The following is a 123495-nucleotide window of genomic DNA, read 5'->3' as shown; positions in this document are numbered from 1 at the left end:
CCAGGGGATCGAGCTGCCTTCTCCTGCCCTTTTGCGCCGACTTTTATCACGGCGTACCGCCAGCGTCGTTCCCGAAGTCCATTTCTCCCGCATCGCAAGTCTCGCCGCGATCACCAAGCCCTCTGCCTACAATGCCCAATTGCTCACTGTTTTTGAACCGAAGCCTGCCTCCCAGTTCGCCAACAGCGATAATGGCCGGAATGACCGCGTCTTTGCCTACAATTTCGCATGCAGCTGCGACTGTCTTGGCTCGGGGCTGCGGCATATGGCAGGGGTCGTGGTCCGGTTCTGCGCTGTTTCTCTGGATCAAGAGCTGAGCCTGCGTATCATCAACGCCTGTGGCCGAACACATGATGATTTGCCCATTGAAACTATCTGCCGGAAGGACTGATTCATGGACCGAAGACCTGTTGACAGCCCCTCGACTTGTAACGAGAAGAGGTCAGTCCAAAGTTTTGCAATGCATCAGCTGGAATGAGAACCGAACTTTGGCGTCGTGCTGACGACCCCATCTCCTTCCCTTGGGCCACTTTCCGCCGACACGCCACCAACAGTATGATCCCAGCTAGGCGCCCCAACGACTGGCGGTTGCGTCGGATACACCGTTGATAGGTTGGCCTCGGCTGTCTCCTGCGTGCACGGAGTGGCAACTCGGGATCGACTTTGCAGGCTTCGCATTAATGGGACGGACTCCGAATGCTGGGGATAAATCCTTTCGAGCTCCTCAGCCGATGAAGGAAGTAATGCCCGCGATACGAATACTTTGCCCCGACTTGTTCTAACCTCAACAAAATTGCTGTCCATGTTGGAAGAGCGATGTGACGGGGGAAGCACTGCGCATTCTGCGACGTTAACGTCGCCAAATTTTGGGCCTGAACTGAACTGAACTGTATTCCTACTCGGTTGTAGCCGCTAATTTAACCGCAGCGCAGCCATGCCCGGTGAGCGGGGTCTGGCAGGCAGCCGACGCGGCCGGAGGTTAACCCGGCCGCCCCAGTTCGCCAGCGCAATGTAAACAAAAGCAACGACCAGCTGCCCCCAAAATTCCCGCTCTGCTCCTCAACCTCAAGCTACCCGTGGCTGGTCCCCTCGTGTAGAACGCGGTTCTCTACTAATGTGCATCGTGTACAGGCTCTGTCGAGACAACTCGCCCCATGCTTTGGGTCCGCATACCTACAGTCTCCCCCAATGCTCAGCTTTGTGTGGTGTGGGACTCGATCCTGAATTGCCCGAGGATCTCCCTCAGTTCCATGAACTTGATGGCCTTTGCGGCTGCCTTGCGCTCGCTCAATATGTCCCGGAGGTCGTGTCGTCCTGGCAGGGGGCCTAGTTCCTGGCGCCGAAGTTGTCGATACGTGCGGCATCGCAGCAGGATGTGCGATACCGTTTGGCGTCCTTCTCGGCATGGGCAATTGGCGTCCGCGGCGTCCGGCACTCCTCGAATGAATAGGAAGTCTTTGAGTCCTACCTTCTCCGTTCGCAACTGGACAAGAAGCGCGCTCTGGCGCTTGCTCAGTCCGTCATGCAACCGTAGGACCTTTTTGGTCGGTTTGGGGGTGCAGCGGTATGAGGTCCTGCCTCTCTTCTCCGCCGCCCACCTCGCCGCCCAGGCCTGTGGGCTTCTTTGTGTGTCCATGTTTTCCGTGTGGAACGGAGGGAGTAGAGCTCCGCGGGCATCTCTACTCGGGACCCCGGTGCCCCTCTCTCGCGCCATCCTGTGGCTTCTTTGGCTGCTCCAGGGTGGCGATCAACTCAACGTCAATCACGAGGTTGTCAACCAGGTTGACGTCAATCAACCCAACCCAACTCAACGGAGCTTGTTCTTACTAATCAACCAACTCAATATCATCATAATATTGAGTTGAGTTGCGTTGATGAGTTGATTGGAACTGACTGAACCCGATTTCCCAGGGCCCGATGCCGGGTAGCTGCGGGCCTGGATCGCGGGGTCGGTGCATGTTAGTAGGTACTTTGGTAGCACCAAAATCTGCAGTTAGTTTATGTATTGCAGAACATGCCTTAACGTGTCACTGTCATCACGCGTCAACGCGTCGCGACATGCTCGTCGTTCACTCTGCTGCTAACATCCACCCGGCCTGGCCTTCCTCAACGGCCCGCTTCTACAGCGCTTACTTGCCTAGGCTCAACATGACCCAACGTTCAGATCTTGGGACAATCTCTTTCGCTATTGCTTCTCCGTTATCGCTGGTCCCACCGTCACCAGCTCCATCAACACCAGAGCTGTCAACGCCAGCTGGGGCCCGTGCCAGCTGCCAGACGAAGACCGACTGTTCCGCCACTTCCGCGGCTACACGTGGTCCCCACGAAGCAAAAATACAAAATCCTGGGTATGGGAGTACGGCTTCGATATCGAGAAGGATTCAGAGCGGCGTTGGGTTTGCAGATTGTGCATCCAAAGGAACGCGCCGAAGCCCGGTAATGTAATTGCATTTGGCACTCAGAGCGCTGAACGATATCTCTGGGACCAGCATAAGATTCAAGACCCGTCTGGAAGAAGTTCTGCACCGGCGTCTTGAAGAAGCCGTCGAAAGGATACCGGTCGATAGATAAGAAAGGCTTTCAACCTCGATTTGGCCGTACCCCGACACCGAGCAATAGCAAATCGCTTTATCAAGAGCTTCGATAGGCATATCCTCCAGCGTCTGGTTGTCCAATGGCTTGCCGAGAGCAATATGTCCTTCCGAGAAGCCGAGAATCAGAGGCCGCGAGCCACTTTTGAGTACCTCAGCCCATCTGTTGTGCGCCGACGCTCGCGTCGGTAGTGGGCCGAGGGGATAGTCAACCAGTCAACGCAACCTCAACCAAACTCAACACAGGGGCGAGGTTGATCAACTCAACGGAGAAAAAGCTTATTAAGCCGTCAACTCACTCTATCGAAGGCTGAGGTTGAATTGATTGCGTTGATCGCCACCCTGGGCTGCTCTGTCCGCGTCTTCGTTGCCTTGCACTCCGGTGTGGGCCGGAACCCATCGTATCTCAATCGGCAAGTTGTCTTCCTGCAGTGTTGCCGCTTGTGACACGATCTTCTTCAGTAGATAAGCTCCAGATTTACCCTTGGGCTTGGCAGAAGACCGGATGGCTGCCTGATTGTCAGTGTAGATGATGACCTTGTTGCGTCTAAATCCATCGGCTCGATCTCGTTGTGCGATATCGAGCGCTAGCGAAATGCCCCTGCAGCTCGCCAGCGTAGACCGTCGAGACATCCTCGGTTCCCATGTATGAGCTTCGCGTCTGCTGTATTGTCGGGCAACCGCTGCCGCGCCAATCTGGCTATTGATGCCGCTTCCGTCTGTGTATATGTGAAGGGCTGCCTTCTCTTGTTGTAAGAGGGCGAGGTGCTTCTCGCGAGCCTCAGCTGCTGTCTCTTCGATGTAAGTTTGCGGCCCTTGCCACCACGGCGGTGCAATGAATGGGTCTATCTGCTCTTGAGTCCAGCTGTTCACTTCTCTGTTATGAATCGTTTTCTGTATTGCCTCGCGGGGACTCGTCTTTGCTCGTCTCCGTTGCGCTTGCCTGGTCGGTCTCAGCGATGGTGCGCCGATTCGATCGAGCGCCTCAATGTTGTGCTTCCATATTTGCTGCTTGATAGGGAGGAGGTGCATCTCAACGTCCAATGCCGGTAGCGAGGTTGCCTTGTATGCACCGCTCATCACCCTAGCAGCTCTGCCTTATAGACTCTGTAGTTTGGAATATGCTGTTACTCCACCGGGAAAGGTGGCATCCCCGATCGGGTAAGGAGCCCTTGCCGCCATGCGCCGCACCCTGCCGTGCCCCTCCATCAGCGGCTGCACGTGAACTATTGTGTCGAATTGGTAGGTGATGGCACATACCATTTGGAATTCCGCATGAACCGACTTCTGCATGACTGTGCATCGGTTGAAGATGCACATAGGATGGCAATAAGGCCGTTAGGCCGCGAGTAAGCGGCGCACAATGTCGAAGGAAGTCGACGGAGGCAAGGGCTGGGGTTAGACCTTAAAGTGGGGACACGGGAAGAATATGGCATTCAGAAGCTCAACATGAGCAATCAGATTGGATGCGGGAGACTGGGCTGTGGCACCATTGGTGGGGCCAATCGATGGGGAAGCTGACCGCCACCCTACATCACTCAGCATGATGTCCATCATGGGTAGGACCATTCTGCCCACAAGGTGAAGGAGACACAGACACATCATTTCAGGTGGTTGCTCTGCTGTTACGTGCAACTCGAAGTCTCAGCGTGTGCCCCTATGGAAAGCCTCGGTCCCCGGCGGTGCAGCGCAAATAGGGGTCTGAGGGGTTGCCTGGAGACGGTTCCACCTGTACCGCCCATCCCGGGTTCCAGCCCCTGACGCTCCTCTCGTCTCTCGATAGGCGCTAACGTGCACTTTTGCCCCAATCGCCACCCGGAACTTTGCTCCGAGCTGTGTTCGCCCTCATGGTAACCGCCACAGGATTCCCGTGACGGCTTCTCCGTCATATCGTACGCCGACCCTTCACATTTCCCGGAATCACTTTGCCTATGCAGAAGGCCACTTATGCAGAAGGCCGTTGCGACTGTACGACTTGGGCCGTAGTGGAGATACCAGACAAAGGACGTGGCCCTGTCCATGTCGGGCGGACAACGACGGAACTGACAAAGCTGACATCTTGCTCAAAGCCCCGATTCTGAGACGAATGGAGGCAGAGGCTAACAATTGTGGGTCTCAGCGATATTGTTCTGGGCCTAGACCACCTTGGCCCCGCATCCTGGGTGCCTTTCCAGAGGCTACCTTGCCAGCGGCGGAGATATTCTTTCTCCTGTTCTCTCTGGCTGCCAACTCCGCCATGGGCGTTGCAATCGTCCATGAGTGCCAACACCCTCGGCGACTCTCCTCGGCCTTGCACCGTGCTTAACATTGGATAAGAGCGTCAGCCAACTGCAGCGAGCTTTGTCACTCGATTACTTGGCCTAGTGAGCTCCAGTAGATACGTCAGCGATGCCATCTAAACCAGGCAACCGCCCTGGACCTGTCAAGCTTGTTTCCGAGGCAGTTAGAGAACACGAGACATGCAAGTACGTCTGTTGGCAGCTTGACCATGCGGTCAGCAGCTTGTGCATTAGTTAACGTCTGCGCCAGATATGAACCATTTCTCTATACCGACTTCCGATTCAATGACAGCGGCGAATTGTTGCCGAGTTCGGAGATTTCCAGCTCGAAGGACAGTATCCTAACAGGACTTTGTCAGCTCGGGACATATCAGACGCAGACAGCCCGGTCGTTCATCTCCCTTTTCGATGCAACCCGTCAGTATGTCATCGCTGAGGCGGTGCCGGCCATGCCGATTACGCCTAGCCTTCCCAGCGACAATTGCCCAGAGCCGCTGTCACTCTGCGGTACAGCTATACCTCGCCACCATGGAACATGCGAGCATGTACTCTACCTCTCTGCAGGTTTCGAGTTAGACCAGTGTGAGCTCCCGCTCTCGCTCGTGCCCGACCTGGCGACGGATGACAGATTCTCTTGGAAGCCGTATTGCCAATTCGGCGGGTCTGGCCAGTTCTATGCCGCTGTCCCTATTCGCACGCGGAGAGGAATTAATATTGGTTCCTACTGCGTTCTGAGCCCACAGAAGCCGGACGTGTGGGATGACAAGTCCGTCCGTCGCCTCAGAGACATCTCCGATGCCATTATGGAGCATCTAGAGCGGAATCGCTCTAATAACGCGCACAGGCGTAATGAACGCATGCAGAGAGGCTTAGGGTCTTTCATTGAAGGAAAGACTACTATCACTGGGTGGCAGTCTGGACCGAATATGGAAGCCTTTGCGGACAACGGGAGGTCAGAAGGCGGCTTGGATGTAAAACAACAGAAGCTCGAGCGCGAATGTCAAGAAGAGAAGGACGAGCTGCCACCACACACAGACGACTTGTTCCCTCAAATAGGTAGCACCTGTCCTTGAACAAGTCCTGCAACTGGAATTCTAACTTAACGTTCCAGACCTAGAATCTTACGGCCATCAACGCAAAGCCAACCAGGCTGAGCCCTCTGTCACCACAAATGGCTTTCTAGAAACCCCGAGCCCCAACCCGGAGACGATCGAGCAGGAGCCGACCTACATTTTTTCGAAAGCTGCTAACATCATACGGGAAGCATTTGAGGTAGAAGGATGCTTGTTCTTCGATGTTACTCTTGGTTCTTACAGGACGCCTAAGGTCCACAGCCTCGCAAGTGGGATAACCGCTGGGGCTACCAATCAGCTCTCGTCGACGAGCAGCAGCGATGAGCAAGTCCAGACACCGCCGTCCGGAGAGCCGGATGGTCCATGCAAGGTGTTAGGCTTTTCAACGACCCTTGGATCCAGTATCAACGATACTGAATCCTTTCGCGGTCCTGATGGAGAAGTGTCGAAGCAGCTCCTCGCAAAACTGCTTCGACGTTATCCAAATGGCAGGATATTCAGCTTTGATGCTGTTGGCGAACTGCAATCTAGCGATTCTTCTGACGACGGTGGATCGCTCGTCACCGAGCGAACTACCGACGATATTTCGGATCCTTACGTCGAAGCGGGAGGAGAAGAGTTGAGTACATCGCGGAGCAGAAAACCCGACAGACGGTACCGTCGGCTTCAGGATGGCGCTCGCATTCATGAAGCCTTTCCATCCGCGCGGAGTGTCGCCTTCTTCCCGATCTGGGATTCGAAGAGGGAGCGGTGGCTATCAGGCGGCTTTGCTTATACGCTGACGCCCACTCGGATCTTCTCTATTGAGGGAGAATTAAGCCTTCTTAAGGCATTTGGTAGGCTTGTTGCGTCAGACGTCCTCAATCTGCAGACGTTACAGACCGAAAAGGCAAAATCGGACGCGTTAGGGTCCATATCCCACGAGTTACGGTCTCCCTTGCATGGGGTCATCCTGGGCACCGAGTTGCTTAACGATACAGACCTCACCGTGTTCCAAGGAAATGCCACGCATACGATCGAGATGTGTTGTCGAACGCTACTTGATACGATTGATCATCTGCTTGACTTCTCCAAGGTCAATAATTTTGCGGCAAAGCGCAAGAAAGAAGCCAATGCGGTGTTCCGGAGGACGCGGAACCGAACCAGGTCAGACCAGTTTGGCAAAATGAGCCTGTATTCTTATACTTCTCTTGATGGGCTCGTCGAAGACGTCGCGGAGTGCATTTTTGCCGGGTTTAACTTCCAGTACATGTCCGTGAGACAGCTCTCGAAACCAGGCGAATCGAATCAAACCGACCAGGAAGCACATAGCCGGCTGGACTCGGTTCAGGCTATGGAGCAGCTCGGACCGACCCCTGATGGCCTCGGCCGATCCGCGACAACCTTTAACATCTCAATCAGCCTCTCAATCGAACCAGGGTGCAACTGGGTATTTCATGTCCCAGCTGGGGCTATTCGCCGGATAGTCATGAATTTATTCGGAAATTCACTGAAGTATACGACCTATGGTACCATTCGAATCTCGCTTAGCCAAGAAGCCCCTAAGCGTCCGAGAGAAGAGCGAACCGTCAAGCTGACAGTGCACGACACTGGAAAGGGCATGAGTGAAGACTATCTTCAGCATGGGCTCTTCAAGCCGTTTTCTCAGGAAGACGAGCTTGCATCGGGCACTGGTCTCGGCTTGAGCCTCGTCAAAAAGATTGTGTCCCAGCTGCGCGGCAAAGTCTTTGTCGAAAGCCAAGTTGGGTTTGGGACGACGGTTACTGTCACAATTCCGCTGCAACAGTCATCTCAGCACTCTGATACAACACTACTACAGTCCGAAGACGATAAAATGTTCCAGAAGCGGGTACGGGAGCTTAAAGGACTGCGTGCACGAGTATCAGGCTTTGAGTCCCGCCAGAGCCTGGGTGATCGTGGGACCATCGAGGATATTTGCCAGCGCTGGTTGCTCCTGGCCATGGTGGCGGACAACGAGACACCTGATGTGGTTCTTTGGTCTGAAGACGCTCTGCCTGAGTCGTTCGAGCAGATTGAGCAATTGCGCAAGAATCCAAACATTGTCGTCTGCCAGGATGCATTGGCTGCGCATGAGCGATTTGCTTTGTTCGAAAGTGCCGGGCACGGTGGTATTTTCGAATTCATCTCGCAACCGTAAGTGGAGCAAATCCGATGAACTCACGGCGATGGCTAACATCTTCCCAGGACTGGACCTCGCAAGCTGGCCAAGTCTATATTGGACTCGTATAAAAGGTGGATGGGATTACCCAAGCTCCTCGCAGCGACGCGCCCGCCAGGCCCAAGTCGAGCTCACAGTTCGTATGCTGGACAATTGCCTATCGGACAGACGAAACTGGGAGCGCACACCCCACTTGTGCCTACGACAGATACCTATTCTTGCCATCTCCAGCAGGTGTCAGCCGAGATTTCTCGTATATCAGAGTATCATAGCGAAGAGTCACTAACAGCGCTGTCTGTCGAAGAAACTCCGTTAAAGTCTGAGCAGCATGAGGCAGACAACAAAATCCTCATCGTCGATGATAATCATATTAATCTGAAGATACTGGCCGCTTACATGGCCAAACTCGGGCGAGCATATGAAGCTGCGTCGAACGGCATGGAAGCCCTTGAAGCGTATACGCGAATTCCGGACCAATTTGCCGGCATTTTGATGGATATCTCCATGCCCGTTATGGATGGACTAGAAGCAACGAGGCAGATTCGAGCATACGAGCGCAGGAACCAGTGGAAGGCTGTTACGATTCTCGCTCTTACCGGCCTGGCGTCGGACAGTGCACACCAGGAAGCACTCGAGAGTGGGGTAGATGTGTATCTCACGAAGCCGGTGAGACTGAAAGTGCTCCAAGAGGTGCTGGTGTCCGTAAATATCCTTTCGCTACCGTTGGCAGGCATGGATGAGTGACTTCGACAGCACGTATAGCTCAGCAATTTGTGCATCCCCTGGATCACAGCGTCTTCGCTCTTCTTTCGGTGGCTGGAAAACTCCTTAATTGTAACGGTACACTCGATGTAGACTTGCACAATCACATGGCTTACGGTTTTCTCGTTTCAGTCGGGCAATCGCTGAACTTTTCTCCACAAAAAGTTACCTGATGGAATTGAATTGAATGTGCCATTCAGAGGGTGTCGCTGCAGGGCGCGTGCCTCAAGGTCGCATTGGGCAGGCTTTGTAGGTGCTCACGTACCATTTCCGCAGCAGCTTCCATCCCGTCTAGGCTTGGATGCAAAACGCCTCCCCTGAGCTTGAATAGCAGGCGCTGTGAGAACCCGTGTAGCCAAGGCTGGTCGCCGCCAAGGCCATGGGCCTTGCTTTCTTGTGCAACACGGACCCTTGTGCACCAGTCTCTTCGTCTAGGGTCATCGGCCGCCTCGCTCGTGGCAAGCCGCAGTGCTTTTCGACTTTTGACAGACGACGACGGCAATGTTCCTGCCATTCATCTGCTCGGAAGAATTCCATTCAGAAGTAGCAGAATTTCACCTCAGATTGCAGGACACCGAGGAGCTTGGCCGTCGCTGCACTTCGACAGCGATGAGCATGATCACATCTGTCCCGCTTCTTGATGCTACCAGCTTCGATGTCAGGGCAAGGTTTTCAATAAGTAGTGTGGGCACTCACCTGGCCAATGCTTCACCGCAAAGTCGGCAAGCCCCCTCGTCGGGTTCTTCTTGCCACTCGCAGCCATGGCCTGGGCTATTGAGCCGGCCACTTCATCACTGCTAGACGGGCTCACAGATGGAGAACAAGGTGGTATAGTGGAAGATTTAGCCCCACGCAAATTAAGCAGCTGCAAGACGACCTTATGCCGTTCCTCGGCGGCATACGATAGTGGCGTCCGGCCGTCCTTGTCGGCCACATCAATGGCGGCGCCGTGGTTGAGGAGCAGCCGCACGACGGCCTCGAGCCCATTTTCGGCTGCATGCCACAGCGCCGATCGGCAATCCCTGCCGGCCGATGGCGGTGCGATGGCAACCCGAAGCCAGGACAAAGGTACACATGGTCTCGTCGCCATCTTCCGCCAGATATGAGAGGACACTTCGTCGTTGTGAAAACTCGAAGTCGACGCCAATATCTGCTGGTTATTATTCCGGTAATATTGTTCACACAGGCTGTGAAGTGCAGATGTTTGAGGCTGAGTTTCCGCATGGGCTCTCAAAAATACCCTGACCGCTTCGTGACTGCCAGTTGCCAGCGCGGCAAAAATTGGCGGGCCATGACGCTCACTCTCTACCTGGAAGCAGGATAGGTCGCTTTTGTAGCTTCCAATAAGGCTTGCCAAGTTATGCTCCGCCAATATATGTAGAAGACTTACCCCCGGAGTGTGTCGGCGCACTTCGTACCTGTCAGATATGTTGTCGTACTTGATCCAATCGGCAAGTGGAAAGGTTTGGAGAAAACTCATCTGGCTGATCCCTCCTCCTTCCGCAGCGTCTGCATGATACAGGACATTCCGTACAGCATATCCCAGGAACGGAAACGTCCTGTCTGCTGATTGGCGGGCTTGTCCAGTGAGGGCTGAATTGCCGATGCTCAGTCCGACCGTGCCCAACCTCAGGTAGATTAGGCAACACTGCTTGAGCCTCTCGTGGCTGTCTCCTGCGAAGGACATTCCTCGTTCAAACCAAATGTCCTGGCGCGAGTGGCGTTTCTCCCGCCTAGAGGTAAAGGACCGCCCACCCGCCGATACACTGTTTCCCGCGCCCGATCGCACCTCCTCGTGCCACACAGGTCGGGGTACTGGTATTCGAGGACGGCAAGGTGGGATTGCTCGAAGAGGCCACCCGCGATGACGCCGTGGCCTGTCTCACTAAGTTCAACAGCAGCGGCGGGGCCTTATTGGCATGAAGAGCAATGGCTGCTGCATCAGAGGACAGTCCGACAGCGGCGGAGAGGAGATGCCGCTTATCCGTTTTTTGAAGGGACCGAGGTGTCAAGGTCTGTAATCGCTCTTGTCCGTGAGTATCTGACGGCTAAGCGATTTCCGGGATTGTTCAGGCGCCCAGTCCGGTCCGGATGGTCTAGCGGAGTAGCATCGATGGCTTGTCGCCCTAGTTGGATGGCGTCCTCGAGATCTCGAGATCCGCCGTCGCTCCCGTTTGTGGCCCCTGCGGGCTGTGACCCCGTGCAGCGAAGTTCGCTACTCCACGAGTGGACCAACTAACACGATCTCCACTTGCTGCGCCGGAAGTTCCCTGCCGAAGCCCGACACCATGACACCCTGCACGGAAGGCTAGAAACACGGCGACCATTCTGGTCTAGCCAGTCGACCCTGGGAATTTACCATGCAAACATACCTTGCACTCTGTGCGGGGTCGTGGCCCGCAGCGGGATTTCTCCTCGCAGCGAGTCTCACGACCTCACTCTAACATATTTCTCGCAGCTCATACCTCGGCTCATATCTGAGCAATTGCAGCTATGCCTAGCAAGAGGCCGCTGACTCTCCAGCCAAGGATCGCGTCGAAGTCGATGAGGATGAAGAGGACTCGACCTATGGCGATGAGGTGTCATCCTCCAGCACATCGTTGCTGCGCAGCATCATGAAGTACGAATGGAAGAACGGACGACAATACCACAGCTATCGGTCTGGGACGTACAACGTCCCCAACGATGATCGAGAGCAAGACCGACTCGATATGGTTCACCATGTTTACTACCACGCGCTGAACGATCGCCTATTTCTCGCGCCAGTTGAACCGAATGGGCTTCGCATTCTCGACATAGGCACAGGAACAGGCCTGTGGCCGATTGACCTTGCGGACTTATACCCTGGCGCCACTATTATCGGCAACGACCTCAGTCCGATTCAGCCGCCGTTGGTGCCTCCAAATGTCAAGTTCGTTGTCGAGGATGTTGAGCTGGATTGGGTCGAACCCATGAAATACGACTATATCCACTGTCAGTACATGGCGGGATCGATCAAAGACTGGCCACGCTTGATTCGCCAGATTTACGAGAACCTCAAGCCGGGAGGGTGGATAGAGCTTCACGAAACCGCTAACACACTCTATTCGGAGGATGATTCCCTCAAACCGGACAACCCTCTGGTGCATCTGATGGATCTGCTTATGGAGGCTTGTAACCGAATTGGACGGACACTAGACCCAGCGCCATCGTTTAAGCACTGGGTTAATGAAGCGGGATTCACTAATGTCGAAGAACAGCTCTTTAAATTACCCGTCGGTAGCTGGCCAAAAGACCCTCGACTAAAGGAAATTGGCGCCTTTCTCGCCGTCAACTTTCATGAGGGGGTCGACGCATTCGCTGCAGTATTGTTTAGGGATATCCTAGGCTGGTCGCAAGAGGAAGTGGATGTGTTCAATGCCCTTGTGCGGGCAGCAGCAAAGCGCAAACACGTTCACCCTATTTTCGACTTTGTTGTGGTTACAGGTGTAAAACCGGGGGCTTAACCGTATGTTGGAGTTCGTTTCCGCAATGTGGCCCGCGTCACAACTGAGCCACAATTTCAGGCATCGGCGCACGGCGGCCGAGAACAAATTTCACAGATATTTGTGTTTATTGCATCGCCGTGGCAGAATGTTGGACCTCCGTCGGTGAATAGCAAGTAGCGAATGAGTGCCTACCAGGCCGTGCCGGTTCCTCCACCACGGAACAGAACCGAAATTCGGGGCGTCAGTCGGAGGAGAGAGGGAACCAGTCTCGCTCCCATAGAACGGCGGACAGGAAGCTTCGGCAGCCGCTGATTGCCGCGACGGTGCCCGGGGCCGACGAAGAGAGCGAGAGCAGTCACACCATGGCTGTGAGCACGTAGCGTGTTCTCATTGCAGCCGAGGTGGGGCTGCATCGTGCAATTGAGGATACTTCGCCGTAAAGGACACCTCCAGCAGCATCGAGGGCATTCCTGTTCAGGGAAAATGCACGGAATTTTACGACCAAAAGCAAGAGCAGGGTAGTGCCACTTTTGCCAGCATACAAGAGGGACATGGCTGTATAAATAGTCTGGACAGACGACATGCTTGATGAAGCCGCACGGAATCGCTTTCCCTGTGTAGAATCTCCCATAGCCCTGGAGAGCGCTGGGCGAGACCGTTGATAGTAACACATTGCCGAGACTATCCAACAACGCCCCAAGAATCCAGGCCAGATATCAGCACTTACTGACCGTCTCTGCCACAAGAAAAGAAGGCGCCGTCTGTCCACAGGCTCGGGCTGGACCACAGATGGGAGTTCAGTTCTGGTCTGGCCGCCAGGGGTTATGCGATGAAGGGGTCCAGCCTGTGTCTTCGACATCGCTGCTAACCTGCCTGTTGCCGCCACTTTCATGTTCAAAGTTGTCCCTCCCACTGGTGCTGCCCGCGAAAGCACGGAGCAATCGGGTTCTCTCGGTTTCGGCCAGAGTGGCATGTTCTAGGGCTCGATTGTTGCGTGAGGTGAATGCGACGAAGTTCCCCGCCATGAACAAGATACTTGCAATCTGCGTACATTCATTGTCAGTACTACTCACTCCCCCGAACGCTTTGGATTAAGTACCTGGAAGAGTCCGATGGCAAGCACGACACCAAAGCCAAGACCTGCATCCCGCTGCAAAGCCATTTGCCATGGATGAGCGCATGGTGTAACTCGCCCGTATGTGTCAGCGCAACTATGCGATGCATGCTGGTTCGGGAACGGCCACGGTCTGTCTTGCACAGTATTGAAGCCACAACAATTAAAAGAATCTTGGATACGCCGTATTGAGTCCGCGTCGTGGGCGCTGAATAGGCGCTGCCAAGTGGTGCTCAAAAGGCACCCACGAGCGGCAGAGGACAATATGCGAGAGAATAGCAGTGTGCCCAGAACTGAAATAGCGACAGCTTGGAAAATCTGCAGCACAATGGGCAGCATGCGAGAACGTATGCTTGATCCGGCCGATCTAAATAGGCGAGCCGATGCCAGAGCATTGATGACGACTGCGAAAGGAAGTATAACGACGACGATTGTTAGAGTTCGCGGAATGGGCAGTGACAGTTTCGCTGCGTCCATATGCACAAAGCAATGCTACAAGTCAGTCTATCACTTCGCCTTGGGGCGGGTTAGGTTGGGGAATGTACAATGTACCGCAGACAAGAGCGAATCCTGCTGCTGCCGCACGAACGTCCTCGTCTGTAGGTCTATATCCAGCAACATCTGAAGGACACCGTCCGTTCCGGAGTTCACCACATGAAGACCCGTCAAAGCACTGTGGACATCCATTGAAAGAGCTCCGACTGTAGTCCGCATTTGCGCGGTGAAGTTGTGGCAGGATATGTAGAAGACGCTGGCTGAGTTAGAATAGAATAATGGATCGTGGCGCGCCCAAATGTACCCGCTAGGTGTCGGTCATTGTTGTCAAAAGGGCGAGAGTGTGTATTTGAGCAAATCCTGGACGCATTTGGCGGCAGGTGGATGCAGTTCCATGCTTGACAAGTAGAGAGGATGTTCAGATCCACAGCTTGAAGACCAGCAGGAGGCTCGCATGGGATTTATCACGGTAGCAGCATCGTTTCATGCCTGGACTAGCGGAGTTCTAGGCACTGGTGTCGCAGAGTGTTCTGGACCGGACCAAATCCAAGCCCGTGTTTTGATTGGGTGTTCGGAGCTTATCCGTGGCACCAATCAAAGGCAATTGATAGACACGCCGAACCACTTTACAGCACGTAGCGGCTCTCCACATGAGTTTGGTACGCTTGGCTGATATATATACGGGGTCAATCGCAACAGCAGAGGAGGACTGGGGGTCAGCAAAGGGGCAAGAGCGCATCTGATTCAATGGAATGAGCATTTTAGCCAGTGTTGCTGTGAAGCGCGTGTCTCAATGTCGCATTTGGTAGGCTTTGCATATACTCACGTATCATTTCCGCAAGGGTTTTCATCCCGTCTTAGCTTGGATGCCAAACACCCTACCTGAATTTGAATAGCAGACGCTGTGAGAATCTGGGTAGCCAAGACTGGTCGCCGCCAAGCCCATGGCCTCGCTTACTTTCGCAACACGAACCCGTGTGCACCAGCTGGTGGGCATGGTATGCTCTTGCGTGGCACAGGACGCATGCCAGGCAGGCTGAACGCACCCATGAACACGCCCACACGTTAAAAATGCGCGCGACGTGTCTACTGGCTTGTGAATCAATTATATCAATGTCCTTGTCAAAGACGTTCCATCTCGATGGTGGCCCGCCGTGTGATCTCCTTCGTATCGATGCGACGCCCGATTTCTGCAGCTCTGGTTATTCCTGAGTGGGAAGCGTGCAGCGCGCAGTAAGCCACCTCCGAGCCGGTGGCCAGCCACGACTGCCAGATTCGGAAGCAGCCTCTGGCGGATACTGGGGCTCATGGAGCGTCGCCGCGGGACGATTTCGGCTAGGGGATATCCTTTTTCCTTTCCATACCACCGCCCATGATGTCACATGCTGCCACAACTCGAAATCCTGTCGTAATTCTCGCCATGGACGTTCACCCTCACATCTATTTGACGCCAACGGATCACCGTTGACCAGGTTGGCAGCACCATGATCCGAGGACGGAAACGTCCCGCTGAGGACGACCCTCTTACCGACCGATCGACGCTTAGCTCGACTGTTGCCAGCTTTCCTACCCCACAGCAGCCGCTACGCATCAGTAAGGCCTCGACGGGAGACCCCGCAGCGGTTTCCGGGATGAGCGGCCTTCTGGACTATTCCCCAGTCCCAACCTTGCTCGTCTCACCATCGAACCGCATCCAGAGAGCTTCAATCGCTTTGCTGGAGGCATGGGATTGCAGAAGGGATCAACTCGTTGATCGAGACCTGTTCACTTCCCTCTATGAGGGTTCACCAACGGAGCGATTCGATCGGATTCCCCTTGTCTACGCCATTGAGTCTGCCATCGCGGCTCGGGCCGTTCGTCTGTGCCATGCTGCCTATGTAGCAGGCAGCGTCTCCTGGAATGCACGCATCCTTCCCATCCACCGGGATGAGGAGCTTTTGGGGCTTATGTTGGAATGGGAGGTGGACAAGGTCAACGTAACCGTTGCCGATGGTGAGGTGCCTCGAAATCGGCTACCCAACGAGGACGCCTTCCGCATCCTTGTTCAGGCTGTCAAGGAGCTCGCTATCTTCCTTTTAGACACTCGCGGAAACCTCGTGACCTGGAAAACGGGAGCGGAGCTGGATGAGGGTTACGAAAAAGAAGAGATCGTGGGCAAGCATTTCTCCATCTTCTACAGCGCTGATGACGTCCAATCCCACAAGCCGGAGAGGGCGCTCGAGATATCCTTACGAGAGGGCAGGGCAGAGGATGAGGGTTGGAGGTATCGAAAGGACGGTACGCGATTTTGGGCCAATGTCGTTATTATCCCGATCTACAACCACGGCGTCCACGTCGGCTTCGGCAAAGTCACACGGGACCTGACTGAGCGAAAGGAGGCCGAGTTGCGACTTATTGCCGCCTACGAAGAGAGCGGCAAGTTGAAAAGCGACTTTCTAGCCAATATCAGCCACGAGATTCGGACCCCCATGCACGGCATGCTCTCCGCCTGCGCACTGCTTCTAGACAGCGGGCTGACCGAGAAACAACTGGAAATGGCTAATATGATTGAGGAGTCGGGCCGTGTCATGTTGCAGATTATCAACGACACTCTCGATTACTCCAAACTTGCAGCATATAGCCTTTCCATCAATAGCGACATTATGGACGTGGCCAGTATAATCGCTTCCGTTGTGGGCAGCTGTCGGGCCTCCTTGAATCCAGGAGTGTCACTCAAGCTACACCTCGCACCAGATCTCCCAAAGTGGGCAGATGGTGATGCTCTCAGATTCCGCCAGGTCGCTGAAAACATCGTCAGCAACGCAACTAAGTTCACTGAAAGAGGACTCATTCAAATGAGCGTGTCGCTGCTCACACAGGACGCCGGGACGTATACAATCATGACTGAGGTTGCGGACGCCGGGCCTGGCTTGTCCGACAAGGAAGTCCCAAAGCTCTTCGAGCCATTCACGCAGCTCGACACTACGTACCAGAAGCGTCGTGAAGGCACCGGTCTCGGACTGTCCATCGCCAAATCGCTGGCTGGATTGATGGGCGGGGATATCGGATACCGTCCCAACCCAGAGTCACAGGGCAGTATCTTTTGGTTCACAGTCAAACTCAAGAGAATCAACAACATACTAGAGGTTCGATCAGTTGGCGACCAAGGTTTTGGCAAAACCACGAAGCAGCTGCACGTCACACAAGACGACGACAACTCTGCTGGAGAACTGGCACAGTTGATGGAGATTGCACCGGTAGCACGGATTCTCGCAGCCGAGGATAACATTATCAACCAAAAGGTCCTTGTCGGAACGCTGCGTGCCTTTGGATTCCAGCACATCACAGTCGTCTCCGACGGCGCGCAGGCTGTCTCGGTGCTCTCGAAAACGCCTAATGCATTTGATTTGGTACTGATGGACATCAGCATGCCCATCATGAACGGTTATGAGGCGACCATCCAGATACGAAACAGTGGCATCCGTCTACCAATACTTGCTATGACGGCATACGCGCTCAAGGGCGATATGGAGCGCTGCTTGGAAAATGGCGCAGATGACTACATCGTCAAACCGATACATCGGCAACTTTTGGTCAGGAAGCTGCTACAGTGGCTTATCAAACCATGCGATTCTCGTCATCAGGAGGTTGGGCACCATCAATCGGCAATCGGCGATTCAGACGTGGCCTCGCTATAGGTTCTATCTACGATAAGCAGGATAAAACAGTAGCTTTATGGAAGGACTTCTCGTTCGGTGTCCCTGGGCATGAAATGAAGCGGGGGTTAGCATGAGAATACTTGCGTGAGATGAGCTGCGTTGCCCAGTCTCGGCACTTTCTGCGGACAGTCCTCCCCTTAACAGCAGAAGTTACCGACATTTTGACACACATCTTCAACCCTAATCCTGAACTTAGAATCACGATCCCAGAGCTCCGGAACAAGATCATGGCATGTGCCAGGTTCACCGTGCCGAGGGCTGCGCCAGCTATATCAACAGGGCGGTCCAGCCCACCTCGCGTCACTGAAGATAATTATGATTGCGAATCGCATATGTGGCCTGTCCCTCTCTCGTCAGACAAAGGTTCCCTCACCCCAAGAGCAGCTTCGATCGGTGACCAAACCGAGGGTATCATTCCCAGCGGGAGAACCCAAACGGAGACGTGCCCATAGCCCTTTGATTCAACAAGAAGTTGGGGTAGCGTACGAATCAGGGCCAGGGGCTTGCACGGCAAGCCCAGACGGTGGCAGCTCTGGTACAGCCGGAGCAGGCATCACGACAGCCCCCGCGGTGCCAAGAGGCGCCAATGTCCGGCAAAGCGCGGGTCCTTGTCCAGGCGCCAAGGTTGCTCTCTGGATGTCACTTGTAACAGAGGAGGAGTCCGGATCATGACCTTGAGCTACCTATCATACAGGGCGCTCTGCCCCTTTCAGCTGTTGTGCAAGCTATCCGTCCGGGTCGGCTCAAATCATGCACTGGCTGTCACGGCTCACTGTGTCGAGACTACAGTGCAGTACATCAGGCGCGGTAGCTGTAGCTGGGCCCGCCAGGCTTGGCTCAGTGTGGCTGGAGCCCAGGCGCGCTGATCACTGCAATCGCCAACTGTCATGCTGGCCGCTTGTGTGGGCTACGATACGATACGATACGATGATACGATAATTATTTAACGTCCGGGAGCTATAGTGGTAGCTGAAGCCCCTATTGGGGCAAAGGACGTGCTAGGCTGCTGATTCTAATGTACAAAGATGCTGCTGGATCAAGATGTATGGCGGCTGGTTTCTTGCCGGTTGTCTAGGTTAGCAGCCAAAGCTGGCTTGCTGCCTGAGGCGCCAGCGACCGATTCCCCACCGCCCCGTAATCTCCAACGCGTCCTCATTTCAAAACAAACACCATCTAGCATCTCATCGGCTCAGGGCGCTCTTTCGTCGGAGCCTCGCACCCGTCAGCGGGATGTGGAGGTGCAAGCGACTTTCTGTCGCAATCTATGCTCATCAATTGCGATGAGTCTGGGAAGGCGTTTCCTCTCCAGCTGCGTCTTGCAGCTGGATTGGAGGGCCTCGGCCGAGTGAGGGGCGTTGCAGCGCCCTTCGCTCGACCGCGACCAGAATTGGAGAAACACAAAAACAAAACAGAGAAAGAAAGAGAGTGTTGCTCGCTCTGGCGCTTTGCGTCGTCCGCATGAGCAGCCGAGACGTGCGTCGTCATGATTGAAACGCTCGTGGTAGTCGGCAAAGTCTCCGTGGCGAGATCTCGCCGCGAGGACACTGTGGAGCGTTGCTCTGGGGAGCATGAGCTCTGGTGGGCAGCTTGTGGTCACCTCGAGGTGCAGAGGCTTGTACGACTCTGGGACTTCGGTCGACCACCATGCTTTGAAGGCATCTCTGGGCTGCTCTCTGGCCAGTCGCCGCAGGTGTGCCAGTGATGGTACGGCTCCCGGCGGCTCAGGCAGCGGACATCCAGCTTTGGCGAGGCCGTCGGCCTCCTCATTGCCTGGTATGCCGGCATGTCCTGGGATCCAGCGGACCTCGACGTCTCCGTGTGCTTTTGCCAGGTCCTGGAACTTGGTGAAGGCGTCCTGCGACGAGTCGGCTGGGTTCCCACGCAAGCAGGTGGCCACTGCGAGGTTGTCGATGCAAACTACGATGCTTGTCGTCGTGTTGAGGGCAGCAGCTATGGCGGCTTGTAGGCCCTCCAGGGCCCCGACTGCCTCTGCGTCGAACACCTCGGCGGGGCCTAGTCGGCCGGAGCCGTTGCTTATGGGTTGCTCGTTCCGATGGACCGTAAATCCGTAACCTACGGCCCCGCTCGGCATTTGCGATCCGTCAGAGTATACGATGAGTTTTCCGGCCGCGGCGCTTTTGAGCCATTCGAGGAATCCCTCGGCAGTTTCGGCTTTCGGTGCGGTCTGGAGCGGGCTGGCTTCAGAATCGGAGTAATGTCGCGGTAGCAGGACCGGGCGGGCGCAGTTCGGGAGGAGTGCGTCGGTACGCTCGAGTCTGGTCTTCTGACTCCGTCGCTCGACGAGAAATTTGCGTTTGATCGAGCTGTGGTATGCCCGGGCGGGCTTCGGGGAAGTCCTCGCCACGAGAGGGTGTCGTACGTCCAAGGACTTCAGGCGCGCCGAGAAACGAATCCTTTGGGACTCGAGCAGGATGGACGCGGGTGGAACACCAGCTTCTCGATGGAGGGCAGGGATGGGCGTGGTCTTCCAGATGGGAAGAGCTGCTCGGATGGCGTGTCGCAGAACCGCGTCGAAGCGATCGACGAGGTGCTTGATCTGCGTGGACACAAGGCGGGTCGCGTTCCCGGTGCTAGGGGCCATTTGTCCGGGATACCATGCTTCTACTCCGTAGAACAAGGTCGGTTCGATACAAGCCTTGATGGCTCTTCGGACGGCGCTGGGGAGGGGCCCTTGTCTGGTGTTTGCGAGGGCCTTAAGATGGTTTGCTATCCGCCGGGCTTTGGCTGTCCACTCGTCGACGTGGGTTTTGAACGACAGCTTTCGGTCAAGCCAGAGGCCCAGCCAGCGCATCGAGTCGACCGGGACGATCTCTGTGTCATTTTGGAATATTGACGGCCGGGCGGGGTCCTTCTTGCGGGAGAAGTGCATTATCTCGGTCTTGTCAGGGTCGAATGTGACGCCATTCGAGGCGCCCCACGCCAGGAGCTCCCGCATGTCTCGAGATGCGAGAGCAGTCGTTTCTTCTAGCGAGCACCCTACCCGTAGCATTGCTGTATCATCTGCGTATCCAAAGCGACCGCTAGAATTTCCCAAGCGGTAGATTGGGGCGATATACAGTGCAAAGAGGATGGGAGACGCGGGAGATCCTTGGGCCAGGCCACATTCGAGCGGGGACGGCGGCGTTGTGATATCCTGGAACCGTACGGCTGCTGAGCGGGCTTGCATGAAGGAAGCGGCCCATTTCACAAGGTTCAGTGGCCAGCCTTGTTGACGCAGACGCAGTATGAGCCTGTTGCGCATGACGGTGTCGAAGGCGCCCTGTACGTCCATAGTGACCAATGTGGCGACCATACCGCGGGACAGAGCTACTTCGATATCGTGTATGAGGGCGGCGACCAGGTCTACTGCTGATCGTTTTGGGAGCGCACCAATCTGTTGGGGCTGCAGGACGCCATAATGGATCGAGGCCCAGGCAAGCCGGCGAGCAATGAGCCTCTCAAGCCCTTTGCCGAGGCAGGAGAGCAAAGATATCGGTCTCCAGGCGCGGGGCTTGGAGAGGTCCCGTTTGCCGGGCTTCTCAATCATGACGACTTCTGCTTCCTTGAATCTCCGAGGGTGATAGCCTATCGTGAGGCAGCCTTGGTACAGGCGCTGGACGTGTTTGCCGATGGCAGGCCATGCCGTCTGAAGTAGGCGCACCGTGATGTTGTCGGCTCCGGGTGAGGTATTGCCTGTGCGGAGCAAGGAGTCTTGGACCTCTTCGATCGGTACATCTGCTTGGATTGGAATGTGCGTGGTAACATCCACGGGTATCCATGGGTCGGAAATATCGTCGGCGGCCGTCCTCCGCTCAAGGGTGGCCTGTCGCAGAGCTTCGGCCTTGCCAGTCTGAGTCTCGACGATCGTCTCGCCCACTTGCAGCGGTGGGGGGCGGAACACGCCTGGACTTTTCAGCCAGCGCGTGACTTTGAAGATATCCTTGCCCTCCTGGACTCCGTTGATGAGATTGCGCCAGTACGTCCTTTTGGCTCTTCGGACAACGGCTCTTAGTTCGCGGCGGGCGGTTTGTACCTCGTAATTGAAGCCCAAGGGGAAGGCGCGCCTCACACACCGGAGCTCGGCCACGGCGGCTATGCACTCCTCGTTCCACCAAGGAGCTCCTGACGACCGCCGCTGGGATTGTCTGCCCGCGGCACGGGCGGCTGTTTGCATCAGGTCGATGATCGCATTCGCGAGCAAGTCGAGGTCGCCCGGGGTCGATGCGGCAGCAGGGATGGTCGCGATCCCGGCTTCTATGTTTTCTATGTAGCGCTTCAACTCGTCGTCCGTGGCTAGCAGGATCTTGCCCTTGGGTAGCTTTGCTGGTGTCAGAGCGGGAAGAGAAATGCTTAGGGTGAAGTGGTCGGAGCTTGTCGCCAGGTGGTCTTCTACAGACGCCTGGGCGAGAGCAATGTTTGAGAAGGCGAGGTCGATCGTATTGCCATGGGCATTGGTTGGGGTGTCAATCGGGTTGAGGAGCGAGAGCTCGTTCTCGGAGGCCCAGGACGCAATGCTGTTGCCATGACCGTGAGAGTGGCCGAGCTGCCACATATGATGCCGCGCGTTGAAGTCGCCTGCGATGATACACTGGCTGGGTATCGACCATGCAAACAGAATTTCAAGGGCAGTGTCCACATGCGGCTCCCGATAGATGTTCACCACCGTTACGCCGTTGACCGCAAGCCAAAGGATGTCTCTCGAGAGAGCGGGACGTTGCTGGTCGGCTAAGAGTCTGGAGCCCCGGCGAATATATGTCATGACGCGCGGTCGGGTGTCGTTGCCTTCCCAGGTACTGACCGGTGAGTAGGTGTCGTAGGCAGGGTGTGTCTTGGTAAGGCAGCGGGAGTCGCGGACTTGCGTCCAGGGCTCCTGTAGTAGTATGACCTCATATCGTTCCGCGTCGGCGAGCGCGAGCGCGCAATCGTGCGAGGGGCCATTCTTGCCAACATTGGCTTGGAAGACCCGGAAGAGCCGCTTGTCACGATGTTGTCGTCTAGGTCGTCTATTCATAGAGGCGGGTCTGGGGAGGCAAGGCGGCGCTTCTTTGGTGAAATGGCTGGCTGGGGGCTGGAGGTGCGGACCTCAGGAGCCGGAGTTCCGAGGAGGCACGTAGAGGAGAGCGACGGCGTGGGCGTGGAGACCCAGGGAGCTGGGCTCAGCGAGGATCTCGCCGATGGCGAGGGGCTTGCGGGTGGTGCTAGGCCATTCCCAACGTACGTTCGGTTCTTCAGACATCTCGATGCTGTGTCTCACGGGCGGAGAATTACTTCTTTCGCTGCGTACCGACGAGGCTCGACGGAGTACCGGATCGGCGGAGTTCATGGGCGTAGCTGAAGTGGGTTTGATGGGGCTGGCCGATGCTGCAGTGTTTTGCCTACCGTTGGAGGAGCTTTCAGTGCTTGGAGTCGGCGATGCTTGACTGTTGGAGGCAGCGGGTGTCTCGCTAGGGCGTGGTGCATTTTGCATCGTAGGCTCCGGTGTGCTTGCGTCGCTTGACGTCGGTGTGCTCCGGCTGAACGGGGAGGTGGTGTCGCTCGCTGTCGCTGACTCGGATTCGAGGCTCGTGGACTGATCCCGCGGTGGAGATGCTGGTTTCGCTGTAAACTGCTTGAACAGTCGTTTGCCCATGATTTGGACAAGTTTCTTCTCGGGCCTATTGAGGCTGTGGAATGCTCCGTTCACCTTCTTGGGGCGAGCCGGGCACTGGGGAAAGTCAACCGCGTGCGGCCCGTGGCAGTTGGCGCATTGCTGTGTGGCTGTACAGGTTTCCTGGGCGTGGCCAGTCTTGCCGCAGTTCTTGCAGCGTGCCTGGCGTCCGCAGCTGTAGCGTGAATGGTAGTCCCAGCAATTATCACATTGCTTCGGCGGGTTGGTCTTGACGATGAGTCTCGCATAGCTCGTCGTGTCGAAAAGGCGCCAGTAGTGTTTGACCTCCTTGGCAAAGGATATGATGAGGGTCCGGGTCGGGCGCTGATCCGAGTCCTGCTTCGCAGTTATCACCCTCTCCGGGGTTTGGCCAGTTTGCGTGGCGACCTCGTCTCGGATCGCCTTCTCGTCGTCGATGGCTTCGCCAAAGATGTTATTGAAGCGGCGTGGGCAGCCTTGGACCGCATACGTGTACCACACCTGTCGCTTTTCAACGATCTGTGCGGAGATGTCAGGACCCCACTCGGCCTGTCGTTCAGTCAGAAGATCCCTGGTTGCCAAGTCAGCGGCGCGGATGGCCCATCCGGTCTTGCAAGGGTGGGCTTCCGGGATGCGGCTCCGGGCGATGCCGAGCTTGTCGGCGATGTGGGTCCGGACGGCGAAACTTCGAGACATGTCGGCGGTACGGCCGGGGCGGAGGCGGGCGAAGACCCGGAAGTCGTCTGTCGGTGAGGGCAGCGGTTTGCGTTGCCCCTGACGACGCGGGGGCAGCTGTTGTTGCCATTGATTCTGCGGAGCTGCGCTGACAGGGTCTGCGGTGGTCCCCGCAGCAGCTGGGGCTGGGCGTCTGGCGCCGACGACAGTTGCGTAGGAGGGCTTCGTCGGGAGGTTGGTGTGCGTGCCAGCAAGTACGTCGGTCCAGTACTGCAGGAAGCTGCTGGAAAACTTCTGGGCGAATTGAAGTGCGGGTCCAGAAGTGAACTGTTTCGCCGTGTCGTCGAATGAGGAGCAGAATGCTCTGAACACGGCTAATTTGGCGCTATAGACCTCGTTCTGGGCAACAACGAGCTTGTCGGCGGCATCGGCGATTGAGACCGGGCCGTCACTGGGTTGCGGGTCAGGTTCACTAGAGTCGAAATGGACAGCGCGCTGAGCTCCTTCCGTGGCTGCAGCATAGGAGACCGCGTGAAGCGGCGATGACGGCGTGTATGCCGTCCGTAGCGCAGAGCGCGAGACGCCGATCTCGCCCTCACGGGTGGCGGGGCTGTTGCGCAGAAGGGCGACACGCGCTCCTCTGGCTAGGCCGGAGGGGGTCCTGGGACCCAGATCGAAAGGATCATCATCATGAGGCGGGCTGGACGAGGCCGATGCCATCGCCGCCGCCGCCGCCGGCTGCGCAGAGCGCAGGATGGGCGGATTACGGTGTACTTGTTAAGGAATAAGGTGTGTATTAGGCTACTTTCTTAACATTTGCATGCCAAGAAAGTAAGAATGCAGGGAAGGATGGCTTGTGTGGGCTGGCTGGCCTCCACGAAAATCCCGGGTAACCGCCCCGCCCAACCCCTGTTAGTACCTCGACTTCTCTTTTCTTGTAACAGTTGCCGAAAATCGCTCGCACTTTCTCCCATCGATCCCCTCCTGGCCTACTTCGTCCTCTTTACTTCTCTCTCCCCCTAGCAGGTTGCGGATGACGAGTATTTCATGCGTCGCCGGCAGCAGGTGCGTGCGGCCTGTCGACTCTGCCGCAGGAAACGAGCCAAGGTCAGGGTGACCCCCGTTTCGACCAGAGCTATACTGACAACGGCCCGTTAGTGTAATGGCGAGAACCCCTGCCAACGATGCGAAGTGTCGGGCCTGGAGTGCAGCTATGACAACTCACAGCGGGAAACTAAAAGGGAACTTCGAGCCGAGTTCGAGCGACTTAAGTGGAGAGTCAAAGAATTTCGGTATAGCTCTCTCAGACGGGTGTTATATGGCACGGCAGCGGCGTCCGTACCTACCCGCAGGGCGTGCTCTTGAAGAGGCCTCACGAACAGTAGCATCAACGAGTTCTCGGCTTGTCCAATCATATGCGAGTGGGTATCCACATCGTCTCAACTCTTCGAGGGCATGGAAGACAGAAGTGCTCGACAGCTTGGCATTATGAAACCGTATGCAGGAGCCTGGAAATACCGCCACACCCTCCGCCGTCCTGGCCGGTGCCAACCTATGGTGCGGCAACTCGCCAAAGCTCGAGGAACATTGCACTTTTCGCCGTCTAGGCGATGCGGTCTACCTATGAATATGCTGGGAAAAGCAGGTCACTATCATTACTTCCGTCGCGAAACAACGACGCAGAAACCACTTGCCAGTGTGGCTAACAGACAGACCGTCTGATCAGACCGCAGACAGACCGACCGGCCATTTTCGTCAGACCGACAGAACGGACAGGCCGGTCGGTCTAGGGTGGTCTGAGTCGGTCTGATCAACCGAAATGGGCGCGTGTCTCAGTGCTGCCATAGGCCCGCGACGCCCTTGCTGGCAACTGAATTCTTGTTTACGAGTCCCGTCGCGTCTGTATTTGCGCGGCACCCATTGCATCTTTCGCGTTGTGTTAGCATACTCCAAGGTGTATCCCCTTACCACTATGCCATCCGCCAGGTCTTCGAGTCCCGTATCGTCTATACCGCAGTTTGTTGCGTCCTACCTCCCCTCGATCTCGGCCGGCACTACACGAGAAGTTACATCGGACGATGCTTCGCAGTGCGAATTCGACATCGACTGGGAAAACATTTGACATGGCGGCAAGAGGCTGGTAGATTCGCCACAGGCGTGTCGTCAGCACCAAGACAAAAGAGTCATGGATATATCGCCATGGCGCAAATTTAGAACACAAAGGCATACGCTATTGGCTGTGCAAGCTCTGCCACGAGAAGAGAAGCTACTCGACGGCTCTATCGCGTCATCGGGAGCCGCGCATGCTGCAAGGCACCTGCTCCGTCAACATCAAGTTGCGGAATTCTGTGACAGAAGTACAAGTTTGTCAACCCCGTTTACTCTAGCTGCCAGATCCGAGGCTGGGTCTATGCGCTTGTCGCGCCAAGCAGCTCAAAATTCTCCCTTTCGCCCCCACTTCGACGCGGCTTCGTGGAATGCTCATTTCGCGGACTGGATCATTCTCGAAGATGTTACCTTCCGGCAAGCGTCCAGCGAACGGCTTCGTTTGCTGATAGCGAACGGTGGGGAGCCTGCAAGCCAGTTGCTTCCATAGCATCACACAACGGTCTGTTCATGGATCCGTCATACCTTCGAATCACGTCGAGAGATCATTTTCGGCCTCGTCAAGGGTGCCAAGAGCTGCGTTCACCTAAGCTTTGATCTCTGGACTACTTCCAACGGGTTCCACTACATCGGCATTGTCGGGCACTTCGTTGACGGCGAAGGCAAGAAACAGGATGTCCTCTTGGGACTACCACGCCTCATTGGCCCGCACTCTGGCGAAAATATGGCCTCCTACGTCAAGGAGGTCATTGACAAGTATGAAGTGGGCTCTAAGCTTGGATATTTTATGCTCGATAATGCCGAAAGCAACGATACTTGTCTGGAGGCGCTTGCAAGGTGGTTTCCAATGGACGTAAGCAGCCGCCGTCTGCGCTGTATCGGTCACATTATTAACCTAGTTGTTCGCGCTGTCATTTTCGGGTCCAACGTCAGTAAATTCGAGGCTGCGCTTCGCGAAGCTACAGATGAGTTCAGTTTTAACATCTGGGCCAAGAAGGGATCGATCGGAAGGCTCCATAACCTCGCTACGTACATTCGCCGAACGGACCAGCGGCGACAGGCACTGCGACAACTGCAGGGTGAGATCGCAGGGGATGATGCCATTTTCACGTTGGAGATTGTTGTCGATGGCAAGACGCGCTGGAACTCTATCTATATTATGATTGAGCGCGGTATGACCTCTGGCCCTTGCCAGCTTTTCCGCCTACGTGCTGACCGTGATTGGCCTATTCTAGCACTCGAACTACGAGCTGCTATGGAGCTGTATCAATATCGATGGCAGATACCAAAACACGATCCCGTCCACGTGACCGCTCAAAAGACTTTCTCACCGCTATGGATTGGGTTGAGCTGCAGCGCTTTTACGACTTTCTGAAACCGTTCTACATTCTAATCAAGACCATGGAGGGCAATGCCAGCACGCCAGCAGCGGAGGGCCATGGTGCCGTGTGGGAAACGCTGAAGACCATGGACTGTCTGTTTGTCAAGTTTAGGCAGGCTGCAGATGACACCCGGTTTGAGGAAGACTCCCATTTCAAGTCGGGAGTTGACTGCGGATCATCCATCTCCCCTGTTCACATCCGCAACACAGCCGGGCGGCGGCTTGTCTTCCCAGCCATCCTTCAGCATGAGCAAGCATATGCCATTGGTAAAACGACAATCAACCTGATACCCCTATTGACACCCCGGTCCCTCCAAAACACAGATTAGCGGCATGTCCTCTGCGCCGCTGTCGGACTGTGCCTCCGATGGGGCCGCTATTGCACTTCATGCCAATAAAGGCCCCGCTGCTGCTGTCGAACGTCTTGAGACAGGTCGTGGTGTCATTGCGGGAGGCTTCTTCGATCAATGCGGCCTTCCGGCCTCGAAGACCAGTACCCCGGCCTGGTGCGTTCCTTCGTCGAGCTGCGAGATCGGCTAGACGCGTCCCCGCCGGCGGGCTCCCTTGCTACCGCCGATCGCCCTACCGGCGCTGGCGCCGATGTACAGCAGCGCCGCCGCCGGCCACCGCCCTCTCCAGGCCCCCGGGGCCAGACCACTCCCACTGTAGCGGCCCTCACAACAAACAGCCGACCTACGTCTCCGGGGACGACCAATGGCCACTCCACCGAAAGAGGACCCCGGGGTCTTCATGCGACTTGACACCGAAACGCCGGCGAGGCAGTTCGAACTGTATGCGATTCGGATCAAACAGGCTTTGGGACAGCTTGAATTTTATGGTCAAAAATACGCCACCCGCTTTGCAACTACGATCCTGCCAACGCCAGTAGGATCAATCCTTCGTCGGCTATGAATTCACTTTGCACGCCGCAGTTCACCTCTTTGAAGCGGAATGATTCTCGAGGCCTTTGGCTCTCTACATGACTTTGGTAGCTTTGGCTGAAGTTACAGCGGATCCGTCGTAACAGCAGAGGAGGTCCCAAGGCCACCAGAAGGGCAAGGAGTTACCTGACTGAACTGAATGTGTCACTTAGAGGGTGTCGCTGTAAAGCGCGTGCCTTAACGTCGCATTGGGCAGGTTTTGTAGGTGCTCACGTATCAGTTTCGCAATGGCTTTCATCCCGTCTACGCTTGAATGCAAAACACCTCCTTTGAGCTTGGATAGCAGGCGCTGTGAGGATTCCGTAGCCGAGGCTGGTCGCCGCCAAGACCATGGGCCTCGCTTGCCTGTGCAACATGAATTCGTGTGCACCAGTCTCTTCGTCCAGGGTCATCGGCCGTCTCGTTCGTTGAACGTTGTAGAGGCCGCGGCAATGCGGCGATAATGGTCCAGTCGGTCGCAGCGGCGCGGAAGGCCTACTATATCATTCGTGACGTTGCCCAAGAGCATTCCGACGACAACAATACGGGCCTCCGGTGCGCGCTCGTGAATGGCGTCGCCCGCGAGAAGCCAATGCTATTCCCGGCGGAACGCATCGAGGTTCAGCCGGGACAATCCATCCAGGCAAACTTTACCATGAACGAAACGAACGCCATGCTGAATATGGCCTGCCGCTCCTCGTATGCCAATACTTTGTACATTAGCACCAGCGGCCGTGAAACATTGGGGCTCGACGACGGCCGGTTAGAGCACTTGGGCGTCACGGTTGACAAGGCTTTGCTGACAGTTACTGGTCGGGTTCAGCGTGTCCGTTCATCAGCTACACCGCCTCTCAGTAGAGGCTATCCTACACAGAACCCCGCAGCGGCAGTTGGAATATGCAAGGCGTCCGTGTCGCTCGCTCCAGCACGATGGTAATCTACTGGACTTTCATGAACATAACAAATGGCGCACCCGATAGCTACTGCCTTAGTTGATCGAATGAAGAGGTTCGCAGAATTTCTCTGCGACAAGATGGGCATCAGGTTCAACAAGAGCCCGTCACGCACGCAAACAAGCCAACACACATGACGTGGGAACAGGCCAGGAGAGGTTCCCCTTGAGCTCTACTTCAGTTGCGCTAAGGACCAAAAAATACAACAAGTCGTGTTTATCTTTTCGGAGAAGGATTGGCGCGGGCTATACCAGAAGATCAAGACCCTCGGAGACTGCGTTTTTGGTATACATACCACCGTCACCACCATTCAGTACATGCAGAAATGGTACAGCCCCATGTACTGGGCCAACGTCGGCCTCAAGATCAACTTGAAAGCTGGTTGCTCCGTCAGGCTAGGGCGCTTCATCACCAACACCGAGTACCCCTTTCAGTGATAGAGAATGCCTCCTCGCACAGTTGCAAGAACTCCCTCATGCTGAGTTCAAGAGGCATGGCAGGGAGAGGCTCCAACATAGACCCGTCGGCTGTCGTAGAGTCACTGTCCAGTGACTCGAAATGCTGGGTGTCGCCGGAGAAGTCCCAGGAGATGTTGGCGTGGGTATCATCTCGGGAGTGCGCCTGACTCAGAAGTGGCAGTCCTCCATCGCCCACTTTGTCTAACAAGCGCGTGCTCGCCATGGTGCAGTCTTGGGACACGACTGTCGATGCAAGGTTGGCAGGGCCGGTCTTCATTGCTCGTGTGCCCAGGGGCTGGCAGGGTCTTGAATCAAAAGGTGTTGTTCAGCATTCAGCCAGTAGTCCAGCTGTGGACTAGACGACAGGAGAAGGATGGACATTCAAGGAAACGGGAGGAAGCCGCAGTTATATACATTCCACTCATTCTGCCTGGCCTCAAGATACGGTCGGTGCCACGTCAACGGGATGCGTCCGCCCAGGTTGCCTCCCCATGCAGCATCCGTTTCAACCCACCGAGGCCAAGCCGGATCCTTCCGCTCCCGCAACGGCCTTCCCATGCCCCCAGCGCATCGTCGAACCTCAGCTGGATCTTCCGTCGCGAGCCTTGCCGCACTGTCACCGCCACTCGCTTGTACGTGTCGTACATCACTGACGAAATGAGACGACGTCGCCCATTCTTCGTCAGACGTCCTTTGATGTACTCGACCAGATCGCGTACTTCCATCTTTCCTGGCCCGTGCCACCGTCGGGACGCTGGATTCCAAGTAAAGACAAGGACTTCGGCCAGGGTATCGTCCCCAAGCTCCACCGTCGCGGTCGACCCATATATCTTGTACTGGCGCCGGCGAGAGGAGCGTTTCGGGTGCCGCGCCCGGTAGATGCGAGTGTTCGACAAGGCCGCCTCAAATGCAGGACGGTGGTGGCGCCGTCACTTGGCGAGGTGGTGGCGGCATGGAACGCGGCTGACCAGTCAAAGTCCGAGGATGGGACATCTACACAGGCGATGTCGGCATCGGAGCAAGGTAGGAACTCCAGAGGCATCAGGAAGGCGTCAATAGACTCGTGAGCATTGGCGCCGCCGGTGATGCCATCGCTTGCGCGGTCGATCTATTTGGAGTCTCGACCGGGGATATCCAGCGGACACGTTGACAATAGTTCCAGGGAAATGGCCTGTGCCTCAACCGCCGTGGCGCCAGCGGACGTCTCCTGGTCCAAGTAAATGCTTGGTGATGGTGGGCTCTCCAGCTCATGGTTGGCTGTTGAGAGACTTGGGGAGTGTGCCTCAGCGTTCATGGTGCAGTGTGTGAGTCTGTAGAGGGATGTAAGGAGGAAGTTTGGATGCCACCTGGGTTGGGAGGTGTGCCGCTTTTATACATGTTTTGGAGTCCCTTGGTGTGTCACGAGCAGTCAGCCTCCTCGCAGTCGGGCCACGGGGTTGGTCACGGGTTGTAACCGGGCTCGGATAACTCCAAGTCCTCCCAGAGTGGCGCATCATTCATTAATAATGAATGAAATGAAACCCAATGATTGATAATGATCATTATCAATCATTTCATTGATGACTTGCCCTGGATAATGATCATTGCATTGTGGGCAAGGCAATGAGATGAAAATAATGAAATGATCACCAAAGTGGGTCCTGCCAGGGTCGTTGTCCAATGTTATTTTCTCGAGAGCAAGCAAGTCCCAGCAAGAACATCTCATAACACCGCAGAGAAGCCCCTGCATTTTAGGTTGCCTAGTTTCTGAACAAAACTCCCACGGCGAGGGCCTGAATCGATCCAGGCCTTGCTCTGCAGTGCAATTTGGCATCATTGTGGTCGAGCGGAAATCTCCGTTCATTGAGATCATTCAATCATTATCATTTCATTCCCCTTACCTCAATGATCATTATCATTATGATCGTGCTTATTCATCAATCATTTCATTTCATTGTCGTAGGCATAATGATTGATAATGATAGATGCGCCACTCTGAGTCCTCCTCGGCATAGTCGTGGCAACTGCCAGTGACCCGGAAGTCCCGTCGGCGTGAGCATCGGGTGACTGCTCGGGCTTTCGTTTGAACCCACTCCTCCTAGTCAAGCACGACGTTGACCAGTTCATGGGCACATACTATCCGTCCAAGAGCATACCAGCAGTGTCTTCGTGATGCTCGAGAACGCACTCGTTTGCGCGTGGAACTGGAAAGTGGACGGGCGCGGGCTAATTTATATGACGACCGCCTAGGAAAGTGGATACGGTATGATATTGCGCTATGGTACCTACTGGGTGCCACGGTGACATTCGAGTAAACCACCATAATGCGTATGCCACGTTGCACGCCGGGAATACATACTGTGCGGCCGATACCGCAACTCCCGTCCAGGGCTCTTCTTGAATCATCCGTACTGCGACTTCCATGTGACAGACGTGCTGATTCAGTTTCTGCCAGGTGCCCTGTGAAGCATGCCCTCAGCGAGGATAGCCGGAGGGTGCGCGAAGCTCAACTTGGATAGCAGCAACCGTGCGTGAGCCACTATTGGCATCTTGATGGGCAATGGCTGCGGTGATGGCCGGTTGTGTTGCTCGTCGCTCGGCTTGTGGCCGCAGTATCGTGTCAAGTCCACCGTGTCGTCATCAGGCTCCTTCTTGATCGTCTCCTGCGGTGATTCGGCCGTCTCGGCCAGGCAGCCATCATTGCTATCATGATGGGTCGTGGGAACAGTATCGATTATGCCATGTCCGGGTTCCTCGACGGCGAGGCTCAGGAGTCCCGACGCACATACAAAGTATGGCACCAGTATCGACACCGTCCGCAAACCGTACGTGTCTACATATGCCTCTGAGAGCCCAAGAATGGACTGCGCAGCCTGCAAACAGATCTCGCGCGGATGCACATGAAGCCCGGCGAGAGGCATGCTAACGTACGGCCTGAAAAGGGAGAGCAGGCAAAAATGATAATACATGCTGCAGAACAATTAGTTCCGTACTTTGTTTCTCTGATCCATGCGGACATTTATATGCCCATATGGAAGACGTTTGCATCGTGGATCTTACTGGATGAAAGCCACTAATGGCGAGTTGCTCCCGTCTGCTGCGAGCATCACAAAAAAACCCTCGTACCAGTTAAGACACCGCTGGTATATCAGCACTACCTCATCGCCCGTGGCCGCCGGTGACGCCACGAGATGCTTGTATACCCATTCGGTGAGCTGGAATATCTTAGCAGGGACGAGCTGGAGGCTACTGAGCTGAGACCTGTGCTCGTCTGCCAGTGTACCTTTATTCGGCCCCGGCCGTCAGCCCATGCATACTGCATGGTCACGCGCTTCAGCTCATACACTGAGACAACTCACTTGACACCATGGGCCAAGAATTACTAGTCCCGTAGGCACAAGGCGGCCGATCAAGAACAACTCCATCATCCTGCATTATAGTGGTGTGCATGCCATTGGGCTGTGCTGTCAGTAGTTTGAGTATCCTGCCCAAGACGACTTCTATTAGCACCCTAGTGACAGCGAAAGTAGAAGCAGAAAGGGGACCGGGACATCGTACCGGACGAGTGATATAGCTCCGCAGTACGTTGTCGCGCGTACCTGCATGTACTGCTTGTCCTGCTTGTCTGCCTCGAGTGGTTCTTGAAGGCAAAACTTTGTAATCTCGGCATTGAACGTCTGCGCAAGCTCCCTTGCCTCAGCCTCGCGACCACAACTGACGTGGTATAGGGCAAGCATGCCTAGGGTTTGGATGTCTGGAAGGATACTAATGTGTCCTCTTCCGCTAATGAGTCTTTCAGCCTCATCAAACAAAGCTTGACTGTCCCAAGGACCGGGGGATCCGCCATCGGCATCACTTCTAGCGAGGCAGTTTTGCTGCTCTTTTTTGTGTTGTTGCTGATAAGGATGTTGGCGCTCGTCCAGGTGCCGCGTTGACAAGGCGAGGAGTGAGTTAACAAGCGCTGCTGAGCAGTAGCGTCCTCTCACGCTGATGAAATCTTGCAGAAACGAATCTTTGCAGAGGAGACAGAACGGAAAGTACTCCCACGTCAGGAGTGAGTCAAGGCGGTCCTTTATCTTAGCCACAGGCCATCCAGTGCGAGTCCAGCAATCGGTCTGCTTCGTCTTCTCCGCCCCAGTCAACGACAGGTCCACTGGTGCCGTTGGAACACATTCGGCAGCACACGCTGGGGTCGTGAGAAGGTTGGTTTCGGACTGCGCGTCTCCTGATAGGCGGCGCTCACTGGTCGTCCCAGGAGATTCGTTGCTGCCGGTCACGGACGATGAACCCGGCAACGCACAGTGACAATGCGGGCACGCCACCCGCCGGATATTGCTGCTGGAGGCTGCTGCGGACGAGGTAGCCGGCGAGATACCACGTGAAGATGGTGCGATAACGGCGGCTGGGGTGGGCACAGGCTGTCCAACGGCCTTCAGGTGGTCGGGGAGGTCATTGTAGATGGAGTCGCGCGTGAGGGAGCTGTCCATGAGGCGCTGTGCTACCATGTTGTAAGTGTCGGCATCGTCCATGGAAGACAAGGCGCCGAGGAGCGCCTCGTTACGCTCGCCGATGCACCGTAGTCGATTAATTTGGGCGCGCAAGTCGTCCTTGGACTCCCGCCGTGAGTGGTCAAAGGCGCACTCGAGACCTGCGTCCTTGCACCTTTGGCAGGGATCCTCACCATCGCACTGCAAATGATCGAAATCAGCATCACAAAGTACCCAGAGCCACAAAGTGGATGCGTGGCGCGCAGCGATGCACAAACGACTGCCTTGTTGGAGAAGAGTCCCGAGGCGCATTCTAGGTCTTTGCTTACCTTCGCCCTTTTTCTCCTGCAGCCCTGGCAGGCCATGCGAACCTGGCGTCGACGGGGCATGCCGCTCTCGTTTCTGCTTTGACGCCAAGGAACACAGAAAAAGGAAAGTCAGATTACTGCGTCATTGAAAGCGCCGGAGTCTCACGTCGTTGAGCGAGGGTGACGCGTATTGCGATCTCGTAAAGTAAAAAATGCTGCTGGGGTGCATGGTGTGCAATGGGTGGCGACGTGCGGTCACAGGCTTCAGTCTCCGGATGCCACACATTGTACCGGCCAAGGCTCGGCTGACTACAAATGCTCTGGCGACGGAGCAGGGATCATCTACCAAACCAACCACTGCACGTTGCGCTTATCACCTCCCTCCCGGGCCCGTGCAGCCAGGAATGAGCCACGCGAAAACCATCAATCCATCACGCCGTTTTGATTGGGCAGGGATGGCTATGTCTGGGCGGGGGACTGCGAGAGAGCCATGGGCTTGTCCCTTCCCCGTCCCGCGGGGAAGGGCGGAGCCCGGTTCAAGATATATAAAAGGGGCCATGAGTGAAGCATTTCTCCCATTCGGGCAATGGAGAGCGAAGCACTGGCCGTGCCATAACATAATGAGTCAGTAGGAGTGAAACAGCCCCGAAGACACAAGCTCAGGTTACAATTGCTGCACCAGGGCTTCAATGGCTCCAATAGGCCCCTCCAGCGCGTATGTTGCTGGACACTATACTGAGTTTAGATGGCGGGATCCCCGCGAACAAAGTGTGGCGACATGTCGTCTTTATGACGTGTTGCGGCGCCTGCTTCTGTGGTATTGCGCCATAACGCTGGCGGACGCCGAAGCTGGCTCGCCATGCAACCTGTGCTTATGATGCGAGGCGGGGGCCGTTGCAGGCGACACAAGTCATAGCACATGGACGGAACGATAACCCTTTATGGCTGAGACAAGGAGCTCACAGCTTGTCGGTGCGGTCTATGCCAGGGCTGCGGGAGGGCCGGCACGCGAACAGAAACATCGCCGGCGCGGTACGTGGTGGAGGACGGACAGCGCTGGTGGCGGAAATTAGCGCAGATTCCCCACAGTGGCACCGGACCATTTGCTCCGCCTACAGACGAAGCGTTTGCCGAAGCCGACCTGCCCCGGACCCACTAGGATGAGACTGTTGCTATGCACCTCAAGTCAGGTGGTTACCGAAAGGTGTATTTATCACCTCGGTCAATCAGCTTAAGCGCCCTCCGAGACGGGCGCCACCCCTTCTATACCTTGACAAGCTGGTCTCATCCACATTGCGTGGGATGTTAGCTAGTGCTACAAGGTTTGCTGTTAATTCCCGAGAAAAGCATCATTTTCAAGCGCTTGGAAAGCGTCATACGACCGCTCTGCTCGGCTGGAGCTCTCAGGACAGCATTGTGCAGGGCGCCAATCAAGCAGGAAAATGCGATGAAGTATTGCTGCTTAAAGGATCCAACACAACCAATAGCCCCTGAAAGACCTTACCTCAGACGTAGCGCAGCCGATGGGCTGGTCATGTCCAATCTTTCGCTGAAAGATAGGTGACGTCAACAAGTATGGATATATCACTCGCCGAGAGCAAACAAAATAAGAAGCATTCAATATTTCAAGCTTATCAAGCCCACTTGCTTGAAGTGGCAAAATTCGTCGGTAATCACGCCATACAGCCAGGCTGAGCCAATTCTGCAGATGGCTCATGGTAATCGCAGCACCTGCCGGTGACCCAAAACTCCTCGCCGACGTGAGGATCGGGTGTCTGCTCCTGCTTCCATTCTAATTCACTCTTACTACTCTCATCCTCAACCTTTCTTCGCTTCCCCAACATGGCCACTACATCACTCGGGAGATTCCGCTTTCCTTCACGTCCAAGTCTAGGTCTTGACATAAATTAGGCGTGTGCTGCTTGCCGTGATAGCGCAGGACATGGTTGCTCCATGCTGCCGGCAATGCACTTATTTGTCGGGTCTCCCCGGTGCGCTGGCATTCGGGGCAGTCGAATGGCTCGCGGAAGGTATCTTCGTAGTGTTTTCGAACATGTCTGGTCAGGCTCGAGACGTTGGCGTATGAACAGTTGCAGAGCAAGCATCTCGAAGGAGTGACAGGCTGGCGTTCGTGGGCTGTAATCTGTTCTTGCGGGAATACTTCCCTCTCGGACTTTGCCTGCAGATATGCCAGAAGCACTGTCGCCGCAGACACCGGACTAACGTCTTCATCTAGCAGTGTACCGATACGCACCGCGACAGAGCTGCCGACGACATCTCTCTGCTTGCGGGGATTTGTTGAATGTGTCGTGCACAAGTGGTGCGTGGTAATGCCCTGTGCTCTCAGCCTGTCGACCTCGTCGAAGTACTCTTTCCGCACCTCCTGAATCCGCAGTCGTTCCAGCCAGTCCAGTAGGTACTTGATGCGTGCCTTGATCTTTTGCGCCTTTACCGGATCGCCTTTTGCTTTCCGGTACTGCATTCGTAAGCTGCTGAGGTCGTTGCGCTTCTCGAAACTGTCAAAGTCGTCCTTCGTGATATAGATTGGAGCGTAAGGGTCCCGCCGTAGGAAAGCTCGGCTCATCATGGACACCATTTCTTCGTTCTGACATGCTTTGTCCCGGTACGCGACTTTCATCAAGTCCTTGTTCAAATGTATGGGCAGGTAGCTGTGCTCATACACCTCGGTAGAGTTCGACAAAATGAAGTTCCGGAGCGGGGCAGTTAAACTGCCTAAGCGCCAGCCGTGTCAGAGGAGCATCTCGAGCTGAGGAAAATGAATGCTCTTACCATCTAGCCTCCCACCGCCGCCAACTCTCATGGCGTAGGGTCGCATGGCGTCCTCGTCACGAAGCCCTGATACAAACAAAGCGCGATTCCAAATACTCCAGTAGGTGTTGTAGGAGATAGAATGGATGCATCTGTCCTTCATATTTGCCTTCCAGAGCAGCGGAACGTAGTCAATGCTCGGCTCAAGTGGCTCCGCGCGGAAAACTTGACTGGATGCTGTGAATCTGGCCTCGAACGCGTTGTCTGCTAGCGCTCGCGAAACCCAGAATGTGAGGAGGCACAGTTGACGGCAAGGCACCGTTGTGATGGAAAACTTGACCCTGAGAACAACGTTAGTCTCGGAGCTCAGCGGCAGCCACAGTAAGAGATCAGCGCGTACTCCGATCTCTGGCCTCTTTGTATACGGTTTTGTCTTTGCTTGACGTGCAGCAAGCATGTGCGAATTGGAGGGCCGAAAGGTCACCGAATGAGAATCCTGCGCGCTGCAAGCGCGTTTCGATGGGCAACACCGGCAAACTCCAAATGCGGCGCGGGTGAGTCGGCAAAGAGATAGCCCGAACCTACGGATGACCAGTTTTCATGACTTGCGGCCTATGGGCATGCAATACAGTCGGGCGATGGCCGATCGAACCATGGTGGACTGCAAATCAAGCGTAGCGAGAGCGCCCGGCGCGACCGACAGGACACCATGCAACCGTAAGGGACCCCCGAGTCGTCGGAGAGTAAAGTGATCGCTTCCAGTTACGGTTGTGTACGGTTGTGAGGCGGACAAGGCATAACCCAGAGTGTCGCTCGACGCAGGCGGGGGGAAGTAGGTGCAGTATCCCGCTTGGCTGGGGGACGAAGTGGGGAGATTTACGGCTGAAAGTGACAGCCGAAGGCTGAGCTACAGCTCGGTGGACAATGATGAAATGCTGTTCACATTCTTGACTGGACAGAACTGCAGGCATGGACGGGCGACTGGTACACACACGGGCACCCGGGGTACCCACGCAGGGTGGGCATCTGGGTGCCAAAACATGTCAGCGCACCAACCTTTACTGGCTTGGCCGCTGTGACTTAGCGCATTTGCGTCCCGTGCAATGCGTAGAAAGCGTCCTCCACTCATGTCATGCTGCTTGCTGATTGGACACGCGTATGGCGTGCCTGGGCCATCTGTCGTGCAATCCTTGACACTGCCGCGGGCCATACGCCATCCATATGTCGACATGCATATTGCACTGTCAAGGGCGGCGATTGTCCTGTTCTTCACGCGTGGTCACCCACCGATTGTTGGCTTCCGCGCAGATCATTGCGAAGTGGCGCCGGCTGCATCGTCCGCCTAGCCCATCGACATTCAGATCCGGCCACAGGTCGCCATGCAGGGCGCGCGAAGACGAACAAGATGCCATGGGTGCTGCTTTATCCTGCCGTCATGTGCACGGAGTCGTCCAGTTCCAGACATGCCGCTCGCTGATGTTGAGCCTGTGTGTTCGCTCCTCAAAACTGCACCAACAATTGGACAAAACGGGCTAGTGGCTTCACCGGACACAGCGTAGTACATCAAGCCTTGTACCCTACCAATTGGAGCGCGATTTTGACCCGTGCAAGGACTGGCTCTTCAGGGGCGGCAACGCGCTGGCAACATTTCGCTAGTCCACGGCCATTGCTCACCTTATCAAGTGGCAATGGGAATTTCGCCATCCTCGCAAGCATTCCACGTCCAAATGCCTGATTTAGTGAGCTTCTACGCTAGGAGTTGGCAGAAAGATTTTCGGCAACTCTCATCGGCCGGGTTTCCGCACGGGGTGATGAGAGCGGGCGCGTGGCCCAGCGTCGACAGTGGCCGGCCCGCTGCGCGAAGCAGGGACGGCAACGGTCCCCATGTCACGGTTCAGCGCCTGACCTGAACTGGCATAGCTGCTCTACCACACGACATTAAGCATGGTGGTAGGGAAGTAATCCCTACACAAAGTCAATTGTCACGAATGAGCTAGATATGTTGCATATCAGTTTAGGTTGTCTATGATAGTTCGTCGGAAGTTTTGGCTTGTTCATTTTGTTGACTTGTGAAGCGGTCTGTTGCAAGAAACGAGCGTCTCAGCTGCCAAAGCCTACAACCGGGTATGGCTTCAGGCTGCAGAGGTGCCTGCAGGCACGGCACCGTTGCCAACGGTGAGTCATGTCTATGGCCTCAATGGCACAGGTATAAGAACAGCAGCTTCGTGCCAGTATCAGATAAGAAATCACGCATTCCTTGTCCCACGGGTTTCCCCCCTAAGTGTGTGACCCGGTCTGTTGGCAATCGTTACACGGTCGAAGCCTCTCAGTTTCTTGGTTTACTGGCGCCCCACGCAGTGCTAGGCCTGCGTACGGAATCCAGGCGTCGTAACAGAAGCCATTTCACCGTGAACACGAAGCCCACACACAGAGCCGGATCCCGCCCGCCGCAGAGAGCTGATATTCAGCAATTAGTTTACGTCTCGAAACCTCGTAGCTGAAGCCGTATTGGGGTAAAGGGTGTATGTGTCGATTTCCGCTCTTTTTGGCCCTGCGTGCAGGGTAGTGCTGTGGGCGGGCTGCGGCTGCTTGCGTCCATACCTCTGGAGAACTCTCCCCTGCAAAAATTCTTCGTTTCTCCGAGCTGTTAGCAGCTTGGTTGTGCGGGGTAATTTTACAGGCCACCCGACCACGCTTTCGCCTCTGGGGTCCTACCGGGACCCTAACTCTTCGGAGGGAGGCACGATTGAAGACATTAGGAGAGTTCATCTTCAATCGCATGAAGGTGTGGTCCTGCTTGACCGCACGTACCTTCAGAACCAAGGCGCGTGCGGTTCCCAGCAGCTAGCTGCGGTCGGTTTTTCTCCTTGAAGGCAAGCCGCTCGTCGGGCTCTGATCCCTTCGGAAGGTTTTCCCCTCCTGCTACGCCTGGGCCGTTTCTGCCACCCGGTTCCTGGGGTGCAGACCGCGGCAGCGGTGTCGGCCGAGGCGCAAGAGAATTCTGGCTAGCAAAACCGAGGGTTGACCTCGCCTTGCCCTCATGGTCCCGAGCTTGGTAAAGACGGACATTGCTCACAGAGGCCGTGAGGACGGGCAGCGCCTGGATCCCGCTGACGGGTAAGGGCCTCGCATTTTAGCGCCAAAGAGCCGAAGCCTCTGCTGGATGGGACGCTATTTACGGTGGTCTTCAGGCCTATGTGAGGAGCCGCGTCCTGGTAGCAAGGCCCATCGCAACGCGGATTGATGGAGAATCCCAAGGGACCGAATAAGTCTACAGCCGGTGGCCTAAGTTAGGAGAAGATGCAGTCTATAGTGCCCAGCTCAGCACGTCTTTGTCCCGATAGGGAATACCCGCAAGACGTTAAATAAACACACACACACACACACACACTCCATACCTCTGGAATTCCTGTCATGGCCAAAGAGGCGTAGCAGGTAACAGACGAAGTCCATACATGGCTCAATAAAAGCGCCTGGAATGTCCGGCCATCAATTGCCCAGCGCACGTTGGGCGATAACTCTGTAGACATTAAGGCGCTGGCCGCTTTGCAGCCTTGTTCGCGGGGCCCACATCCGTTTCGCACATCCTCACTCTGCTGTCCTGGGCAGGCTCGGTACCTGTTTAAAGTCGGCCTGAAGTACCTGCAGGACGACGATGCACCCATGCTAAGCCCGAAATGGGTTTTGCGCCAGTGCGCCCTCTCGGCCTCCGTATGCCACCTTGCTTTCGGCCAAACCCCGGCAAAAAGGCTTTGCCCGCTATGCAGTGTATGCATTCGTTGGATAACTTCATATGTGTATATACATATTACTCCTGTGTTTTGTTGAGACGCTTTCTCCCAGCTTCTCCCTCCGACTGGCCCAAGCCACATCTCGACTTGGTCCCTTCAACCCCGTTTCCTCACCGTGCGCTCAAACGATCTACCAGCGCCGAGTCGCCATAATACCGAATCCTGCCTGCGATGCGTGAAATTGTAGGCAGCCTATGGCCGACTTCACGTGCGATGGAGCTCATCCGGCTGACTTTGCGGCCCCTATTTGTGTCCAGGTACACCTCCAGGCCGGCCAATGCGTAAGGATTCGATTCGTGTCTAACGGTTCGCCGATCCTGAATAATGATTTCACAGGGCAACCAAATAGGTTCTGCCTTCTGGCAGACTATTGCCGGCGAGCACGGCCTAGATAGTAATGGCATGTAAGCACAATGTACGCGGCTGCACGGAGTGTCCCTTTGATCTCACGTTCATCTAGATACCATGGAGACTCCGACCTGCAACTCGATCGGATGAGCGTCTACTTTACTGAGGTGAGTAGTACTACAGGGCTTGCTCGCACCAACTCCGGTCCTAACAGAGCGTACATAGGCATCCGGCAACAAATATGTCCCACGCGCTGTGCTCGTGGACCTGGAGCCTGGTACGATGGATGCGGTTCGCGCCGGTCCATTCGGTCAACTATTTCGCCCAGACAATTTCGTCTTTGGACAGTCAAGCGCCGGCAACAACTGGGCCAAGGGCCACTACACTGAAGGCGCTGAATTGGTCGATCAGGTGCTCGACGTAGTTCGTCGCGAGGCTGAGGGCTGCGACTGCCTGCAGGGCTTCCAAATCGCTCACTCGCTCGGCGGCGGCACCGGCTCCGGCATGGGTACGCTGCTGATTTCTAAGATTCGCGAAGGTAAGAGTTGCCTCGATCTCTCGCGGTGCTCCATACTTACCACGGCAGGAACAGAGTTCCCGGATAGGATGATGGCTACTTTTAGCGTCGTGCCGTCGCCGAAAGTGTCAGACACCGTGGTGGAGCCATATAACGCCACTTTATCCGTGCATCAGTTGGTTGAGAACTCGGACGCAACTTTTTGCATTGACAATGAGGCACTGCTAGATATTTGCATGCGTACATTGAAAATATCGAACCCTTCGTACGGCGATCTCAACCATCTTGTATCCGCCGTCATGTCCGGTATCTCAACGTCATTGCGCTTTCCCGGCCAGCTGAACTCAGATTTGCGAAAGATGGCCGTTAACATGGTAAGCCCGGCCCTGCCGTCCCGGGCTGCGCAACTGTCCTTAGGTGATGCTAACAATGCTCTCTCATTTTGTCCAGGTTCCCTTTCCGCGTCTACACTTCTTCATGGTTGGCTTCGCACCGCTAACGAGTCGTGGCGCACACTCCTTCCGCGCTGTTACCGTACCAGAGTTGACCCAGCAGTTGTTCGACCCCAAGAACATGATGGCCGGCTCCGACTTCCGTAATGGCCGGTACCTCACCTGCTCCGCTATCTTCCGTGGCAAAGTGTCCATGAAGGAGGTGGAGGATCTGATGCACAACTTGCAGCGAAGGAACTCGGCTTATTTCGTCGAATGGATCCCGAACAATATACAAACGTCGTCATGCTCCGTCCCCCCACAAGGTCTGAAAATGTCGTCCACATTTATCGGCAATTCGACCGCCATCCAGGAGATTTTCAAGCGCGTTGGCGAGCAGTTCACCGCCATGTTTCGCCGCAAGGCATTTCTGCACTGGTACACGGGAGAGGGCATGGACGAAATGGAGTTTACGGAAGCAGAGTCCAATATGAATGACTTGGTATCAGAGTACCAGCAGTATCAGATTGCGACCGCGTACGACGAGGAGGAGGAGGACGGATATCGTGAGGAGGATTATGCCGAGGAGAAGGTCCCAGGTGAGGGGCTCATCTAAATTGTAACGGCTCTGCGACAAGGAGTACCTGGCTTAGTTTAGTGTCTAGATGTCCAACATTTCCGCTTTCGACTTCTGTTTCCTGTTTAACCAGACACTGCTTTCGGCTCAAAGGACCTGCGCACACTTGATAACACATGTCGGTGGCCATTGATGTACATGAAGTCTAAAAGCTGCCCGTCACGATACCTTCGTCACGGCCTTCCCGGCCTTCCATCCACACACCGCCTCCCTGGATGTTAGTAATCTTGCCGACCATCTCCATTAGCGCACTAAGCTTCGCTTCCATCACTCTTATCACTTCCTCCAGGTTCCGTACATCCGTTTCTGTTTCCTGGACCTTCACACCCATCGGTCGGTGCCAAGGGTACCTCTCCAAAGGTATGAGATTGTTCGAGTCTGACTGACCGAGCTCTATCCGCTCATCTAGCCATGCCAATAGCTCCCTACCTGTTGAACGGCCCATCTCATCACAGGCCGCGGGATGATGAGGACTGAAGGGACCCATACTTCGCTCGTAAAGCAGGACGGCCTTCGAAGGCGCGCACAAGAACCGAACGCCTATAGCCACCAGCAAGGCCAGGAGCAGCGCGCCCATGAAGGCAATGTTCGGCATTGGTGACACATTCCTTCGAGCCGGGCGCTGCACATGGGACCCCGTGCCACTGAACTTCGTCCCCGACTTTACTCGGCCCTCCTCATCCTCCTCCTCGTCAGGTAAGACTCCTTCGTTGCTGTACTCAGCACTGACGTCTCCAGACTCGAATGGGACAGGTGAAGACTCGTTCTCCACGCCTGGAGCCTCGACGCCGCCGACCCGTTCAGTCTTGTCACCTCCACTACCCTCCACCCGGACTCCATTCATCGTGCTCTTCAACCTTAGACGCCCAAGCTTCCAGATGTCGACGATGAGGTCATAGGTCGTGTCTCTGTTGGAGAAGCTTGCAAAGGTATAATTGCCATGAACTGTGGAGATCATGAGCGCATTTCTAAAGATCAAAGCAGTGCTTTTCTTCGTAATGGACTCAAGTTCGTCAAATTGAATCACCAGAGTCGTAACCCAACCGAAAATATTGCTGCTGAAGCTGATGTTGCCCTGTGATACGTACAGTCGGCCGTGCGTGAGAATATCCTTTTGCAGCGCACAACTGTAGTCGTCGACGAGATAGTCACAACTAGGGACACCCCAAAAGTGTCTGTGGAAATCGAGGTTTCGTTTCCTACTGGCAATGGCGAAGTCCGTGCGCGTTGGAGTCCCGAAGCCGGCCGTGGATGCGCTGGTCAGTAGTTTTTGGGTTCCGGCAGCGGCGCTGTCGGTTACGTAACTCCCTCTAGTGATGTCGGAGGCCCTCCCTTTCCCATGTGGCTCAATGACGTTCTGCGCGTTTGACGCTTGTTGGAGCTTGGGTTCCGTATCCATCAGCCCGACATTATTGGGAGGCTGGTCGCCGCTTGTAGCTGCCTTCAGTGTGCGTTCTTGGCTGGACTTTCGAGGTACATTCGCAATTCGCCGTTGATGCTCGCTGGGTGTCGACTCAGTCCTCTTTATCGTATTGGCGGCTAGATCAGCTCGGGCTTGAAAGCCGTGGTGGTCCGATCTGCGACCAAGGAGGCGTTCAACCTCGGCGCCAACCTCGCGATATCCGGCAGACAGATTTTGCGAAGCGCTGAACTGATGCATAATGTGGCAAACCGGGATGATGATGCGGAGAAACACGACGTTGACAAGAGTAGCAGATGTACGAAGGAGCGAGCGCCGATGTGGAGCTGTGGGTGGGCACTCCCAACCCCGGGAGGAAGACCCGCATCTGGTGTGTAGGTCAACAAGGCAGGCTACGTGACCTGCGCCTGCCTGTTTTGCGCTAATTACAGACCGCTTGCGTTGGTGGCTATCAGTTGCCGTTACCCGCCAAACCATTGGGGCATCCCAACAGCATGCAGTCACAACACGACTGCCACGGGCCGATCCAATTGGCCTCTTGGGGCAGCTTGCGCGCAAGCCGTTGCCTGTTGGCATAGCGCCTTGAAGCGGCCGGATTAATGTTTAGACGCCTCTCCAGAAGCAACCCCACTGCCTGAGCATGACAGCGCATAATTAGCTGTTACAACCGAAGCCACCTCCATCCACATCGCCTCCCTTCAGTTCCCTCGCTTCATTTCCTGACGCTGCTTACTTCTGTATCGCTCCCAGCATTCATTTGCCGCTATCTGCGATATGTCGCCCACTGGCAATCATACCAACCAACAGATTCAAGACGCCATCGGTCGTCGCATGTATCAAATCTTCACCACCACTGCCACAAATCAGGAGCTGATCCACTATGGCGAAGAGGTCCTCGAATGGTACAAGAACCCACAAGTGACCGACGACTCCGAGGCGATATATCAGCTGGACACTGTACACGCCATGTGGCAGGCAGAACTACCCACAGTGGGAGACGAGGAAGCATTGCGCACGATTAGCTCCCTTCGTATACAAATCTCTGCGGCAGCCGCTGCCCTTCAGCATGAAAATTGAGAGAGCTACGTCAGAAACTGACTGCGCACGGCGGTCAGCCAGCTACGAGCATCTTATGCACTAGACACTGAGCTCCATTCTGGGACAGCGACGAAGGGTCTTTAGTACGCTAGACTGGCTGTATAAGTTATCCGAAACAACATAGCAATCCTGAACTTGGCGACGTCGGTAAGATATATGCCCGGGCAAATCAGGAAGTTGTTCATGGAAACGAGGCACGGGCAGATGGGGCACAAGCCTCTACTTTACAAATGATAAGGGCAATTTCGCCGGAAGCCACCCATGCGCTCGAGGGGCACACGGCTGCACGACTTCATACGGCCCATCCATTTTCTGGCATGCAGCCACGGGGCTCCACCGCTAGACACTAGGAGGTCATGATAAATTGAACTCGCCGCTGGCCTTTCCGGCCGAGGGTTTCTAGTCTACCCTTGGATCGTTCGTCATAGTTGGGCAGATGATACAACTTTCGTCTCCTTCATCATGCCGCGCATTGTACCGGCGAGATCCTCCTGCAATGGCCTCCATATTCTTTACAGCGTGGCGCGCCGCGCTTTTGACAAAGTCGTCCGACTGGTCTCTCACAAATACACTCAGTCGTCCCGCCCAAAATGACCAACGCTCCGTGGGGTGGTCAAAGTGCCGAGCCTCCACTGGGACATCCTTCTCCTCCCAAAGCTTGAGCTCGTCTTTGACAATCTCGTCGTACAGCTTGCGTCCGTTGTGCTTAATCCAGCAGGCAACAGCTGGGATATGAAAGTCCGCTTGGAGCAGCACCTCTGCTGTGTTATCCCCGGATGCTACAGTATTGTCCTTGTGATTTGCCACCCTTTCTAGTGTCTTGATGACGTACCAGAACGCGCGCCTCCACTCGAACAGTCCCGCTGCGACCAGCTGTGCCTCAGCATCTTGCTGCTTAATGTATGCGTCCCTTGCACGATGCCTGGATTCCACGCTATTGCACCGTCTGACAATTTGTCCCGGTTCCATCCAGTAGGCTTCGGACCAAATCATGGTCAGGTATGGAAGACCAGTCCATGTCAGCGGCTGTTCGTCGTCATCGAGAGCCTCGCCTCGGTGGATTCGGCCACGGCTCGTCGCAATGGCAGCGAGAAGAAGAACGAGGTCTGGCGTGCGAACCGATGGCCATTCGACAAGCGCGTCTTTGAGTAGCCTCCATAGCTGCGTGAGCGGGACAATGTCGTCTGAAGAGGTTTCCCCAAAAGGAATGGACGTGCTTGTAATAGGGCGGGTGATAGCACGAGCTGCGTCTTGTGCGCGGACTTGGCGGCCGTAATACGCCTTAAGTACCTCGACTTCCTTCGAGATATAGTCTTGGAGGATGTCATTACTGCTGCGATAACGTTTGAGTTGCTCATCAAACCACGCTTCCGGGACGTCTTGAGTTCCGCTGAGATGCAGTGAGCATTGATCTGTGCCGCTCATTCTGAGCTGGGGTCAGCAGAGAAATGAGTGGTCGTGCAGTCATGAACGATGTACCGGCCACGTTTTGAGGGGCAATGGCGCTTCCAATTACAAGGGTTAGGTAAAGGGCACTGCGGTAGCGGCGTCGGACTCACATCTTGTATTGTATTTATCGCGGCTATTCAGCTGATGCCAGTATATGGGAAGAGGGTGGCAGGGAATGAGGACAGCAGCGCAGTTGAGTTGGGGCGGAAGCGAAGCAGGCGGTGATTCGGGGCGAAAATGGCAAGGAAGAGGGGCGGTGCGTCAATTTGGAAGCCCGTGGCTGGCATGCGCTAAACGGTGCCTCTCTTTGCAAACTCCACTGCACGCATCCTTCCCATCAAGTCACAGGTAGAAGTTTGCATCAATGTCTCCAGCTTGTGTGGACATCCTCACAGTGGCTTAAGAGAAGTGATACCTTAAATTTTACAGGAATATGAGGTCCTACAGGAAGCCCGCCCACTATGCATGCATACGTATGACAATGCTACTGAGTCGGCAGCCCTGTTGGCTACGTGTCGCTACCAAGGCCATCTTTGTTTGTCTAGCTTTCATTGTCTCTTTCCCGGTAGCAGCCGGTGTCCTTGCATGTTGTCGTTACTTTGAGTGTAGGAAATCCGTCGTACCACATGCGTTGGCCACTGAGGATGCTCACCTGAGCTGCATTTGAGTCCGCGCGCCTTTGGTGCCTTGGTGTCAGGGGAGCATGCATGAGGCGAAACAGTCCAGGGAGCAGCTGGCCTCCCAATGAGACAGCCCAATTCTGACCATCACCACCTCTCCAAAACAGGTTTCTTCCATTCTTGTACTCTTGTACCAAGGTGTGGAGCTGGCTTGCGCAGGGCGCAGGTCGTTACCACTAACTAGTATTGCAAAGTTGGTGTTTTTCCGTCGTCCCCCGTTGCTAGGTCATGGTCTGGCAGTCCGTCGTACGGGTGCCACTTGTCGATGAGCTACTTGTCGAGAGGATGCTGGTGTCAGAGTTTGCACGAGAAGCTGCAAGAGCACCCTGCATCTGTCGCGTGGTGAACGTGTACATAAGCTGAGAGTAGCCCTTTAAGCTTCGAAGAGCAGGTGTCGGCGATGCTGATGTCGACCCGGGGTAGGTGTACGTGCCATGTTGACCTTCCATTATACGGACCTGGGAGGAGTCGTCAGGCAATTTGCAGCGGGGAATGTATGGCCAGCACGATACTGAGCTGGACGGAATTGGAAGAGTTGCTCCGACTTTGGGATGTTGATACAGTACTGTACGTCGATTGAACGTAGAGATTAGTGTACTAAACGTGCCAGGCACCGGTTATGCCGTTTATCTCCTGGGCATTGTGGGACAAAGAGCTGGCCAGACTTCTGTAGGGCAGTGTCCTGGACTACCTGATTCTGTGGCTCCGGTGGATGCTCCCCATGCTGACGTCATGGGGCATTAGCCCAAGACAGGCATGTTCCCTTGCTAACGCCAGCCACCTACGCCGTCAAACGAGATGTCAGAATTCCCAGTCCAATGAAATCAGCTGAGACGACGACCTTGCTAGCGGCGAAAAGGACCAGGTTGTCAAGTGGCACAGACAGTCCAGCACAGGAGAAGGCAACGCAGTCACGGGTTGCGCAAAGGCATTGAGGAACGAGAACGGGCCATTTGAGAGACCGAAAGGCGAGCTTGAAGGTCTGGACGCAAATATATGCACGACGAACTGGTAGGCGGTCGAGACTCGATCCGGCGAGGTGGCATAAGGATTGCCCGCATGGATGGGGAGACTTTCTACGCAGGGGTACCCTTGATGAGGTCCTGCAGCCCGGGTACGTGTTCGGGAAAGCACTGACCCATAGTAGTAGATAGGTAGGGAGGGCCACGCCCAGGGATTTGATCTGTGAGCCGCTCGTTGGATTCAATGCTGGCGTAGCAGTAATACGGACGTTGACGATAGCCTCGATCCCTGCCACGGTTGCTCTGCGCCGTCGGGCCAGTCACCCAGGCTGTATGATCGTCCACAAACGCCACGGAGCCTCCGTGGCGATCAATTTGCTGCTGCACGAGATCAGCGTTGAAGAAGAGAAAGAGAATTGAGGACGGCAGAGACCCCTGTGGCAGGCCTGCTTGTGAAAGGGTCCGTGCATCTGTCCACTGCCCGTTAACCTGTGCAGAGTGCCTCCACCCATCGCAGCAAACCCTCCAGGGGGCTTCTCGCTCCTTTCACGTCAAAGCTAACCAAGCTCAAGATTTACTTCCTTGCTAGTATGTCACTATTGCCCTGCGGTGGTGGGGGACTCGAGAGGGAAGTGGCCACAGAATGGAGAGCAGTGAACAAGAATGCCGTCCCTGTACGCTAGTGGTATTCCCCAGTTGCCGTGCCCAGTACGACCGGGGTTGGTTGCTCGTGTGTCCCACTATTGCCCTGCGCCACCTCAATACGGCGTAGTGCGAGCCTAGAACGTGGGAGTCCCCGCTCTTCCTCGATGACAGGCCAAATACAAGATCGACGCCTTTCACTCAGCAAGCCTTCGGGGTTCGTCAGCAGCCCACGCTCACGCTGGGGCATTCCCCCCTCCGACCCGTCTGCCAAGTGAAACGCAAAGCTTGTACGCTCAAAGCCGCCGCGCAGATATGCAGATTCTCCGGAACCCGAATCGATAAATTTACTGTCACCTCGAGTCGGCTCCCCACGGGTTAACACACCACAGTGTCAGAAAATTGCCGCCATGCCCACTGTGCAACGCTTATCTGCCAACTCCGCGACACTGCGATACTGTACTATCGATATGCTCACACAGCAGCTCTACCTCGAAGCAGGATATCATGCACGGACAATCGTCTACGGAACGAACGGCGTCCGCGTCAACAAGGCAACTAGATCTTGGGATGATTTCAAATTGTGCTATGCAGCCGACCACAACATGTGAAAGTGGCCAGAATGGTAAGCAGAGTTGCCCACATGTGTGGTGCTGCAGGCTAATGTAGCCTTGTAGAATCCTCCGCGTTCGTCAGCGCGAAATCCGATACATCCAACGGTGCCAGAGCTCTTCAGCATCAAGAGCAGGTGGCAGCTCTTTCCGGACGTGCAGCTCACCACAGCGACAGCAGTGGAGACTATCGCGGTATCATCGATGACTTGTCAGTCGAAATAAAGACATTGAAAGACGAGTTGAGACGCTACAGGCAGACCTTACCTCGCAAGCTGCGGAAGGATATACTGTTCGAGGTTCGGGTCCACAACCTTCCAAGCGGACAGAAAAGGGAGCTTGAGGCGACTCTGGGAGATATCGCAGCTGATTTCGAAGACCGCTCTGACGCCGCCAGCCACAGGCGCGAGGTGCCGTGCAAGCATGACCCACAATGTCACTACGTCAGGTCGCCCGCAAGCCATGCGATGTCTTATCCGGAATCCTGGTCTCGACACCCGGACTCTGCCTATTCCTCCATGTCATCATTTGGCACCGACGCGTCCGGCAGGTCTGGCACGTCTCTTGGCCAGGCAACAATGAATCAAGGCCTGGAGTATCCGGACCAACTTGTTGAACGCTACCTGCATGGCATACCCGCGGGGCTATATCCTCGGAACCTGGCAATGTCAGATAAAGAGAAGGGGGAGCTAGTTGTCCGGCGTCTCGAAAACATCTTTACCGGTCACGGTGGCGGCAACATTAGCGGCTCATTTGTGCGACGCCGAGGTGCATTGCCACGGCCGAAAATTGCTACATATGGTGCGTTCGGGCGCGACCTTGACGAGGGTAAGTCCGGACGACTCGGCCTGGCTTCTCAATCAACATCCACAAAGGCGGCGGAACCATTGCGTGAGAAAACTAGACTGAACTCCAGCCAACAGTCGTGCCTCTTGCAGGAGAAAAGCAGGCCCACTGTGGGTGGACCAGTAGCGGGCCCATACGATGTTCCAGCCATGTTTGTCGGTAATTGCGGCCCTGGTAACAAGAGAACGCCCAGCAGTAACTCTTCCGCGAAGGACGCGCTGCAAGCCTTAGAGGAGCGACCTACTCGTCCGACTGATCTCGACCCCGACCGTCCTCAGAACCCGTCAGAAAACCTGTGTTACATCCGACATTTCGGCCTCGTTCCGTTGGAACCCTTCGGTGGCAAGGACTCATTGGGCACAGACATCGACACGGATGCTATGAGTTGGATCTATCTGAACCTTTTGTGCAACATGGCGCAGTTGCACTTAATCAGCGTTACCGTGACCTTCGTGCGAGCTGCAGTGGCAAGTATCAGTACCAACTTGCAGATATCGCCTGACGGAAGCAAAGTCCGCTGGCTGGGCGGCAGTGGCGGCACTAAGATCTCTGGTGACAGGTTGAGAACCTATGCACACGGTGGCCCGGATACGGCTGGTAGCGCCCAATTTGGAGCATCGGGCTCGCGCAGGCCCTTCGAAACACTAATTCTGTCTGGAGACAACGCAATCTCTGACACCCCCAGTAATAAGCCCACGCTCGGGCGCTGTTTACCAGGTGTGAGGGCTGTGGATAGGTTCCATTACACGCCACTGCTCTTCAGACGGGAGTCCTCCGGCAGCCTGATGTCGTGCGACAGAAGTACGCCCAGTGGTGTTGTCGAGAACGGCAATGCCCACGACTGCGGATCAGGCCTAGGAGGCTACCGGACGTCTTACCACAGGAAGCGCAGCCACGATGGTGCAATCATCTATTACCGTGGCGTACCATTCTGCGTCGACTTTTCGAGAGACCCTAATACCGTATTGACAGAAGGTCACACGGCCTCAATCGGTGAGAATATGCAGAAGCCGCCTTCCGAACTCGATCGTCCTACTGAATGCCAACCCGACTCTGAGGGGCCGCAGAGCCAGTGGCCCTTTACCGTCGAAGAGCCGCAGAACCCGTACTCCGAACGTCTGTGACAGCGGCGAACTTTCCTGCCTAGACTCGGATTCCGAACGCTCCGTCGGAATAGAATTCGCGTCGTTGTACCGAACAGCAGCAATACCCGCAGATGCCGCTCGAACCGTGCGGGCTCGGTGGTGTCTTAGCTGAAGACCGCTGCGTCGTGGCAGTCACAAGCAAGCAGTCCAGGACGACGTTAATGTCCGGCACGCTTCGGCACCAATAACCAATGCAGGAGGAGTCAAACTGAGTCAACCATCGACTTACGGGTGTGCCGACAATCTCGACATTAGCGTGCCGACAATATCACCAACACTGCTGATGTTGAGATTGTCGAACTGGAGTGGCTCGTCTGGGTTGGAAATTGAGTACGTGTCGGACAGCATTCAGGTTCTTGCTTCCGCCCCGCTTCCGCCTATATCTCTTCCGCCCTTTACACCACGGAACCTGAATAGCGACAGCGAGGATGGCAAGTGAAGGACCTGCAACTGCCAACAGCGAGAAGGCCATTGTCCCAGCAGCTGCCGCTTGCCACTCGCCTATACCCGGGGCTGTGCGTTTTAACAACAGTCGTCGGCTTGACGCTTGGTGTGTCATAGAACATGTGACGAGGGGAGGAGGAATGTATGTGTTGCTGCGTGCTACGTAAATCAGATGCCCGCGAGCGCAGAGATCATTATGCAGATCATGTGGGTGTAACCATGTGTTCACGACATTCCTCCAAGTCGCACTCGAGGCAGAAAGTGCAGGTTATGCGCCGCCCAATTGCTAGGAACTAGTCCCCAGAGCGTCAACTAAGACTGCTCCTTTGCGCCATGTTATCTGGGGGTTATCTTCACAGACCATTTCCTGCGACTCCCATCGTCCAATGCTGAGGCCCGCTACTTGCTAGACAACATCAGGATCATCGTCCGGCCGTCGTCTGAGGAATCGTATCGTCACATGTCGGTACCGCACCCTGGTGACCCTTCGGCAAGCCCAGCTGCACGGTGGCTGTTTGCAACATCGACCTGCACCCACGCCGCTGGGTTCCAACTCTGCACTGGGCCGTTTGCCAATCTTGGTTTCCACGAGGCATTGTTTAGCGATGGGTCAAAAGCATAATGAACTCAGTCAGCTACGAGGAAGCAACTCGGTGCCTCAGCGCAGTTGCGCCAATTGCTCCCCTTCGGCAGGCGGTGCGGGCGGCCGTGAGCAATATGTCGTACGGGGGAGTAGAGAACGAAAGTATGTCGCCGGCCATAATTGCTTCCCCCTTTCTTCCCACATCCATCGTATGATCAGCATTCAGTCCTTGGAGTGCCCCTTCCAGAACTTGCCGTCTACTTTCTCTTTAATTTCCGAGCGCTGCTTCTTGGCAAAGTAGCGGTTATGTTCCTTCACCTCCTCCTTCTGATCATCCGTGAGCTGACTACCAGGATCGGAGCCGGAACCCCAGATGTTCGAATTGTAAACCTTGGGCTTGACGCGGGCGCTGCCTGGGGAGCAGCTACCATCGTTTGCGTCGGCGTTTGTGTTAGCGGCTGACAGATTCCTGCTGCTGGGGGAGGACAGGAGAGATGAAGTTGTAATAGAGCGGCAGCGGAGGCCGGGGACGATGGCGCGGAGGACGGCGCTGACTGTTGAGCGCATGCTAGTTGCAGTACTTGGTATGCTTCTTGCTTGCCTGTCTGCGCTCCTGGAACAGTTCGCTTCTTTATGAAGGTCGACTGTGGAACATGGCGTTCGCATTTCCTTCGCGGACAATTCATGCGCGGTGTCCGCTGCTCTGTCAGGGAGTACCAGAGGTCGTCAAAGGTCTGCATGTGACGAGGTCTCTGCGACGCAGGCCGACAGCGCCTCCACACCCACTCGGGCAACCGTGACGTCACGAGCGCCTCCAAACGTGGACCGTTGGGCCCAGACCAAAGGCATTTGGACCGTGGATCGCACATTTGGTAGGCATCGGTTGCTGGACAGTGAGATACCCAAATCGCCACTTGCGGCTGTGCAGCCACGATTCGTGCTGTACAATATCATGCCCGCATTTTTTGCCATGCCTCCCGCCCTAGGTCGCCTTCACACCCGGGATCCCGCTGTGTTTTGCTGCCGCTGTAATCACGCCGCGAGCTCTGCCTGTGTCATCGCACTTAAAGGATCCCATGAACTACATCTCCTTCCAGCAATCATTCCGAACTCTTAACTTTGCATTAGTCAGGTGCCATGAGTGCTTCCAAGGACTCAAAGCTACATAACGAGCAGGGGCTGCGTCTAAAGCGCCTGTACGGAAGGATACCAAACAAAAGAGACCTCCTCGATCACCAGTTAGAGGTGCAAAACACAATAAAGAGCGCTATAATCTGACAAAACATGGCTAACAGTTCTGTTCTATGACAGGGGCGAAAGTACTTCGATTCTGGTGACTTTTCTCTCTCCCAGGCAAACAAGTCTTCGGATGCTGGCGCAGTCAAGACTGGGAGCGAGCACCCTCTGCGTGAGGGCATATCTCACCCGTTTTCTGCAGTCCCTAGCACAAGCAATGTCAATGACGTTAGTCAGCAGCAAGAGAAGGGCAACTTGGAAGCTACCTCGGTGAGACATGGCAGCCAACTCAGAGAGACTACTGCTGGTCAGGCTCAATCTGGAGAGGCGAAACAAGCCAAGGAAGCGCAATAGAGTATTCTACCAAATTTTTTGCTCTCGGGTTTCTGATCGCCTGTTCTTGAGCGTAGGATCAGCCGACAAGACAGCAACGGGTCAGGAGATGAAGGCAAACGACGAGGGTCCATGTACGGTCGACTTCGTCTGGGTAACAGGCTCTTTGCGCTTGTCCGACGGTTCGGCTTCGCCATCCTAGTCTATCCTGGCTTGGGTGCGGCGAGGAACTAACTCCCAGGCAACGACGCGTTTTAAGCCTGTCTCTTACCAGACAAGCATAACTACCTTAATGATCAGGTCATAGCCTTCATTATTCAGATGAAAGGTTGCAATCCGAAACTGAAAGAGCAGCTCAATAACCTGTTCTCGCACGGCACGGGTGCATAACTGACTGATGACCGGGCAGAAGGTCTGCAGTGAATTTGGGCACGGAGAGACTCTTCCGTTTTCTGTCTAAACTGACTTGAGGCTGGTAAATTATACCGATCCAATTGAGGCAGGCATCTGAGGCATGGCAAGGCAGAAGCCGGGTTGCTGAAGCTATTGTTACCGTTGGCAGGCAGCAATCGCCTGCCAGTCCCCCAGCCACACCCACCCCCCACCACACAGGAGCCATTATTGAAGGTCGCAAGCTGCGTCGGCCAGTTCCTGACGATCTTTGTCGTTTACATAAAGCTCATGCAAGGCCACTTGTGGCAATCCCCACGCTGTGGCGTGAACAAATCGCTACTGGTACCCACAGCCAACCCCACCTCAGACTTCCCTTCTGGAAGCCCTATAGTGGCCGCGCGCTCCTTACGCTGCTATAGACGGACAGGTCCAGAAGATGATGTGGCTACTATGAGTACAGTAATGCGAACGTACAGGACTGGCTAAGTGCTCACCATGATGACGTTGCTGTCCCTCGACTTGCGTTCGCATGTGTGTTCGGCTCCTCGGAATCGCGTGGCCGCCTTCGGACGCGGCAGCAGCATATCGCACAAGATCTGCACATCAGAATCAATGTCCCCCTCTTCAACCGTCCGGAATCGGGGGTGTCGTGCCCGACGATCATTTTACGATAAGCGTCAGAACTAAATGCAAGGCAAAGCCAACGGTCGCTCTCCATGTGTGATCCAAGCGAAAAGAGACTGTGGTAGAGATGGGAGTCAAGAGAGCGCCAGGACCGAACCTCAGTCATTAACGGCTTGGCTCATGTCAGGGCCCTCCGGAAACAAGTCGCCGATATTGGAAACAGAGTATGTGTCGGAGCGGTTAGAGCGACTTAATCCCCTTCCACTACCGCCACCTGCTCTTTACGTCTCGCCGAGTGCTACCGATGACTCCAGCGAGAGTGTAGGTGACAATACTGGAGACGGATAAAACCGTAGCTACGGGTGACTCAGGTCACTAAAGAAATTAAAAGTCACCGAATTGACTAGCAGAGCTGACCGCACAACGAGCTTGGAAGAATTGCCCCATTAAAAACGGCGTGCAAGGTTGTTAGCAACTGTTGCAAGAACGAGCCTCAGGTGTCAAGGCCAACAGCTGCGAATGGCTTCAGGCTGCACAAGTGCCGCCTGTAGGCACCACTCTGTTCCCTACAATGAGTCATGGCCATGGCCTCAATGGCACAGGCATAAGAGCAACAGATTCGTGCCAGTATCAGATAGAGAAAATAGCATTCCTTTGCCCACGGTTTTCCTACCTAAGTGTGTGACAGCAACGGCCAGGTTTGTTCATGGTAGGCCACTGCGACAGCGTGCTCCTCTGCCGCATGCAATCTAACAAGGACATGCAGGCCCGTGATACAATCGAACACGTACCTGCGAGTATCGCCGGCAGCCTTTGCGAATGACCCTTCCAGCGTCCCAGTGCCTGTCATCTCGTTCTGGTGTGGGTAGTCTGTCCAGGGAGACCCTTCTGGATTGGCCCCTTGTAGCTCTTGGCAGAACTCGACAAACGCCGCTGCCTGATGCGACGACGGGTGGCGGGGTACCTGACGGCAGGGACGACACCTGGGCGACCGAACGTTTAAATCCTCGCGGCCAATGGCGCCCGACACGCATGTGCGAACCAAGATGTGGCTAGCGCGGCGATTGCCTCCAGCGGAGTAAATGTCTCGCTTGCATCAGTTTTTCCGTGACCTCCTCCGTCTCGAAGAATGACAACCGAAGATTGAGTAAGGCTTAACACAAAAGTTAGTCGTCTTTCGCCTTTGTGTTCAACGTCGTGCCACCTATTGGCGCCAGACATCGCGTCCAGACCGCTTCTCCAGCCTCGTGTCCAACAAAGGACTGAGTCGAATTGCACAGGCTGTGAAGGGCTGGACTAAAGTGGCTGTAACACCTCCCCTCGCGCCTTTCATGAGACATGGATATCTTATGATGCAATAATCCTGATGCTTAACGCCGAGAACGAATCGGAGCGAGACGGCTTGACGCGCAACTGGCGTGGCCGTAAAATTCAAGAACTTCGCTTCGTTGGCACAGTAGTCAGTTGGCCGGGAAGCAAGCTTGCCAGCAGTCGAACGCTGACAACAGTACTCGTTACCCAGGGCGCACTGCTTGCAGGCTGTCTCGCCTCGACAGGATCATGGCCAGATGTTCTGCCGGCCAATCTCGACAAGCCGTGAAGCGTCCGAGCAATTTGGCATAGCGGGTTAATTTTCGCTCTCTTTGCGGTCATAGTGTCCTGACAGCAAAGTATGAAGCTTCATCGTCTCTCGGCACACCGTGACGGGCCGAAACAAATACGGATTCGCCTAGGGAAAAGACTTGGACGCGACGGCAAATGCCCTTCTGGCTTCAGATGTATGCGTGGGAGACAAGCCTGCTGTTTCCCACGGCCAGTATAGATAGTATGTGACATCGCAGGTCTGACCAGGTTTGTGTAGCTTGGTGCCATATATGGCGCAGACAGAGGCTCAGTCGACGACAAGGCAGTGCGAGGGATTATTAGGGTAGTAAAGCTCATGTTGACCTGTCTTTGATGGAGGCTAACGCATACCAAGATGGCCGCCACCATTCAAGTCACGCTCGTGTGTTCTGTTGCCGTGTCTCTGGTTTCGCAAGCTGCCATGACCGGCGTGAACGAACTTCACGCCGCAGCCTCAGGCCAAGGCCGTCGCCACACACTCTCAACGCCTTAGTTGGCAGGAGGACCAGAGCTTAGCTAAACCCGGAAGTGACACTGTGACAATGAGCTGTCACACAACGGGTTAGGGCATCGAGGTAACTGCTGGACTCGGCAAGGTGTTTCGTAGCCGCACATTTGACATTCCAAGTTTATTGTAGACGCGCTCCAGGGAGAGAATTCGGTACACACATGTCCATTGCCTAATCGTGCGAGAATGCGACAGACCAGACCGCGCCTCTGTGGCCTTCGAGTGTCTGCACGCACTCGTCTGTAGCGGCTCGCCTGAGCCGACCATTCGGTAGCAGTGGGAGACTGATGCCACGAGCATTGAATCGTAAGAGGAGACCACTGATCTGACCGATGTGCTATTGAGTTTTGGTCGTTTGCGTACACTCACGCGTGACTGTGCGCCAGAGCCGGATGTGCAGTCATTGGAGCCCAACGCCAGCAGCGCGGAGTCGTGCGAGAAGGGTACCGAAGCAAACTCATCGCACTATTATGAGGTGGCTTGCCGTGCACTGATTCAGCATGCAATAGCAAGGAACGCTGATCGACCTCCTGATGCCACTAGCTTCGCCTCCCCCTTTCTTTACATCCCTCTTACAAGCATCGACGGGGATTTGGAAGGCTGGCGTGAGAGATTCGGAGGGATACCCGGGGGCCGGCCGTCCGGTGAACTTATCGACCCCACTCACCTTCCTTTGTCATCATACTCTCTTGGCATGCAATTGTTAAGAAAGTAGGGTATTTCACACCAAATTGACTAACAACTGCACCACCAACACTGCGAGCCGCGCGCTGCGCTGGCTCTGGCAGCGGCCATGGCAACTGCCATGGGCTCGCATGCCGGCTCAGACCCCTTTGATCTGGATAATCATGTCCCCCTAACTTTCGCCGACCGGGCCCGTGCCGCCCAGCTCCGCAACAGTTCTCCGGTTGTGGACCGGCCGATCGGTGTCTCGCCGGCGCCCAGGCGACCGGCCCGGACGCCATCTTCGCCTCTACTCCGACTCTCCCACTCTGCTGCTACGGAAGGGGCACAGCCCGCATACGCGTCGTACAGGCCTTCGTTGGAACCCATTCTGGAGCCCGTCTCCATCGTCGAAGGCGCCAACAGGGTCGCTCAAGAGCAAACGGATGCCTATAACGCCAAATTAGCAGTCTTCCACGCATTCTGCGAATCATTTGACCAGGCCGCGAAGCAATTCACGTCTGGGATTGAGCACACCTTCGCGAACCAATTCGCCACCAGCTTCCTCGACTTTTGGCGCCAATCTCTCTCGATACTGCCCCCCGCGACGGCGCCGACGTACAGCAGCATCGTCGCCGGGCGCAGCCCTCGCCAGCCCCCTGGGGTCCACGCCACTCCCATTGCTGAGGCCCCGCCGCCCGCACCACAACAAACCGCCGACATACGTCTCCAGGGACGACCAATCCCCGCCCCACCGAAAGAGGACCTCCGGGTCTTCGTACGACTCGACGCCGAAGCGCCGGCGAGGAACTGCGAATCGTACGCGATCCGGACCCACATCGCCGCGAAAGCCGGCATCGACCTCCACCAAATCCCGGCAGCCTTTCCCGTAAACTCGGGCTGGGCTATTCGCACCGCGGACGCTACCACCAGAGATCTCATCGTTCAGCGCCAGTCCGAATGGGCGGAAGACCTGGGCGCGAACTCCGTCGAAGTCAGCAAGAAATGGTACACCTACGTCGTATCCCATTGCCCTCGCAGACTCACCGACCTGCAGGGCAATGAAGCCGACTACGACACAGCAGTCAAGGACGAAATTACCTGCCAAACCGGCCAGACGGCCGTCAACATCCGCCCTAGTCGTCACGACTCGAACGATTTTCCTGTCAAAACACTCCTCGTGTCTTTCCTCAAACCCACGCAGAAACCCTGGCGGCTTTTCGGCTCCAGCAAACTCGCCCGATACATCGACAAACCCGCCCCGCCCCGCCAATGCGACAAATGCTGGGACTTTCACGCCCGACATAGCTGCGACCGCCGACTGTCCTGCAAGCGATGCGGCAAGGCTGGACACGACAACTCCTCTTGCGCAGCGCCGGAGCAGTGCGGCAACTGCCTCGGACCGCATGCCGCAGATTTCCTGAAATGCCCGGCTCGTCCCATACGATCCCATGGCGCCTTCCGCCGATTGACCAAGGAAGAGAAAACCCGCGTCCGAGAAATGGGCGCCCAGCTATCCGCCCAGCTAAGGCAAGGCACGGCTCAGGCGGACGCGCTCTCCCAACCGGACGAAGGATCGCCTCAGATCGTGAACCCCTCACCCGGACCGGCGCCATTGAGCGCACCTGAGGCGAACGACCGCCCTAGCCCTTCTGCTCCGGGTAGCACGCCCGATAGCACGCCTGGCAGCACGCCCGGCAGAACGCCCAGCAGCATGCCCGGTAGCACGCCCCCCAGCGCTCCACAGCCCAACGACAGCCAAATCGAGCCTGAAGCCAACACTTCAAGAGCTGAGAGCGAGACCTCGACTCTCAGCCCAACCATGACTATAACCCCGCCATACATCATCGTGGATACGACTCCTCGGCCAGCGAGCAGACCTGCCTCTCCTTCTAAGAAGCGACGCATCGACCCCATCACGCATGATCCATGACGAGGAATACCCGTGCTCCACAAAACGGCAAGAAGACTCTGCGAATCTTCCAAGCGAACGTAGGGAAGATCCCACCAGCACACGACTGCGCCCTTGCCCTTGCAGACTCTGAGCAATACGACGTTGTCCTGCTGCAAGAGCCCTGGACAGAAGCTAAATATGGCCGCTGTCTCACCAAAACTCACCCAGCATATGATACCTTTTCTCCAGTCGATAGCTGGACCAACAATACTACCCGCCCAAGAGTCATGACATACGTCCGGCGACGCCCCGGCCTAACGGCCGACCAACGACGTCCCGCGACAACTCGTGACATTCTCTGGCTCACCATCAACAATACGACGATAGTCAACTGCTACCGACAGCCTGATTTCGACGGGGCTCTCGACATACTCCTCGCCTGGAGCCCGCCGAGCAGGTGCTTGGTCGCGGGAGACTTCAACGCTAAACACTACAGCTGGCAGACCGGTCGTCTCGATGGCCGGGGCGACGACATCGCTCACTGGGCATCAGAGTCTCGTCTCAGCCTGCTCAACCCGACCGACGTGCCTACAAACCCGCATGGAAATACCATAGACCTTGCCTTCTCGAATGTACCACTGTCCGAGGCAGTCGTGGAGGACCATCTGGCCACTAGTTCCGACCACTTCACGCTCAGCATAGCGCTCCCGGAGGTGGGCGTAGCGCCAATACCACCCGGAAAAGTCCGCGTCACGACGGAAGACGAGATCAAGCGGTTCGTAGATCTCGTCCAGTATGGGTCAGTGGATATCCCAGCCCCGACGACAACTACCGACGACCTTGATGCTCTTGCATCCGCCCTGGTGCGCCTCCTCCAAACGGCGGCGAAGGTGGCCGGTCGCCCCGTTCGAAAGCAAGGGCGCAGCGCCCCATGGTGGACCGAGGAATGCCGCCTGGCCGTAGCGGAATACCGCGCGATCAGAAGAGTCTATCCCCTTGGATTTTGCCGCGAAGTTCAGCTCGCCAAGAAAGACTTCCAGAGGGTTGTCCGCCAAGCTAAACGGCTATACTGGCGCAATCTCATCGACAGCTTTAACGACAGTTCATCTGTGTTTAAAGCCGTCCGATGGTTGAAGTCGCCAGGTGCCTTCCAACCACCACCCCTCGAGGTGGATGGCGTGGTACACGAAACGCAGCTCGACAAAGCCAATGCCCTCCGACGAGCCACGCTGGAAAGGCGAACCTCAGAAGACGACATAGCCGACCCGTGGGTCCCAGTCGCCGCGACTAGAGCGATACCATTCTCCCAGGATGTATCACTGGCCGAAGTGCAGGACGCGACCATCCGCACGGGAAACACATCCCCCGGCTCCGACAACATCACTGTCAATATGCTCAAAGCCGCCTGGCATATCATCGGCGAACATGTCCGTCGCCTCTACGAGGGCTGCCTCCGACTAGGCCACCATCCGCAACCATTCAGGGAGGCGGAAGTGGTCATGATAGCGAAGCCGGGTCGTCGAAATTTGTCGACACCGCGCGCCTGGCGACCAATCTCGCTGCTCTCCTGCCTAGGCAAGGGTCTTGAGAGGCTCATCGCACGCCGTCTAGCGTGGGCGTCCATCCACTATGGTGTGCTCCATCCGCAACAAGCTGGAGCCCTGCCGAAGAGATCCGCTGTCGACCTCGTGGCTGCTCTCGTGCACGACATCGAAGAAGCATTCGCGCGCGGACTGCAAAAGTGCGCGTAGTGGCCTTCAAAGTCGTTGTCGGGGCAGAAGACGGTGAGCATGTCATGCTCAGTTGCCAAAGCATCCTCAATGTCCTGCTTCTGTTGCGTACCCTCTATCATATCGGTTGGCAAGCCAAGAGTGCCAATCCAGGTGCAATGGTCAATCTTGCTGTCCCGGACGGCAGCCTCGACAGCATTGCGCAAGCCACCGTTGCCCTGGCCTGCGTCTATTATAGTCCATGTCGTGGTGGCAAAGTCCCAGGTTGTGCTTCCGCTCCGCGACGACGGACCGTGCGGGACAATACCACGGCCATCTTCAGATGCCTTTCGCTGCGTACCGCGTCCAACGCCTTGAGTTTGCTGCGGACAACCGTTCGATGGACGCGGCTGGCTTGGGCGGGTTCTCCATGTGCTAGGGAACTCTTCATATGGGGAGAGTAAGTCGGACGCGTGCTGGATTCGAAAGTCATCCTCGTTTGAGAACAGGCCCGGCGATGCGACATTCCGTGGCGTATGTGGCGGTGTGATATCCGGTTCGTGTCTAAAGAGGCTGGGCGAGATACAGCCACCTTGATCTCCAAGTTTTCGGTTATCTGAGGGGGGTCCTGCCTGTGGACGGCCGTTTCCAAATTCGATTTGGCGTGGCGATGACGCCTTGAAAGCGTCGAACTGAATTGTTTTGGGAAGGAAGCTACATGCCGCTATTCAGTATTCGCGTCGCGACAACAGCAGAACCGATGGTGAGGCTCGACTCACAGGGAGCAGACAAAGATCGTCATGATCACGGCGACTCGTAACCCAGCAGGCCGCCTAAGCTATTCTTTGCTCGAATCGGCGGTGATTCTCTAGAATGGCAGATAGGTTAGCAACTTTCGCATGATGTATTATCCATGCAGTAGCTGTTAACAGTGTCTTGGGGAATAAGTCAGAGGAATCGGCGAGGTCGTAGTGAGCAGTCGGGTTCTGTGTTTGCCGTATGCATTACGGCCGTGGACAAGAGGGTGGCGGGTGAAGGGCAAACCTTAATACTCGATATGGGAGGCGAAGTGCGGGTTGTTACACCGCGACATGGATAGGTCGCCAGCCGGGTGAAAGCGCCGCGCGCCTTGTCCGATTTTTGGTGTCACTCTGGAGGCAAATGCATTAGTTCTCGATTGAGATTCACATCCAGGATTGTTTGCCCCGAGGTGAGCGTGGACGGACGCGTTCGGCGATTCCCTCGGATACCGGCCGGAGCTTTTAATCCGCAATGTATGCTGCCTTGGGTGAGGTGACCCACACGGTGCTGGCCGTAGTGGGGCAACAAATGGTCGCATATATGGCCTGCAGTCAGCCAAATGGACGCAGACAGGAGCCCAGAGTCAGCGTGCAGTTCCAGCCACCACCCCTGGGCAGTTGCCAGGTATGGGGATGACCCTCGGATAACCACCAGGAGCTCCTGACAAAAGTCAAAGCATCCGTTACCGAGGGGCAGGCAGGTGCTTCCTGCCGGCCCTTCTGAGCTGATTGGCTCAATCACCTGCCTGTTGAGCAGAAGAGGCTCGAGCGCCATACTATTCCGCCGACCCTGGGACGGCAGGGTAACTGGGTCACACTGGCTTGTGCGTAAAGGTTCGTCACGCGACGAGGCTTCCTCGACACACCAGAAAGACGGAAGTGAATATCCGATAAGTTGACCAGTGCTTACCGCCGACTAGTTTCGCTACTAATGCAACTGGTTTCCAGAAGCTCCCGTGTCCCATTCACGTTGCAACTTGAGGGCGTTATCTCTCCATCCAGGCTGCTCGTCCACGACCACTAGGATCAGGTTCGCGCAAGGGGCCGCCTCTAACATATGTTCGAAGACGGAGGTTGTCTGCACGACAGCGGTAGTTGTTCTAGGAGGGAATTCACCTGGGTCGCGAAGAAAGGATTCCGACACAGCGAGACACGCAATAGCTGAAGCTCTCAGCGGGCCTTCGCCAGTGTCCCCAATTAGGTCCTCCCACTCAGAGGCAAAGGGTACTGCTTTGTCTGGTTCAATGTAGAGCGCATCGCGGCTTTGGTCGAACGGCCGCGCGAATCCAGAGCCCTGGCGGGTCGCGCAAGGACGCACTTCCGTTTGAGTTATCCAGGACAAGGCAGCGCAACGAGATTCCCGACAAATAGTGGCAAGATGCATTGGAACGCGAACCTTATCCAACAAGTGTGCATCAAAGTCCGCGCGAACAGCTTTTTGACCGGCGATATACGTTTCGTCAGGTTCCGAGACGTCGAAGAGTCGCAGGCAAGCCCGCCTGTAGGGCAGCAAGACTGGCTTGTCGGCTTCGCGCAGCGAGATGTGCCATATGTGAATTCGTATCTCCGGTGGGAGTTTGCCGAATAGTAAAAAAGAGCTGCAAGCCGCCGTGTCCTTGCTTTCTGCCGCCTGGCCATCATCTGGGCAGGTGGTGTACGGCTGGGTCGGAGGGAACCTCGGATCTAGACTGTCCACTCCATGGTGCGTTAGGCCATCCCCTGGAGCCGCTTCGGCCAACAATGAAGGGCTGGATGGCATGCTGGTTGAGGAGCCACCCCCGGAGTCGCGGGGCGATGATCATGAGAGTCATCAAGGATCAACGAGAGAAAAGAAGAGGGGAGACAAAAGACAGTTGGAAGAGGGGTATACAGCGCGACATGCCGCCGGGGGGAAGAGGCTTATTAATAGGCGGGCGCGGGCATCTGGGCCTCCTACTTGCCCGGATGATTGGCCAAGGAGCAAGCAGACGAGGCAGCCGCCTCTCCGTAGAAACGCTTGAGAGAGCCGACTCCGCCATGACACGCAGATGCCGGGCGGAGGAGTGTTGGTCGCAAACTCATCATGTGCGACGCCTCGTATCACCGATCAAGCCCTGGCCAAGCCCTGGTCACGGCAGCGACCTCTCAGTCCAAGCTGACCGGCATCACCCAATGACAAGCTCGTGACGCGCACTGCACCAATGTGCAATCGCCATCCGCTGCGGCGTTATGGGTAGAATCGTCCGATCGGTGCGTCATATCCGTCCATGACGCACAACGTTCCTTCATACTGCTGAAACGGGCGTTGGTCGGTCGGTTGCCCTTTGCCGCATGGCACATTCGCCCGAGAAGTGTCTGTCGATACCGAGAAGCGGGATGAAGTTCGACGGAATCGATCTTGGGGAGTCGGGCAAGTAGCGGGGCCATCGAGCGGCTTGCATAAGCGACGTCCGGATGTCTCTATGCGGCGACACTCGGTCAAAATGAGTACGCGTGCTTCGTTCAACGGGAAGCTTGACGCGCGCTGGATGAGGTTGGCGATGGCAGGATCGTGAGCGTGTCTTAACGCGGATGGTCGAGGGAGTCGCGGCACCGTTTGCGACGCGAGGACCAATGGCGTGCAGCCATGCAGGGTGACTGCCAGCCGCCCCTCCTCTTGCGCTGCAGAGATGCCTGGCTCACCCAAGTCGCGCAACCGCACCCCCATGGCTCACCCGGCTCACCCAAAGTCGCGCGATTGGCCGGAGCGCCGGAGCTACTGGCGCATCTGCCACGGAGTCCCTTCCGCCGCTGCTCTGAGGCGCCAGCCATCCATTCAAAGTACTGGACTTTCCTGCCAGCCTGCTGGCCGAAGGGGGGCGGGGAAGAGGTGACTAATCGGCCGCTGATCGATTGGTCGTGACAATCGTCACGTCTCGAGAGACCAGATCTAGTGGTACGGGTCTCAGCGCTTCCTCTATCGCCGCTAGCTCCGCCATGTATGGATTTCCTCGCTCCCAGCCCGACAGCCGCGGAAGTGGTGGCGAGCACATCGCTTGCGATACCATTCGTTATGTAGCACCGGACGAATCCCCTACCTACTCCACCGTTCTTCTTGAGCTAGCCATGCTACAATACCGGGCGCGTCACTTGGTGTCTGGACCGGTTCCGCTTGAGCTTGTCCTCACCCACCACAGGGATGCGTTTCGTCCACAGTTGTAGGGCATGCTCGTGCATGACCTCCATTCATTCTGTGGAAGCCCTCGCCACTATCGACACAATACTCCTAGGTATCCAAGGCTATATCATGAGGTGGACCCGCCCAGTTGCATACATCATCGACCTGCATTCAGCTGCTTGGACTGCGATCTTCGTCTCCTTCGTCCAGCGCGCTGTAGCAGACTATCCGCCAAACGTGGAGACAATCCAGCGGGCGGATGAGGCGCGACTTATGTTCTTATTACAGAGCGAACATCACAGCACACCACCCCTTGTCCCGTTCCCACCATTGGGAGCGATTGCACTGAGGGACTGCGTCCTGGAGGTGCAATTGCACGCTTCTTGTGGCAGCAGCCATGGGCTTCTATATGCGGGCTGGGCGTGGGATTGTGATGGGGATGTAAAAGTCGCCCAAAACCCAGTCAGCAGCCCACTGGAACTCGGCCATGCCAATGGACACTCCGTTGCCAGTATCGCCATTCGCTACGACAAACTTGACCGCGATCGCGACTGCTCGGAGGCTATGACGAGAAACATGTTCAAATGGCTTCGCGATGCGGACGGCTATCCAGTTGCCGAGCGTAGTATACATGATTGGATTGACGATGATTGGAGCTCAGGGGACGAGAGTGCTGCCCCTGAAGGCGATGGATTGTCGACTACGGATCGGCGAGTCGGTCCATGGATATCCCGGGGAGTAACGACGCGATCGCATACAATTTGAGCCTTTTCGCGATGCTGTTAATTGAGCAGTATAATTGGGAGAAAGAATACCCAGAGCAGATGCGCGACCGCAGGATACGGATGGCATTGAACGTACCTTTAGTACACTGCGGTCGAATCCTGCCGTGTGTGACTGAACACCATTGCTGCGACTTCCTGGGAAGCTGCGAGTGGAGCACAACCCGTGGTGGAGCTGTTGTTGCCCAGTCATGATGATCACGTGACAATAACAATGCACCTAGCGTTCCGTCATCCTGAGCATGCAGCTGCGCCATCAACAGCTTCACGCCATCAACCATGGACGAACACGAGGCTACGAGATTACTACGTTTGCTGGAAGAAGCTAAAACTCAACTAAGCCAAGAGCGACAGCGACGTAAGGACGCGGAGGCCGTTGCCGCTGCCGCGCGGCCACAAACACTTCCCGACTATCTCCAGGCCTGCCACCAACTCAGCCTGGAAATCGACATAGTTACAGACAAGAGCCTCACGACACAAGGAGAGCCCACTAAACCTGCAGGTCGCAGGTTTCCACAGCAAATCATTCCTTGGGACAACTTTGCCGCCGCGCAAGAAGAAACATGGAACCAGCTAGCAGCTGACAATGCGTTTTTTACGGACACCATTTACCCATCTGCGAACCAAGTGGACTATGTCGCATCCTTGAACAGGCCAATCAGCAGCGAACTTGATCTTCGAAACTTTGAGCGAGATACGGTCGAGATTGCCGTTCAGAGACTTCTTGACGGAGTGTACGGGAGCGAGCGTCTGCGGAACGATCTCAACATGCAAGGCACGGTCGTGTTCAAGAACCATACGAACCTAGGCTCGGACGAGGAATCCGTCTCTGAATCGCTAGAGGGCCTGACAATCCAGGCGACTGCGACAACTGGTGCCCCAAGGCGCCGAGCCAAGGGCAGAGGAAACCGACGAGCGGATCAGTTCTGCATCTATCGAGAGAAGAACGGACGATCCGACCCTTCTCTTGCGATCGAATACAAAGCACCACACAAGCTGAGCCTGGATCAAATCGTGGCTGGCCTGGGTTGTGAGATCCGACCACAGTATGATGTGATCAACGCAGAAGGGGAAGGCTTTGAGTTTGAGTCAAAGCGCCTCTGTGCAGCGGTCATTACGCAGCTGTTCTCGTATATGGTGGGCTTGGGCACGTCCTACGGCTATGTCTGCACAGGAGAAGTTTTTATTTTCCTGCATATTCCCGCAGAGAACCCGTCCATTGTCTACTATGCGATGCAGGTTCCAAACCTAGACGTCATAGACGACGATGAGACCAGATTGCATCGGACAGCTGTTGCACAAGTCTTTGCTTTTGTGCTCCGAGCTGCTCTGGAGGAGCCGCTACCGCAGTCGTGGTTTGATGCCGCCGAAAGGCTTGGGACTTGGGCCGTGGAGTACGAGAAGATACTCGAAGATGTCCCGGTTTCCGCGCGCAAGCCACAACATGAGACCCCCTATAAACCGCAGCGCTGGAAAGGGTTCGCACGGTCGCCGATCCGCACGCGTTACAGAGCCTCTTGCCTGGCAATGGGTCGCGATGCTTTGCATCAACACGAAGACGACGAATCGGACAGCCCAACGCCAGATCCGCCAGCCTCGAGCACGAGAGTAACAAGGTCATCGCAAAGAGCCAATGCAAGAGGTAGCAACGAAGTCCAACGGCGAGGCAATCGGCAACAAAACATACGACAACGTCAGTATTGCACTCACCGATGTCTTCGCGGATTGGCTTTTGGAGATGCAATGGACAAAAAGTGCCCGAACGTCTTGGACCATGGACGAAGTCACGTTGACCTCGAACATTTTCGACATTGCATCTTGGAACAACTTGCTACAGACCGTGGGCGCGACTCGAACTGTATTCCACTTGGTCTTTCTGGCTTACATGGAACGCTCTTTAAAGCGTGCCTCGTCACGCATGGCTATACTTTTGTCGCCAAAGGTGTGGAGGAAGGCGACGCCAGTATTCTGCGTCACGAAGCCCGCATATATGACCGACTGCGAGACATACAAGGGGTACATGTTCCCGTGTCTCTCGGGATAGTTGATCTGATCCTCCCATACTACTTTGACGGCAGGATTTGTACACGCTTCTTACTTCTTAGCTACGCTGGGCGCCCTCTTAATCACTTCGAAGATTCGCTCGACCAAGGTTTCCTCACACAGGTCCCCGAAGCATTTGCGGCGATACACAAGCGTCGTGTGCTCCACCAGGATGCAGAGCCGAGGAATGTACTGTACGATGGAAGGAAAGTCATGGTTGTGGATTTCGAACGAGCGAATATCCGCGAACGCCCAGCCCTGGGACCGATCAGCCCGAACGGGCACAGTCGAAAGAGGAAGCAAATCAGTAAGCAGCACGCACACGATCTGTTTGCGCAGGAAATGGAGAGGGTCCGATATAATTTGGCAAGCATCGTAAGGCACACTAAATGACAGGTGCATGGGAAGCCCCTCTGGCCTGATGAGAACCTTACCCCGTGCGAGTGCAGCATACTCCTAGTCAGATGAAATATTTGGGGCAGACAGCATCGAAATCTCCCTTAACGTCGTCACCAGACCCCATAGTATCGCGTAGCTTCCATTCCCAGCTGTTAAGTAAATTTGATCCCCAAACAAGCACGGTATTGGAGCCCACGGCAGCCCCTAGGGCGGTTACAGTACTGAGACTCGTCGCGAGCGACCAAGCCGCCATCTGCAAGTTATTGAAGCGGTGAAAATCGGGACTGACCAGCGCCCGGGTATGGCGCCGTGGAAAGCAGGCCTCTATCGTGTGTTCCACAACAGAGGTACATCCCTGAGATCGCCGCCCCTTGCAGCGCTCGCAATTCTCAGCCCCGACAAGAGAAAGACATTCTCTGCGGTAATGCTGGTCCAAGGCCGGACGATTATAATCGAAGGGAAAGCATGACCCGTCGACGACCTGGCGCTCAAATCCCGACCATGCAAAACTGACGCCGAAGTAAACCTCGAACAGCCGGAGCTCTGCCGTGAAGATCTGGTGGATACAGACGAGCAGGCGCGGATCACACCGTAGAAGCAGGTCCATCTTCTTTCCAGGGCCGAACTGGTCCACGAAGCGCGTGATAAGCCAGCTTGTGGCTTCGTTTTCGCGGTGTCGCAGAGAATACAGCACTGAGCACGAGATTACTGGACAGTAGCTGCTGAATATGGCGGGTGTAGTCGTGTCAGGGTTCTCATAGCGGTAGACCAGACGCTGCCGCATAACATCTTCGGTATCTTTGATGGGACGGGACTTTGAAGGGCGACAGTCCTTGAACAGCTTGCGGAAAGAAACCATGGCGAGACGCGGTGGAGTGATTGATGCGTGGGCGGTGCTCTGCACGAGAAGCGCCAGGTTTTATGGCAGCCAGCAAACCGGAAACGCATGCAGTCAATATTAATATATGCTTGGCGCTGTGGCACCCCAAGTTATTTTAACATGTAATGCATACTGCTCCGCGTCTGACGGGTGCCCGGCCCCACTACATCCGAAGATGGAGACAATCGGAGCCGATACAACGCGGTCATGCGGAGAGTCACCAGCCACTGCCTCGTTCGTCGTTGTGAGCTATTTTGGTCCGGCGCTTAGAAGCAGTAAGTTCCGGCCTAACCTTGACCTCACAACAGCTATACTTTTTTACGATGTGGGAGGGTGAGAAAGTCTTGCAGCGTGGTAGATCTCTTGTGTGCATTTTACATGTGCGGATCACCAGGGCCGACGCCAGGGCCGACGTAGGACGATAGGGAGGCATTGTCGGGTTCTGGGTCGGTCATGTTCCCCAGCCAAACCAAAGAAGCCGGAGCGGGGTCGGCTGTCGTGCTCCTCCTCCGAAGGGGCCCGGAGCGGGGGCCAAGGGCCCCCCGAGAACTAGTCCTCTTCGCAGTCACTTCGTCTACATCCAGCGCGTGCCGTAATTGAACCTTATTGGATGTGACTTGTGCTACATATGGATTGGCTATGGTCTGTCCCTGCTGCCAACTATGCCACTCAAAGGCGGGTTCGGGGCTGCTCTGTCGACGGGGCGGTCGATTGCCCAGTTCTCGTCACCATCCATGGTGTCTAATATTCGTGAGCAACACGAACTTCGAAACGGTCACGCTAGTACCCACCAGATGCCTCAAAGCAAGCTCCGTGGTTACTAGCTTTTGAATGGTCGCTTTGTCACGCTCGTTCTCTTGACGTAGACGGGCGTTGTCGTGCCTGAGCGCGTGGACCAAGTCCTGGAGGCCCACCACGTGGGCCACCACACGGCAAAAGCGATCGTCACTTCGCAATAGTTCTTGCTTCGTGACCTGGTGGCTTCGGACTTCCCGCAGCAGAAGAACTCGTTCCTGGCGCTTGCGACGGCAGCTGGTAGAGGTAGGCATATTCGATGAATGGAAGACGTTTGCGTCCTTCTGCGTCGGCGGCAGTGTCTGGTCTTCATATAGAACGGTCGCAGGCGCTGCAAGTGCGAGTGGGCCGCCGTTGGCGCCGACCGTACCGGCCTCCGGTCCAACCGCCGCACTGAGCCGACCCGGACTGCCCCACCTCAAAGCCGGCACGGAGACAAGGGGCCGTCCGTGGCTGACGGAGTTCACGCTTCGGCTTGCTTGAAGTAGGAAATGTTGCGAGACTCTTAGGCAGTAGTTACAGCCAAAATTGATTCATGTCCTAAAATTACACAGCCCAAGACCAAGGCGTAGCCGAGCGTAGGCCCGAAAAGACTGTCCCACAGCGAGAAATTTCAGGCAAATCCCAACTTGGGTTCCCCAATGATGATGCCACAGAGCTCCGAAAATTGTCGCATCTCAGCGCGTCACTGCCCGTAGCGCATAGGGACACAAGATTTGCCAGCCGCCGGAGCCTGTTCAATGGTAGATCCACCGCATGCGTCGTGAAGGTCGCTTCGCAGTCCCGGTAGCGGGTTTCAAACGGGTCCGAGATGGAGCATACTCGCCCGTTGAATTCAGTCCAAGTAATGCTGGCGATGTTTTGCCGTCTCTCCGCGAGCCAAGCGCTAAGTAGAGCCTGGTGAGAGTTCTGTATGAATCCACGATACATGTCGCCAAAGTCAAGCACGATGGACTCGTGGTCGTTGAAACTGCGCGTTATGGGTGAACCACGGCAGGCTCGTTCGACTCGGAATCCTCTAAGCTCGTACTTCCGGGTGTCTGGTTGCTGCACCAAGCTTTCTTGTCCTTGTTGCTGCCTCCAAATGGTCGACGTTTTGGCGCTTGCTTCGCCATAGTGCATATGGGCGGCGCACCATCCACTGATGAAGCATTGGACGTGGCTTGCGTACACCTCCTTGAGAAAGCTCATGCCACCTCTCAAATCATCGCGGTCATTGCCAATGATGAGTTGGACCTGCTGCGCTCCTTTGCTCGGGTGCAACCTGCCGTACAAAGTGGTGAATTCGTGGCCAGCTGTTGGATTGTCGAACTGCCAACCAACACCACTCTTGTCCAGAGCATTAATCATGTCTGACACTGACTCCTTGTATCCTGGGACGAAAAATTTCCAAGCCGACTCATCACGGCTTGACCCTGGCACAAAAAACTCCAGTGCACGGGAGCCAACGAGAATGCAGCCCGTGTCAAACATCGCCGACAGTAGCGTAACTGGATGGCTGAACGTTTTGGACAGGTAGGATACCGGGTCGACTCTCGTACTGTAACATTGCTCAAGAATGGAGCTATATGTAAATGCATCTCTCAGGGTCATGGCATCTGCCAGGCTGAGCTTGTTTACCACGCCCTGCAAGGCGGGCTTGTTGGATTTGGTTGGAGACATGTTGGAGTTGACTGAGAACTTGAGCTGACTGCGCGAGCAACGATGCGATGCGAATCTGAAGATGTTCTGCATCTTCTCTTAAATGGTCCTGCCATGTTCCTCTCGAGTAATATGGCTAATTCCAACGAAGCCTAAAGTTAACATCGTCAACTCTCAAAATTAATGGCGGCAGACGATTGAGCTTGGATCTGCGGGGCAGGCCGGGAGTGACTGGCACCCACGGCGGTTCCGCAGCAGGGGCGCCAGGGAGGGCCGCAGTGGTTGGTGGTATCATCACCCACCCCACCAGGGGGTTTCCAGTAAATTGTGGACAGGTCCAGGGGCGCTACCAGTAACTGTTCGACTTCCTACAGCGAGGTTACTGGTCGACAGCCCCCTGCATCACTGAGGCTACCAGCACACAGCGCTCTAGAAGGTACTAGCACCTCGATTCTACCGGGAACGAGCGCTACGAGGTTGCTGGCACCATGACGCTACCAATAACCAAGCTCCTAATGATTACCAGGAGCCCCAGGCTGCTACTAACCAGCAGTGCACCCTTACTGGCAACAAGCGCCATAAGTGTTTCGGCATTACCAGTAATCGTCGCCTGCTGGGGTGTGGTTGATGGTCACTGCAACACACCCGGCGGGTTCTGACAGTAACCGCTGACCCGCTGCACGGCCTGCTACAACTTCAGCAAATATGGTTACCAGTGACTTAGAACCTCATTGCTGTCGAAGGTACTTCTCATTCTAAGGAAGGCGCTTGTATCTTGCCTCCATGCGCTAAGAGCCCAGTGGCAGCAAACTGAGATCAACGGCGACGGTCTCTCGTGAGGCTAGATGCCATGCTTGACTGCGATGAATGGCAAAACGATTCTGTGAACGTGCGGGTGGGACACATCAAGCGAGACACTCTTCCCGCCGCGGATTGCAGTACATCAATAGCGAGACCCAAGGAGTAAGATACCTCCACACGTCCTGGGTCACCAGGCAAGTAAAACAACCATCCACCCGTTCGAGGAATACGGAATCGCAAGCGCATAGGACCTCCCGTTGGCCTTGCGCGACAGCGAACTCTTTCTGCGCCTTCGAGCACTGGTCAAGGCAGCTTGTCCGCACATGACTAGAGGTCGCCACGGAAGTCCAAACCGCCATTGTCAACGCGAATGCTGAGAGTCTCATCGCAATATCCGTAAGCTGGTTGATCGATTTCCCTGTAATGAAATGCTTAGTAGGTGAGGACCCTTCCGTCCGACCGTGCCTCACCTTTGGATGCGTTGGGTCCTTGACGAGATCGGTTTGTTCGTGAGGTAAAGGAGCGGTGGAGAGTGGTGTTTGGAGTCCAGTGTTGCTGGCGGTCTCTACCAGCAGTTAAGGCCCGGAGTTGTCGGGGGCCACGAGCCGAGGCCTTCATTAACCCGGCCGGAACACGGACGGCCTTGCGGGGTCAACGAGCACAGGCGATAGCGGGTAGTATGGCAAAGTGGGGCCGGGAGGTTGAGGCCCATGACCGGAGTTGACGGGCGCCTGCGGGCGCCTACGGGCCGGATCACGGACGGCCTTGCGGGGTCAAAATGCAAAAGGCGACCGCGGGCTCCGCGTCGTATTGCTCTCATTCCATTCATCCCTAAGAAGGCTAGAACATGGGGCCTTGGGACAGGGACAGGGCCTTCGGAGAGAGGCTGCTCACAGAGCTCCCTCGCAAACCCTGCCCGGTTCATGCAATGAGGTGCGCCATGCGGTGGGGCAGGCGGGCGGCTAGAAAGTCGTGGCGTCGAGCTTGGAAATGTGACAGGCGACTCGCGGAGTCCTTAGGTCAAGGAGAAGAGCTCGGAGGGAGCCCGACCTCACCACGCAATGCGAACGGTTGACGGGGGAGCGCTTCGGCCATTGCTCGTCACGTCTGACATCCCTGGTTTGGCACTTGGCATCTGCGGCGCTTCGCTTAGCTCTCTTCCCTCCCTTCACGATCCGAACCAACAGTTGTCTCTTCAGAAGGACGCAGGCTGTACCCCTGTCCGCAATGGACGCGGAACCAGGAAATGATTCCCGTCCTCAACGGACGACGAACGCCGAGCCTGTGGCATGTGTCTACTTGCGGGGTCGCTGAAATCGGTGATGAATGAACTGCTGAAGCCCCGCCCCACCGATGATGCTGAACCCTCCTCACCGTACCTGGTGCGATTCACATCGCTTTCGCTTCTTAACTCACTCTTCTGGATTCACCCTGCACTCGCATGGCTGCTGAGCCCCGGCCGTACATGTGCTTCGGGCAAACTCTGTGGCCGTTCGGATGGCCAGAGCCGGTTTGCAAGCTACAATTGAGTGAGTTCTAGAGGCAAGGTCGTTTGCCGCGCCTGGACAAAGATGGTACCTGCGTGGCGAGGTGGAGACATCGTGCTGTACGTGGACGCAGACAAATGCAGGTGCCGCCCAACGACTGTCCGCGCATGTCAGCGGGGGCGCGTCAGATCCAGGTAGCAGCCAGCACCTGAACCCTCGTAATGGAACCAGGGCGTCAAGCAAATTCGTGCCCTGCCCTCAAGCTCACGCTTCCATCGAGAGCACGAGGGATGGTGGCCCATGCACAAAGTACAGGTCATGGATCATATCACGCTGTGACACTACTGCATTAGCGGACCGTCCCGTCGGGACGTGCATGCCAAACTATCGCCGTGTGCTTCCTATTGGGCGGGCGGCAACGGCCCCTGACGCCAGCAGAAGTCCCCTCACACGGTCGCTCGTGCCAGACGGGCCGGGTTTGTCAATCATTGTCCATGCCAACTAAGCCCCCCTTGGCCTGGTTGCTTTGGTTCGCTCTTCCTCTTGCGACGCGGCCCATCTTCATCCGCCCGACGGGCTCTATTTCGCGACGCCATCTCCGCTCCCCAAGTTTGGGCCTCGTTCGGGGAAAAGTGTCGAGCGTTGCTACATGTCTGCAGATCAGGGTGGCATGGACTGTTTGGCATGGAGGGGCCGTGATCAAGTGCCAGAATCCGGCCCGTGGGGGCAGAGGTGGAGGCGGAGGAAGGGCTCGTCACGAACACGCACAAAGCGGCTTCGCGTTTGGTACATGAGGGTCGGATAGGGACAGCGACTTCGGAGGCTTAAACCGGGGACGAAGGCAGTCCAGAGGATTCTGGAGACACAATGGGCTTGGTTCATGCATGGCATTGATCGGGACTTGTTTTAGCGTTAAAGGAAGTGGCAAAAGGTTGCAGCGCGGCTTGATTGTGCGCGAGACACTCTCTCTGCGGCGCAGCCTGCCGCACCTCTTGCATCTCAGCTGCTTCGGGCTTTATCCTCATGACGGGTGTATCAATTCGGAAGAAGTCCGAGCCTGGACGGCCCACGGTTGGAAGGTGCTTCGCCGTGCAGCACTCGTCCACTTGCCCGTTTTCTCCAACACCCTCCGAGCCGATCGCCGATCTGCATTGGGTGTGCATGTGCGGTCTGTCGCTTGCTTGTCACCGGAGAGCGCCCAGCAAGTGTAAGAACGGGGCCCGCTCCCATGCTTTCTATTGTGCCCCAAGCGGACAAACGCTGGATAGTTTGGCGCGGCCTTTGCCTGAACATGCCCATGGTTCTCATTGCTTTCCGCCAACGGATTATGCGGGGGCGCAGCGCGCGGTGGAGGGTGACGGAGGAGCCATTGCACAGGCATTGCTCTTTGTTTGACAGCAGTTGGGGCGCCGCCATTCTCAGGGACAATGGTTGCCTAGATGATCGGCATCGACCCCACCTCCTTCGTTCTCGTTCAGCAGGCCGGCTTGCAAGGGTGCACGAAGATTTAGTCCCATGTCCAGTCCGGAAACATGGCGGCATGTCCACAACACGTCCATGTCGTCCCCGCATTGTGTCGACCTGCTCTGACCACAGCGCGGGTGGGGAGTTGGTGCGCGCTGTTTTGGGAACAGAACTTCCGATGGCCTAAGCCTTTACAGTTAAGTTATGCTTGTTGTCCGCGACAATTTGTCGACGAGTCAGTCCGGAATGAATCACGATAGCTCGTCAGGCGTCGCTGTTTGCAGGGTATCCCCCTGTAGAGCCTCAGCGCCGCGCTACCCCTCGTCCAAGCGTCGCCTGCTCTCCCTGTGTCCTCGACAGCTCCCCGGAGACATCTGAACATGCGACCCTGTCGCGCCCACTTCGTCTTGTCACACGCTGACGGAACCACAGGCTAACTTCCGGCTGCTACCCTCCTCGCCAGCCCAAGCCCTGGACCATGGGCGTCGTCTGATGCACCGACCAGGCGCAAGCCCGGGATGTTCGGAAGTATGGCAAGACATGCCGGTACTCTCGCGCGGTCGCTTCTGCAAGATGCTGCGAGGCCAGGCCAAGTCGCGTGAGTCAGGTCCACCTGCAGCGCTGCAGCCTAGATTTGAAGCTGTGGGCCGATGCTCGCCAGAGTGACATTGACGCATCGCCAGAGGCTTGCTTCCACATCGAAGCCAGCAGCAGCCCTGCGCCGTACTGGTTCCTGTGACCAGGACCCCTGGCTCGCATCCCGTTGCGGCACGTCTCGGAGCAACGGGTCCGCGGTAACGCGGTCGGGGGCAGGAAAGTACCCGGGGTGTACGCGTGGGGGGCAGTGACAGCGATGGTCTGGCCTCGAGGACCATGTTTTGCCCACCGAGTCTTCGCTGCAGTTTGACACGGATCAGTCCGACAAACCTTTCGCGCTCTGCAGCAACTCCATTATTAGATACCGACATGCTTCTGGCTTTTTGGCCCTCCTGAGCGCCACAGCGCACCGGCCCTTGCTAGATGTGTTGGTACCATACTGGCAACCGTGCTGCACCACCTGTCGCTGTGCACCAGCAGCCGAGTGAACGCGGTAAATAGTAGGCGACGGTGAAGAAGACCTGTAGTTGCACTAAACCTCGCCAGACCTTGTACACCACGTCCTGGCGTATGGCGGATCTGCCACAAGTAGATCGATCTGCAAGATCCGGCGGAAGGTCGGGGCATGACCGTGATGAGACAGACTGGCGTGCCATTACAGCTCGTTCGGCGGGGTGCAGCAGGTCGTCGGCTCATTCCAACCGAGCGCACAGCTGCTGCTCGCTGCAGCTCACATGGCACGCGCAGGACATGCATGCATTGATAGCGCGACGCCAAGCGCTTGTGCGATCACAGCGTTGGCGAACCGGCCACCACCTCTTCCCTCTGGAGGGAGCTACATCCCTGGATGGCCACCGCGGGAACCACGGCCAAGCCCCGGGCGCACACTGTGTACTTTTCGACGCTGGACCTGTCGGCGCGTGCTTGCGCGTGATGCACCGATCATGATGCCCACATGCAAGTTTACTGATGCACGAGAAATGGGCGGTAAATAAGAACCACACAAAGCCGAGTCGACACGCTTAGAGTTCGCATTTAGATATACCTCTTCTACACTTCGCCCGGCACTCTCAAATTGCTTTGCTCGACCAGGAAAAGTATGTGTTTCTTTGACCAAACCGTCTGGCCTTGCGGCTTTTGGCGATGGGGCGTGTTTCGGCAACAATGCAACAAGGAATACAGAATTGGGGAAACATGCGGCTTGAAACTCGTCTACCAAGTCAACCAACCGTCGAAGCCTTGCATTCTATGCAGGGACATCGCCCGAAAAAACCGCCGCATAATTAAAATGAGTGCAGATGTTGCCAGATGGCGGCGGGAGCAAATCTTTCCGGCAACGATTGAGATGACAGAACGGCAGCTGAACGATCTGCGACACGAGGTCGTCGGTCTGACGAAGCGCCACATGCGTTGGAGTTTGTCGTGTCAAGGCCTCCTCGTCGCTGGCGAAGCTCTTTAAGCCATGTGAAATTCTGCTCATGGCGGCAATGACGGCGAATTGAATCCGGGTTGTAGTAGTTAGCACACTAGGCCTGCAGGGGCCAAATAATTGAAGGGATCTCAAAGCTGCTGAACGTGCAGGTCATTCTGAGCGCGAAACGGGTCTCAGGCCTGTGAAGCCGAGTGCGCGTTGCCGCTTCCTATGCTCCTCAGCTGGTGAATCTACGCACAGATGTCGCCATGGGCGACGAACACTGCGGTCTATGCTGCGACAGCGACCGTATGGGCGACGCGAGGGGCGTCGCGAACAGAGCGGCCACCCAGGTGCTGGCCCCGCGAGCGCCCCCTAAATCCGTTTCCCGGACGGGGCACTGACACAGGGAGCACGGTGGGGAAATTACGCTGTAGCAGTTGCCTCAAAGGCTCTTGCATCGGGCAGGCAAGTCAGTTCAATTACACAAGCTAACTACTTTCGCTGTGAGTAGGTTCGTCTTCGCGCCTTTCCTTCTTGCGCCGTGGCCCCTCCTCATCCGCAACGCGAGGTCTTTTGCGGCCAGCCCTCTTGCGATGCTCACTCTTTTGACCACCAGGAGCGAGCGGATCGTGGCTGCTGTCCATGTCCCCTCGTCTGCATGGGTGTGCCGTGACTGGTGATGGCAAGAGCAGGGGCGGAGGCTCCAATGTGGGGGGTGCTGCAGAGAATGCAGGCGGCTTTTCGAAAGATGTAGCAGTCATGTCGGCCCCTGTGCTGCCAAAACGCGGCGAGTATTCGAGGCGGGGTGTTTGCTCCACGTGAAGGATAATTTTGTGTTCTCCTTCACCCGGCAGATAGAGATCGGTCTGGATGGAAATCCATGGCGACGCTGGTGGGATGGAGCCATTGTCGGGGTAAAATGTGAGAGACATTCGGGGCGTAATTGCAGTATCCATGGTTTGAGCCTTAAATGCCCTTTCGCCGAATGTCGTGGGGAACCATACGAGGATGTCTCCATTTTCATCACTATTGGACTCGAGGATGGCAAAATTGTTGTACATCTCGTCTCGGCAGTCCAGAACTGCCAGGACTCCGGGAAGCCCAAGCTCAAAAGCGTCGACAACTTTGCATGTAAAGGGTGCCATGGTGAGTAGACTTGAGGAAATGCATATGCTGCGTCACAGGTACTGAGATGTTGTTATTTAATCCCCTCCCTGAAGCCGCGCAAGTCTTCAGACAATTAATTCTAACCAGCTGATTTAAAACAGGCGATGGGCCCAATGCTCCTGTGTGCAGGAAGACGGACGAGCGCCGTAGCGCCGGAGGTGTGGGGCCGTTATCGCTGGCCGGCCAAGCCCCGGGAGCCGCGTCCTCCTGTCGCAACACCGGACACAGGTTTAAACTAGCGTGCCTGTCGCGGCTCGCCCGAGAAAGTAATGCGCAGCCGTCGGTGGCCGGACGCTTAGTGCGAGATGGTCTACAACGTGCAGGACTTCACGCCGAAGCGCCAGACGCAGTGATGGGCAGAGGGCGCAGAATGGAGACATGGCCGAGGGGCCCCATTGATGGCGAGCGATTCGCAGGCGCTTGAGTAACAAAGGATCGAACAAGGGTGAGTGGAATCGTCGTGCAATGACAGCGCTTCAGTAGCCGCCGGGCCGTCATGGATGTAACATCCCAGTTGTGGCGTTTCGTGGCGGGCAGACTGACCTGACGCGGCTCGTCGAGGGACGGGCACTCCCACCAACAACGATTGCCATCACATTTAGACAGCGGCGCCGGGAACGCCGGCTGCCGCTCCGCCTCCCGCCGCTAGTTCCTTGGGCAAGTGGCGAGGGCAGCGCGGCCAGGCACAAGCTTCACCATTCTGGGCGCTCATGATGGTGTATCAACAGCGTTTGTATTAGAGCAAAGCTACATAAAACTCATCAGCGGTACCGGTCCCTGCTCCTCTCATGGTATGATGGCGGAGATTCCACCCGCGTTGACGTTCTCCGAGAGCCGCGAGATTGTCTCCGAGAATCTCGGTAGCTTGGCCTGTTGGAATGTGGTCGAGATTCATGCGGAGCACTTCGGCGGCGAGGCGCCTCGATCTTGTCAAAGCTGGTGGCTGTCAGACTAGCACATGGGGTGGGGCAGAGGAAGGGTGACCTACAGCTTCGTCACGGCGTAAGCGCAAGCGAGCGCTACAGACAATTTGATGAAAGCCATGGCTTGGGATTGGCGTGCTTTGAGGGTCAATGTACCGCCTCCATCAAAGGAGAACAATTGTTCGGTTTATATCTTGAAGGTCCGTTCAGATGTTTATTTTAGCCAGTCGATGTAGAGAATAAGATGCATTAAAATAAACACCCTGTCTTGATCTGAATCTAATGGCCGTCCTCCTCCCCATGGACGCGCTCATCCTCCATGGCCTGCCGGGTTGCTTCTACTACCGACTCGCGGTAGTTCTCAAATGAGGAGCAGATGTTGCCGATCACTAATGCCAGGCCCTCGTCCTGTTTCTCTATGTATTGCTTGTACGCGGCGATTCGTTTCTGGAGCTTGGCGTTTTGCTCTTGGCTTTGCCGAAGCGTCCTTCGTAGCGCTGCTTTTTGCATTTGCAGCTCAGTTGCCTGTTGCCGCAGGGTGGCGATGATCTGCGCTGAGTGGGGCGAGGCCACCACTTCGTGGCCCGGGGTGTGCGCCAGCGGCTGCCGGGCGTCAAGAGGTTGGGGCTGGGCCGGACCGTCTTGCCTTCGCTTCAGGGGCAGAAGAGGGAGTTCTTTGTCGTAGTCAGCCATTTCGAATACTGATGCTGAGCTCTCAATGCATATGCGGACGGCAGTTTAGTTTATATGTTCGATGTCCGATTAAATTTAAGAGAGTACATTCGATTCAAGATGAAGATTAGCGCCTTGCCGTTGATTTCTCTCGCCTCCGCACAAAATCTGCATGCGCCCCTTCCATCCCATCCTGCCCCGGACATGCACAGCGGCTAGGCCTCATGTGATGGACCCACAACATCGTCGCCGCCCAACAGGTGAGACACGAATCCCTTGAAGAGCTCCTTCAGGCTGGCCCGGAGATCAGAGAGACCGTTGGCCACCTGACCCATTCGGTCATTCCCCTGAGAGACTGCTTGCTCCAAGGCATCCAAGCGTAATGTCATGCCCTGTAGTATCCTTTCCTGTGTGTCAGCAAAGGGTCTATAGGCAAGATCTTTGCAGTCTTACCATTTAAGATCCTCATTGCTTGTTTGCATAACTTGGAAGGACAACTGGTTCGGGAGTAGGAACTCGGGAGAGAACACGGGTGCGTCGACAGCGGGTGTACCGAAGTCAAAGCATGGAGCGGCGGGATTCAAGCCAGGCTGAGTTGGTTCGGTGGACTCATTTTGGGTCACGGGCGAGTCCGTGCTCGCTACGGCGGACGCGTCCTTGTCAAGGCCGGGCATTGTCAGGTCGCCGCCAGCCGCAGGCGCTCCACTGCTGTGCAAGAATGGCTCGAATGAGAATGAATCCATGGTGGTGCGATGTGCTCGGGGGATACTTGACGACTGGTCCTGCCAGAGCTATGTGAGCCTTCCGTCCCAACTTTAAGTAGGGGCTCAAGCTATTGCAGCCTACTTGGACATACCCACCAGCGCCTGCTCGGAGGTTAATACTAGCAGGTCAATTCTCAATTCTAATGGCGTCTCGGCGCTTCGCGGCGGGTACTTAACGTCCAGGCGCTTGCCCCCTCGACCACCAGAAAGGCGCCAGCAAAGACACAACAACTTGAGAAAATGAAGCACATCAACATTTGGGCCATGCTTGTAGCATGCCTGCTGAAGCAGGCGTACAGTTTTCGCACAATGTGTCTCACCTCTCCTCTCATCACACTTGAAGCGGGGAAGACCAATGTGTCAGCCTTGTTGGTTCTTCGATGACCCTCGCCCGACCTCTGTGGGCTAACCGCGATGTAGCATTGAAGCGCCACGCAGGACGAGGTGCGAGGCAACCATGCAGTTCTCCGACCCGGCTTTTCTCCCGATTCATTACAACTTCACTACCGTTCAGTGTGGAGGCCAACAGCTTGCCACCTTCACAGTGCCTGCGGAAGTCCCCAATGGGGATGCCGACATAATCTGGTGCGTCCACGCATGCTAACTTTCACCTGCCGCTAACCGAGGGAAGGCGTTGTGCCGGGCTTACTCCCTATTGCGCTCGCGCGTCGGTGTCTGGAGGACAAGCCGATCCAGCCTTGGAGCTGGAAAGGGAAGGCGACGTGGGTTGCGTACTGGAGCGCATCCAGACCACCTCTTCTTTGGTCACCCGGACGAGGTCAACAGGGATAATCGTTGAAACACTTCCCTCGATGTTCACAGTCACGACGACCAGCTTTCCACAGAAGCACAGTATTCCACCAGTGACCCCGCCGGATTCGTCCGCTTCAACAAGCTCCACGATCGGACCTGCCATATCGACTACTTCGACGTCGACGCCCGTCTCGGCAACGAACAGCGCCACCGCACCCACAGCCAAAGACTCCGCGCTCAGAGAGACTTCCCCATCTCCAACTGGTCTGACAAATCGGGACAGAACAGCCTCCACCCCTGTCACAGCTCCCACCTTAAAGCCGACGGGCGATGGTGTGTTCGTCAGTTCTGCCTCTCGGCTCGCCACCCCCCTCACCAGTACACTTACCTTGTTCACCACCATTACAGTCTTCCAGACCTTGAGCGCCGGATGCACAACAGCTTAGGAAGGGGTGGCAACTCGTAAGCCTTATGGTCGATGGCGCACTACTAGTCGAGAGCTATATAATAGGCACACAATGCCCACTCATCCTTGCGGATCAATTCTTCAAAGTTCTTATCTTGCGCGTGCTATCGAGCCCAGTATACCATGTCTGAACAGCTGCTGCCCCCCCTCCGTCCTTCCACTCTTGACCATTCCCGCAACAAGGTGGCGTCACTTTCTTCCGCCGTGCCTGGCATGTCGGGTTCATGTGATCCCCGCTTTCCAGAGCGGCCTCGCCAACTCGTCCTCGAGAGGGTTGACTCGAATTCAGCCAAAACTTGCAGAGCCATTCACCAGCTGTGGAATCAAGACGTTCTCGAGTTTACAAGACGCGTAATCCGTCTGGAGGCTGAGCTGCGCCTTGAGAGACAGAATGTTGCCTCCCTCGAGGATAGAGTTAATGATTACGAGGGCAAGGTACAGCTTTTTCAAGAAGAGATCCAAGCCATGAGAAAAGAGGCCCATGAAGAGAGGGAGAATATGCACCAGATTCTGGCCAAGATACAGTTCCCCTGCTGTGAAGAACAGGTAAGACACTCGCCTCATTGCTCGCTCTATCCACTCTCCTTTCGCTCACACCGGCCAGGATCTGGGCTTGAGTGATGCGACGAACGCTTCGATCTCATCCAGCGAGTCAGTCAGGTTCAGCCCCGCAACTCCACTTGCCATGGACGATTGGGATGTCACGAAGGTGAAGGAGTTCTCAGATGACTAGATTTGGACCCAGGCACCTCCCGTGGACCGACAGTTTAGTCTGTGTAGTGTCTAAGCAGTGTGTTTGAGTAATTTAAGACAAGTGCAGTGCACGAATCACCATTTGCAAGCCCGAGCGCACAGCATGAGATGTGAGAACCACCGCTCGATCGCAGCGTGGGGGTGAAAGGCCTTGTACGCTCCCCCGGACTGATGGCGGCCCCGGCCACAGAAGGCACCGGGCGGCATGATGCGCACCGGGACCCACTAACTCTGCGGCCGCGGAGGTGCGGACACGCCCCACCTACCCCACCTCCCCGGCGGACACGGCACGGAAGCGGACTCGGCCCCGGCGCTTGGATGCACCGGCCCCTTCGAACCCCCGACCAGGTTGCACCTGTGACTTGGCCGTGAGCGATCTAGAACAGACCTTTAAATAGGCCGTCCACATTCATGCCGCGCCGCCTTAGGCAATCAGCGGTCTTAAACCAACCGTTAAGCGCTCGGAGGTTCAACCCGCAGCTGGTTCGTGTGCGGGACGCCGACTGTCGAATACGCGGACCACAGTCCCGTTGCAATGGGCGCCTCGAAGTCCAATTACGTCCCTCCTGTCTCGAAGTGACGCGGCCGTGCCTTGCCTCAGCGCGACGTCAAAGGCGACAAGGAGCGTTACCGGCGCGGCGTCTACGCGGGCAACAACCTTACTGGACAACCGGGGCTAACTGATTGCCCTGCCACACGGCGTACGCAGCAAATGCATTTCGTGGCGCAACTTGGAAGATCCATCGAGATTTAATATGCCTGAGAGCTTACACGAGGTCGGACGTCGATCACCCCGGCGGCGGAAATGATAGGAGCAAACGGGGGCAACACTCTGACCCCAATATTGGCTCATTTGTACTGTCTGAACATTGCCTCCTCGAAACCCTAAGGGCACCTCCAGGACCTATTCCAGCATATCAGGCGGTGTCGACCTCCCACTAACAGGGCTACTGCCTTTTACCGAGCCTGTCCTTTCAGTACTTCAAGCCCGTGCCAAAACCGGGATGGACGTGAAAAAGAATGCAATTGCTAGCTCGCGTTGGGATTTCTGGTTATGGAATGGGAGAGTTCGTGCTTCGCATATAATTTAAAAGAATACGCCCAGTAGCCATTGATCAGTATAAAGTACGCATTCGCCTCTTCGCGGATTGCAAGCCACCGCCTTCTCGCGATGGCTGCAAACGTGAAACCAGCGAGCAGTACTAAGCTAGGGTCTGCCATTTGAAGTTCGAATTGATGCGGTGAGCAGCAACAGAGGGCCTTCGTTCGTGTTCAATTTAGTAGCAATGCAGAGCCCACGCTCGGAGGCCTTTGTCGGTCCCATAACACGCCGACACCCCGAGGGAATATCGTTGCGCTGTACAATTATCATCGGCAAACACGAAAACTGGAGGTCTTGCGTCAGTAATCAGTCATACCAGCGGCGCTACTGACTTACGGTCACAGCTCTCACATATGTCGACCAACATCATCGAATTGACCTCACCGATCTCGTTGGTCCGCAGGCTGTTGCATTCATTTGAGCGAAAGTCTCCCTCAATTACAGTCCACACGCCGAGGTTGATGGTAAAGCAATCTGTGCCGCCATATAGGCGGAAGTCCGTTATATGCTTGTTGCAGGCGTACGCGGTCAGCGCGAACGCGTGAAGAAAGGTGAGGTGTTTGGTATGCATTCTGATCTGCTCTGAGCGACAGCTTCTCCAGACTGACGGACGTTGGCGTGCCTTGTGAGATGGTGAGAGAGGGAGAGCGGTAGCATTTGTGTGTCTACGATGTGACGGGCCGGAGCGGCTCCCTAGGAAGCCGTGCGACGCCACGGCGGCTAATGTGGCCAGTGTCGAAACAGGAGACCAATCACTCAAGAAGGCTTCCTTGTCAGCTCTACGTACTGTGGAGCACATGATGGCTGCCACCTCGACATTCCGTGCACGTTCAACGACTGTGAAGGCAAGCGATAACCGGCGGCCGCGCTCCGGCCGCCGGTGGTTTCACTTCAACGCATTGCTCTTCTGATATGCCAAAGCACATTAGCGGCTGGCCGAGGAGCACAATACAACGAGGCAGAAGAAAGAGAGGACGCACGGGAGGATAGCGCACTGATAAACTCTGTACGGCGAAAACGGTAGCGTTTGTCCATGTCCATCCCCCTCCGCTTCATGTTTTCCTCTCTCGATTTCGGCATGCCTCCGAGTAGATGCTTCATTAGGTCTCTCAGCCTGTGGTGATAACTACAGGAAACGATTATCGTCCTCCCAGCAAGCAAGAACTTGCAGAAATTCGAACCACAGTGGCAACTTGCGATCTAGAATTTGCTATTGACATGATAGGAATAAGCTACCCGCCGCACCGCAGAAGGTCCGAGTCGGCAACGGCCAAGTCGGCAACTCCCGCGATATGGGACAAACGATGGTGGACCCCGAAACGGACAAGTAAGTAGATGGGAGGGGATACAACATGATGCCATGATCAGGTAATACAGCCTTCAATGCAACTCATAAACTTCTGTCAAGACGCGTACGGCGCGAGCAAAGTTTTGAAGCTCTCGATCATCTATGCCTCACACAACAAGCTCTCATATTACGATGACGATGCACTAGTCAACAGCGAGAGTTGCATAACCGCGGCTGGGGTTTGATTCTTCGTACAATATCGAGCAGACTCTAAAGGGGGACGCGGATCCAGCGAGACATCATAGCCAGGTAATGTGTCTTGCAATACAGGTGCAATCCCCATTATTTACTTAGGCGGCGTGAATACCACGAACCTTTGCAAAGTGCCATCCTTCTACCCTTCTGTCTCGATCGAATCGTTTTCCCAAGGTTCGAAGTAGCTATTCGGCAAGCGCGCTTCTTCCATGTCTTCCAACGTGTGTATTTCCCGGGTCTGAGTCGTAACGTGGTGACTGCCGATTTAATTTTTTCTGCCGTCCGGTTGGCGGAATGGTCTTAATGTCCAGATTGAACGCACCTGAGCATCTCCATATCTTGACAGTCGCTGGTGGTACGGCAAGTCGCAAAGTCCTTCCATACGGGTGACTCGGTCCTTCCAACTCCCAAGCATTCATAAAACTTGTTTCGAGCCTGTAACGGTCAGCGCCGTTTTGCTATTGGTAGGGTTGCGTACCTGCTGTCATACTCATGCTCTGGTGTGGCGCATTGAGTATCGCTCCAGTCCCCGGTGTATGTGTCAGGAACATCCATCTTGACAGGTAGGTGGGCGAGGGTTAAAGAATGAGGCCGTGGACTAGATGTGCCAAGCATTTTATAGCTTGGGCTGCGTGCGGAAGAAGAAATATTATGTCAGGTAGAAAGTGACATAAGCAGGTTTGTGGTTGGTAGCTCCGATATCATTCGTGACATATCAGGACAATCAGCGGCAGACCACTGCTTGCCCTTGTACACCAGTTTCACAGTAGCAGTCTAGACGGGCAAAGACCGTGTGTAATCGCTCGCTAGGGTGGTTGGGTCTGGATGGTACTGCTGTTCGCGGTTTGCGCTGGATGATGCTGACTCGACACCATCTATCTGAACGTTCTGTATGGCCGGCCATCTACTGCCGACGAGCGGACAGAGCTTGGTTACATCAATAGTGTGTTGTCGACCTACAACAGCTTCTGCCGTCTTTAACAGAGAGAGATCACCGAGGTTGTCGTATTGAAGATAGCGTGCCACTGTTCTAGGAGCAGTTGACTGTACCCTCGCCTCTTCATCTGTTAGTGTCACTTTCCAAAGCTGTCGTGTGGTGACTACAGAGAAATTCACGCAAACTAGTTTGTCCTCGGCGCTGCGCATGCTTACACAATTGAACGAACACCAGCGGCGAGATCCCTCAAGCAATACAGCGCACGAACAGTTGTGGTCACCAAAAAGAAGGTTGCCAGCCAATACACCTCGACAGTGGATCCCGGCGGTGGTTCGTTCATCCGCTCCGTAGAAGCCAATCAGAGGCACTATGTGGATCGCCTCCGTCACGAGCTTTTCGCGCGACTTGGCCCATAGGTCTCCCCGCGCTGCATTCTTGTGTCGGTGACCCCGCCCGCGCAATATCCATACCGAACTCCCAAGCAACCGAATTAATTGCGGCCCAACGCGCTTCGCGGTCCCAGAGCGGTACCAGCCGTCTTCATATTCAGGAGAATGAGTTGGCCATCCAGACTTCTCATAAAAACGATCGACAACTTTCTCACAATGCGCTAGAGCGTGGTGCTCTCCGATTGCACTCAGTATCCCTGGTTACGACATCAGCGCAAGGGTCGCCCTTTGGTCTGGCGCGACGCAGCGCAGGCCTTCTTCGCCGAAGGGTTTCTAGTCAGCTTATATCTGGACTGGACCTGAAACGTGCGACAATACTCGACGTATCATCACCTGAGGTCCTATACTGCTAATCGACTCGGTTCGCAAAGACCGGACAAGGAGAGCTTAATGGTATGCCATTTCCTCTATTGCCATGGCTCGTCTGACCTTTTTGTAGGCTTTTACACCTAGCACACTCGACGTGAAGAAGGACTTCCCGACTAGACCGAACACTCCACTCTGGGTGTATGGGAGAGGCCAGTATGTATACTGGGAACAATGCAATGTCTCAGTCTTGGAGAAAGATAGCAATGGGGTAAAAGTCACCACGAAGACATACGATAAGAGTGATGGCAAAGGGGTAGTGCCACATGGGACAGAGCTGTATTTAACGGGGGGAAAGGTGATAGAAGAATGATTGCATTGCTGGCGATGCGCGACTGTACTTCATTTTCCACTACATAGTTTATCCCTGATCCGGAGACCTCCTTCGAGCTCCAAACACACGTTGATGTATGCCGCTTCTCCACATTTGCTTGTGAAAATCATTGACACGCATTCCGTCGCACAATCAATATCTTCCTCCAGTTCCCTTTTGCGCATTCGGCTCGCCATGATCGCCTCATAGATCTCGCGGCCGAGGACATGGAGGATGGCCTCGTCTCGAACTCCCTTCAAGGTGAACTCGGGGTTGGAAGTGTTGGATGTCAACTTGACACCGTTCCCTAATATCAGGTGGCGAATACCCATGACGGATACCACTTCTATCCCGAACAAGTCTTTAACGAGGCGTTCCACTTCCATCTCATAGACTTCCAGCATCATAACACAATCGAACAGGGAAAACTTCGGAAATTGCATCATGACGGCAGCTTTCGGTATAATGGCGGCATCATTCTGCGAGTGTATCCTTCTGATCGCGTCACACATGTCGCTTGCAAAAACATTTGCGAGGCCTTGAAGAGGTACGTGCTCGACCACATCTTCTTGCGCCTCGTTCCGCTCACTAGACGGCCTCTCGGATATCAGTCTGTTTGCCAGGTCCGATGGCTGAATCGTGCAGTTTCCGGACATCTGCCGCCTTTTGGCGGGTCGCTGGGCGTCTTGACTGGGTCCATGTTGGCTTCTAATCTGTATGTCGTCGGGCTGAATGGCAGGACTGAGTAGCGATAACGGCGACAACTCTACGACCGTTAGTGGCGATAAGATGCTAGTAGAGGTCGGGAGCTTACCATCGACAGAAGCCGGTATTGCCAACTCAACAGACAGCGCGCAAACGACTGGATGATTAATACTACTACTCCGGCTTCCTTTGATCTTTTCGCGAAGCTTGTCTCGAGCGCTGTCTTTCAATTTGGTAATGCGAACTTGTCCAAGCGCCGCGGCGCAAAGCGCGACCGGCCCGGGGCCGGCGTCTCGAAGGACATTGTACAGGAAAAGTTTGTACGTCTTGTGCCTGGTGTTGTTTGGTATGTTCTCCAGAATTTCATTCGTTTCTTTCACGCGTTGTTTCTCACCGGGCTTGAACGCCCCCAAGATTTTGACCCTCTCTGCGAGCTGAAGTAGTCTGTCGAAGTACTGAAGTTCAGTGGACTCTGAAGACTGCATTTGGAGGACCGTTGGAGTGCAAATGGGCAACGGGTGCGCGCTACTTGTCGGTGATCTCCGTGCAATGACCGATGCCACAGAATGTGTGATGGACGGTCCACAGATGGTGTAATGGACGATGCCAAAAAATGTGTAATGAACGGTGCCACAGATGGTGCGATGGACGATGCCACAAAATGTGTGATGGACGGTCCACAGATGGTGTAATGGCCGATGCCACAGAATGTGTAATGAACGGTGCCGCGGATGGTATAATGGGCGATGCGACGGACTGGTGTAATGGACGGTGCCACAGATGGTGTGATGGACGGTGCCACAGATGGTGTTGTAGACGATGCCACAGAATTTGTGATGGACGGTCCACATGTGGTGTAATGAACGATGCCACAGAATGTGTGATGGGCGATGCCACAGATGGTGCAACTGGGAATACAGAGGGCAACAAGTGCCCGGGAGGTCTGGGACGAGGGTGTTTGAGTTTGGAGCGGGGAAACCGGCCCTGTGACTGCGCATGCAAAGGTCAATGTACTATTCTGTGTAATGGTTGATGCAATACTACGGGAAATTGTGGGCCGCTCGTGACGCACTAGACTGTATTGGTACAAGCGCTACTAGCGCAATTCCGTCGCGACAAGGGAATACGGCAGGGGGAACTCTCGGAATTTCAGATTCTGACGCTGTCTCAATGCTCATTCCCTGACCCCTTCCATTGGTCCGATGCCCCCGTTGACCCACGAATATGAAGAAGTCTCTTATTTCATTTGCTTCGTATCATCGGATCCGACTGCTGGTTGTCACTGCCTCATCACAGTTTGGCAGTCGTTGCTACTTCCTTGAAGATCGCCTGCCCCTCGCACGTCAGTTTGGCGGCGCTTAGCCTGGTCGAGACAGGCTGGGTTGCGCTGGGTGTAGCTAGACAGCGTCCGGGCAGTCCTATGCCTCTCCTTGATGTCCTTGACCACCACTGCTGTGTGTAATGTTCTCTCCCTTACTATTGCCCGACGTCGCAACACCTGGCCGAGATCCTCCTGTCTGTTTGGCGACCACCATACCATCTGTCTGGCGGTCTGTGTCCGTGGCTGTGTCCGTGTTGGTGGTTTTGTCGTCGAAGCTTGTCTTTGGACGCATAATTTCGCCCATGTCAACATGCGTAGTAACGGGCTTATCGTTCTCGTCAATTTGATATGTAGACATTGTTCTGATGTAGCGGAGTGATTTTCCGAGAAGGCAAAAGTGGTCTTGACGGATTGTGCGAACCTGAGCTGAATATATATCTCTCTCCTGTCACCTACTCCCCGGCTGCGTGCTTGTGCATACACACTTCATGCGTCAAGTCACACCGTCGCCGCCACCTGTTGGCTGTCCGGCAGCGACATGGCGTTCGACATGCCGCTTATGGCACACCTCACCCAAGCCTCACCCCTCTGGGAAACGCTCCAGCATGGTTGCATTGCATTTCGGCGGCGACGGCTTGTGCAGAGCTCGACGGTGCCATCGTCATCGAAACGGATGGTTCCCTGGACTTGGCCACCCCATATCAGGCTTTGCGGCTTGTCCGTGCACGTAAGATCAGGCAAACTTCGTGTCATTGTACCTGGTTGATTAGTTAGTCCACAGGAAAAGGTAATAACAATATTCAGAGCTTGTGTACCACGGCGATGGCGAGCGGAATGAACGGTACTGTGACCGAGTGTTGACCAGACGAAGGTCGGAACCGGATAGTCGTTGCCCTTATATAGCCACCAGATGGCGCAGTCCAGCTGCCCATAAAGACGTAGGGATGAGCGACGACGCTAACCCAGCTGAATTTGGGTGATCCCTCTGGTTCATGAAGGATGCCGCCAGAGCATTGCGACCAGGACAGAGCTACCGTGGGCATTGCCCGATCCTTGTTAGCTACCTGAGCCCTGCCCTCGACCATCCCGGCGGCTAACACTGCGAAAGCATTGGCCGGCGGCGCTTCAATGTGAGCTTCAGACAGACCCCAACCCCTCGCTCAACACTCAACACTCACCGTAAACGACACGTGAAGTTCTGGTTTACCTCAGCCATCTATAAAGCCGTGTTCAACCACACCACGGCCCCTTTCTTCTCTCCCAACCTCTGTCCCATGGTCCCTGAGTCTAACCATTGTACGAAGCAACATCCCATTCCCGTGCCAAGTTCCACCCTTCTCCATCGAGTCCCCATCGGTTGGGCTTTCATTGCAAGACACACTGAACCAACATTTGGCCCCATGGCGTTCACAATAGTACACCGGGACTGGGCATGCTGGTTGCAAACGCCGCCGTCACACGGATTTAAAAGACCCAGTATCTCGGGATCATTTCTTCGAGACTCATGCAATCACAGTCAATGCGGCCAACAATTCACTGATCATCAGGACATTATGTCGCCCATTCACACCAACTCAGCCAATGTCGCGTCCCAGTACCATGAGCAGCAAGCGTTTACGCGCCTGCCGGACGAAGGCTCCCCTTCATTCACACCCCTAGTACCCGCGTACATACCCTCAAAGAATTTTGAATCTGGCTTTGAGGCTACTGGGGGCACGCGCTATCACTGCGGGTCCCGACAATCCAACGAGGGGCGACTCCGGTCGCCGCCCGGTCATATGGAATCACAGGCCACGGTTGCGCTATCAATCAGCTCGGATCTTAATACCCCTTCCAAGACGGTCGTCTACAACGAGACCATCGATCCCGCGGACCAGGTCAGCTTTGAGACTGATGTTGACAAGCTCATGAAGGCCATCCAACAGAGCGATCAACAAGATGAGAAGACCATTGGCATGGCAGGTGCACCCGCGCAGACGAGAAGTGCCGAGCCTATCTCCGGCTCGCAAAACCTGACTAGACTCGGGCAGCGCTCGACTCCTGGACGAACAGCATGCAAACCGACGAAGAAATGGGCTTGCAATGGGCCAAACTGCAACAAGCGGTTTTCCAATAAGACTCACCTGGACATTCATCGTCGGACCCACACTGGACTCAAGCCCTACGTGAGTATATTTGCGATCTGCAGAAATGAGAGAACTGCTTGGGCTGACCGCTAATAGATATGTACTGAGGAAAGCTGCGGTCGTACATTCTCGCAGAAGGGCAATCTTAAGGTAGGCCAAGCCCGCCATTAGCTGCGGGACGACAGCGCTGACCTACCTGTCCCCAAGTCACACATGCGCCTCCATACTGGAGAGAAACCTTACGCCTGCAGCATTTGCGGCAAACCCTTCGCCCAACGGGGCAATGTCCGACCCCACGAGGAGACGCACAAGGGCCACAAACCCTTCATCTGCCGACTCGACGACTGCAACAAAATGTTCACTGTACGTGGCAATTTGAAGGTATGATACTAGAGAGAAGAGGAAACGGACAACACGAATGACACATGAGCCGACAGACTCACCAGAACAAGGCTCACAAAAATACGCTCCGGAGACTTACCATGCTGTTTTCCGAAGTTGCCCGCAAAGGCGGGGTGCCAGAGGAGCACCAGGAGCTGTTCGACTACTTCAGACTGCACTTCAAGAACAGCAACAAAGGCATTAGAGGTCGAGGCAAGGCGCGAACGGTTGCGCCCAACCTCGAGGTCAAATCCAAGGCGGAGACTTTAACGCCAGGCACAGTGACATCCCTGCAGTCCTCAATGCCCGAATGGCACGATCTATCTGCTCATATGCCTGCAGTGTCCATGCTATCCCATCCATGGATGAGCGGTTATGACACGACTCATCAAAATGCAGAATATTCGAACGTGCAGACCGGCAGAGGTAACATACTCGACGTTGGAAGGCGAGCCCATCCGGCGCCATGGGTCGCTGATGGAGCTCAGTCTACGTTTCTCCTCGCTCCTACACCCACCAAGTGGAGGCCGGCACCACCTTGGCTCAGCGCCTGATCAATCCTGTAGTTTAGGTTTAAGTTTTCAACGGAGGTGATCTATCAATAAGCCGACGTCGCAGGCTTAGACTTTAGATTGAATTTCGAATTCTTGCGGTGACGAACGAGACATTTGGAATTTACAGTCACGTTCAGCTCTTCCCTGACAAAGTCATTGACGAGTCTTGTCTTGCCGATTCCATTTTCACCGATGGTCATGTTTGAGACCGTCCTTGTAGGAAATCGGCCAAAAAAAAAGACGCCCAGGACAATACGATACGAGTGATTCAAAGCAGACAAGCATTCTAATTTCTGTCAGGACTATCTGACCTTTGCAACAGAGGATGAAGGATAAGTTACATTCGCTCCCGTTCAGACAGGCTCGCCGCACGGCTGTTCAAATTTTCGGCACAGGTTTAGAGCGGCCCAAACGCACACTCAGCGGACGCGGCAGGCAGAAACAGCAAATACCGGGCGGGGATCATGTCCGCCGAAGAGAGAAAAGCGTACATCCAGCTGAAGCTGATCCTTCGCCGCCTAAGCGACGGTCGCGATGGCAAGGTCTGACCCCCTCCAGCGCATGTGGGACGCCACACCAACCACGTCTCAGGTAGGATGAGTACAACAGTGTACTTGAGCAGGGTGAGCTGGTAGATGCGTCACGCTAAACCGTCTCTCAGGTCACACCGAGCCGGGTCTAAGAAAGGCTTGCGAGGGGGGAAGAGACGGTCCAGGCGCTACGGCTCCTGAACAATGCTTCCCAGCAATACCGATCCGCACTTGACCATTGGCGCCACGCTCATCTTCTTCATTTGTTTTCGTCACGAGAGTGGATTGGTGTGACCAGAATAATTAGCTGCTTGTACTATCGGCAGAAGCAAGTCGGCGGGTGCGATTTGCGCGACCATGCCCGATCATGGAGAGGACAAGGAAGTAAGCATACATGATGCGGTGCCAGAAGCGGCTAATCATTGAACTACCAAGGCATGAGTACTGCACGACCACGGCTGGCTCGCAGGGAGGAAGATTGGAGTCCCGTTCCCGCTTGAGCGCCAGCACAACTTACCGCTTTGAGTCGCTGGTCTGAGCGGAAGTATCCGGCATTAATACCGGAAGACTATAAATACGACAGCAGGTGTCGTGTGTGAGGTAAGGGACAACAGAGTCTTGTAATCCTACTCGCAACAATGGTTCGTCATCTCATCACCGACATCGCAATCAGATGCGGTCATATCAACGAAGTGACAATAAAAGAATGCAATCATCACCCGAAGTGCTCAAGACGGTTTGAGTCGCATGTCGAACTCAAGCCCGAATTATGCCGGAACTGCAAAGAAGAGAGCAGATTTCACATTCATTTTCGCCGACTATCGGATTCAAAGTCCCTGAAGCGTTACTGGAGTATGCGCTACCTGTTTGGCGACAAAAGTATCCGTGGCCCGTTCACAATCTCGGCGCAGGAGGTGGTGGACGCGGTGGACGTTCCTGATTGGAAGACAGTTTGGCACAATCAGATCCTGCATTGTATCAACAATGCCAAGAATGGGGCAATGACTGTGTTTATGACGGGCCTGCAGGAGATTCTAGTTGATGAAATGGACGTCCAGGGTGGAGACTTCGTGAAAGAAGCTGTACGACGGGTGGCGGATGATGCTGATCAAGCTGCACCGACTGGATGAAAGCGGATGATTGCAACTACAATCACACTTCTACGTTATCAAGTTACTCAATTTCACTCACTACCCACGGGGTAAACCGGGTCTGGTGTCCTTCACGAGCTGCTGCCAGTGTCAGACATGACGACAGCCTGGCTCTTGATTCAGAGGCGAAATGCAGTGGCAAGTAAATCATGGGATTCGCAACTCGCCCACTATGTAGCTAGAGATTTTACTAGGCGAGGTTTATGGGAACATAAATATAGTGAATGCTGCCATTCATAGCAGCAAGCCCCTCATGCTCCAGGCACATCATATGGTTGGGATGCCAGACCTCGCGACGCGCAGCTCCTGTGCTACAATTCAGGAGCTTGATGTCAACCGCTTCGTTCGTCAGTGGAAGCACGAGTGCTCCGCCTAATGTGGGCCAGGTTGCAGTTCCAACTTCGCTTCGAAACGCTGCGGCAGGGGAGTTGAGGATGTCTTCCAGAGTTCTTCCATATTTTGACGCCCAGTCCTGGATCTCGGAGGCCTGTTCCTGTTAGCAGCTATGACGCTGTCGGAAACCTGAGCCATATACCTTTTCCATAACTGCAACACTGAAATACTTCTTGGAGGCTGCGGGAAGTCCGAATGAGTAAAGACCCGTTGCTTTCTGGGCGGGTCGCGAAATGATGGCGTCGGTCAGAGTAACAGAAATCGCAGTTTGCTTGAGCCCAACAGCAACGTGTCCTAGCATAAGGAACATCTCGGGTGCTCCTCGGCTCGGTGAGAAAGCTATCTGACTGTATTCCTGTGACGACACCTTGGGAAAGCTGGATTCTGGCCAGGCTTGATCGACCAGAGTTTTGTCCGGGAGGAAGATGTCTCGAATCGTGCGACGACTGCGGGACTCGTCAAACCGACGACTGAGTAGCCTGACGCATGAGTAACGTACCTCCGCCCGCTAAACTCGCCACCTAGGAGTAAATATACCAGGTTTATCACCGACAGGCATCCTGATTGTAGTTGCTTTTTCGGGCGATACAAGGTATACTTGCGTTCGACGATATAATGTCTACAGTCGGCAGTAAAGTGGTGGAATATCGTTGTCCACGATTTCACTGATTCTCCTAGTCAGCATTGCTGCTGGTGTACGAAGAACAAAAGGGGGAGGCGGGTGTAGTGGTAGGCTTATACCATATAGGGGAAGCTCATTAGAGCGGGAGCCAAAAATGTCCGTGAAGCTCTCCACGAACCATATGCCTTCTCTTACCGCTTTGAGGGTTTTTCGAAGGCTCTCATCGCCCAGATGCTGACCTGATTGACAGTAAGGCTGTAGACATTGTCGCAGAAACTCGTAGGTCTTGTCTCTTCGCAGATCCTCCATCGCTATAACCGCGAGCCCTATGATGGCTAGCCTGAACAGCTCACAGAGGCCCACTTCCCCTTCGCCTCTTGAAAGCAACTCGAGATGCTTCCCGCATTCGGTAAAAAGAGTTTGCCAACTCAACGCAGCCCTTTCCGCCGGGCTGAGGTGCGAGAGGACAAGTCGGTGCAGCATGCGGTTTACGTCAGCTTGGGTGTGTAGCATCTGATCCCAATCCTGCTCCGTTTGCGGTAGCTTCTTGGTCAGTAGATTCCGCACTATCGGCACCCACTGCTTGCTTTTCGGCGGCGACGGTGAAGACGAAGTGTTGGGCCTAGTCGGGGCGGCGTCGAAAGCATCAGGGGTTGTGACGATGAATTCCATGGTCCCTACTGCATGGTCCTGGTTGGGAGAAGGGACGAAAAGGACCATGCGTCCTCTCGCAGCCCGAGGGAAATAAGTTCCTTCCGGAGCGGGGTCTGAAGGATTGCCGGGGCCTGGCGTTTCTGACACGACACCAGTCGCCGATCACACAATCGAACGGAGGCTGTGGCCCGAATACGGCACGGAAGGCAGGGGTGTCTCGTTCCGTGCTTGTCTTGATTTGCAACAGTATTCATTTGCTTCTTTCGTCTGTTAACCGAGTCTTGTGGCTTGGCATGACCTTGGGGTTGGGGAGGGTGCGGCTGGCATTGGCTGGCTTCAAGCCGCCAACATGGGGGTGTATTGTTTCTCGGCCACCACTCAAGTCCGCGACTACTGGCGGGCGTGAGACCCAGGGCCGCTGCCGCCGTAGTCCGACGTGGCGTTTATAGACCCCGTCGGACCAGGAAGGACAGTGCGTTGAAGCTGGCGGTGACGACTCCGCTAAGACTGTCTGACGGTGAGGGAAGTGCACTAAGCCTAGCCTGGCGGACATGATCGTGAACCACGACCGGCCAATCGGCCCTGTCCGCAATGTCGTCTCTGGATGTTAATCGCTATGTAAGCATGGCGCGAACAGGACCTCGGCTTGGAAAGTTGCAAACCTACACATAACCGTGCCAACCTTAGCAGCTTCTCTCACCAAAATCCTTCACATTCCTCTCGATACTCCCTGTACCATGTTCATCATTGTTGACTCACGATGGTAGGCCATGCTGACGACTGTACAGAGCAGTCGATTGCCTCCCTTGATTCGAGAGTGCAGGTAGCAGATGGCCTCGAGGAAATATGCCAGCCTCGCATCGCCACGGGCGATCGGTTCGTCCCTGGCGAGGGGACTGATCAATCCAAAGGGCAGAAGAATACGGAGGGGCCATTGAGCGAATCCCAGTCTCTTAAACTTCTCCCAGGCTCCTGGCAAGCCCCGTGTCGAGTTCGATCACCGAGACCCAGCGGCATTGCGACCGCTAATCCTCGAGATGACCCTTGGGATGATGCTGCTGTAAACCGCACTTGCCCTGAATACTGTCGTGAGGGCTGCTTGCAAGATAACGGAGTCGACGTATGCGGCGACGGATGCCCGCGCACTACATCAACGCTCAGTACGTTGGACTTCCTCGGGATCTCTCACGCTACTAATCCCGATACGTACAGCTGATTCGGTCCCGGGCTTGGCGATACGAACTACAAGCTCGAGGAGAGAAACTGGTGGCAGTGATGACGATTGTTCCGATCATTCTGCATGTTCAGAGGCGGATCTCCAGTTGGTCCAAGTCTCAGGTACACGGCCATAAAATCTGGTGCAGTTGTAGCGATGTGTCGCTGACAGCCATAGCACCCAATCCCGTTGACCCAGGTTTCTCCGTTGAAGACCACGGCGATGATGATGACTCGGCGATTAGCGCGGGCTCTTCGTCTTTCTCGAGCCTGCCTTCCGAAGTATTGAACTACGAGTGGACGTTTGGGCGGTCGTACCAGAGCTATCGAGCTGGAAGGTACTGGTTTCCGAATGATGAGACCGAACAAGAACGACTCGATTTGGTCCACAATGCCCTCCTCTACGCTTTGGATGACCGCCTTATTCTTGCACCAATCCATGATTCTTGCATTCGCATTCTCGACGTTGGAACCGGCACAGGCATATGGGCTATGCATGTTGCGGATAGACACGGAGGGGCGGAAGTCTGCGGAAACGACCTCAGCCCAATTCAACCAAAATTTGTCCCCCCAAATGTGGAATTTTTTATCGATGACGTGGAAGAGGAGTGGACAGACAGATCATTCGATTTGATACACTGTCGAAACTTGTCTGGAGCCATCGAAGACTGGCCACGGTTTGTTAATCGGATATACGACAACCTCACTCCCGGTGGCTGGGTTGAGCTGCAAGGATTTGTCAACATGATTTATTCGGAACGCGGAGAACTTCCAGTCGATGACCCACTGGTGAGGCTGATGGCAGCGCTCCAAGAGGTGGGCGACCTCAATCATAGAGAGATGAACCCTGTACCGAAGTTCGAAAATTGGATGAAAGCGGCTGGTTTCCAGAAAGTCAAGCAAGAGCGGGTCAAGATTCCTATCGGGGTATGGCCGGGGGACGAAAACCTCCGAAGCGCAGGCCATTTGATGGCGGAGAGTTACCGCCGAGGAATCGGGGGAATTACGGCTGTTCCCTGCAGAGAGAAATTGGGTTGGTCTGCGGCGGCTGTTGAGGTCTTCAATTATGAGGTGCGTACGGCGGTTTATCGGACGGACGCTCGCTACTTCTTCGAGTTTGTCTCTGTTATCGGGCAGAAGCCCTACTGAGGTAGATTGTTATTGCGACGTCGCTAACGCTCGGCCTACGGTGCACTGTTCTGTTTTCGAGTCTGAGAGACATGCTGAAGCCAGGATCTTCGCGTTGACGAGACAATGTGACATGAATGTAATCAAGGAACAGCCGCTGAATAGCTACTAGAAGCTCTGTTCCAGCCTTGAGGGAGCAACAAGACATGCAAAAGGGTCTGGCGCTCGAGGCAATGTGCATGGCGTTCGTAAGACACGAGACAGTTCTGAAGTTGTAGTCCCTACAGGAATTCATCTACACGGGAACACAGATATCGATCTTGCCGCGTCGCCTCGGAGCCGGCTACAGGGATGGCGCGGCTGGTTGCCGCAAGGCCTAGTTGAGGCGGCAGGCGGAATTCAGGGGGCGTAGACCAGAAAGCCTGCCGCCTCATACTAGCGCCCTGCTACAAGGGTGACGCTACTGGAAGCTTCCGAGTGCGATTAAGCCGCCAGGGGCTGGCCTGATGGTGCACATACGCGTCGTGGTTAAGGCTTGGCCCACCCCCCGTGCTAGGTACAAAATCCCATCTTGTGCCATCTCTCGAGTGCCAACTGTGAGCATGCTGAGCATCATGGCAGGTCCAGATTTGCCCGTTGATATACCGACATACACATACACCGAATTTGTCAGCGGAGATGATCCGGAATACGCGGCATTGTCCTTGCCAGACCACTCCACTCCCTGCTTGGGGGTGTTTGCGAATCCATCCCAAGGGGAGGCTGCTTGCGACACGTCTATAGGGAATGCAGAGTCTGGAGACCCAGTCCTCGAATCTTTTCACGATCAGTCATCACCAGCTGCCCCGTGGTCACCAACAATGTACGACGACTTTATCGATCGGGCCTTCTCGGAACTGGCTGGTTCGGGCGGGCCATCGACGACATCGAGCCGTGGGACCGAATCGCACGAAGGCGGCGACTCCTCGCCCTTCCCCAAGTCTGGCGAGCTCGGCAAGTTTGCTTTCCTCGGTTCTAACGCCATGCAATGGGTAATCGTACGTGCGCTGCTATCTGTTCATTTCGAAGCTAACAGTAATCAGTGTCCCTTCTGCCAAGAGCACACCCTGTACGGGGAGTATGAGTCTCATACGAATGCGGTCCATCGATCAGAAGACGGATTACCAGTACGTGATGGCGTCGTCCCGTGTGCCACATCGCAAACTAAACCAGATAGCAATGCCGTATGTGTCCAGCTACATTTCAAACCGAACGACAGTTGCTACATCACATAAATTGCCACGTCTTACATCACAATGCCGTCCGGAAATGCCTCAAATGCCAGCGGATCCTGGCGGGTGTTGAATTTTTCTCTTCTAAGCAGCTCCGCTTGACACGCTTGTGCAAGGACTGCCGTCCTACAAAGGCAGGGGCAGCCAATCCTAAGGCAAATGTAAGGCACCCATATCCTCTGTGAGCCGGCTTTGAACTAACGAGGTAAAGTGTCCTGAGTGCGGAAAAGAAATGAAGAAGAACAGCCTGGCGCAGCATGTTCGACGCCATAAACCCCAGACCAACGGCGCCGTGCAAACGTGCTCCCGGTGCCTTCAAACTCGTCCGACTGAGAAGTTTCTCCATCGCATGAGCCCTGGTATTCGAACTCGGCGGTGTGAAGACTGTCGCGAAAGAGATCGTGGTAAGATATACCCATGTCGAGTAAGCGACGTTGCGTCCCGCTTGCGATAGGACTTGTCCCCTCACGAAACGGCGGAACATTGGCGCTTGGGCGATGACGGAGGTGTGCAGCCCCAAGGTATTACGGCAAGCGTTCCGGGCACGCTTGAAATTGCGGTCCCTCATACAAGCGTTTTGGGATATTAGGGGACAAAAATTTTCGAATCCAGGAGCCTTTAGCCGTAATCACACTCTTATTACAATCGAATCTCAGTCGGCAGCCTTGAAATTCTGCGAGGGAGATGGGCTGGGGTGGTTGAGCCACGGTGACTGTCTGCGAGTTGGTGGCTCCCCTCGGGACACAAAGCGCTCTGGCACCTCGCATGCGGCCGTTGCCTATGGCATTCAAGCCAAACCAGCCTTACCCAGACATGGAGCCATAGCCCCAGGCAGGACGAGCTGGGCTGCCGGAGAAACAGCCATCTAGCACTCGTTGAGTAAGCCGCCTGCCCGGACGGCGTTGACAAGATGCACCTTATATTGTAGACTTGTGCTCCAGCCTTATTCTGTCCGTGAGGGTACGCTTCCGAGGAAGCCGCTTGGCGGCCTAGCTGTAACCGATAGCATCTGACCAGCTCGGGCTCGACCTATCACGCGCCGTCACTCGTCTGTGTTTCCAAGTATGCCTTGGATGAATCGTATGCAAGCGGCCATCGGTCCCTTTCGCCACTACTGCAGGCCTTCAAGCTGCGGCCGACAGGTCATGGGACCAGAGGTGGGCGGTGCGTGCCTGGGATAGTGACACGGCTTGCCTGTCTGGGGTACGGCTTCCCAGGAAGCCGACCGGGATCCCTCTCGAGCGGGCATGCGCATTTTTCCACTTCCAATTGAACCAGCCACCAACACTGTGCACGTGAACTACCGTTTCTATAAGTAGTCGGTCCCCTCCCAGAAGCCTGGGGACGATTCAGGTTCCTTCCACCCGGCTTCCGTCTCGTGAGTCTGCACCCTGGCGCCATGGCCCCCGACCCGCTCGCGACTCCGGTGTCTTTGAAGACCCAGTTTCATTCTGTGGGCGAAGACAACTCGGACTCGCCCCTGTCTCCCGCGCCTACTGAGCCCGAGCACGATCCTCAAGCCACGACTTCCATCACCGTTAACATCATCATCGACCAGATCGCGCTGCTCACAACGGAACTCGATGCCGACCAGCTTGGCAGGAGTCTAGAGCAAGCTCTCCTCCATCGCGGCAGCACCGAGAATGGCCACATCAGAGACTTTGCCCTGAGACTTGGCGCCGCCTGTGCGGCTGTTGGACCTCAGGAGGCTCGGCAATCACACGACTCCCCAGGTTCACGAGGCACGCCTCAGTCAGATCCCATGTATACCCGCCTCAAGATCGTGACGAAGAAGCCGGACAGATCGAATGACGTCGAAAAAACGCATACGGACCTAAACACACCGACCAAGGACCCTGCGGGCTCAAAGTCCGACGGACCAAAAACGAGGCAATCGCTGCGCCAGACGAGGCGCGGAACCGTCGACCACGCGCAGCATCAACATGGGGCCGCATTTGCCAGACGTACGACACCGGATATCGTTGAAGGCGCGGAGCATACGCCTCCAAAGCCACGTCTGGCCGGCCGAAAACTTGCGCCTCGGTCAGAGATGACGCCGACACTCGCGACAATCGACTCGAACCCTTTACCCATAGTCGGCCAATCTATGGACGATTTCGTCGATGACTGTTACGACCAGATAAGACGCCTCAGCCTCCCGGAGTATCGCAGGACACCCTAGTAGACCTCGTATCTTCCCTAAGGAGCAACCAAGACCGGCAATCGTGGACGGACGGCTCGGAGTGGCAAGCGCTTATTGCCAGCGGAGACGGCGACAAGACTCGTGGATCTTTCAAGCATGCCGTCACTCTCATATGCTTCGCCAATTGGCATGAGGCCCAGGTACGGCTGACCGTGGCAGCGTCGCAGGTTGCGAGATCTAAGGCCACGCGGAGTGTCTCCGGACGGATACTCGGTGCAAAACCCTTCGCCGCGGACCATGCCAGACTATGGGAAAGGAGGCGCAGCTCGTTAAACACGCAGCTTGCTCGTGGACGAAAGTGGGCTCGCCTGGTAACGGAGTTCACGTTGGGCATCTTGCTAGTGAATTTATGGTCAGTTACCCTCTTGACATAATTGAGCTCCGCTGACGTCCAAGAAGGCAGCTTGGCAAGACTTCGGAAACCGACCTCGATCGACTTATCGCCGCCTTGCACCGAGATGATAGCAAGAAAAAGGTCATTAGCCTCCTACAGAAGCAGGTTGACCTTCTCACGAGGACTGGTCGTACAAACGAGACCGTATTCACCTCCGATCTGCTTTGCGCGGAACTCCCTCGCCACAACCCAATCCCGGAAGAAAAGGAGAAAGTTGAGGACTTCTACGAAACTGTCCAAAAGTCAGTCGACGATGCGCCACTTACGGTCAGCTGCGAAAGTTTTACTTTCGATCCGAAGGCGCTCAACACTCTTGCCCCAAACACATGGCTTAATGCGGACGTCATCATGGCGAGCCTCATGGTGGCCGACAGGCTCCCTTGGGTCCGCGTCGGGATCTCGGTACCCATACATTGCGGAGGAGTGACTTTACGCAACGTTCGCCGGCCGTTTCAAGTCACTGCTTCGAAGATCGACGGCTGGCGCCAGGAGACGACAGAGAAACTAGTGTTCTTCTTTGTGCTTTTCCAAAGGTCGAACCACTTCAGCCTCCTGGAGATAAACGACAGGACAAACACAATTCACCACTACGACTCAATGTCTGGCGTCGGCGAAGAAAATACCGATATCAAGGTCAGTTTGCAAGCCTCGACAGTCGATTACGAGCTAACAAGCAAAAAGGCGGCATGCGCAGAGGAGTTTCCAAAGCTAGAGTATAGCGAGGAGGTACGCGTCCCCAGTGTGCGTCGTTTCTTCAAACCTAACTGGGACGCAGCGAGTACCACAGCAAGAGGACGTACATAGCTGCGGTCTCTTTGTTATGAAGACTGCCCAGCTACGTATGATGGGACAGGCCCCTCCTGCAGCGTACGATCCCGAAGGCCTGCGCCAGGAGGCCCTCAGAAACCTTCGCTTGGCATGGTCTAATGGCGCCATATATCGTCATCCGGGGAGTTTGAGGAGCAAAAGAAAGCGAGCTGCTGCGGAGCGCGTAAACAAGAGGACGAAAACTTCGGGCAGGTAGTCAGACGAGATCAAGCTGCCAGAACAATGGACGTTGGGGCTTTCGCTCAGCTCCTCCGTGTCTCTTTTTATACAAGGCCTTTCCAGGTCAATTTATTTGACTAATCATTAATTAGGATATCTTCCACCTCTCGACCTCGTTCTCGACTCTCAATCCAACATCACTTCAGTTTCGGTAGAAGGACGTACTCGTAGGTGACGTAAGCAGTAGTGGAGGAGATGAGGCACGTGCCAATGATCGCGACGCTGATGATGGCAGTTATCGACCATTGACCTTCTTGTGTTCCATAAACGTTCAGTAGCGTTGATATAAGACCCATGAGCGAGTGTAGCATGGTTGGGCTTGAGATGTAAGCTTCGCTTCCGAAAGGAGAAGCGGGGAAACGAGGGAGCACATACATGACCAGGTAGCGATGGACCCAGATGTGATTGTGGTGCCATCTCGTCCATAACCATGCGAGGCCCACCGCTGCGATTATGCAGGCAAAGGAAGCGATGAATATGAGGGGAATGTTGCGCACAGCGTACATGACCGCTTTCCCAATATCGCCAGTCTGCTTCGGCGCGTCGATATACCGCACGGACGAGTATGTAGTCGGCGACACCAGAAAGCCGGCCAAGAGGAGCCAAGAGAAGAAACCCGCAAGGCCAAAATAGTAAGGTTTGATCTCTTTGTCCATACGTAGAATCATTTTGTCGTATTCGGTGTGAGAATTACTGTCGTTGGGGGAGTCCATCTCGCCCGCAAGGCTCTCCCTGAGTCGAGAGCCGCGAGTGCCCGAGCCAGTCATTGGAATGGATGTGTGCATTGGGCATAAAGACTATAACAGAATTCGCGAGTATTTGCTAATTTCAAGCTCGAGTCGCGACAATGAAGCCAAGTTAAACACACAGCGCTTCGACGACAGCCGTGTGTCATCGTTAAAGTAAACCCGAGCAAGGGCGGGGCTGAGACTAAAGTTGGCGGGCGAAGTGCACTGTCCCGGACTAGTTGGTGCTGCCCTGTCAGCCGTCGAGCCACCGCTTACAGTGGGCGCCAGCCGCGACTGTTTATTTTAATGGGCTCCGCGAAAACAACCAACGGAACGCGGTCATTGCTGCCGCCGTGGCCTAGATCGCAAGTTAAGCACACTCGTCCAGCACTTATACCGCCTTGAGCCACTGAAGAGTTGTGTAACACCCCTTGTCCTGACATCTTCTGGCGAACTTTGGACAATGGACGCAACAGTCACCCAAGTGTACCGATTAATTGGCATGAAGCGCTCCAAGGAACGCCAATTGCTGATATCCAGGGCAAGACCCGCTGATCTGGCCAACATATGGAGTATGGCGATGGACGATTTCGCGTCAGCCAAATCGCAGTACCTGGCGGCGGAGGGACGATTATGTGACGCGCTTGAACTGCAGACGAAATTGCTCGGCGATAAGCATCCGGATATTCATACCACGTTGGGTTACCTTGCTGAGACGCAGATGAGGCAAGGCAAATACAAAGCCGCGGAGTCATTATACCGCTACATACTAGTGCAACATCGACAGGTGTTAGGAGACACCCATCCTGAAGTCCTCATTACTATTGGCAAGCTCGCAAACGTTTGCCATAGTCAAGGTATGTATATGGACGCCGAGGCCATGCACCAAACAGTACTGGCAGAACGCCGCCGGATCCTTGGCGGCAAGCACCCAGATACGCTTCAGACTTTGAGTCACCTTGCATGCATATATTCGAGCGAGGGAAGGTACGACGTGGCCGAGGCGATGCAGCGCAAGACCCTGAGCCTACAAAGACATATGCTTGGCAACGAACATCCGCATACTATTGCAGGCGAAAGCATCCTGGCCGGTATCTTGCAGAGACAAGGAGGCTTTCAAGAGGCCGAAAATCTATATCGCAACGTCTTAGCTGCACGGCGAAAGAAGCTGGGTCCCCGGCACCCAAGCACACTTGCGAGCCAGGGTCATCTCGCTGGGGTTTTATTGTTTCAGGGAAATTACGAAGGCGCCGAGGGTTTGCTCCGCAGTACACTGGATCTACAGGAACAAGTACTGGGTAATTATCATCCGGATCCACTTATCACCAGGAATAATATCGCAGACGTACTCGACCGCCAGGGAAAAGTCGAGGATACCGGGCAAATGTTCCGCGATGTGTGGGAGTTGCAGAAAAAAGTACTCGGCCCTGAACATCCTCACACTTTGATCAGTGCGGGCAACTACGCAGGAACACTTTACTGCCAAGGGAAGACTTGGCACGCCGAAGCAATATATCAGCATGTGCTGGCAGTGCGACGGCGAGTTCTTGGGGACGAGCATCCAGATACGCTCGTCACCAAGATCAATCTCGCGCTGGTTCGGTACAGCCTGGGAAAATCTGGACTCTTAATCGAAATGGAACCACGCAGATACTATTGAGGAATGGTATTCACTTGTCGGAATTTTAATAAAGTTGCATATTGTTTCATGCCCGACAGCAGGTGTTCGACTGTACAAGCTACAGATCCTTCTTTGAGTAAATCGGCGGATTTGACTGGTGGTCATAGTCAACCTCTACTGATGCATCCACTGTCCAGAAGGTTTAACAGTCTGCTTAGCTCTTATTGTTCCTATATCGCTCAGGAATCATGGCCAAAGCAGAGCAAAGAGGCTTGAGTTGCCCACAATCTCCGCAGCACGACGAAAAGTCGATGCTTATGTGAGAAGCCTGGTTGTGGCGATGAGTGAGAGCATTCAAGCGGGCAAGACACGCCAGTGAGCGTAATGGCTGAGCCTCAGCGGGGGGGCGTGTGTGGCATCCCTTGTGCGATCAATCTGGGGATGTCGTAACGGACACGCAATTGGAACCTGCCAGGGAATGCGGCGGGACGCGCATGGCTCTAAGTGGACGATAGTACTAAGGTCTCTTTCAGCCGAACACTCGGCCACGTTAGAGTCGACGCTCGTATCTATTTGTTCATTGTAACGCCTGTCGCTGTGCTTCTAGGCGGTGCGTCGCTAAACTTCGTCGGTCTCGCTGGAGCCGCTGGCTCGCCTAACTAACATGCCCCGCTGGCGCTGCTTCACAGCCCACCGTGGCCAGCTGAGCGGCGCTGCACAATTGGCTAGGTGTCAGACAATTGGCTCCACAGGGATCACAATTGGCATTGTGTTAATTGATGAGAATTATCTTGAGGAGTCCAAAACTCCTGTCTGTCCTTCTTCGTCGTGCATTTCTTATACACAAATGAAAGGTTTTGCTTCTTTAGGCAGTTGTAGCTGCCTGGGAGGCAGCTACAGCCACTGTAGGCAGGTGAGACATGCGACATCTGGCTCTCTGTGCGACACTAGGCTTCTGCGGCGGTCAACTTTAGCGGACTTCCTTAACTTTTAACATTGCTACCAGAACCACCGGCGCCGACAGAGAACGATAACCAAACATCCATGCATTGAGCCATATCCCCGATATTAGCTTGTGTTCAGCTTGCTCGGTTTACATCATGCTACCCAAACTGCCGAATAAAGTTCTTCACATATTCAGTGTCCTCATGATGATGCTCACCCTGCTGATGTTTCTGGCGAGGCATGCCCAACATTGACGACAGTACGTCTCGTCACGTAACTTGAAAGCGGTTCCGGGGAGACCGTTGCCCTCGGTTTGCGTGGGACCTTCGTCAATGCTTCAATCGAAATCTCCGACTTGCATTCCGAGTTTGAAGCTCAACTCCAAGGTTTCTGAAGTGGACCGAGTGCATTTGAAGACGCGTTTGCTTACTTTATTTTGGGGAGAAATTGACAACCATCGATCTAACTCCTCCAGAACGACAGTGTATTCCCTTGGCTTACTGCCTGTCGACGGGATGACATGCCATACTTAGTGCTATCAACATACTCTTATTAGATTGACAACACTGAGCTTCGTGGCATTCGAAGTCTCCACGTGCGCTCTGTAGAAATCTGACTTGATTGGATTTTCTTTTCAATTGTGTCCGCGCTACTTGAACAATTCAGCGTCACCCTGTCCCAAAGTCTCCACGCACCACCGCCAGGTGGGAATTGACTTCTGGAAGTCAAGGGCTGCTTGCCCGCCCGCCCTCTGCTCTGGCCCCAACTCCTGGTTGGTCCGCTCCCTCTCGCTGTCGCTCAACTGTCCCTCTGCTGGAGGGTTGTGGTATGGTCGCCACGTTCACTACGTTCACGTGCTCCACTGGTCTTCGCCGTTGCCGGGCTCCGACGTCTATGTGCTTGGGGATGCGGCTTACGAACGATCTCCTACGTTCGCCCTCACGCGCTCTCGCGTCGACGCAACCCTGCAGGTGACTTTCCGTAGCCATGACGTGTCCTGCGGGGCTGCAATTGCGAGGTGATAGCCAGGGCAAAGTCAGTCTAGGCACTGGGAAACGAACAAGTACTGCACACTAAAACGGGCGGGTAGGTGAACCGACGCATCCAACTCATGTTCTGCTCCTACTCTCTACAAGGAGTTTTACAGGTGAACCCTTTCCACCGCAACCCATGGGGCTCCGCACAGGACAACAGCAAATCCTGCCGAGCCGCAAACCAGCGTCCCCTCCCCTCCAGAGGCACCAACTCGGCAAAGCCACCCACCGCATGGCGCCAACGATTAGTCGCGCCCGTTGCGCGCTTGAAGCACCAGCCCAAGTAACGCTGTACGGCACGCAGCACATCGATCCGACTCATGGGCCCTCGTAGGGGTTCCAACCGGTCGAAAAGGATAAGCAAGCTGCATGAATGCAGATTCTCGTCGCCACTCCGAGGTGCACTCAGCCAAATTTCCGCTGTTACAGGCAAAGAGCCTTCCAGCTCCGACACAAAAGCATCCATTGCCATCTTCGACTCGAAGAGAAAGTACGCGGCCAACAGCGCTGGCTCTCTCGGGCCGAGCCAGATTTCGTCTCCAGACCAAAACCTTTCTGGGTCCCTCATCAAAGGGAAGACACGCCCATCGCCAAGCTGAGTATTCAGCCAGCCAAGCTTCTCAAAGAGAGCTGCGGCTCCCGGGTTCCAAGGGACATGTTCCGTTCCCCAAAGGAACTGTTTTTGGGCGCCCTTTCCGTGAAGGCAGCTACCAGCTCGCGTTGAATGTCGGGGGCGTCCGCCATCACGAACTGACGCTCCTCATCGTCTGTCCTAGATACCCACTTCCTTGTCTGCCGGACAAACCGTCCCTCTCCGACGCCAACCTCTCCGGTTGTTACCGGAACAGATATGTGTCCCCTTCGCAACCAGGGAACAAACCGAAAAAAAGAAAAAGAAGGAACCCGCAACGGGTAGAAAGTCTCTCTCATGTGCCGGGCACGGATGGCCCTCGGGGCTGTAAGTTGTGCGTCTCCCGACGAAAGTCGAAAAGATATTCTCAAGAAAGAGTTTGCACGACTTGTCGCACGCCACGGTCAATTGGATAACTGGACAACGATCGAGAAGAAGATCCCCTGTGAACCGGGCAACGAAAGACTCTTGCATTTTCTATCTATTATTGGATTGACTTCCAGCTTTTATAATTGTCTGCAAGCTGCGAGTGACTCCAATTGAGCAGTTTGTGCGGTTGAATGAGTGAGTTGTTTGATCGCTGAAACAATTGTGCTACGATAGGGGAATTGACGCATAACAGCTTTATCGGGTTGACATACGCAAGAGACCGTACTGTGAAGGAGTGACTTGATGTTGACACGACTCGAAATGTGAAGGAAGAAAATAGCCTCCCGTCTTTCTGCATCCTCCAGCGTGACGTTTGTTACGTCTGTCCCGGTGCCCGCACTGGACGTACGAACTGGCCCACACCACCCGAGATCCTTGGATGAAACCCACACACGCCCTGCGCCTGCCACATACGACCGGCGGCCAAATTCCGCTTTGCAATCAATCAAAGACGCAATGTTGTGCGTATCCGCTGAGTCTGGGGCGATTGACAGGGTAGCGGCAGTGATTGTCGAGCTGCCGTTGCACCCGTGCCAGCGACTGCAGCAAAACGATTTAGTACCCAAAGCTAGCCGCGGCGCCTGGCTGAGGCACCATTTCACGGCACGATGTGGTTTCCCTTCCACGCATCACACTAACGCAAATCCGCGATCGCACCAGTCACAAACCAAATGCTCAACGCCGAATGTGAAGCAAACTGCGTTGGGCTGACTACTGAGCGCATATACTTCAAGGCCGATCACACGTGGATCAAGCGCGCTGGCAGCCTTCGCCCAGCAGAATGGCAGATCAACCCTTTCACTGGCACAGTCGTGGTACCCCGCTTCCGATCAGAGCGTAGCTTGAATGAAGCCGCTGCAATACAGTTCATCGCCGGAGAAGACAAGCCCTCATGTGCCGCGGAAATTGACTCCGCACGCTCGCATCGGAAGCACGATGAATTGCCTTGGGTTGCTTGAACATCAGGACCCCGAAGGCTGGTCTAGGCAGCAGACGGCGGCTGGGATCTGCCAGGGCTCCTGCAAGGGTTTCGCATGGCAGGCGGGCGCTTGTTCGGCGACTGTCATCGGAGGCCCGGGATCCAACCGTACCAGTTACCGTCAATGGGCTTCAGCCAAACGCTTATTGTCAGTAACCAGCGCACCGCCGCTGCAGCCGCGCCACCGCTGCACGCCCTGTTACCGGCAGCAGGAACTCTGGGGTGCCAAGGGATACCAGCCACTGTACCTCTGGCGGCACGGCGGTTACCAGCCCCCTTTTGCTACCAGACCCTAGCGCCTCAAGGTTACTGGTTCCACTGGAGGCTAATGCTTCGAGCCTACCAGTAATTGCGCCGGATTGGTTGCCAGCATCTCTGTGCAGCCAGTAAAGCTCACGTCGAACTTACCAGCACCTCCTGGGCCCCAGCAACTGGCGTGGCTCCGGGTGCCAGCAACCCCAAGTTACTGGCACCGGATTCCGCTCAGCTACCAGCAACCATGCACCTCGGCCCATTTCACTACTGGTACCTGCTCCGACCGCGCATACTTGTTACCAGTACCCCCGGAGGCGGGGCCTAAGCCGCCGCGCACCCCACGCAAGCTGATTCCCAGCAACCTTACCGAGGCGTTTTGGTTGCTTACCAGTAGCACGGGTTCCTGACACCAGCTGCGTCACGCTCATTCTGCTCGACGCCTACACAAACCCGGGGCGATGGCCCATGATGCGCCCGACTTTGGCCCCGGAGCGGAAAGAATTTACCGCTACCACCGTGTCGACTGGCATTCAGTAGAAGAGGGCCCAAGGAAGGTTATTCCGCTCCCATGTAAGGTAGATGCTCTCGTACTGTGGCACCGCCTCGGGATCTGTGCATCACAAGAAGACGCGAAGGTGCCCAGAATGGCTGGGGCCACCCCCCACCGCAACAGCGCACAGCGGCGCGCTACGCACCCTGAACCGCTTAGACGCAGTTCCAGTGCTACAGAACCGCACCAGAGACCATGCCGCGCCAGCAATCACACGCCAGGGGAGAGCAGCCCGAACAGAGCACTCCTAGCAGATTACAGTTCGTTAAGCTTCAAGATAAGTCTCTGTCGAGACCTGTAACGCCAATCGGGTTTCATAGGTGGCCGGATCCGCCTGCCATACTTGCGAATTTGGCAAAGAACTAGCCGCTTGCAAGGGGACGTTGACCAACTCGACGGGTCTTAGAACCACTTCATTAACAGGGTGGCATTCTGTCACAGCGCTGGCTTGGGTATCAAAGGGCAATCCTTTCCACACTAAACAGTACCTGTCGCGTCGCGCGGGCGCCGAGGTCTTCCACATTGAAAGCGATGATTAGCCCATCGTAGGCGAGAGGCGGAATTTCTGGAAGCGGGACCACTCCCTTCGAGAAGTTAATTGCCATGGCATGCACGTCTCTACTCGGCAGATCGAGCAAGGGCAGCACGGTAAGAGCATAGTTATATTGCAGCGCATCATTGTTCAGTCTAGCAAGTTTTGCCGTACATGGTACTTGAAGTCCTCCATACGCGACGCGTAGAGTTTGCTCCTGACATCCAATGCCCCCTCTGACCTCGTAGATAGATATGCACACGTGCTGACTAGCTTGGCTGGAATGGCGTTAAATATTCTTGGAACAATTTCTTTTTCGAGGGTTTGCTCGTCTACCCCCCAGCAGCTCCAGCCATTCCTGAAGAAATGTTAATTTGAAGAAGGCATATAAGAAGGGACACTTACACGCATGAATCAGCACTATTGGAGAATATGCTCAAAAGCAAATCCGACGGTCCAGAAAGCTTCCTCCAGAGATCGCCTATTTTCTTGTACTCCAATACAATGGTTCTGCGTATAGAGTCGTCGATAGAATAACCTTGGGCCACGAGATATCTATCGATAGCAATACTTGCGTCACTCCGGCCCCTCCCTTTGGGAACCAGGTCCTTCTCTTTCTCCAGGCAGATTCGTCGCTCTAGTGCGTCCAGAAACTTTGACAGCTGTGTGTAACCGAATCTAGGGGGCAATTCGATACCCTTGACGAAAGGCTGCCACGGCTGTGTACCAGCGATAGTGTTTTCCAGGGCGCGAACGGCAGTAGTCATAAATGATCTTGTTAAGGGACCGTCGGTCGGGATTGAAGTTTTGCGAAGGAGTGAGGTCCAAGGATTGAGAATGGCAACCCAATTGTCTCCAAAATACCTAAGCGCGTCCGATCTGATCAAGTCGCAACACCGGATTGTTACAATGGTCAGATTGTGCCTGAGAAAATGCACTGTGTCGTGAGGTTGCTCCTTGTTCTTCAGTCCGTCAGTGGGTGCGTCTATTGGCAGCGCATTCGCATAGCAATCACATACCTGAGCAATTGAATCATATGGACCCAGAGCCAGGGCCAGGAAACGATTTGCCTGTGCTCCGTGTCCACAAGCAGATTCGGAAGGTTGGCCATTCTCCGTCGAACCGTCCTGAAGGAAGGCTCCAAAGAGCCCAGAACTAGGCTTGGAAGGTTGGCCAAGGAATTGAGGAGGTTTCTCCATCGAAACGTCCTTTGAGACGGTCCCAAAATGTCCACAACCAGATCTGGAAGTCTGGCCGCTTGTCAGGTCATTTGCCTGCCCGAAGAGGATTCGAGAACCAGCATTATTCGGTTGTCCTCCATGGAATGATTGACGAGGTTCAATCGGATCGTCTTCCGGCCGCCTTCCGGACAGACCACCACTAAATGTACAGGTTTGGTTGCCCATCGGGTCCCTTGGTTGGCCAAAAGAATATTGCTCGCTGGTCATTCCCGCTCGCGGTGCGAATGGGTCTCTTGGTCGCTCGGCCGAAGAATTTCCAAGGGACGACGATAGACAAGCGTAACAGTTGGCTGGAAATGGGTGCGACATGGTGCTGCCTAATTCTCTTTGGATCATGGTGCACTGCCAGGGCAGCAGCTCTTTTAAAAAGAAAGGTAACTCACTGCTTTGGGTTAAATTTAGTGCCTCAAGGCTGCGAGAGATGGTAAAATTCGAGCATCCAGCAGCGACGACAGCTAAAATTCGAATGTAGCTTAAAGTTAGCATTAACTAGCCGTCAGAGTTACTGACGGGGTGGCCCCTGTTTGGTTAAGCGCCGTAGGATTCTACCACCGGACCACTGCGAGACAAGTACCCTCTTAGGCCTGGAGAAGATGCTGAACCGGGCCATTTATGATGAAATGGCGTGAGAAGGTGATCACCTGGTACAAGTATTTGCTCCACTGGCCTTTTTCTAAGGGGGCGCGCTTCGGATTGTCTAGAAAAGGAGATTCTGTTTGCTTTCCGTTGCGTAGCAACAGCGTGGCTTTCGCTATGAGAGCTTTGTCCGACTTCATTGGAACAGTTGCAGGCGAGAGGGGTACTCCCCTTGCGAAATGGAACGGCAGAGGAATCATCATAAGCAGCGTTGCCACCCTTAGGTGCAAGGCGATCTTGTAGAAGCACGATCACGGGACACAAACGCAGATGGGCAGTGACACGGGTTCTGAACAAGCTATTTTTCGCACTATGAATACTTCGCAACCAAAAAGAGCTCAAATGGGAAACACCGCGCTGCCGCCGAACATCTCGCGACATCTCCTCACAAGTTGTTGCCCAATCTGGTCCAGCTCTCGGGTTTTGACAGAAAAGTTTTTCCTAACCGTCTTTTGTTAACTAGTACCCGAAGAGAGTCTTAGGCTACGTACGTTTTCTTCTCTGCCAGATTGGTGTATGCGAAGGCGAGAAACATTGATCCCGCCACGAGGCGCGACATGCCCTTGCTCCATCGCAGGCGGAGGCTTGCTTCGGACTTGGGTGTTTGGCCTTCCAGGGCTTCATAGTATGCCCTATGGGCAAGACTAGAATTGTCTCTCCCAGGCTGGCCATCCAGGTTGCCTATGTTCCTTTCGAACTTGTACATCCTTTCAAGCGAATCTAGTAGTTTGACCAATTCCGTCTGCGCAAGACGACGCTGCCAAGTCTCCGTATTTTCATCTGAGCAGATGCGATCAATCATCCGAATGGCAGCTTGCGCTTCCTGTATGGTTGTGCATCGGCAGTCCAACGTCAAGTCGGACCAATATGTGTGTACAGTTTGGGCGATGGGAAGGAATTCATCACGGGCTTTGTCTCTGATATACACCTGAAGCTCAGAGTCGGGCAGATCAGAAGAGGAGTTGCGAGGGGTTGATGTTGGCGGCATAGCGGAGTCGACAGTGACAGCTGTTGGGGCCATAATGCTTCGTGCGGTCGGTTTAATGCTGACCTGCTCACTCCATCGCCAGCGGCGGAGCAGAGCAGCACCTTATGTATTATTTGAACACAGACTGCCCCTTCTGCCAAGCCCCTCTCTGTTTAAACTTAAGCACGCACAGGTTATGAAGGGGACGTGCGATGGGTTAACTTTAAATATGTGCAGTTCACCGCCGCATACCTTATGCCCTTTAGTTGTGCCTGGAACGCGGGCGGTGGGGTCCAAGCGATGGGTGCCTGGTTAAGGGGATGGATGTGTATTTTGAGTGATGAATGTGCGGTTTGAGTGATGAATTTGTGGTTTGCATGATGGATTAATTTAAACAAGCGATTTTTGTATGGCTTTTGCTTGTGTTTGAGTGATGCCTTGCATCACTGAAGTGTGTTTCACTGACGCATGTTTCGCTGATGCGTATTTCGCTGAGCCGGGTTCCATTGATGCCTTCGCAATCAGTCAAGCATTAACTTAAGCCCCCCCGTTTAATTTAACGCCTGTTACTTTTAATGCATGCTAGCATTAATGCATGTTATTATATCGCATGTTAATTTTAATGCAGGTGGTTAATCTTAATGCTAATGAACGTGTTTGGTCTGGATGCGGCTGTCGATGCGAGCGGCTGCGTGACCCTGTCCGTAGATTCCCAAGCTGTGACAGGGACGAGCCCCGCTGTTGAGGCGGGGCTTCACCAGCGGTCCCGCTGTGTAGGGTGCAAAACGCTACTCAATAAGCAGTCCTACTGAATCTATCTCCCGTAGCTCAAACGTCGCGTAACCCAATCCGCTATGGTCCCGTCCAAGAACTGTGCGCAAGGAGCTCCCACTCTTACTGCCTCCTCCACCGATGTGGTCAAATAACGACAAACGTCCCGGACGTTTTTAGGTATGGCCTCGAGAGCGCGTGTGGCAAGCAACTCGAAAGTACTCTCGTCCACCTGTTCCGGATCTCTGTCAAGGGTCAGTATCCTGGCGGCAGAGTGATCGGGGAAATACTTGCGCGAAAGTGTCCACTGTTCGGAACAGTACGCTCAATAGAAGGGCGGACTCAATTGACATTTGGTGAAGGCGCCTCCCTTTGTGCCAACTGCGCCGCAGGTCGGTTTCTTCCGATGCCACCACCTGCGCACCAGCGTACATGCTGTATACGGAAACACCACTGACGACTTCGCCGGCCGCAAGCCACGGCTTGTCTTCTGCGCATATTCTTGACTTCATGGACTCTAGAAACTGGAAAAATCGTAGATAGCCAAATCTGCGTGGCAACACCGGCTCCATTCCCCCCGACATAACGATATCTATGGCTCGGGCAGCCGCTGTGAGGTTGAGGTGCGTAATGCAACCCTTTGGTGGCAGGATTGAGACTTGCAACAGGGATGCCCAAGCTGTGAGCGTAGGTTGCCAGGTGCGCATTAAGTAGCCGGTAGCATCACCCCTGACAAAACTGAATCGAATCTCCAGAGCCTGTGGTAAAGCCTCGGCCCCTCCGTCATTTTGCACCCTCTCCATAAATCCCCAACCGTGCTCGGAATGCAGATTCTGGTGCGACAGTCCTGCTTGCCTTCTCCGTTCCTCTGGAACCTCCCTTTTTTCTGGAATGTGTCGTCAGCGCGAAAGTAGTCTCTCGGATTCAATATAAACCATGCCTTGGCTGTGCTCTTTCTCGGAACAAAAATACGATCCGACATCTCTCATCACAACGTCACCATCGTGGTCATAAACGACGTGGGGGTAGTGGTCCGACAATGTAGTGTCCTGTCGGGGGGATTGGGCAGGCTCGCCGCCGCAGTAGTTGGAGCTCGGCATCTTGACGCAAAATCCCTGACGCTCCGTGGCAAAGCCCTCGGTCTTGTCTGACGTACCACAAGCCCCTTCATATAAAGGAGTAGCAAAAGCTTTTAGCAATCAACATTAACGAGTTGCCCAGTAGTCAAAATTCATATTAAACGTGATACATTTGGTACATCACACAGGTAACAAACGCCCGACCTGATCGACTGCACGGTGGGGTGACCTGAGAGAGTCAGAAGACTAAATGCCTGTGCCGTGCCATTTGTAGATGGCGCATGGGCTTGCACTCCCACCTGCCAACAAGGGACATGCTAAATTAAAGGTTCATGCGACACTTCTGCGTTGAATCAGTCGTGGTTATTACTTTTCAACTGAATGCGACGTATGTTGCAAGAGAATTCTCGCCACAAAGTCGGCCACCGCCGTCGATGTATCCACTGCCGCCCGCGATCTGCTAAATCTAGTGGCGGCGTAGGCCACATTGCCGGCCATCGCCCACGACAGCGTGGTATAAAATCGCGTGTAGCCCGGCAAAAAGCTACAACCAAGACAATACAAGTCATGATGTTTTCAAACCCGATCCTTCCCCTCCTTTTGGGCATTGCTACGCTCACAAGATCCCATTCATGGGTCGAAAGGCTCATGGTCTTCGATATACATGGCACAATGGTCGGCGCGGCAGGCTATCCTCGTGGTGCCGTCTCCCGCTTAGATCCGAACTTCAACGACGTCCAGATGCAGCATCTCCTGCCTTCAAGCTCAAACGGAGCCAGTGTCCCTCGTGATCGAATCTGCAAGGCAACACAAACTATTGGAAACTATACCAATGCCCTCCCGCGTCTGTATGCCTGGCCAGGGGCTTTCATTGCATTGCAGTATCAGGAGAACGGACACGTTACTTTACCCAGCTTGACACCACAGAAGAAGAGTAGCGGTACGGTTTATATCTATGGAACATCTAGCCCATCCAATGAGGATTCTCTCACCTCAATACACGGTGTCTGGAATACAGTGGGCACGGGCGGGGATAGCCGCGGCCGCCTTCTTGCTTCGCGCAATTTTGATGACGGTCAGTGCTACCAGATCAATGAAGGTCCTCTGTCAAAGGAGAGACAAAAGCAGTATCCCAAGCCTGCAAAAGAACCTCAAGGGGCAGACTTATGGTGTCAGAATGATATCCAATTGCCTTTAGAGATAGGTCAACTTTACAGCCTGTACTGGGTCTGGGACTGGCCGTCAGCCCCAAGTAACGTGTTGCCTGACGGCAAACCTGAGATATATACTACCTGCATCGACATCGAGATTGGTACGGTTCCGGAAGGCGGACAAGGCAGAATGAACTTTCTGGATGGGCAAGATCTGAACACGGCTGGGGTGAGGGACCAACTCATGGGCTGATGGCACTCATAGACAATGTATAACAGCAGATCCATGTATTAGCCCACTCAACCTCACCCGCTGATAGATGTCCATGTGCAACTTGCTTGACCCAGCCCGGGCTAAACCTATGATTGCCGTGTCAAGGGTCACACGGCCCTTGACCCGGCGGCAAGGCGACGAGGCTGTCGACCTCGAACTGGAACTGACGGCAGGCGAGAAGCTGAACAATGGTCGGGCCGACGCCCGAGAACAGCATTAGTTCCGCCTTTGTCCCGATATAAAGCCAAGACCTCCGCCCTTTCCAGAGTCCTCGGCTCGTACTTAGACATACTCCTTCTTTCCCCGCCTCCCACCTGCAGAGCTGCCACTACCCCATGGCCCTGCATTCGGCTCTCTACCTACTGCCCACGGAGATCTGGCTTGCGGTAACTCGTCTCATCTCCGAGAGGGACTTCAGAGCTCTTGTTTCTACAAACCGATCCCTCAGGCAACGTCTTACCTATTATCTTTACTACCAGATTCCCCGGGGAGATAGCTTGATATGCGCAGTGGAAGCCGGCTCTGCATGGGCTGTAGAGACTGCGATAACGGCGTTCCACGATCGAGCTCAGGTGCAGGGCATGCGTTCCTACAGCTTTTTGGCCTTGGGTTTGGCGGCGTTTCGAGGAAACAATCATCTCGTCAAGATATCTTGGAGCGCAGCATCATGAAACCAGACTGGACCACAATCAACGTGGCGAGAAGAGCGGGACAAGACGAAATAGCGAGGTATTTGCTCGACCACAGCGGTCTCGCCAACGCAGCCGATTCTGACGGAAGAACTCCTCTTTGGACGGCTTCCGACAAGGGCGATTACGAACTCGCAGAATTCTTGCTGGGTGTCGACTATGTCGATGTTACCAAGGCGGACAGGCACAATCACACACCAATGTTCCGCGCCATACTGAACGGGCATCATCAAATCGTCGAGCTCTTCATGCGGTGCGGCAAAGTGTCCATCCACGACAGAATAGGGTGGTTGTAAAGTGTACGTGGCCTACGGCGAGAGAATATTTTTCATTGGTCAATGGAGAGTGGATTGTTTTGTATTATTCTAGCTCAAAAATGCTTATTTCGTTGTCCTCGCTCTTGTCAATAGTAGATTGTACGAATCTAATCCGATCCTCTTGCTTCTTATTGAAGTTGTCAGGACCCAAGACCACTGGCACGGGGTAAGTCTCGGCCTGGACCTAACGTCAGCGATATATCTTAGGTGTTGCCGCTGGAATACCCACCATTTTTTCCGGCGTCGGGGGCTCAAACCCATTGGAATACTGCCACACCTGATTGTTTCGCCTGCTGCGCACACACACAAAAACATCGACTTCGCAGTCGTCGTGCAGCTCATGGGCTTTCTTGATGAAGTTCCTACGGCGCTTCGAGAATTTGGATGATCTGTTTTTGCGGATCCTGCGCATGTCTACCAGAGTAGCTGAGCTGAGTTCTGGTTGGGTGAATGAGGCGGTGGTAGGCTTGCTCTGTCGCAGCTCCAGTGAAGGCGGGCCTAGTAGATCAGCGCTGCAGGGTGCATGCGCAGCGTACAGCTGTGCCTGCGAACCACCGACGAACGGCTCAAAGGCAGCATAACAACTGCGAGTGATCAATCAGTCTTACGTCCCATAGAGTGGTCTGACAAACCTACAGTGGGCATTCCATGGTGTCTGACTGGCTGGGTTGACATTCCATACTTGTGCCCAGTGGCACGGGCCTTAAATGCATTGCGCCTCCGTCACGCCTTCGTTAAAGTAAACTACGGGCTTGTTTTAGTGATGCGGTTCCCTGCCGCGCGCTTGCGGCGTTCTGTATTTCGCACAGGCACATGCAGGTACCGTGCCAGCGGCATGAACTGTAACTCAACTAAAATTGGCGATGAGAGCAACAGCCAAGGCAACTAGAGCAAAGATGGCACTGCCAAAGGCGGCCCAGCCGTACACCATCCCCATCTCAGATTCGACCGAGAAGCCCATGCCTCTGATGTCCGACAGGGCGATCCCAAACAGCACGACTACGACCACCACCGGTACTACCGCCAGCACGACGGAAAACAGAACCCCAGCCTTGGCCCAAAATGTGAGGATGCGCAAGAAGAATAGCCCACAACACATTGTAATAGCACATGCGATCAGTACGATGGCCACATCAGACAAGCGGCCGACGCCAAGCCCTGCCATCTTGCCAATGACAGAAGAGGTGGAGTTTGCGAGATCAGACAGCCCGTCACCGAACTTCCTGCACCGAACGTCGTCATGAGAGGCCACGCAGGAGCCCCAGATGCCAATCGTCAAATTTTGCGAATCACCGTGCCGCAAATCATTTGAGATCTTCAAACGTGTTAGTTCAACTGCCTATCGCCGCCTCAAGGGCACTCACTTGTACGACGACCAGACCCCGCTCTGCAAAGGTAGCACTTTGACGCAGAATGATGCTCAGCGTACCGTAGCCGATTAACGCAACAATAGTCGCGACGAGTAAGGAGTTCCGAAACATTTTGACTGTGGTAGAAGCGATTTGGCAGGAAAGATATCATTGAGTATATAAGCATCACCGCGCCCACACCATTTAAAGCATGTTAATATTCGCGTGACACTTAAGTTAGAGAGAGCAGGCACTTCCATCAGTCTGTATCTGAGTCAGGCGGCGACGGGTTCTCCCTGTAGCCTGTCCATGAAACGCCGCCCGTCAAAGTAGGCGGGGATAGACCCCCGTCCTCATTGGGATCCGGCACTCCATTTACTGAGTGCACTCCTTCAGCCCCCAAGCCTCCTACCATTCTGGGGCGCTCCTCGAGTGCTTGAGGTGCGTCAGGTCTTTCATTCGGCCGGAAGGAGGTCGTAGGCTGTGTAGTGGCTCCAGCAGGTCTTGACGCGGGTTCGTTCGCCGGCTGAGCAAGCCGCGGGCCGCGCCGAACTGTACCTGTGAGATCTCTACTGGATGGCTGCTGTTCGCTCGCCGGCTGAGCCGGCCGCGCGCCGCGCTGGACTGTTCTTGTGAGATCTCTACTGGATGGCCGCCCACCGCCGGGGCTGCGACTGCGATCGTTTTCTCTAGCCACGTTCTCGGTCCTGCCTCTATCGCGATCCTGGCTGCCAGATCGAACGCGATCGCGTCCTCGCTCCCTGTCTCGAACGAAACGTGTATGCCCGTCGTTGGGGCGCAGGTCCGCACGCGGTCCATCTGTGAGCCCCCGTGAGGAGCTGCCTACTGCTTCAGTGTTTTGTGCAGTCCCGTCGCCCTCCTGCAAGCGGTTGCCATTGGGTGTCCTCACCCGATTTGGGTTTCGCTCAGGTGTTTGTGGTCGTGTTGCGACCGGTTGGCTCGGCCTCTGGTCTCCTCTCTCCGGCGCCGGCCTCCAATTTAATCGGGCTTGTTGCTGCCTAATGAATGTATCGGTCGCATGCTCAGAACTGTCGAATGCGGCTGAGAATCCTGGCGCCGAGAGTTCCTCATGTACGTCCGGTACGTCGAGATCCAACATGGGGACTTCCTGGTCGATAGCAAAGGTGTCTGTTGTCCTGGTTTCGTAGTGGACCTGTGCCGCAGGTGTCGCGCGCCGCGGAGCCGCATCTTGGCCGCCATGACTGGCGTGGCCGTGAGCCGGTGAGTTTTCTTGCCCCTGCTCTCTAGCTCTTAGACATCTATCCACTTCCAGCCAGTTATTTGTTTTGTCCCTGGCGGTGTCCGGTTTTCGACGGCGACGATCAGCAGTCTCATCACCATGCCGGCGTTTGTGCATACGCTCAGGCTGAAATGACACACTGTTCTTGCGTTTCCCTCCTGTCACAGACGTAGCAGAGGGCAGGACGTTGACGGCAACACCCTCATCAGGCCAGCCACCAAAGAAAGCTTTCAGTATATCACACTGAAAGTAGAGCACCGGCAGATTCTCAGGTTGTGGGGTCGATTGCTCCAACCGCAACATTCCAGGCAAGAACGACGTACTCCAGAGCTCGCGAAAGGCGGAATACGAAGGCTTTCCGCCTCGCCAAAAGCATGGCTTCTCCGTCTCCGGGAGCTCCCATCTAGGATCGGCGCCGTTTTCGGCGCACAACGCTTCAATCTTTTCATTCGAAAAGCCAACTTGTTTTGCAATGCGGCAGAGAAGCACCAAGTAATCTCTCTTTACTTCGGCGACAATGGAAACTCCTCCAGAATCCTGCAATGGTGCCACCTGTGACAGAAATGGAAAGTATCGCAGAGCAGCAATAAAAAGCTGCATGTAGGCTGTTTCGGCTGTTGTTGGATCTGCAAGGTCTCTAAAGTCCGCGTGGTCGGTTTGAATCTGCGTATTGCTCGTCCAGTCTGCCCTAAGGCTTTCGAAAAGGCTGACCCTGTTGCCAGTAGTCGTACTGACTTTCTTGGCCTTGGCCTGAACGTGCTTCTCGAGTATCTTCGCGCCAATTGTCATGTATCTCATGTTGTCATGAAAGGTATCAATGCTCGGTATCATGACGGAAATTGCCAGGATATTCTGTCTGAGTCGGTCCCTGTGAGACTCAGCCGGTATCCTTGGAAACAGGGGGTTTGTCTGGCTAGCAAAATCGTTTTCAATCTGTCGTCTGTCTTTCTGACACAATGATGGATTGCGGCGGTGGAGGCGCTGCACAGTCGGATAATCAATAAGGTGCCGTTGGTTCTCGAGGCCATCGCATACAGCCTCCCAATGACGATGCATGTGCTGCCAGTAGTTGATTATGAGTTCGTCACAATGTGCCGCGAGATGCTTGGCCCAGTTGCCTATTTCCAATCCAGCCCAAAGACCAGAGAATGGAAGCAAGTTGTCCATCGCGTCCATTATGGGCTTTCGTCGCAGGATGAGCTGCATGATTTTCTTCTTGCAGGGAGAAAGCTTGTTCAACCAGGCATCTGCAACGGGGTATCTGCCTTCAGCCATGTAGTAGCGGACATTGCGAAAGACGTCTCCGTCAGAGACAGAGCGAGGCTGTGCTGCTGCTTGTGAGTAGAAAACCTTGAAATATCGTACGCATGACTTACGTGGAATGCAATGCAGCCGGACTTTACATCTGTGCGTGCTCCCAAGGACATCGCGGGCGGAATGCACGGCGCCCACATTCGCAGGACAATAAACTGTTACTGAGGGGACGTAAGGCGCTTCCTGAGACTTAAGCAGTCGATCAGATGACCACTGCAACGCTGCTAGGACTGCGTCCCTGGCCCTTGAGGTGATTCTGACGTCAAGTATGCAGTCGCCGGTTAAGAGCTGTGTAAGATCCGCGGCAGGCGACGCGCCATATGGCAGGTACTCCTCAGCGACGAGTTGCGAAAGCTCAATGCTCACAACGCCCTCTTGAAACAAAGGATCCATTTTGAAAGTATCATCAGGTTCTAATTCTGCTGCTGGTGCGTTGTGCACGACAAACCATCCGCATGCTTTATCACTGGTTGCCGCGCGTTAACTTAAGCGGCCTCTCTGTAATTGTGAAGACTGTGGTGCCGTTAAATTTAGACGGGTAGCCCCAGGTGAAAAGAGCGCTACAGCGTTAGGGCTCCCCGGCCCAGGACAACGACTGCCAACCACCGTCTCGCTGGACAGCAAAGCAACATGACTCTCCTGCAACTGAAGTCCAATGCACCGGGATTGCCGGGCCCATATATCCAAGAGAAT

At 55.1% G+C, this 123495-nt stretch overlaps 13 protein-coding genes across 13 annotated transcripts; 7 read left to right on the top strand and 6 right to left on the bottom strand.

The window, feature by feature from the left end:
* Positions 1–7108: 7108 nt before the first annotated feature.
* PLICBS_001188 (uncharacterized protein) lies at positions 7109–8101 on the top strand (the record flags this gene model as incomplete). The annotated part of the gene is made up of 1 exon (XM_065599748.1): positions 7109–8101. One exon carries the CDS (start codon positions 7109–7111, stop codon positions 8099–8101), a length of 993 nt encoding a protein of 330 aa, XP_065455820.1.
* Positions 8102–15444: 7343 nt separating this feature from the next.
* Positions 15445–17637, top strand: PLICBS_001187 (uncharacterized protein; the record flags this gene model as incomplete). Its single annotated transcript, XM_018328452.2, has 1 exon — positions 15445–17637. The coding sequence occupies one exon, from the start codon at positions 15445–15447 to the stop codon at positions 17635–17637; it is 2193 nt and encodes a 730-aa protein (XP_018172981.2).
* An 11729-nt stretch (positions 17638–29366) lies between these two features.
* PLICBS_001186 (uncharacterized protein) lies at positions 29367–29756 on the top strand (the record flags this gene model as incomplete). Its single annotated transcript, XM_065599747.1, has 2 exons — positions 29367–29410; positions 29468–29756. 2 exons carry the CDS (start codon positions 29367–29369, stop codon positions 29754–29756), a joined length of 333 nt encoding a protein of 110 aa, XP_065455819.1.
* A 2441-nt stretch (positions 29757–32197) lies between these two features.
* On the bottom strand, positions 32198–34285 carry PLICBS_001185 (uncharacterized protein; the record flags this gene model as incomplete). The annotated part of the gene is made up of 3 exons (XM_065599746.1): positions 32198–32629; positions 33356–33433; positions 34184–34285. The coding sequence occupies 3 exons, from the start codon at positions 34283–34285 to the stop codon at positions 32198–32200; spliced, it is 612 nt and encodes a 203-aa protein (XP_065455818.1).
* A 2115-nt stretch (positions 34286–36400) lies between these two features.
* Positions 36401–37372, bottom strand: PLICBS_001184 (uncharacterized protein; the record flags this gene model as incomplete). Its single annotated transcript, XM_065599745.1, has 2 exons — positions 36401–37234; positions 37367–37372. The coding sequence occupies 2 exons, from the start codon at positions 37370–37372 to the stop codon at positions 36401–36403; spliced, it is 840 nt and encodes a 279-aa protein (XP_065455817.1).
* A 4063-nt stretch (positions 37373–41435) lies between these two features.
* PLICBS_001183 (tubulin beta chain) lies at positions 41436–43023 on the top strand (the record flags this gene model as incomplete). Its single annotated transcript, XM_065599744.1, has 5 exons — positions 41436–41515; positions 41572–41626; positions 41685–41997; positions 42052–42350; positions 42427–43023. The coding sequence occupies 5 exons, from the start codon at positions 41436–41438 to the stop codon at positions 43021–43023; spliced, it is 1344 nt and encodes a 447-aa protein (XP_065455816.1).
* A 10123-nt stretch (positions 43024–53146) lies between these two features.
* PLICBS_001182 (uncharacterized protein) lies at positions 53147–53491 on the bottom strand (the record flags this gene model as incomplete). The annotated part of the gene is made up of 1 exon (XM_065599743.1): positions 53147–53491. The coding sequence occupies one exon, from the start codon at positions 53489–53491 to the stop codon at positions 53147–53149; it is 345 nt and encodes a 114-aa protein (XP_065455815.1).
* Positions 53492–66904: 13413 nt separating this feature from the next.
* On the top strand, positions 66905–68271 carry PLICBS_001181 (uncharacterized protein; the record flags this gene model as incomplete). The annotated part of the gene is made up of 2 exons (XM_065599742.1): positions 66905–68103; positions 68211–68271. 2 exons carry the CDS (start codon positions 66905–66907, stop codon positions 68269–68271), a joined length of 1260 nt encoding a protein of 419 aa, XP_065455814.1.
* Positions 68272–80515: 12244 nt separating this feature from the next.
* Positions 80516–80929, bottom strand: PLICBS_001180 (uncharacterized protein; the record flags this gene model as incomplete). Its single annotated transcript, XM_065599741.1, has 1 exon — positions 80516–80929. The coding sequence occupies one exon, from the start codon at positions 80927–80929 to the stop codon at positions 80516–80518; it is 414 nt and encodes a 137-aa protein (XP_065455813.1).
* Positions 80930–81123: 194 nt separating this feature from the next.
* On the bottom strand, positions 81124–81651 carry PLICBS_001179 (uncharacterized protein; the record flags this gene model as incomplete). Its single annotated transcript, XM_065599740.1, has 2 exons — positions 81124–81310; positions 81362–81651. 2 exons carry the CDS (start codon positions 81649–81651, stop codon positions 81124–81126), a joined length of 477 nt encoding a protein of 158 aa, XP_065455812.1.
* Positions 81652–91933: 10282 nt separating this feature from the next.
* PLICBS_001178 (uncharacterized protein) lies at positions 91934–92545 on the top strand (the record flags this gene model as incomplete). The annotated part of the gene is made up of 1 exon (XM_065599739.1): positions 91934–92545. A coding segment is annotated over one exon (612 nt), but the record flags the coding sequence as incomplete, so codon positions are not given.
* A 9259-nt stretch (positions 92546–101804) lies between these two features.
* On the top strand, positions 101805–103929 carry PLICBS_001177 (uncharacterized protein; the record flags this gene model as incomplete). The annotated part of the gene is made up of 6 exons (XM_065599738.1): positions 101805–102369; positions 102546–102960; positions 103008–103635; positions 103684–103728; positions 103778–103841; positions 103895–103929. 6 exons carry the CDS (start codon positions 101805–101807, stop codon positions 103927–103929), a joined length of 1752 nt encoding a protein of 583 aa, XP_065455810.1.
* Positions 103930–104186: 257 nt separating this feature from the next.
* PLICBS_001176 (uncharacterized protein) lies at positions 104187–104816 on the bottom strand (the record flags this gene model as incomplete). The annotated part of the gene is made up of 2 exons (XM_065599737.1): positions 104187–104367; positions 104425–104816. 2 exons carry the CDS (start codon positions 104814–104816, stop codon positions 104187–104189), a joined length of 573 nt encoding a protein of 190 aa, XP_065455809.1.
* Positions 104817–123495: the final 18679 nt, after the last annotated feature.

Source organism: Purpureocillium lilacinum (assembly GCF_023168085.1).
Source record: "Purpureocillium lilacinum CBS 284.36 DNA, scaffold_1, whole genome shotgun sequence".
NCBI lineage: Eukaryota > Fungi > Ascomycota > Sordariomycetes > Hypocreales > Ophiocordycipitaceae > Purpureocillium > Purpureocillium lilacinum.
The sequence above is the reverse complement of the archived record's forward strand: the minus strand, read 5'-3'. Positions and strand labels throughout refer to the sequence as shown.